Below are 119,468 nucleotides of genomic sequence, written 5' to 3' on the forward strand. Positions count from 1 at the left end.
TTCACATTGTTCACATGCTTTCCAACACTGTTTAAGCAACTATGGTGGATGTGTAAGTAGGCCAGCCCAACACATAGTACCTCGGCCTGACTCAGTTTGAACCTTGACGCCAAATAATCAGGTTGTACACATACTTGACACCATGGTTGTAACACAACCAATATTTTTGTGATACATAAATCATTGTGAGGTGTCTCCAAAACAGCTGTGTAATTGTTTAAGGACAAAACTGTGGTATCACAACTGTTGTCAGATGTGCTGTGCAAGCAGAGCGTGTACTGGGCCACAGTGTGAAACACGTACCAGTGATCGGTCAGTTTGGGCTAGACAAAAAAAAACACCACCAGGCCAGTTTGATTCACACCTTTCCTTAATATATCTTTATTGCTTTCATTTATTCAATACAGAACAGCTTACATTTCTGATTCTGAAGCGCCGTAATACCAGAAGGGAGGGAGCAGTGTAGCTAACATTGAAGGTTCTGATCCAGGTCCTTTTATCTGGTCAGTTCTGGTGTGGCCGTAGCAGCGACGCCAAGTTCCCTTTCACAACGGGTCAGAACGTCAGACAGTGACACAGACAGCCACTTTCATTTTGTTTTTTTACAGAGTCACGACTTGATTTCCTCTTCAAAACGACAGAGGATAATATGGTCAAGGGTGACAGAAATTTGAAGTGAGGGATAAAAATTAAGAATCAAAAGGAGAAAAAAAAGAAGGAAAAACACCTTGTTTATGTGTATACCGTTCAAAAAGAATGCTGATGAAAATAGTCTTGACTACGCTTTCAACCACGAGGATTTGAGCACATTTTTTGCGCACATCATTTTCTCTGTTCTCCTGATTTGAGTTCACAATCAAGTGCTAAATGTAGTGATTGACAGTTAAGCATTACAAATAAAATCATGACTTGGAAGAACTTCTTGCAACTCAGGAAAATGAAGTATTGAATATGCATTTTATAAAGACCCTGAGAGCGAGAGAAAAAAAGAAAATCCTTAATTGAACAAAAGGTTTACATGCAAAACTAACCTAAAACTCACCCATTATACACAATTAATTTCACAGTTTTATACATATTTATATATCTGAAAAAAAAAAATCTTTGCCAAACTAAAAAAGAAAAGAAAATAGATCCACATAGTCTATAAAACACGTACAATGGTGTACATAAAGCTTTAGAATCAATAGTGATAATCGAAGTTCCAGGCCGATGCTGGGCGACCATTTTGTGGATTTGAATCCATTATTCTCTGCAGCATCAATGTCGTAATCATAAATGGCTTCTCCTCAAGTCACATCTCTTCACCCCTCACTGGGTTTCCAAATAAATACAATAAAAACAGTCCATGTGCATTCTTATGGGACTCATAATCACACACCCACACAGGGACAAATGAGAGAAGCAGAGTCCCTTGACAGTGTTTTTTGAGGACAGGATTGCATTTTGCATTCTAGTCTGCCAATACTTTCCCAGTGCCTGAGAGCAGGGTTGGGATGGGGGAGATACCGGGGTACAGCCACTAAAGGACAGTCTTCTGCATGGAGTAGCAGCTTCACCACCTGTCAACACCCCCCCACTTAATACTCTGTGTTACGTTGAAGTTCCAAACACAGCTCAGAAATTCACTTCGGTTCATTCTCTCTCTGATTGCTTAGTCGTTTATTGTCGTAGTAGTAGTAGGTTTGTTTGTATGTTGTTAGTGCCAGATGGGTAGTTGTCCGGCGGCGCCTGACTAGTCCAGTGCTCTCTGCTCTGTGGCTGTCCGTCAGCCTCCAGCCGATGCTGCCTGCGTCTTACAGTTCATATGTGCGCCATGAGGTTTCATATGTTTGCTTCTGAGGTTTCTTTATAGAAAATTAGAAGGAAAATAAGGAAATACATTTCTACAAAATTCAGCCCTGCAAGGTGACATGATTGACATTTGAGTCCCACCTCGGAAATATACTCTTGGGCTAAGGGGGCGGTGGAAGGGGGGGGTGAGGTGGGTGATGGAAGGGGGGGTATTGCCCAAACGGGAGGCAGCAGGGCGACTAAAGTTAAAGTAGACAAAACTGAGTAGTGTTCCACCTAGAGCACGAGGTGAGTTCTGCATATAAAATAACCCAGCAGAACCACAGGTAAGGCTTTAAGAACACAGTGACAGTCCTTTTGGAAGACGCCTAAATTAGCGGCAAGAAAATGAGTTGCCACTAGGGAAGAGGGGAAAGTGGACACAAGCTCGACACACTGGTGGTAGTACAGACAACATGGGACCTCCGAGAGAGGTTTCTAGGAACACTAGAGGGTGACGGTGAGAGATGGGGGAGATACACATATCAAGCCCTTTTGTTCAGGAAAAGCTCAATTTACGCAAAAACCTTATATCCCCCCACCGACACCTGAGCGAATAACACACAGAATACTCCAAATGCAACATGGTCAACGCACATGGAATTAAATGAGAATGATTCTGAAAAAACACACTGTTCAGGCAAATATTGCCCATATTACTTCTGAAAAGATAGAGAGCCTATGGGAAGAGGGCATGTTAAAAACCAAAGACAAAAGCAGAGTTCTCGGTTGCGCCAGGTTATCCATTGTCAAGTCTGTTTTCTTTGAGTCACCTGTCCCCTCACACCAAATCACGTCACAGTTCATTCATGTATTCTGCAAACAAAAAGAGAGACTGTAGACGTTGGTAATCAGGGATGAGGGAGTAAATCAAGACGAAGGAGAGAGAACAACGCCAGTCTTTTTTCAGGACAACTTTATGACAGCCTGATAGTTGTCTGCTTTAGCGGTGTTTCCAGTTACATGAGTGACTATCTCCACTGCTGTGAACTGACTCAGTCTCTGCATTGTTTTTAAGGTACGACTGTGGTTTAAATACACAATAACGGTTATTTTACGTCTGTCACACACTTGATCATGTCATAAATCGGTCATGGTAAATGAGATTTCATTTATTGCTTATTCAAAGGTCATCTCTATATAGACTCCAAAAACAATTATGTAATCATCATAAAAAGCTATAAAATTAGATCCTCCGTAGATAAATGTAGATAAAGATATAGCAAAAAAAATAAAAAATAGAAGTAGTAAGGCACTTAGAAACAAGGTGTTTCTTCTTGATTTCATCGTCTTGCATTATTGGGGGGGGGGGTACTTCTATCTTATGGCACTGTGGCACATACAGTGGTCCACTGCGTAAAGAGAACCAGAGACTGGGGCTTCCTCACTCCACGCCCACCAAGGGAGCCTCGCCGGCAGGTAGGGTGAACTCCCGGGGAGGCTTGGTGTGGATCTCCAGTAGGCCTTGGATGAAGCCTTCCGATGGGCCCTCTGGGTCTTTCTCTGGGGTTACATCAGAGGGCTGTGGGGTGGGGGACTCTGTGGAGGATTCTTTGGGGGTTTCTGTTGCTGGTTCAGTGGCTGTATTACTAGCTGTTATAGAGGCTGATTCTACAGCAGCTAGTTCTACAGCTATTTCAGAGACGTTGTCCGAGGCCTGTTCTACAGATGGGCCCAGAACAGGTTCCGAGCCTGGTTCCGAGGCTGGCTTAATGAGCAGCTCAGCCACTGCCTCCGTAGCTGACTCAGACTGGGCTGGTTCAGTGGTGGACAGGGACTGGTCCGGGGATGTGGAGCCTGGTAGAGGGGCCTCTTTCTCAGCTCCCTCCCTGGCCACTCCAGTGCCCTCGCTCTCGTTCTCTGAAGGAGGACATGTGCTGGTTGGGGTGCACTCTCCCTCCTCGCTAGCCGAGTCTCCGGCCGGGGCCTCTGCCCCGTTGGCATCAGCGCCATCGCTGCCCCGCGGCTTCAGGTGGATCCGCTGGTGCCTCACCAGGCTGTGCTTCAGGGTGAAGGTGCGCTCACACGTCTGGCACTTGTAGGGTCTCTCGCCTTAATAAAAATATAAACAGGTAGATCAATAGTCACACATACACAAGAGCAGGGCCAGGTATGAATATCTTTAAAGAAAGTAAAGCTACAACAATAGAATTAACTAGTACCTGTGTGCGAGCGCATGTGTCTCGTCAGATCCTGCAGTGACCAGAAGCGTTTGCTGCACACGTTACAGATCTTCTTCCTCTTGTCTGCTTTGCTTCCCGACCCTCTTCCCACCTCTCCTTCTCCGTTCTTTGGTTCTGCCAAGCCCCCCTCCTCATCGCTCCTCTCCTCCTTCTCTTTCTCCTCCTCCTCCGAGCCGCTGTCCATCACACTTCCCGCTCCCTCGCTTTCCGGAGCCTCCTTCTCTCCCTCCTCCTCCTGATCCTCCTCCTCGGTGGTGGCTGTAGTAGCATTGGGGAGCTCTGTGCCTGGCACGGTCCCCTCCGTTCCACAAGCCTCTTCGGGGGGTGCACTCTCACAAAGGTGAGCCTTCTCATGGCGAGCCAGGGTGGCGGCGTAGCGGAAGTTCTTCTTGCAGTTCTTGCAGGTGTACTTGGAGGACTCTTGGTCCTGCTGCTGGACGTCAATCACCCTCTCCGGCTCGGCCACCACCACCCTTTCTCCACCCAGGGAGGTCTGAGGCTGCTCGCCATCCGACGAGAACTTGAAGTCGATGAGCTTGCTGGCGAAGTTGAGGTCCAAGCTCTTGTTGCTCTGTGAATCATTGTCATCATAGTCTTCATTTTCATAATTGTTGTTGGTTTTGTTGTTGCTAGGTTGCGGTTCTATCTCCCCTAGCAGCTGCTCAGCTATGTCTGGTGTTTGGTCTGCGTTTGGCGACTCGTATGCGTCGCCTTTCTGATCAGGGTCCATGCTGCTCAGATCCAAAACCTCTCCTGCAGTCTGCTCATTCTCGGAACTCTCTAGAAAAAAAAAAAAATCACACAAAATTAACCGTCAAATTACAAATGGATTATTACAGAATAGCAGTATAGTACAGTATTGTCAGTATAGCTCTTCTCCTCAATACTGTATAGTACAATACCGTATACTAAAATACCGTACAGTACAATACATTATAATACTGTATATTATACTAGAATACTGCATACTACAACACAGTACAATACCGAATATTACAATACCATATATTACAATACCGTATATTACAATACCGCATACTACAATACAGTACAATACCGAATATAACAATACCGTACAGTACAATACCGTACAGTACAATACCGCATACTATAATACAGTACAATACCGAATATTACAATACCGCATACTACAATACCGAATATTACAATACCGTACACGACAATACCGTATACTACAATACAGTACAATACCGTATATTCCAATACCGCATACTATGATACAGTACAATACCGAATATTACAATACCGTACACTACAATACCGCATACTACAATACAGTACAATACCGTATATTCCAATACCGCATACTATGATACAGTACAATACCGAATATTACAATACCGTACACTACAATACCTTATACTACAATACCGTATACTATAATACAATACAATACAGTTTCGTACCTGCGCTGTCGTGTGAACCCTCATCGCCGTTCTTGGATACTTGGCCGTTGCGGCGCAGAGAGCGATTGGTCACGCCGTGCTTGCGCAGCAGGTGGCGCTCACAGTTGGACTTGGTGGAGAAGAAGGCGTCACATTTGGGACAGGGGAAGGGCTTCTGACCTGTAGCCGACAGCACATTAGAGAAGACTGAACGTCACATAAGAAGTATTAGGGACATGTTGTGGACCCACAGGAAGTTTTAAATATGCAAAATGCACGCAGTTAGACCCTTTAGAAAACCTGTCAAATTAATAGTACAATTCCAAGAAATGAATGAGTTATCTTGTATAACGTTTTTCTACATTACTGAACAGTATCTTCCAGGTATCATTGCATCGTTGTGTGACTTGTCTATTTACGCAGTATTTCAACATGACTTATTATGACAGCTGTGTGTTGGGTATTTGGGGAGTTATCCAATCTGTCTCAGCCAGCTGTGTGTGTATGTGTGTGTTTCCCGATGGCTCACCAGTGTGTGTGAGCATGTGTCTCTGCAGGGAGCTGGCCCAGGGGAAGACCCGGGGGCAGAAGGGACAGGTCATCTTCTGCACTGAGTTGGAGTAGGCATTCTTCTTCCCTCCTTTGGACTGGGGCGGCACAGACTGAGGTGGTGACTCTTTCTCTTCCTTCTCCTCTCCCGGGCTCTGTCTCCCCTCGTTTCGCCTTCCCAGCTCCGCCGCCCCCGTCTGCAGGTAGGTGCTAAACTTGTTAGCGTCGGTGGTGGCAAGCATCTTCTCCACGCTGGCGAACTCACCACTGGATTCCAGGTCCAAGCCACTGCCTGTGTTCTGCTCGAGCGTGGACACACATGCAGGTGCCATAGTCTTGGCCTGGCTCACTGGCTTCTTTCTAGTGCGCTTTCTGGACAAGCCCTCTAGGGGGAGCTCTTCCATCGATGTTTCTGAGCTGTTGTCACCCCCAGCTGGACGGTCCGGTTCTGTCTGGAGGCCGTTGAGGGCGGCAGGAGCCTTGTTATCTGGCTCCCTCTTGAGTAGGTCTGGAGCCCCCGAGACAGAGGAGATGATCTGGGCGATGGAAGCCAAAGGGGGAAGCTCTTTCAGAGAGCAGGATGAGGAGGTAGAGGCTGGTTTGGGCAATAGGGGCTTGAGACGGAGCGCCCGGCCTGTGGTGGTGCCAATGGAGAACGGGGTCACTGGGGGGAGCTGGTAAGAGCCAGACTGGGGGGTCGTCAGCTTCTCCTCAGTGCTCTTCTCCAGCTGAAGGGCTGAGGGGAGGTGGTCCAGTACGCTGGGGAAGGGCAGCTCCTTTTTGATCTCTCTGCGCTCCACGCTCACCGGGGCAACAGCGGTGGTGTCTGTCTTCAACCTCTTGCTGGGGTTCTTGGGGATGGACAGGTCAATAGGTTCCATGGAGCAGTCGTAAGCTGCTGGGCTGACCGTCTCCAGTTTGATCCCAGGAGACCCGGTCAGGCTCCCCGCAGTGCTGCTTGTCCCGCGGCTCTTGTTGGAGAAGTCCAAGGGCTGATCCAGGTCACCAGAGGAGGAGTAGATGCTGAGATCCTCCACCTTGACCGGCTGCAGGGTGGCAGTGGGGTTGGGCGTGAGGCCGTTGAGAGCCAGAGGGTTGCTGGGACTGGCCCTGGAGGTGGAGGCTGTGATGGCGGGGAGAAGGGTGGCGATGTGCTCCTCGATCTCCCGCTCCTGCACCTCTGGGTGCTGCTTGAGCATGTGGTGGATGCAGTTCCTCTTGGCCAGGAAAGCCGCCCCGCACCGCCGGCACTCAAAGGGCTTGCGCTGGCAGCCGTTGTGGGTGCGCAGGTGGATCTGGAGAGCCCGGTAGCTCTTTAGATCCTCACCGCAGAAGCGGCAGGCGGTGTCGCCGGCAGCAACCAGCTCCAAAGGATCCTGGGTGGTGGTTGACGAGACGTACTTGATGTTCTTCTCAATCTCTTTCCGTGTGTTCTTCATGTGCTTCTTGCGCAGGTGGCGCTCGCAGTTGGCCTTGACGGTGAAAGGGTAGTGGCAGACGCGGCACACATAGGGGCGCTCGCCGCTGTGCGTGCGCAGGTGGCGGATGAGCGTGGCCTTGTCGGGTGCGACGTAGTCACAGATGTTGCACTGGTGCGGTAGTATGCCCAGGTGGAAGCGCATGTGCGCCTGCAGCACCCCGGAGAAGGCAAACACCTGGTCACAGAAACGGCAGGGGTAGGATGCCTTGGCACCCCCGCGGTTGGCCCCTCCTGACCCCTTCTTTCCCCCGGCCGCCTGGCCCTCCTCTTGTTTGATCTGCAGCTCCGTCAAGTCGTTGGGCATGTGGGCATCGCCCATGCAGTCCGCCTCCATCTGCATCTTCTCCAGGGAGGCCTGGCTGCCCGAGGAAGAGGAGGATGATGATGATGATGATGATGAAGAGTCTTGGGGCATATTGAGCAGCTGGCTGGGTGGCGGGGGCAGGCTGGGGCTGATACAGCCCAGGGAAGCCTGCTGGGTGCTCTGGAGCGGCGGTGGCGTGGAGGCAGCCGGACTGGAGCGCGGTGCCACCATAGGCTTTGGCTTCAGCGGGGGCATGGGCTTGCAGCTGGCCGCCTGGGCCTGGCCGGACACTCCCTGGTGTGGTGCCTTGGCCAGTGTCGGTAGGAGGCCCATCTGACCGGGGACGGCCAAGGCCACCTTCAGGATCTGCTGGATGTCAGCCAGCTCAATCAGGCCAGCCTCGCCACAGACAGGCTTGACAGCAGTGCTACTGTCCGGCTGGAAGAGGAAGCCCGTGGGGAAGGGCTGCAGGGAGAACAGACTGAGGGCCTCCCTCTGGGACAGGCCCTGCAGAGACGAAGCAGCCACCAAGCCCAGGCCGCCCAGAAATCCAGAAGCTGTGGAAGCCGCCTCTTGGGGCAGGGTGGAGTCCGGAGGCCCCACCTGGATGACCCGGATACTGTCCAGCTGGGCTTGACGGACCTCATCCTCAGAAGGCTGAGGCTTGACCTGGGAAATGTGCTGCAGACCCAGGGATTCCAGGAAGCTGGCCTGCTGAGGGGGCGGGGTTGTCGGCTTCTCCTGGACCGCAGGGATCTCTTGGCCGCCCCCTATGGGCGACGGCTGCTGCTGCTGATGAATGGTGGTCTTGTGCAGGTCTAGGGCCGAGTGTAGGGGGAAGGCCTTGTCGCAGGCCTCGCACACAAAACGGTGGAACTTGCTGGTGGACCGGCGGAGATTGGTTTCACACCAGACCTGTTGGAGAGACAGACAGACAGATGAGGTTAGCGTGTGGAAGAACAGACTGAGGCCCTGTGTGCAGTGGAGGAAAAAGTACCTAATTGTCATACTTGAGTAAAAGTAAAGATACCTTAAAAGAAAATGACTCAAATAAAAGTGAAAGTGAAAGTCTCCCAGTACAATATTACTTGAGTAAAAGTCTAAAAGTATTTGGTTTTAAATATACTTAAGTACATTGGTAGAAAAATTACTTAATTGTCATACTTGAGTAAAAGTAAAGATACCTTAATGGAAAATGACTCAAATAAAAGTGAAAGTCACTCAGTAAAATATTACTTGAGTAAAAGTCTAAAAGTATTTGGTTTTAAATGTACTTAAGTATAAAAAGTTAAAGTATAAATAATTTCAAATTCCTTTTGTTAAGCAAACCAGACAATTTTCTTTTTTTACGGATAGCTAGGGGCACAACATTCAGACAATTAACAAACAAAGCATGTGTTTAGTGAGTCTGACAGATCAGAGACAGTAGGGACGACCAGGGATGTTCTCTTGATAAATGTGTGAATTAGAATATTTTCCTGTCCTGCTAAGCATTCAAAATGTAATGAGTACTATTGAGTGTCAGGAAAAATGCATGGAGTAAAAAGTACATTATTATGCATGGAGTAAAAGTTGTCAAATATGAATAGTAAACTAATACTTAAAAGTATTTTTACTTAAGTACTTTACATAACTGCTTGTGTGAGAGATGACCAACATACTAGTAGTATCAGTTTCATAATCATATTAATTAGTAGTATCAGTAGCATTGGGAGCATCAGCAACATTATTCTGTCCATAACTTCTCCTCTGACCTGGGCAATATGAGAAAACTTGCGGCAGGAGAAGTCGATAAAGGCCAGGTCGTTGAAGCCAGAGGGGATGGAGGGGTTGTTCTGGATAAAGGGCCGTCCGCCGGGGTCCGTGGGCATCTTCTTGTGGATGCCGGCGTTGTGCCGCAGCAGGCCGCGGTGGGTCCGAAAGGAGAGGCAGCACAGGTCACACCTAGAGACAAGACACAGAAATATGATGCTATATAATACAGCAATTTTTTTTTACTATGTTGTAGTGCTGTGTTGTAGTTGGGTGTAAGAACACACTTAAATGAAATCATGTGTGTGGATAACTCTCAGCACGTCCTGTGGCAGTGATGGAGCGGACCTCGTTAGGCGCTGAGAGGGACAGCTGCTCAGTGTCTCCTAGGGCCAGCCCTCTTATCGGCCACCCTGTGACGAGGTGCCCGAGGGGGATTACACACAGCTTTATCAAGGCGTGCGCATGGAGACATACACACACATCCCAGCTAATTATTAGAATGAAAACCTACGGGATGGTAGCTCTCCAGGAACAGGGTTGGGATTTAGGGGTGTCCTGACATGGCCATAATAATATTCGTACTCGTATCCGTAAATTCACAGTTGATACGTGTGATCCGGAAAAACTGAAATTATTTATGCCTAAGTAGATGTTGACAAAATGCCTCCTTGCACATTCTCATTGCAAAAAAGCTGCAGATTAGGAGCAGCGCACGGAGGGGTGTGCATGTATGTATGTATGTATGTATGTATGTATGTATGTATGTATGTATGCATGTATGTATGTATGCATGTATGTATGTATGCATGTACAGTGGGGCAAAAAAGTATTTAGTCAGCCACCAATTGTGCAAGTTCTCCGACTTAAAAAGATGAGAGAGGCAATCAGAGAGGGTCAGGCTTTGCGGTGGCCACTCTGGTTTGGGTGTCCTTCGCAGAACGGTGTCGCCATAACCAAGTGTTCACATATCGCTCGGGGTTCCACTGCGCAAGAGGGGGTTGGTGAATTTAGATTTTATTTTCAACATTCTGATTGGCCAAAGTTGTCAAGCCTCCAGCGGGCCGTCGTAGTGCACACATGTAGCCTACAGTTCTTCATGATTCCTGCCACCACCAGAGAGAAGACCTACATCTAGGCTGCTGTAGCCTATAGTTCTTCATGATTCCTGCCACCACCAGACAGAAGACCTACATCTAGGCTGCTGTAGCCTATAGTTCTTCATCATTCCTGCCACCACCAGAGAGAAGACCTACATCTAGGCTGCTGTAGCCTATAGTTCTTCATGATTCCTGCCACCACCAGAGAGAAGACCTACATCTAGGCTGCTGTAGCCTATAGTTCTTCATGATTCCTGCCACCACCAGACAGAAGACCTACATCTAGGCTGCTGTAGCCTACAGTTCTTCATGATTCCTGCCACCACCAGAGAGAAGACCTACAATCTAGGCTGCTGTAGCCTATAGTTCTTCATGATTCCTGCCACCACCAGAGAGAAGACCTACATCTAGGCTGCTGTAGCCTATAGTTCTTCATGATTCCTGCCACCACCAGAGAGAAGACCTACAATCTAGGCTGCTGTAGCCTATAGTTCTTCATGATTCCTGCCACCACCAGAGAGAAGACCTACATCTAGGCTGCTGTAGCCTACAGTTCTTCATCATTCCTGCCACCACCAGACAGAAGACCTACATCTAGGCTGCTGTAGCCTACAGTTCTTCATGATTCCTACCACCACCAGACAGAAGACCTACATCTAGGCTGCTGTAGCCTATAGTTCTTCATGATTCCTACCACCACCAGACAGAAGACCTACATCTAGGCTGCTGTAGCCTACAGTTCTTCATCATTCCTGCCACCACCAGAGAGAAGACCTACATCTAGGCTGCTGTAGCCTATAGTTCTTCATGATTCCTGCCACCACCAGAGAGAAGACCTACATCTAGGCTGCTGTAGCCTATAGTTCTTCATCATTCCTGCCACCACCAGACAGAAGACCTACATCTAGGCTGCTGTAGCCTACAGTTCTTCATCATTCCTACCACCACCAGACAGAAGACCTACATCTAGGCTGCTGTAGCCTACAGTTCTTCATCATTCCTGCCACCACCAGACAGAATACCTACATCTAGGCTGCTGTAGCCTACAGTTCTTCATCATTCCTACCACCACCAGACAGAAGACCTACATCTAGGCTGCTGTAGCCTACAGTTCTTCATCATTCCTGCCACCACCAGACAGAATACCTACATCTAGGCTGCTGTAGCCTACGTATTTATTTGGTTTGTCATTCTATCGTTTCTCATGGAATTTTTGTGGTAATTAAATATAATTGATTTAGAATGGATCAGAATTTATTTTCCGTGTATTCTCAAATTGAAAATGGTCCCCCAGCACTACACACCTGCCCAGCCACCCCTCATCCCACACACCCAGCCCCCTCCTCCATTCCCTGTGGTTTCACACCTCTGTGGGTATGTGGTGGGTACTCTGTGTACACATTCATTGTGTATGCCTGTGCGTGCTTGTGTATACCTGTGAGAAAGACTGTGTGTTTTCGGTCTCTCACACAGGTCTGCGAGAGCCGTCTAATCTCACAGAGGTTGGCTCAAGCCCAGAGAATTCTGAAGCAACTAAAGGGTGTGCGTTTGTGAGTCTGTGTACGTTTGTGTTTCAAGTTTTATTAGTCATATGTACAGGATACACATGGTATATACACCGTCCAATGAAATGCTTACTTGCAGGTTCCCCCTCGACAACGCAACAAGAAGAAATAAAATATAATAATACAAAGATAAAAGTAAATGGCTCAATAGAATAGAATGAAAGTGTGTGTGTGTCTCTCCGGTGTGTTACTGCATGCCAAATGCGTTGTTTCTCAGCTTCTTAGAAATCGTGTACACCGGGGTACCCAAGCCAGCCAGTGCAGCCATATCCTATTAACTGGCCCTCTCAACTCTTGTGATTAACTGGGATTAGGGCTAAATTTGCAGCACTTCCTACAATAATCAGATTGCTGCCCAACTCAACTACAGAAAGCTGCATCTGTCTCCTTTTCACTTCAGACAAATACATTCCTATGTGTGAGTTATGCGCGGCTATCCATTCAACCCAAGTTGGGGTTTGAGTTTGGAATTGAGTCGCTATGGTGATCTGGAGATCGTGATTTGTCCATGGAAAACCGCTCCCCTCCCCCCTTCCGTTGTCCAGCCAACCGCATCACGACGCCTCCCCTCTGACTCATTAAACCCCCAACTCCATCCCTCCCGCCCTTTCCGGGGATAGCCTTCCTGCCGACTTTTCCCACTTTTTAGGCCTCAGGGCCTGAAGAGGGGTCAAAATTGGCCTTGCAGCACAGTGCTTTGAAGTTAAACTCTGTCAAGTGAAACATTTAGTCTGAAGGTGATTTGATGGGTTAAGCCATGATAACAAAGTGCTTAAAACAATTTTAAATGCAAATGTCTTCCCAATGAGTAACATGCCACAGAGGTGGCCTTTAGCAGTGTGATGGAGAACCATGTCTTTAGGACCTGGGTGGAGAGAGGGCAGAGGTCATTCGGCCTGTGACCCTAGCATTGAACCCTGACATTGGGGGGGCTTTATAACCACTACTGTTACAGGATTTATCACCATACATTCTGTCATTAATTCTAACTGTTGATTTGCTTGATATTTTGGTGACAATTTATTAACTCTTACATCAACTACACGCAGAGTGTTGTATTGCGTTTATGCCATCAATTTAATTCCACTGTGTGTGTGTGTGTTTTAGGCTCTAGTACCTGAGAGTGGTGTCAGGGTGTGTGTCCATGTGGACTTCCAGGTCGTATTTGCAGCCAAAGGTCTTGAAGCAGATCGGGCACGGCAACACCTCATCATCCCCCTGGCCTGATCCCAGTTCCTCCAACACACTCTCCTCTGGCACCTGGACACACACACAGGTAACAATAACAATGACTTAACTGGGAATGTAATGCGGTGGAGTGGACTGTGTGTGTGTATGTGTGCATTACCTTTTTGTTGGGCAGTTCGTCGCCTCGCTCTGTGTCCTCGTCCATGGCTGACCTCCTCTTGGCGGAGGGGCGGCGTCGCTTGGTGGGCGAGGGGGGGCTAATAGGAATGACGCCGGCTGGGTCTTTGTCGTGGATCTTCATGTGTCTGCAGGGCAGAGAGAAGGAGAAAAGACATCAGAACAGAACAAGTAGCCAGGTCCCAGATCAGTTTGTGCTTTAAAGCCAACTCCTATGGCCAGGTTCCATTGGCAAGCTATTTGGCATGACAATTCCATTAAGAGTTGGCAGGAGAGCAGAAAAAGACTGGCACTCAGGCTACAACTATGGTCGTTGACTATGGTCGTTATATATAGGTCGTTATATATATTTTTATATGACCCCTTTACAAACAGACACATTTTTACCACATTCTTGCCTGAACATGCCTTCTGTATATGGCCCGTGCGCGTGTCGGCATGCTGGGGAATAATAAATCCATTGAGAATATACCATAAAAAATAAATCCATGGGCTCCCGACTGGCGCAGCGGTCTCAGTCACTGCATCGCAGTGCTAGAGGCGTCACAACAGATCTGGGTTCGATCCCAGGCTGTGTTGCAGCCGCGCTGCGACCGGGTGACCCGTGAGACGGCGCACAATTGGCCCAGCATCGTCCGGGTTAGGGGAGGGTCTGGCCAGCTGGGATGTCCTAGTCCCATCGTGCTCTAGCGACTCCTTGTGGCGTCCGGGGTACATGTACGCTGACTTCAGGTCACCAGTTGTTGTTTCCTCCGGGTTAACCGGGTAGTGTGTCAAGAAGCACTGCGGCTTGGCGGGTCGTGTTACGGAGGATGCGTGGCTCTCGACCTTCGCCTCTCCCGAGTCCGTATGGAAGTTGAAGCGATGGGACAAGACTAACTACCAATTGGATATCACGCAGGTCCTAAGAAACCTAAGACTAATCAAATACTAATCAAATATTTTGAGCTTAATTTGTTACTGGTCTGTGCAGCCCATTTGGCTGCGGCATGCACATGCAATCAATAGTTATTATGTTCATTAAACAGACGAGACACACTCAGCCTGATCACAGTCAACACACATTTTATAATAGGCTAAGAATCTTATGAAACATAAGACAACAAATATGTTTCCCACACAACTTCATGGCAACGTGTGGAACTGAGGTCATAAAAAAAATATACATTTTGAAACAGAGCCCAAGGCAAGCCCATGAAGCTTTTCATCATGTTTCATCTCTTTCCTACCCTCACTCTGCCTTGTTAGGGAGCAGGCGTAGGTTCTTACATTGAGCGTATCTTCATCATGACACCTATTGAAAATAACAGCAGTCTATATTTTCCAAATGATTTGGGTCTTACTTGAGTTCATACTTCACAACCTCCGCAGGCTTTTGGTGTTGCCTATACGCCATCGAGCAAAATAATAGGCCTACTCTTCATTTAGGCCACATTATTGCATTTCTAAATGTTTCTGATCAGTGATAGATGAGCTATACCACCTCCACTTCTTTGCCCAGCCAGAGAATTAACCAAATATACAGACGGAGATTCAGTGAAACAAAATCCCATTGGTTAAGACAAGTCACAGGCTTTTGATCGGCAGTAGGCCCAGGTTACTAAGCAACTGAACAACAAAATAATCCACTTGTTAAGCCACATAACATGCAGGCAAAATGTTCTGCCCAGTGCTAATAGATGAGCCAACAGGAGTCTATGAAAGGCATAACATCACAGTCCAACACAAAACATATCCCTTGAGAAGTTACAACAAATTCTGCCACCAGAATGTTTTGAAAGGTGTATTACAGTAAAGATCCTAAAAACAAATGCTGGATTGATGTACACCACTTATTTAATTCCCAGGACTTCAGATCTACTGAAGAGAGCTTGGAGGGTTGCCAAATTGGGGAGCTGGGCTCAATAATCTCCGCACGCACACGCCAGAGTATGTGAGCGGGGTTGAGCGGTCGGAAATCCCGCTTCTCGCTCACAGAAGAAAAAAAATGCTGTTCCGAATTCCATCCATTCATTAGAATCCCCATTTAAGCAACACTATTTTTGTGACTACCTGAACCTACCATTTGATTTTGAAGTATTGAAACCAAACCATATAATTTTTATGAAAAGTATTTCTTAAAACAGGAAAGGTGACTGTAAGAAGCGCTCATCATTTCAAATAGGCCACATGTCATATTAAAACAGCATATCAACACTGTACAGGAGCCAGACATGTAGCCTGAGAAGGAACAAAAATGAATTATTTAGGCCATATTACTAGCCTATTATTTCAAGGCTATAGAGTCTACAAAGAAATACGTTGTGAAGCACTTGCGTGTGCGACACACTAGGCTGGCAGGGACATTAAACGCTCAGCATTTAAACAACATTTTGTTGTGTTAAATCATTATAGTTTATTAATAGTGCATATAGTAAAACTAAGTTAGAATTAAATAAAAAATGCCTTTGAATTCACTTTTAGAAACACAAGTTTGGTCAGAGTCTGTGGCTTCAGGTTCATGTGATAGTGTCTGGAGAGCTGGCCAGCAGGGGAGAATACCCTCTCCCCTCTTGCACAGGCACTGCGGATGCTGAACACCCTTTGGGTCACTCTTGCCAGGCTGTGTAGGGATGCAGAGTTATTATTTTTTTAAATCTATAGGTAGGCCTAAAGGTTCAGGTAAAATAACCTTATCAAAACAGAAAGCTCCTTGAAAGAGGTCAGGCCTATTGGGTCAAAATCAATGATAGCCTATTGTATAGAAAATATAACCAAAATGAAGGAAACTTAAGAGATCTGATTTTGAGTTTATTAATACTTTGCTACAATGACACACTTAGTTAGCTACCCACCTCGTTCCTTTCTGTTAGCATGTGAACATATTACACCATTATGCTTTCAGGATACGCGTCTTTTCAGATTCTACAATGATTCTATAGTTGTGGACACTGCAATCCCGCTCTTGCTCCTCCTCATCTTTGTAAGTAACCTTGATTTTGCACATGTGTGTTCTATCAGTTTCTTTATGAAGATATTAATGAACTTCATGACAGGAGCTATAGCAGCACACAAGTAGACTACAAATGCATGCTGGGCAGGCATGCCCTGAGCTTGTGAAGTTAAGCACTAGTCAAATTGTGCATGCTTCGCTCCTCGCTGATCCAGCTCCGCTCACATACTCTGGCCCGCGAGCACACCAAACACACACACTTGGGAGGAGGGCAGGGAAGGCGGTAATAGTCTAAGTTGCTCCAATTATCCAGCAGGCTCAGCCGGTCCATGTAAGGACCTAACTCCGGGCCAGGGAAAAGGGCCGAGGGTACCATGAAGGGCAGTCATCTCCATCCCTGTAATATTATGTCTATCAAATTTGCCTTCTCTAGTAACGTTTACAGGGGTAGTTCAGCTATTTATTTCTCTATTCATGGCATTCAGATATAGTATTAGAGTTGGACATAGAATATGTTTATTAGTACTGTGGTGGATGATTGGAACACAAAAATAATCCTGTTGAGACAGAGTCCTCTGGAAGCATTTGTTGTTCCTGCTGCTAATCTCTCTCTCCCCCCTTCTCCTCCTCCCGTCTCTCCTCCTCACAACACAACATTCAGCTGTCGGGCTGGAGTCAAATGGCGGAGAGAATGGGAGGGAGAGAGGGAGATGGAGGCAGAGATCAAGAGGGGGAGGGAGGGAGAGAGAGAGGGACAGGGAGGAGTGTACAGAGAGAAAGGGGGAGGGAGAAAGACAGACGAATGGATAGAGATGTGAGATGGAAAGATACTAGAAAAAGAGAAGAGAGAGGAGATAATGTCACACAGGCATTATGAGACGCCTGACTATCCCTGACACTCAAGACAGGAAGTTGATTTATCTATGGGGGAGGGGGGAAGGATGTAGGAGGAAAAGGAGGGGAAAAAGTACGTGACTTGAGTGTGTCCTTAAGCTGATTACATTAGTTTAAACTTTGAGAGGTGGTCACTGATAACTGCAGAGTTAGGAGAAGAGTAATGAATGGGGGGGATAAACCATACAGAACTCCTCCCCCCTCTACTCTTTCTGGTGAAAGGTCAAATGCCATCAGTTGATTTAAGGACACGTGTGTGTGTGTGTGTGTGTGTGTGTGTGTGTGTGTGTGTGTGTGTGTGTGTGTGTGTGTGTGTGTGTGAGAAGGGAGGGAGGACAAGAGGACTAGGACCCTGGAAAACACATCAGCACATCCCTGGGGCTAGCCCACAGAGCCCAACATCAGTACATCCCTGGGGCTAGCCCATAGAGTCCTACATCAGTACATCCCTGACAGGCCTGGCCTAGCCCACAGAGCCCTACATCAGTACATCCCTGACAGACCTGGCCTAGCCCACAGAGCCCTACATCACTAGTCAGTCATAGGGCCTCTGAGTGTACTAACATTTCTGTGTGTGCGCGACTGTGCACTCATACTTCACAAGTTGTCCCTGCGCATCTGCTTTAATAAAAGGTGGGTACATTGTGCAATTGTGTGGGTGAACTTGTTTGCAAGTAACTTTGATAGTGTGTGTATGCATGGATTTGTACTCTAGCTATATCTGTGTATACGTGTGTTTGTGTGAGTGTGACTGCGAGCATGTGAGTGCGCGTCAATAAGTGTGTTTGTCTGTGTAAAACTGTATGTCCGTGGCGTGAGTGTGCACGCCTTGTGTGTGTGTGTGTGTGTGTGTGTGTGTGTGTGTGTGTGTGTGTGCGTGTGCGTGTGCGTGCGCGCGCATTCGCCAGCATGAGAGAGGAAAGGTCAGCCAGTGTTGGGTCGGCAGGTCTCAGCTTTCACTCTGCCGTCAGTGCCTGGTTTAGAAATAGCAGGCAGGCAGCGAGCTGGCCACCCATCTGGGGACCTGACAGGCTGCAGCCGCATCCCCTGGACTCTGACCACTGCGTCAGCCAATCCCGAGAGAGCTAAGCTGTCATGTCAGCACAGCGTGATTGGATGAAACCAACTTGTCTTTGTGTCACCTCAGCCATCCTCCTAAATTCACCTGCCTAAAAAAAACATTTCCCATCAGTCTATCTAGTTGGTTGATGGTTTGACGCACACCTGCAATAACGCAGTCGTCTGTAAATTGCAAAAACACTACTTTCAGGACTGAAGAGGTAATTTTACTGAGAGGCACTCAGACATCAAACAACTCAAACAGTGTCAATGTTACAACAAAACTCATTATCAAGAGCGAGAGAGACTGGACTACTACTATTGCTTTAATGTATTGTTATTCTCATGAATATTTCCACTACTACTATTAATGCCTTATTGCTGTTGGTCCCACCATTTTTTGTTATATGTATACTTTGACAATGTATGTAATTTAACTTGCCATGTCAACAAAGTCTACGAGAGAGAGAGAGAGACTCAAACTGACAGTGGGGGTTGATGATTCAACAGCTCCCTTCTCATCCAAACTGAAAAAAATCCACTGCATCACCACAGTGGGTGGACAGGGGGCGCTGTAGCATCAAAATGATGCCGCCTGCTCTTGTGCAATGTCACACCAAGGGCACTTCTCCTTACCATCGCACCTTCTCTATCCCGCTCTTCCCCACTACCCTTTAGTGTCCTCACTGTCCTGTAAAGTGTTAAGCAGAGTGCCCATCCACTACCCCCTGGATCAGTCTATTCACCAGGCCCTTCGTAGGTTTAGGATGCCTCTCCTTAGCAACAGGCTCACAACAGCAGGCCCCATTTCATGTGATGCTCTGGCAACAAAATGGCTGCTCCCCTGCCAGCCACATGGACAGCTCCATCACATCAGACTAGGGCTGGATCAATTCAGTACCGTGGAACATTCACAAGGAAGGTTGCAGATAGGATGAAGAGAGACTCAATTTCTGAATGTTACAACTCGCTGAGGTATACACCCCTGTGCTTTGATTTTTTTTTGGAGTGTTGAGAAAATGCTAAACAGAATGGTGAAAAAGAACACGAATAGGCAAAGAAAACAACTTTTTTTTTTATGCAACAATCTTAGTATCGCCTAGTATCTTCTACACAGAATTCAGTGGCATTCTTTAACACTAGAGACCAACACATAAACACACTCTCGTATTCTCTCAGATTGACTCGGCCTACACTCATTCCTTCCTGCCCACACCGCTTCATTCCATACACATGAGGGTGAAAAGATGAGCGCTCCAACGACGGAGCAGGCAGACTACTGTCCTGGTGCATCCCTGTCATGCAGATAGATTCAACAGCCAACCGTTTAGATTTTACAACACCACTTTATCAGGATAACTTCAGAAGCTTATGTTGTAGGGCTGGCCAACTCAAAAGGGATGGAGCTTCTCACATCACACATCAATTAAACCTCAAGCCCCCAATTCTAACACACACACCCACAATAAAACCCCTAAGAGAGCAGAGAGAGAGGAAGTCGGTATTTAACCCTGCCATCAGTCAAGTATGCTGGGAGCAGATGCCCTAACAGTTGTTGTTGTGTGTGTGTTGAAGTGGGGCAAAGTCATTTTCCTACTTCCTGTACTCTGCTTTGCCTAAACAGCGTCAACACACACACACACACACACACACACACACACACCTTACCCAGAGCATCCCAACCCCCGACAACGCCTATATATTTATCTATGTGCCACAGTCCCCCATCCCCCTCCAGGCAAACGGTCTGCCCTGACCAACGTTAGCGTGTCAATTCTAAAAGATATAACAAGAGCAAGACATTTTAGTTCATTTACAAACAGTATAACATTTTGTAAAAGCAGAATATTTCAGTAATAATTTTTGTAAATGCTTTATCTCCGGGGAAAACTGAGCACTAAAAAGATTTGTTTGTTTACAGATGATTTTGTTTTATAACAACTGCTGGGCTATTCTAAAGGGCGTGTCTGCAGTTAGCGACAGGTGCTAACGCTTGGATTTTGCTGGCTTTATGTGGGAGCAGTACTCCACATGTGTTTGGGTGGTGCTGCTATCACACCTGGGTAGGGAACCATTTACAGAAAGGCTTAAAGACCAAAGCTTTAGTGTTGGTAATACTCTGGGCCTTTCAACAGCATACAATCTTAACCTCCCAAAAGCCAGGGAAAATGCAGAGCGCCAAATTCAAATAAATTACTATAAATATCAAACTTTCATTAAATCACACATGCAAGATAACAAATTAAAGCTACACTTGTTGTGAATCCAGCCAACATGTCAGATTTCAAAAAGGCTTTTCGGAAAAAGCAAAATATGCTATTATCTGAAGATAGCACCTCTGTAAACAGAGAGAAACCATATTTCAACCCTGCAGGCGCGACACAAAACGCAGAAATGAAAATATAATTCATGCCTTATCTTTGACGAGCTTCTTTTGTTAGCACTCCAATATGTTCCATAAACATCACAAATGGTCCTTTTGTTCGATTAATTCCGTCGATATATATCCAAAATGTCCATTTATTTGGCGTGTTTGATCCAGAAAAAACCCTGGTTCCAACTTGCGCAACGTGACTACAAAATATCTCAAAAGTTACCTGTAAACTTTGCCAAAACATTTCAAACTACTTATGTAATACAACTTTAGGTATTTGTTAACGTAAATAATCGATAAAATTGAAGACGGGATGATCTGTGTTCAATACAGGAAGAAAACAAACTGTAGCTAGCTTTCTGGTCATGTGCCTCTATCTAACAGTACACTACAAGTGACTCTCGTTCAAGATGGCCGTACTTCTTCATTACACAAAGGAATAACCTCAACCAATTTCTAAAGACTGCTGACAACCAGTGGACGCGAGATGAACTTCAAGAAGGTCCCTTAGAAATCTGGATTCCCAATGAAAACTAATTGAAAAGAGAGTTACCTCAAACAAAACAATCCGAATGTCCTCGGGGTTTGGCCTGCTACATACCTTCTGTTATACTCACAGACATGAATCAAACCGTTTTAGAAACGTCAGAGTGTTTTCTATCCAAATCCACTAATAATATGCATATCTTATCTTCTGGGGATGAGTAGCAGGCAGTTGAATTTGGGCATGCATTTCATCCGGACGTGAAAATACTGCCCCGTCACCAAGAAGTTAACACTGTCCACTAAATTTCTTAATGTCCATTTTGTGAGGTGCTGTACAGGCGCACATTAGCAATGAGACGTTTTCTTCTAGCCTCTGTGTGATGCGCAAAAATAAAAACTACGCCAAATGCAGAAATCACATCCGCCCCCACCACAATGCCTAAACATTAGTAGGTAGCCCTTTAATACTGAGCAAGGTGGAGAATGAGTCAGAGTGTGTGTGCGTGTCTGACCTGTGCATGTTGCCGTTGGTGGTGAAGGTCTGGCCGCAGAAGGAGCACTTGTAGGGCCTCTCTCCGCTGTGCACTAGCATGTGGCGGTCCAGCGAGCTGGCTGAGCTCAGGGCCTTGCCACAGATGCTGCATGAGTGGTCCGTCGCCCCGTTGTCCGAGTTGTGCTGGGAGGGGAGAGACAGCGAAAGAGATATTATTATGACACATTATACATTATTACTTCCATTACTGAATGTCAGAGAGCGAGAGGAAGTAGTAGTAGTAGCAGTAGTAGTAGTAGTATCAGTAGAAGTAGTAGCAGTAGTAGTGGTAGCGGTAGTAACAGCAGTAGCGGAAGTAGCAGTAGTAGTGGCAGCAGTAGTAGCGGCAGCAGCAGCAGTAGTAGTAGTGGTAGTAGCAGTAGTGGCGGTAGTTGTAGTAGCGGTAGCAGCAGTAGTAGTAGTAGTAGTAGTAGTAGTAGTAGTAGTAACGGTATCAGTAGTAGTATCAGTAGTAGCAGTAGTAGCAGCAGCAGCAGTAGTAGTAGTAGCAGCAGCAGTAGTAGTAGTAGCAGCAGCAGTAGTAGTAGTAGAAGCAGTAGTAGCAGCAGCGGTAGTAGCGGTAGTAGTAGCAGTAGTAGCAACGGTAGTAGCAACGGTAGTAGCAGTTGTAGTAGTGGTAGTAGCAGTTGTAGTAGTGGTAGTAGCGGTAGTGGCAGTAGTAGTAGTAGCAGTGGTAGTAGCGGTAGTGGTAGCGGCGGTAGTAGCAGTGGTAGTGGCAGAAGTAATAGCGGTAGTAGCAGTAGTAATAGCGGTAGTAGCAGTAGTAGCAGTGGTAGTAGTGGTAGTAGTAGCAGTGGTAGTGGAAGTAGTGGTAGTGGCAGTAGTAGTAGTAGCAGTGGTAGTAGCAGCAGTAGTAGTAGTAGTAGCAGTAATAGTAGTAGCAGTAGTAGTAGCGGTAGTAGCGGTAGAAGCAGCAGTAGTAGCAGTATTAGCCGTAGTAGTAGCGGTAGTAATGGTAGCACCGGTAGTGGTAGTAGCAGTAGTATTAGTGGTAGCAGCAGTAGTAGCAGTAGCAGTAGTTGTAGTGCTAGTAGCGGTAGTGGTAGTAGCGATAGTAGCAGTGGTAGTAGTAGTGGTAGTAGCAGCGGTAGTAGTAGCGCTAGTGGAAGCAGAAGTAGTGGAAGCAGAAGTAGTAGTGGTGGTAGGAGGAGTAGAAGTAGCAACAGTAGTAGTAGTAGTAGAAGCAGAAGTAGTAGTGGTGGTGGTAGTAGGAGTAGGAGTAGTAGTAGTAGGAGTAGGAGTAGCAGCAGAAGTAGTAGTAGAAGTAGAAGCAGAAGTAGTAGTGGTGGTGGTAGTAGTAGTAGGAGTAGTAGTAGTAGTAGTAGGAGTAGAAGTAGCAGCAGAAGTAGTAGTAGGAGTAAAAGTAGCAGAAGTTAGTGGTGGTGGTAGTAGGAGTAGAAGTAGCAGTCGTAGAAGCAGTAGTAGTGGTGGTGGTAGTAGGAATAGCAGCAGAAATAGTAGTAGAAGCAGAGGTAGTAGTGGTGGTGGTGGTGGTAGTAGGAGTAGCAGCAGAAGTAGTAGAAGCAGAGGTAGTAGTGGTGGTGGTGGTGGTAGTAGGAGTAGCAGCAGAAGTAGTAGAAGTAGTAGAAGTAGCAGCAGAAGTAGTAATGGTAATAGTAGTGTTACCTGTCGGATGTGCATAGTGAGCTGGTGCTGGGTCATACAGTCTTTGTCACACAGCGGACAGATGAAATCTGTATTGACGTCTTTGGCTTCCTGTAAAGCAGACACACAAGACTACAAGTTACAACTAATAAGAGAGGCAGGATGGGAGCATACTGTGTCAATGGAGGATCTGGGTTATGCGCGTTGGGATTCATCCCATTGACAGGTGAGACAAGAACTTTCCACTGCGGCTAAATTTGAAATTGGAAAGTATAAAATATGCATGAAAATAAATAAAAACTTTGTGGATCGCTGTTAGAAATTATGAAGCTTTCATCGTTGGGAGAAGTTTGAGAGGGTTGGCAATAGATGGGATGGCTGACAAAGTCAAAAAAACGATGTGCAAGCTTCAAATGGGGCAAATGTCTGTGTTGTTGTAATTCTGCATGGCCAGATAGCTAGCAGTGATGACAAGGAACTGTCATGTGGGGAATCGTAAGCGGCTCATTTCAGCTTGTTTCATCTTTTTCTTGATACCATGTCTTGTTTTGAGGTGTTTTAACTGATTTCATGTCAATGCTAATATGGCTCAAATTCGCTAGTTAGCTAACCAACAACTTTAATGTATTTGAGAAACAATTGCTCATTGTGCAAATGTATTGATGTTTTCAGTAAACATTGGAGACGAAATAGTTAACAATCTAAGCCGAACCCCATCTGTTTCGCCCCACAGTTGCGCCTTCATCGGTTTTGTTGCTAAACAACCAACCAGTCTATACCATAAAAACACTTGGTCTTTCATAACTATTGTATAGTTGGGCTGTGGTTGGTGGGGCCTGAAGCACTGAGGGCGACTTCATTCACCATAGGGTCTGCCATCCTATCCTTCTGCATGAGTGGAGGGATATACAGCAATGTCATTACTTATATTCTTTTGATAATAAAGACCAGAATGGTCAGGGCGAAATAATATAGGTGAAAAATGTACTTTGCTTTTTTTGTCTGGCAGACCCCCCCATTGATGATCTGTATTCTGCGGTCGAAATTAGACAGAGAATTGCACCTGCTAGTCCCAGCGAGTTTTGGATTTGACCCTGACACTCATTCGCCTGTAGCCTGGGTGTGTGTGTGCGAGTGAGTGCGGTATGATGCGTTTGTCTTCTTGCATGTATGCGTGTTATGTTGTTTGTGGAGAATGGTGAGGGGGATGTTTCACCTTGAGCTCAGTGTAACCCTACACCCCAGGTCCCACCTTCCTCTCTCCTGTTGACACTACAGCTGATAATTAACTCGGACTGACTGAACATAGCACTGGACTGCCATGGATCGCCCCATGCACGCACACACTGTATAAGTGTAAAGGTGGCAGAAACAAAATTAGATGCATGCACACAGAAAACCGACTTGCACACAAATATGCATACTTTCTTTCACACACAGACAGAGAGAATCTTCAAAAACAATCTCTAGGAAGCACTTCCTTTTCCTCTCTTGGAGAGGCCTAGTAAAGGAATTGTTCAGTTCCTTTGCACCGCTGGCTTGGGCTCAAGTCTGTTTCACAGCCCTTCGTCTCGCTGGCATCCAGTGCATTGTAGACATTTTCTCTCCACACACTGACTCAAGTGATCTGGTGCTCAACTCCACTGTATAGTGTGTCAACAGAGGTCAAGAAACATCCTTAATCATTCCTTCTCCTGTGTGTGTGTGTGTGTCTAGACTGCAGGATGGACAGCGAGTGCACGAGAACTGAATTGAGTTTTAGGTTTTCAGCAAAATATGTGAGCCCATTTCCTTTTTTCTGCTGCTCTTTTCAAACCACAGCACAGTGTGGACCCTGCAAGCTGGCCACTAGTGACAACCTCTTCACCTGGTAGCATGCGTTGATGCTATAGCTGTGTGTGGCCTATGTTAGAGCTGACAATCTGGTAAATTACGTAATAGGCTTTAAGCCGGTTTCCTCAAGAGGTGAGCACCTGAGAACCTGTTCACTCATGTAAAGGGATGTGAAGTACACTCTGCATGGCAGGGGTAGGTCGGCCTACAACTCTGGTCCTGGATGGCTCTTCCAGGCTGTGTATGTGTGTGTGTGCGTGTGTGTGTGTGCTCGCGTCATAGGTGACAACTGTTTGTCCTACACCCGAGCATTATGGCCCCCAATCCCATGCTTTAATAGGAGCCACGTAACCCATGGCCGGGGGGACAAAAGGGGAATTGAGAGGCAAGGACCATTTGTCACTATTCGTTTGAAGCTGGGACGCGAGAGTTGTGGAGTGAGACGGGGGGATGCTTCTTCACCTGCCCCTACAACCCCCCATCCCTCGGTGTCTGACACACACACACACACACACACACACACACACACACACACACACACACACACACACACACACACACACACACACACACACAGAGGATATCACGCATTAATGACATATTACAGATAGTGATACAGGGGAGGGTTGTGATTCGTATTCTTACTGCAGAAGTGGGTGTTTACCATCAATGAAAAACTAGCTTTTACTGTACTGTTCTCTTCTACTTCAACCAGTTGACACATTTCAAATGTGATGCCACACTGACTCAGTCTCCTCCCTGTTCCTCGGTTCGTTTTTTTTTACGTGTTTGTACCGTGTTTCTCCTGGCATTGCGATTGACACTAGTGGGTCTGGGTGGGGTGGTCTTGCTAATGGAGATGGAAGGTGTTGAGGCAGGGGCTGAGGAGGGCTCCATGGCGCCGTTGAGCTGGCCTGCGTTCATCACCGTTGACAGCATGGCATTGATGGATGACAAGTCCACGCCCTCTGTCATATTCTCTCCATTTTCATCTTCCTCCTCTCCTTCCTCCATAGCTCCATTACTCCCTGGGAAGAGTGAGGAAACCGCAGTTAGTATAAGCAAACTAACACACACCAGCTTTGCAACACACACAAGAACACTCAGACACGGACACAGGCACATACACCACCCTCACCTGTGTGCTCGTCCTGTGTGTGTGTGGAGTCGGGGGTTTCCTGCCCCTCAGAATGCTCAGTCTCTACAGTGCTCAACTCAGCGCTCACCCCTCCCCCCGGACGCTTGTCTTCTGTGGCGCTCTCCATCACTGCAGGAACACAACATACACAAAAACTAAGAAGGCGTCGGTACTTTGCATGGTTGGGGTCAATTCCATTTAAATTCAGGAAGTTACATTAAAGTTTACTAGCAACATGTTGCCAGTTGAAAAAAATGTAAGGATAACGTAGCTAGCTACTAAGATGAGCACAATGTTCCGTAGCTAGCTACTAGCGTTAGCACAATGCTCCGTAGCTAACTACTAGCGTGAGCACAATGTTCCGTAGCTAGCTACTCGCGGGAGCAATGTTCCGTAGCTAGCTACTAGCGTTAGCACAATGTTCGGTAGCTAGCTACTAGCGTTAGCACAATGTTCCGTAGCTAGCTACTAACGTTAGCACAATGTTCTGTAGCTAGCTACAAGCGTAGCACAATGTTCTGTAGCTAGCTACTAGCATTAGCACAATGTTCTGTACCTAGCTACTAGCATTAGCACAATGTTCTGTACCTAGCTACTAGCATTAGCACAATGTTCTGTAGCTAGCTACTAGCATTAGCATTTTTCACTACAACAAATTTAAAAAGTACAAGGCATGCGCAAAGAGATATTGATGCCACATACGTACATACTTGTTAACATGAGGAGTCAGATGGTAAATGAAGTGAGTATGCACTTCACAGTGTGCACTAGCGCATAGGTTGGCTATGGAGTGGAAGGAGGGCCTAGAGGGGTTGAGGGGGCTGAAGGTTAATGCAGAGGGGAGGAGGAAGAGGAGGGTGACCTTGTGATAGGGAGAGCGAAAGAATACTGGCCGAGTTGATGTCGCTAGCTAGACACGATAGCCTGTGTTTTATGACATTAAACCTGTCTCGTATGAGACAAGAGAGGGCGGGTGGGAGGGAGAAAGAGGATGAAATATCCTCCCCTTTCTTTCTATCCTCAGCAAAACAACAATTGAGTAAGAAACCAATCACAGCAGGCCACTAATAGTGTCTATGGTCCATGGTCAAGTAAAGCCATAGGCCCCCAGCCACTACCCAATCAAACACACACAGATTCAAGCCCTTGGTTTCCCTATCCACTCTCCGCACCCGGGGCAGTCTCCGATGGGAGGGTTTGGGGGGGGCTAATCTCTAACTCCATGCTAGACTGGCGCTTTCTGTACCATCCCCCCAGGCCCATCCTGTATCCAGCACACATCCCTAACTATGCCTACTATTGTTATCTGGCCCAGCTAACATGCTATGACACAGTATCACAGGAGATCCAGCTAATACAGACGGTGACTGAAAAACAGACTAATGACAGACAGAGAGAGAGGACAAAAGAGAAGGATGCAGGAGAGGGGTAGATGGAAAAAGGAAAGAAAGAAGGGGGAAGGAGAGATACAGACACAGAATGAGCAAGAAAGAGGAGAGAAGAGGGGTGAGAGAGAGCCCAAATAAGAGCCCCCCCACCCCGTTAATTGCAGATTCCCGTTCACAGCCCCACAGGAAGCTCCTCTCCGGTCCAGGCCACTTCCTCCTCCTCATGGAGGGAGGGTTGGAGTGTGTCTGTGGGTGTGTGTGTGTTTTAGTGTCTACATTCCTCTACATTGGCTTTCCAAACGACTTACCCTAACCAAAGTGAATAAAAAAGGTAGAGAAATAAAGGGATGGAGGACAGGAGTTGAGGGTGAAAGAGAGAAAGGGAAGGGGGGGAAGCCTTGGAAATGGAGAAGTAGAGAGATGAGATGGAGGAGAGGAAAAGGAGGAGATGAAAGGGGGAGTGTGGGTGAAAGAGGTGAGCTTGAACAGACTGGTGACGGCTGGTTGTGTTTATTCTAGTGAGTCCCGGGAGGGAGTAGAGAAGTGACATTACAGACTAAGGGTGTAATGGTTCGCCTAACCCACGGATGGGTACGTATTGCGGTTGTGGGGTCAAGGTTCAATTTTGGTACACAGGGAATTGAAATGCCAACATCTAACTTTTTTATTTACTGTAGTTAATTTTTTCTACTCATTCAAGGGTTTTTATTTAGTTTTACTATTTTCTACATTGTAAAATAGTTAAGACCTCAAAACTATGAAATAACACATGGAATCATGTAGTAACCAAAAAAGTGTTGGTTGAGATTCTTCAAAGTAGCCACTCTTTGCCTTGATGACAGCTTTGCACACTCTTGGCATGCTCTCAACCAGCTTCACCTGGAAAGCTATTCAAAAAGTCTTGAAGGAGTTCCCACATATGCTGAGCACTTGTTGGCTGCTTTCACTTCACTTTGCAGTCCAACTCATCCCAAACCATCTCAATTGGGTTGAGGTCAGGGGATTGTGGAGGTCAGGTCATCAGATGCAGCACCATCACTCTCTTTCTTGGTCAAATAGCCCTTACACAGCCTGTGTAGGGTGTTTTGGGTCATTGTGCTGCTGAAAAACAAAATGATAGCCCCACTAAGCGCAAACCAGATGGGTTGGTGTATCACTGCAGAATGCTGTGGTAGCCATGATGATTAATTGTGCCTTGAATTCTAAATAAATAACAGACAGTGTCACCAGCAAAGCACCCCCACAACTCCTCCTCCATGCTTCACAGTGGGAACCACACATGCGGAGATCATCTGTTCATCTGGGCCACCATTTTGAATCCATTTTCACGTTCACTCTGTCAGTAGTGCTTACAAATCGTATCATAACTTTAAAACTAGCAAAGATCCCACACTGGAACTTTGATATGCCAGTAGAGTATATTATGTTCAACATCATATACAGTGGCTTCGGAAAGTATTCAGACCCCTTAACTTTTTCTACATTTTGTTACGTTACAGCCTTATTCCAAAATGGATTAAATAAATACAAATCCTCAGCAATCTACACACAATACCCCATAGTGACAAAGAGAAAACAGGTTTTTAGAATTTTTATAAATGTATTAAAATAAAAAAAATAGAAATAACAGACGTAAGAATTCAGACCATTTGCTATGAGACTCGAAATTGAGCTCAGGTGCATCCTGTTTCCATTGATCATCCTTGAGATGTTTCTACAACTTGATTGGACATAATTTTGAAAGGTGCACGCGTCTATATATAAAGGTCCCACAGTTGACAGTGCATGTCAGCGCAGTCCGTAGAGCTCCGAGACTTTTGTCAGAGGGATTTTGGTGGGATTTTGTCGAGGCACAGTTCTGGGGAAGGGTACCAAAACAATTCTGCAGCACTGAAGGTCCACCAGAACACAGTAGCCTCTGTTGTTCTTAAATGGACGAAGTTTGGAACCAAGACTCTTCTTTTAATTTTTTTTTATATAACCTTTAACTAGGCAAGTCAGTTATGAACAAATTCTTATTTACTTCCTAGAGCTGGCCGCCCGACCAAACTGAGCAATCAGGGGGATCACTCTGACAGAGCTCCAGAGTTCCTCTGTGGAGCTGGGAGAACCTTCCAGAAGGACAACCATCTCTGCAGCACTCCACCAATAAGGCCTTTATGGTAGAGTGGCCAGACGGAAGCCACTCCTAAGTAATAGGCACATGACAGTCCGCTTGGAGCTTGCCAAAAGGTACCTAAAGACTCTCAGACCATGAGAAACAAGATTGTCTGGTCTGATGAAACCAAGATTGAACTCTTTGGCCTGAATACGAAGCGTCACGTCTGGAGGAACCCTGGCACCATCCCTACGGTGAAACATGGTGGTGGCAGCATCATGCATCATGCTGTTATTCAGCAGCAGGGACTGGGAGACTTGTCAGGATCGAGGGAAAGATGAACGGATCAAAGTACAGAGTGATCGTTGATGAAAACCAACTCCAGAGCGCTCAGGACCTCAGACTGATCCGAAGGTTCACCTTCCAGCAGGACAACGACCCTAAGCACACAGCCAAGACAATGCAGGAGTAGCTCGGGACAAGTCTCTGAATGTCCGAGCGGCCCAGCCAGAGCCCGGACTTGAACCCGATCGAAAATCCCTGAGAGACCTGAAAATTGCTGTGCAACAACGCTCCCCATCCCACCTGACAGAGCTTGAGTGGATCGGCAGAGAGGAATGGGAGAAACTCCGCAAATACAGGTGTGCCAAACTTGTAGCATCCTACCCAAGAAGACTTGAGGCTGTTGAAGCCAAAAGGTGCTTCAACAAAGTACTGAGTAAAGGGTCTGAATACTTATGTAAATGTGATAGTTAAAAAAAAATACATTAGCAAACATTTCTAAAAACCTGTTTTTGCTTTGTCATTATGGGGTATTGTCTGTAGATTGATGGGGGGTACTATGTAAATCATTTTCGAATAAGGCTGTAACGAAACAGAATGTGGAAAAAGTCAATGGCCTGAATACTTTCCTTACATACTGTATCATTTTTGGGGGACAAATCAAATGTTAAAAAAAAGTTGTTTTGAAATCAAAACACTACTAGTACTCATATTACAGAGCAAGCTGTAAAGCTTCATATGACAATGCCTTATAGCACCTACAGATGAAACACTGGAGTCTTGAAGGAGGCCTGGGTAAGGCCAAAATGTTATAAATATGCCAACTTGGATCACTTATTTCTTAATAATGCTTTTAGATACAAATGTCAAATATATGTCAACAATCCTTCCTCCAAAGTACTATTCTATGGATTACATTGTTTTTGTCTGGGTTTCGTGAGGAATCACTCGCACACAGGATATAAAAACCATAAACTCCCTGGTGTTGCAAGTAGCACCATGCCCAGACCACCAGAGTCATTAAAACTCACTACCTTTTTAAATAATGCAGAAAAATAATGAAAGCCACTGGTTTACAACTACCAAAGTATTGTGGAGTAGTATGTAGCTAATGGAGTAGCAGCTCCAACTAGCAATACAAAGCACAGACTAAGTAATATGGTCATGTTGAATAGTGGGGGGTTGGCCAAGGGGTGTGTGTGTGTTAACCGCAGATCTCAAGATTAGCCGTGGATTTGTTTTCTTTCATTAGCTGAGTATTACCCCCTCCCTCCAACCCGCACTCTGATTGGTGGATCAAACGCTTGGGCAGCACTTTTTATGGCCTGCTAAAATGAACTGCAACAGATGGTGGGAACTGAGAAGAGGGAGAGGGGAGAGGAGAGGAAGGATGAAAGAGGGATAGATGGAGGAAAGAAAGAGGGGGAGGAGAGACAGGAGGAGAGGGAGGAGAGAAGAGATACCGATGCAGAGGGGAGTTGGAGAAACGAAAGAAGGCCAAGCGGAAAAAAAGGTGTGGGGAGAGGAGAGAGATTGCACAAGGGCCGTGCTAGGTTTCCAGATTTCTGTTGTGATGTTTCAAAGCAGGCAACTGGAGGAGAGTGTTGCACTTGTTTGGAGATTCCAACACACTCTCATGGAGAGAAAGTGCTGTGTGTTACAGGAGAGGAGTGTGTGCATGCGTGTAGATGGTGCGGGGGAGGAGGGGCAGCAGTGGCTGCTGTTACTACATCTGTTCCCAGCCATCACTCTCACTACAGCTTTGACCCCCCCATCCTACACACAGACACTACACTGCGTGTGTGTGTGTGTGGATGGAAAAGTCTCCACACTGTGCCAAAGAGCAGCAAACAAGAATGCCTCTCCACGCCTCTCCTCTCTTCTCCTGTCCTGTCCTATCCTGTCCTGTCCCCTCCCCTCATCTATCGTTGGGCCCCTTGCAGCTCGCACTCCCTTCCTCTCAGACTCCTCCCACCTCCATTTGCTCTGCCTCTTCTTCCCTCTCTCTCCATCTTGTTTTGTCTGACTGCCTGGCTGGGTCCTTCCCTCCATCCTCTCTCACACTCGCTCTCTCGGCTTCTCTCCTTTTCTTCATTGTAACTCCTGTCAACTTCTGTAACTCTTTTTAACCTCAATCTGAACAACACATCTGTATTGGTTGTTACACTTTATTTGCAAAACTTTATAATCGTGTTCAATTAATTACAAGGTGCTCATATATATTACTTATATAGCCAGCTAAGTTCATGAAGTTGGATTGATTAATGGAAGTATTAGGCTATGCAATCAACTATTTCAATAGATTATTGGAAACTGTAGCCATTTTTTTTAGGTTTCAAGTCCTATGTGAAAATACTCTCAATCAATCAACTTGCAGAAGCCAAAGACATTGATTTAAATATAGCAACCGCCACCACCATCCCCTTCCACACACAATCATTCTGCCACCAATCTGGCAACCGCATGAGTCAGCTGACAAGGTCATACGGGTGGTCGCACCACAGCCCTCCTGCTGGGCTAGAGGGGACACCAGTGTGAGGACAAAACACTGGTGACAAATCACTTGTGACACGTTTCCATAGATTTAAAGCCACCATTCAGTCTCCCTTACTTTATTAAAAATTAGTGCCTTCGGAAAGTATTCAGACCCCTTGACTTTTTCCTTATTTTGTTCGGTTACAGCCTTATTGCAAAAACTTATTAAATACATAAAAAATCCTCAGCAAATCTACACACAAATACCCCATAATGACAAAACGAACAGGGTTTTAGAAATGTTTGCTAATTTATAAGTAAATAAAAATGTAAATATCACATTTACATAAGTATTCAGACCCTTTACTCAGGACTTTGTTGAAACACCTTTGGCAACGATTACGGCCTCAAATATTATTGGGTATGACGCTACAAGCCTGGCACACCTGTATTTGGGGAGTTTCTTCCATTCTTCTCTGCAGATCCTCTCAAGCTCTATCAGGTTGGATGGGGAGAGTTGCTGCACAGATATTTTCAGCTCTGGAGCATCAAAGATCTCTCAATACTTTGCTCCGTTCATATTTGCCTCGATCCTGACTAGTCTCCCAGTACCTGCCGCTGAAAACACCCACACAACTTGATGCTGCCACCACCATGCTTCACCATAGGGATGGTGCCAGGTTTCCTTCAGATGTGACGCTTGGCATTCAAGCCAAAGAGTTCAATCTTGGTTTCATCAGACCAGAGAATCTTGTTTCTCATGCCCTGGGAGTCTTTAGGTGCCTTTTGGCAAACTTGAAGCGGACTGTCATGTGCCTTTTACTGATGAGTGGCTTCCGTCTGGCCACTCTACCATAAAGGCCTGATTGCCGAAGTGCTGCAGAGATGGTTGTCCTTCTGGAAGGTTCTCCCATCTCCACAGAGGAACTCTGGATCTCTGTCAGAGTGACTATCGGGTTCTTGGTCACCTCCCTGACCAAGGCCCTTCTCCCCCGATTGCTCAGTTTGGCCGGGCAGCCAGCTCTAGGAAGAGTCTTTGTGGTTCCAAACTTCTTCCATTTAAGAATGATGGAGGCCACTGTGTTCTTGGGGACCTTCAATACTGCATAATTATTTTGGTACCCTTCCCCAGATCTGTGCCTCGACACAATCCGTTCTCGGAGCTCTAGGACAATTCCTTCGACCTCATGGTTTGGTTTTTGCTCTGACATGTACTGCCAACTGTGGGACCTTACATAAACAGGTGTGTGCCTTTAAAAACCATGTCCAATCAATTGAATTTACCACAGGTGTACAACAATAAAGTTGTAGAAACATCTCAAGGATGGTCAATGGAAACAGGATGCACCTGAGCTCAATTTAGCGTCTCATAGCAAAGGGTCAGAATACTTATGTAAAAAAAGCTTTGTCCTTATGGGATATTGTGTGTAGATTTCTGAGGATGTTCTTTAAAAAAAAATCTATTTTAGAAAAATGCTGTAACGTAACAAAATGTAGAAAAAGTAAAGGGGTATGAATACTTTCCGAAGGCATTGTGTTTAAACCAGGGCTAACTTTGCGTCACCTTGAGCAACTTTGCTACTTGTATTAGACTCAAAACTACAACCATTGTTTAAGATGCAATATGCAGAAATCTTTCTGCCATTTCCTAATAGTTCGCATAATTTCAGTTTGTGACAACACAAGCAATTTTAGTGTAGAGAATCATTGTACCATCTAAACAACTGAATATATTTTCAATAACCCAAAATATTGTATTTTTAGCTGTTTGAAGCTGGTGTACAAAACCGAAAGTATAAGATGCAAAAACGAAACTTAAGAACGGGAAGAATAGAAATAGCACACAGAACAGATCTAGAGATTACCGCTTCTTAGACTTGCTTTCAATGAGAATGACAGATCTACAACTCACATTTCTATGTTAATTCGGTCGGGTCGTCAAAGTTACATATTGCAGCTTTATGTTCAATGAGTAATACATTAAATAAGGAAGTTGAGTCCTCTACCAGCAAGGCAGATAGAGAGACAATGGGCCCTGAGCCAAACTGCCAAAACTGACACATGCTCTTCAAAGCAAACATTGGGAGTGGGGGGGAGGGGGTTGCTCTCACCCAGCACCAACAGAGCAGTGTTGTTTATAACCCGTTCACCTTTGGGTCCCTCACGACGTTAGCACGCTAACTAGCTAGCGTTGTGTTAAATATGAGAGAGAGTGAGAGATGGAGAGAGAGGGAGGATGCAAGGATGCCTTTTCAAAGCATTCCACTGGTGGCTACAGCCGGGTGTTGTGGGGAGTTGTCTTACGTAGAAGAGTGTTTTTGTATGCGTGTATGAGAGAGAGGAGCCATCTTTATCAAGGCTGGCTTGTCAGTTCACAGACTGGGTTAGGTAGGGACTTGGGGGAAAGGAGAGAAGGGGAGAGGGAGGGAGAGATCCGATGACCACATGTTGGCTATTTATTACCCCCTCCTGTCTCTCTCCTGACACCTAGAGAAGTCAACTTTCCCTCCTAACTGTCTCTCTCCTGACACCAAGAGAAGTCAACTGTCCCTCCTAACTGTCTCTCTCCTGACACCAAGAGAAGTCAACTTTCCCTCCTAACTGTCTCTCTCCTGACACCAAGAGAAGTCAACTTTCCCTCCTAACTGTCTCTCTCCTGACACCAAGAGAAGTCAACTGTCCCTCCTAACTGTCTCTCTCCTGACACCAAGAGAAGTCAACTTTGCATTCTTTAAAAAATATATATATATATTTTACCTTTATTTAACTAGGCAAGTCAGTTAAGAACAAATTCTTATTTTCAATGACGGCCTAGGAACAGTGGGTTAACTGCCTTGTTCAGGGGCAGAAAGAAAGACAGATTTTTACCTTGTCAGCTCAGGGATTCGATCTTGCAACCTTCCGGTTACTAGTCCAACGCTCTAACCACTAGGCTACCTGGAGTCCTAACGGTCTCTCTCCTGACACCAAGAGAAGTCAACCTCCCCTCCTAACAATCTTTTTACTTATTTATTTATTTCATCAGGTAGGCCAGTTGAGAACAAGTTCTCATTTACAACTGCGACCTGGCCCAGATAAAGCAAAGCAGTGTGACAAAAACAACAGTGTTACACACAGGATAAACAAACATACAGTCAATAACACAATAGAAAAATCTGTATACAGTGTATGCAAAAGTAGTAGGAGGCAAGGAGTAGGTAAGGCAATAAATAGGCCAATAGTGGTGAAGTAATTACAATTTAGCAATTTACACTGGAGTGATATATGTGCAGATGAGGATGCGTAAGTAGAAATACTGGTGTGCAAAAGAGCAGAAAAAATAACAAATATGGGGATGAGGTAGGGAGTTGGTTGGATGGGCTATTTACAGATGGCCTGTGTACAGCTGCAGCGATCGGTAAGCTGCTCTGACAGCTGACACTTAAAGTTAGAGAGAGAGATATAAGTCTCCAACTTCAGTGATTTTTGCAATTTGTTCCAGTCATTGGCAGAAGAGAACTGGAAGGCAGCAAAAGTAGGTGTTGGCTTTGGGGATGACCAGTGAAATATACCTGCTGGAGTGCGTGCTACAAGTGGGTGACCAATGAGCTGAGATAAGGCAGAGCTTTACCTAGCAAAGACTTATAGATGACCTGGAGCCAGTGGGTTTGGAGATGAATATGTAGCGAGGACCAGCCAATGGGAGCCTACAGGTCGCAATGGTGAGTAGCATATGGGGCTTTGGTGACAAAACGGATGGCACTGTGATAGCAAATTGGATGCAGTCTGAGTAGAGTGTTGGAGGCTATTTTGTAAATTATGTCGCTGAAGTCAAGGATTAGTAGGAAAGTCAGTTTTATGAGGGTATGTTTGGCAGCATGAGTGAAGGAGGCTTTGCTGCAAAATAGGAAGGCGATTCTAGATTTCACTTGGGATTGGAGATGCTTAATGTGAGTCTGGAAGGAGAGTTTACAGTCTAGCCAGACACCAAGGTATTAACACAGTCTCCAAAGAAGGGCCAGATGTATACAGAATGATCCTTCCACAGGTTCACCTACGGAAACCTTGTTACGACTTTTACTTCCTCTAAATAGTCAAGTTTGATCGTCTGCGTAGAGGTAGATCAAAGAATCACCCTCAGCAAGAGCGACATCATTGATATAGTCAGAGAAAAGAGTCGGCCCGAGAAATGAACCCTGTAGCACCCTCATAGAGACTGCCAGAGGTCCGGACAACAAGCCCTCCGATTTGACACACTGAACTCCTAGAAGTAGTTGGTGAACATGGCGAGGCATTCAGAGAAAGCAATGCTGTTGAATCTGCCGATAAGAATACAGTGATTGACAGAGTTGAAAGCCTTTGCCAGGTCGATGAAGACGGCCGCACAATACTGTATTTTATCGATGGTGGTTATATCGTTTAAGACCTTGAGCGTGGCTGAGGTGCACCCGTGACCAGCTCAGAAACCAGATTGCGTAGCGGAGAAGGTACGGTGGGATTCGAAATAGTCGGTGATCTGTTTGTTCACTTGGCTTTCGAAGACTTTAGAAAGGCAGGGCAGGATGGATAAAGGTCTAACAGTTAGAGTGTCTCGCCCTTTAAAGAGGGGTATGACCGTGACCGCTTTCCAATCTTTAGGAATCTCAGACGATATGAAAGAGGTTGAACAGACTAGTAATAGGGGTTGCAACAATGGCGGTGGATAATTTGAGGAAGAGAGGGTCCAGATTGTCTAGCCCAGCTGATTTGTAGGGGTCCAGATTTTGCAGCTCTTTCAGAACATAAGCTGTCTGGATTTGGGTGAAGGATAAGCAGGGGGGGAGGGGGCTTGGACCAGTTGCTGCGGGTGGTGCAGAGCTGTTGGCCGGGGTTGGGGTAGCTAGATGGAAAGCATGGCCAGCCATAGAGAAATGCTTATTGAAATTCGATTATTGTGGATTTATCAGTGGTGACAGTGTTTCCTAGTCTCAGTGCAGTGGGCAGCTGGGTATTCTCCATGGACTTTACAGTGTCCCAAAACTTTTGGGAATTAGTGCTGCAGGATGCAAATTTCTGTTTGAAAAAGCTAGCCTTTGCTTTCATAACTGAATGTGTTTATTGGTTCCTGACTTCCCTGAAAAGTTGCATATCGGGGGAACTATTTGAAGCTAGTGCAGTACGCCAAGGCCTATATCTGTTCTTAGTTCAAATTTTTTGAAAGGGGCATTATTTAAGATGGTGAGGAACGCACTTTTAAAGAACAACCAGGAATCCTCTACTGACGGGATGAGGTTAATATCCTTCCAGGATACCCGGACCAGGATGATTAGAAAGGCCTGCTCGCAGAAGTGTTTTAGGAAGTGTTTGACAGTGATGAGGGATGGTTGTTTGACCGCGGACGCATAACAAGACGCAGGCCATGAGGCAGTAATCACTGAGATCCTGGTTGAAAACAGCAGAGGTGTATTTAGAGGGAAAGTTGGTCAGGATGAGATCTATGAGGGTGCCCATGTTTACGGATTTGGGGTTGTGCCTGGTAGGTTCCTTGATCATTTGTGTGAGATTAAATCAAATCAAATCAAATCAAATCAAATTTTATTTGTCACATACACATGGTTAGCAGATGTTAATGCGAGTGTAGCGAAATGCTTGTGCTTCTAGTTCCGACAATGCAGTAATAACGAGCAAGTAATCTAACTAACAATTCCAAAAAAAAAACTACTGTCTTATACACAGTGTAAGGGGATAAAGAATATGTACATAAGGATATATGAATGAGTGATGGTACAGAGCAGCATAGGCAAGATACAGTAGATGATATCGAGTACAGTATATACATATGAGATAAGTATGTAAACCAAGTGGCATAGTTAAAGTGGCTAGTGATACATGTATTACATAAGGATGCAGTCGATGATATAGAGTACAGTATCAACGTATGCATATGAGATGAACAATGTAGGGTAAGTAACATTATATAAGGTAGCATTGTTTAAAGTGGCTAGTGATATATTTACATAATTTCCCATCAATTCCCATGATTAAAGTGGCTGGAGTAGAGTCAGTGTCATTGACAGTGTGTTGGCAGTAGCCACTCAATGTTAGTGGTGGCTGTTTAACAGTCTGATGGCCTTGAGATAGAAGCTGTTTTTCAGTCTCTCGGTCCCAGCTTTGATGCACCTGTACTGACCTCGCCTTCTGGATGACAGCGGGGTGAACAGGCAGTGGCTCGGGTGGTTGATGTCCTTGATGATCTTTATGGCCTTCCTGTAGCATCGGGTGGTGTAGGTGTCCTGGAGGGCAGGTAGTTTGCCCCCGGTGATGCGTTGTGCAGACCTCACTACCCTCTGGAGAGCCTTACGGTTGAGGGCGTCTATCTTAGATTGTAGAACAGCCGGGGTGTTAAGCATATCCCAATTTACGTCACCTAGCAGTACGAACTCTGACGATAGATGGGGGGCAATCAATTCACATATGATGTCCAGGGCACAGCTGGGAGCTGAGGGGGGGTCTATAACAAGCGGCAACAGTGAGGCACTTATTTCTGGAGAGATGGATCTTTAAAAGTAGAAGCTCAAACTGTTTGGGCATAGACCTGGATAGTATGACAGAACTCTGCAGGCTCTCTACAGTAGATTGCAATTCCTCTCCCTTTAGCAGTTCTGTCTTGACGGAAAATGTTGTAATTGGAGATGGAAATTTCAGAATTTTTGGTAGCCTTCCTAAGCCAGGATTCAGACACAGCTAGGACATCAGGGTTGGTGGAGTGTGCTAAAATCAGTGAATAAAGCAAAGGCTTCTGATGTTAACATGCATGAACCAAAGGCTTTTACGGTGGTAAAAGTCAACAAATGAGAGCGCCTGGGGACACACAGGGCCTGGGTTAACCTCTACATCACCAGAGGAACAGAGGAGGAGAGGAGTAGGATGAGGGTACGGCTAAAGGCTATACAAACTGGTCGTCTAGTGCTTTGGGAACAGAGAATAAAAGTAGCAGATTTCTGGGCGTGGTAGGATAGAGTCAGGGCATAGTGTACAGACAAGGGTATGGTAGGGTGCGAGTACAGTGGGGGGTAAACCTAGGCATTGAGTGACAGAGAAGTTGCATCTCTGGAGGTGCCAGTAAAGCTAGGTGTGGTCTCCGCATGTGTGGGTGGTGGTACAAGGGGGCTCTGCAGTAAAATAAAACAATGAGAACTGCTCTAAACAACAGTATACAAGGCATATTGACATTAGAGAAAGGTATAAAGCAATCACAGGTCTTGATTGGGCGAGCTAAGACTACAACGGGTGAGACAACAACGGGTAAAGAGCTAGGACAACAACAACGGGTAAAGAGCTAGGACAACAACGGGTAAATGGCGTTGAATGGGCAGAGAGGGTCAGTTAGCTACACACAGGGCCTGAGTTCGAAGCTGGGGCCAACAGATAAACAAAATGAAGTACCGTGTTAATGTACAGTCCAGCAGGCATCATCTGTGTAGCTGAGTGATCATATGGTCCAATGAGCAGCAGTAGATGAAACAGGGAGCCATTTGGTAGTCGATGACTATGCTAGGCGAGCTGGAGACATGGCGTTCAGGAAGCTAGCGGGCCGGGCTATCAGATGAATCATCACCAACATCCATGACGCAAAGGCCGGTTAAGAGCACATTAGCCGAATTACGTCAGCAGACCAGTTGAGATGGATCGGCGGGGCTCCGTGTCGACAAAGGGTCCAGGCCAATTGGCAAGAGAGGTATTGTAGTTGGTGTAATTAATTTGCTAGCCATGAGATGGGCCTAGCTTGAGGCCACTCATCCTGACACCAAGAGAAGTCAACTTCCCCCTCCTAACGGTCTCGCTCTTTTACATGCCAAGAGAGACAGCAGACCAAAGTTGGTTCTTGTGGATTGTCTTTGTGTAGCCCTTTACACTCGTACCTGTATACGGGTTGAAAATGGCAGATTTGGACACTGATAAGTACCTACAGTCGAAGTCGGAAGTTTACATACACTTAGGTTGGAGTCATTAAAACTTGTTTTTCCAACCACTCCACACATTTCTTGTTAACAAACTATAGTTTTGGCAAGTTGGTTAGGACATCTACTTTGTGCATGACAAGTAATGTTTCCAACAATTGTTTGCAGGCAGATTATTTCACTTACAATTCACTGTATCACAATTCCAGTGGGTCAGAAGTTTACACACACTAAATTGACTGTGCCTTTAAGGCAGCAGGAAAATTCCAGAAAATTATGTAATGGATTTAGAAGCTTCTGATAGGCTAATTGACATCATTTGAGTCAATCGGAGATGGACCTGTGGATGTATTTCAAGGCCTACCTTCAAACTCAGTGCCTCTTTGCTTGACATCATGGGAAAATCAAAAGATATCATTCAAGACCTCAGAACAACAATTGTAGACCTCCACAAGTCTGGTTCATCCTTGGGAGCAATTTCCAAACGCCTGAAGGTACCACGTTCATATGTACAAACAATAGTATGCAAGTATAAACACCATGGGACCACGTAGCCGTCATACCACTCAGGAAGGAGACGTGTTCTGTGTCCTAGAGATGTCCGCACTTTGGTGCGAAAAGTGCAAATCGATCCCAGAACAACAGCAAAATACCTTGTGAAGATGCTCGAGGAAACAGGTACAAAAGTGTCTATATCTACAGTAAAATGAGTCCTATGCCGACATAACCTGAAAGGCCACTCAGCAAGGAAGAAACCACTGCTCCAAAACAGTCATTAAAAAGCCAGACTACGGTTTGCAACTGCACATGGGGACAAAGATCGTACTTTTTGGAGAAATCTCTTCATCTGATGAAACAAAAATAGAACTGTTTGGCCATAATGACCATCGTTATGTTTGGAGGAAAAAGGGGGAGTCTTGCAAGTCGAAGAACACCATCCCAACCGTGAAGCATGGGGGTAGCAGCATCATGTTGTGGGGGTGCTTTGCTGCAGGAGGGACAACATGAGGAAGGAAAATGAGTCGCAAATGTGTCTTCCAAATGGACAATGACCCCAAGCATACTTCCAAAGTTGTGGCAAAATGGCCTAAGGACAACAAAGTCAAGGTATTGGAGTGGCCATCACAAAGCCCGGACCTCAATCCCATAGAACATTTGTGGGCAGAACTGAAAAAGCATGTGCGAGCAAGGAGGCCTACAAACCTGACTCAGTTACACTAGCTCTGTCAGGAGGAATGGGACAAAATTCACCCAACTTATTGTGGGAAGCTTGTGGAAGGCGACCCGAAACGTTTGACCCAAGTTAAACAATTTAAAGGCAATGTTACCAAATAGTAATTGAGTGTATGTAAACGAGTTTAAATGTATTTGGCTAAGGTGTATGTAAACTTCAACTGTACATTGGAACGCAGTGGCTGTACAGTAACATGCTATACATGACATCAGAGCTCAGGCTCTGCGCATCACAGCTCTTTATGGGTTTTGACAGACAGCCATTCTGAACTTGAGCACCACTCGTGACAAGAAGTGCCCCCCTGCTATATGGGGTCAGTTATGCAATATTTTTGTTGTCTGAGTGAGGGATTTGCTGTTAATTACAAAGAATCAATGTATTTGGAAAGATGAGACGTTGAGTATTATAATAAATACCGCTTTGATGGCATACAAGCATGCCAAATCGGTCCATTTAAATAAATAATATATATATAGATATGCATCTGTTGATCACAGATACGACCCCCAAAAAATGGGCCTCAGGATCTCGTCACTGTATTTTTGTGCATTCAAATTGCCATCGATAAAATGCAATTGTGCTCATTGTCCGTAGCTTATGCCTGCTCATACCATAACCCCAACGCCACCATGGGGTACTCTGTTCACAATGTTGACATCAGTAAACCGCTCGCCCACACACCATACACGTGGTTTGCGGTTGTGAGGCCGGTGTGACTTACTGACATTGGACGCAGCTTATGGTAAAGAAATGAATGGTAAAGAAATTCATATTAAATTATCTGGCATGAATATTAAATTACCTGTGTAATGATCATGCTGTTTAATCAGCGTCTTGATATGCCACACCTGTCAGGTGGATGGATTGTCTTGGCAAAGGAAAAATGCTCACTAACTGGAATATAAACAAATTTGTGCAGAAAATTTGTGCGAAATTAGCTTTTTGTGCAAATGAGATCTTTTATTTCAGCTCGTAAATCATGGGACCAACACTTTACATGTTGCGTTTATATTTTTGTTCAATGTAGTTAAATAGTTAACCAATAGCTACCAGGACTATGTGCATTGACTCTTCGCACAAACTCTTTTGACTCATCACATGCTACTAATCCTGTTGCCTAGTCAGTTTATCCCTGCCTATATGTACATATCTACCTCAATTACCTCGTACCTCTGCACATCGACTCGGTGTTGGTACCCCGTGATACTCAAGTCATTGTTACTCATTGTGTATTTATTCGTCGTGTTAGTTTTCTATTCTTTCTCTTTTTTTGCTTTCTGCATTGTTGGGAAGGACGCATAATTAAGCATTTCCCTGTTCGTCTACACTTGTTTACGAAGCATGTGACAAATACAATTTGATAGGATTTTTTCTTTCTCAGTGTAATAATGCATATGCTTTTCAAAATTCTTCTGTAAGAAACATTTCAATTTAGCCCTATCCATATAGTGCCTTCAGAAAGTCTTCATACCCCTTGACTCATTCCACATTTTGTTGTTACAGCCTGAACTCAACATTGATAAATCTATTTTTTTTGCTCACATATCTACACAAAATACACATTAATGACAAAATAAAACATGTTTTTAGAAATGTTTGCAAATTTGTGGCAGCATCATGCTATGGGGCAGGGACAGGGAGACTGAAAAGGATCTGCTTTAGAGTGCAAACGTCCTTTTGGGGGCAAAGATTTACGTTCCAACAGGACAATGACCCCAAGCATACAGCCAAAGCAACGCTTGAATGGCTTCATAACAAGAATGTGAAAGTCTGCTAGAGTGGCCCAGCCAAACCACAGACTTGAATCCCATTGAAAATCTGTGGAAGACTTGAAGATTGCTGCTCCCCATCTAACTTAACAGAGCTTGAGAAAATCTGCAAGAATGGGAGAAAATCCCTAAATCCAGATGTACAATGTTGATATACATACTCAAGATGACTCAAAGCTGTAATCTCAGCCAAAGGTGTTTCTACAAAGTATTGACTCGGGTGTAAATTAAATTAAATAAAAAAAAATAAAAAAATTCAGATTTTATTTTCTATGAAATTTACAATAACTGTCATTATTGGGGTATCGTGTGTAGAATTTAGATTTAAAAAAAAAATGAATTTAGAATTCAGGCTGTAACAACAAAATTTGGAATAAGTCAAGAGGTATGAATACTTTCTGAAGGCACTATAGGCCAATTCCCACAACTGTAAGGTTTAAGAAATGCAATAGCCTAATCCAAGTTAATGTAGGGTCGTTGATGGAAAATGCAGAATAGAATAGCCTTTCGGCCAATACGTAGCAGCATAGTTTTGTGTGTTTGTGAGTGACAGAACAGTAAAGTACAGTTGGTCCTGTCTGGCCTGCCTGTGATGATGTGACTGACTGGCGTTTAGACAAAGTGGCAGAGCATGACACTCTCCTCGATCACAACAGGAAGCACAGACTCGCCAGTCACAGTGTTCCACTTCCCTCTTTCTCTCTGCACGTGTGTGTGGTGGCTGTGTCTGACTGATGGGGAGCATTCTCTCTCTCCCCCTTCTCACTGGCCAGCTTCTTGTGAGTTTTTAGAGGACCACCCCTCCCCCTCCCCTGTTTCTCTCCTCCTTCAGCTCACACTCAGCTGCAATTACCCATCCTCCCTCCCTCTCCTTCCCCTCCCTCAGACTACCCTGCCCTGACATGTCGCATGCGCACACACACACACCCTACACACACAACCCACACACACACACCCTACACACTGAAATGCAACAGGTAGGGCCAACTCAAATGCAACACAGATGCAACAGGTAGAGAAAATTCACACACACTTTTAACCACACAAACCACATCCATCTACAATGCCTCTAGCTCTGTCGCTCTTCCACCCCCTCTCACAGAGCAAAGGTCAGGGTGTCGGTGCAGTACAATGTTTACAGAGGCAAGGAGGGGGAGGCATACAGGAACGGACAGAGCCTCTTCTCTGTTTCCTCTTCCTCTCAATCATCCTGTTTTTCCCCTTCCCCTCCATCGTCTCCCTTTCTCACTCTCGCCGTCTCTCTCCATCCCTCTTTCAGTCGCTTCCTCCTCCTTTTATAATAGGCTAAGGCTATACCTATGGTAAATGCTTAACACGCTTTAGGCTATATGGCTGTGTTCAGGGATTTGAATATATTTTTGTAGTTTTCCCCAAATGGTTTGACAGTGCGCAAGTATCTATCTCCCATGTGTTCAGGTCAACACACACACACAGTTCATTCAATAAAACGGGATATTTGTTTCTCTGCTAAAGTGAAAGTTCTTGGCTCAGTATCGGCAGCAGCAGCATGTCACAACAGAGTCAGTTGCTAGGCAGAGAGAAGTGAGTTACCACATCCCACGGTGACAAATGAGAGTTAGGATAATCTCTCCTAAACAAACTGCTAACATAACCGGATTCAATCCTCTCCTTGGACTAATAAAGGAGACGTGTACACACACACACACCTACATAGGGCTACCAATAGTCACGCACATACCCACAAATAGTTTAAACTTGATCTGATAAGCCATGCAGATAGCATCAGTAATGTGGAAGCTCCACTCGCTTGCATTCCTCTCACAGATCTGGGCTCTGGTGTGAAGAAGACGGGAGGAGGGAGGAGAGGAAGAGATGGGAGGGAGGAAGAGATGGGAGGGAGGAAGAGATGGGAGGGGTGTGTTTCAACCAACCACGGAACAATGTGGCCACGGAAAATGTCTGTCGAGACCCACAGCCCAGCCAAATATATATTTTCCTGCCCTCTCAGTATCTCCTCTCCTCTCCCCTCTTATTTCCTCTTCTCTCTCTCCCTTCCTCCCTCTGTCCGTATCTCCTCTTCCCTCCCCTCCCAACCCCCCGTCCACCCCCTCCTCCCTCCGTCTGTCCGTCCCGTCCTCTCCAGCTCTGTCCCCTCCTCTCTCTCTCTCTCTCTCTCTCTCTCTCTCTCTCTCTCTCTCTCTCTCTCTCTCTCTCTCTCTCTCTCTCTCTCTCTCTCTCTCTCTCTCTCTCTCTCTCTCTCTCTCTCTCTCTCTCTCTCTCTCTCTCTCTCTCTCTCTCTCCCTCCCGTCCTCGCTCCCTCCCTCGCTCCCCACCGTCCGTCCGTCCTCTCTCTCCCTCCCCCCGTCCGTCCTCTCTCTCTCTCTCCCCGTCCGTCCGTCCGTCTCTCTCTCTCTCCCCCCGTCCGTCCGTCCGTCCTCTCTCTCTCTCTCCCCCGTCCGTCCGTCCTCTCTCCCCCCCGTCCGTCCGTCCGTCCTCTCTCTCCCCCCGTCCGTCCGTCCGTCCGTCCTCTCTCTCTCTCCCCCGTCCGTCCGTCCTCTCTCTCTCCCGTCCGTCCGTCCGTCCGTCCGTCCTCTCTCTCCCCCCCGTCCGTCCGTCCTCTCTCTCCCTCCCGTCCGTCCGTCCGTCCTCTCTCTCCCTCCCTCCCGTCCGTCCGTCCTCTCTCTCCCTCCCTCCCGTCCGTCCGTCCCTCTCTCTCCCCCCCGTCCGTCCGTCCTCTCCCTCCCGTCCGTCCGTCCTCTCTCTCCCTCCCGTCCGTCCGTCCTCTCTCTCCCTCCCGTCCGTCCTCTCTCTCCCCCGTCCGTCCGTCCGTCCTCTCTCTCCCCCCGTCCGTCCGTCCGTCCTCTCTCTCTCCCCGTCCGTCCGTCCTCCTCTCTCCCCCCGTCCGTCCGTCCGTCCTCTCTCTCTCCCTCCCGTCCGTCCGTCCTCTCTCTCTCTCTCTCTCCCTCCCGTCCGTCCGTCCTCTCTCTCCCTCCCCGTCCGTCCGTCCTCCTCTCTCCCCCCCCCGTCCGTCCGTCCGTCTCTCTCTCTCCCCCCGTCCGTCCGTCCTCTCTCTCTCCCCCCGTCCGTCCGTCCGTCCTCTCTCTCTCCCCCCGTCCGTCCCGTCCGTCCGTCCGTCCGTCCTCTCTCTCTCTCCCCCCGTCCGTCCGTCCGTCCGTCCGTCTCTCTCTCTCTCCCCCGTCCGTCCGTCCGTCCGTCCGTCCTCTCTCTCTCCCCCCCGTCCGTCCGTCCGTCCTCTCTCCCCCCCGTCCGTCCGTCCTCTCTCTCTCCCCCCGTCCGTCCGTCCTCTCTCTCCCCCGTCCGTCCGTCCGTCCGTCCTCTCTCTCTCCCCCGTCCGTCCGTCCGTCCGTCCTCTCCCCCCCGTCCGTCCGTCCGTCCTCTCTCTCCCCCCGTCCGTCCGTCCTCTCTCTCCCCCCGTCCGTCCGTCCTCTCTCTCCCCCCCCGTCCGTCCGTCCGTCCGTCCTCTCTCCCCCCGTCCGTCCGTCCTCTCTCTCCCCCCCCCGTCCGTCCGTCTCTCTCTCCCCCCGTCCGTCCGTCCGTCCTCTCTCTCCCCCCCGTCCGTCCGTCCGTCCTCTCTCTCTCCCCCCCCGTCCGTCCGTCCTCTCTCTCTCCCCCCGTCCGTCCGTCCGTCCGTCTCTCTCTCTCCCCCCGTCCGTCCGTCCGTCCTCTCTCTCCCCCGTCCGTCCGTCTCTCTCTCCCCCCGTCCGTCCGTCCTCTCTCTCTCCCCCCGTCCGTCCGTCCGTCCTCTCTCTCTCCCCCCGTCCGTCCGTCCGTCCTCTCTCTCCCCCCGTCCGTCCGTCCGTCTCTCTCTCCCCCCGTCCGTCCGTCCGTCCGTCCTCTCTCTCCCTCCCTCCCGTCCGTCCGTCCGTCCTCTCTCTCCCTCCCTCCCTCCCGTCCGTCCGTCCGTCCTCTCTCTCCCTCCCTCCCTCCCGTCCGTCCGTCCGTCCTCTCTCTCCCTCCCTCCCTCCCGTCCGTCCGTCCGTCCCTCTCTCTCCCTCCCTCCCTCCCTCCCCCGTCCGTCCGTCCGTCTCTCTCCCTCCCGTCCGTCCGTCCGTCCGTCCTCTCTCTCCCTCCCGTCCGTCCGTCCGTCCGTCCTCTCTCTCCCTCCCGTCCGTCCGTCCGTCCGTCCGTCCTCTCTCTCTCTCCCCGTCCGTCCGTCCGTCCTCTCTCTCTCTCCCTCCCGTCCGTCCGTCCTCTCTCTCCCTCCCGTCCGTCCGTCCTCTCTCTCCCTCCCGTCCGTCCGTCCTCTCCCTCCCGTCCGTCCTCTCTCTCCCTCCCGTCCGTCCGTCTCTCTCTCCCTCCCGTCCGTCCGTCCGTCCTCTCTCTCCCCCCGTCCGTCCGTCCTCTCTCTCCCCCCCGTCCGTCCTCTCTCTCCCCCCGTCCGTCCTCTCTCTCTCCCCCCGTCCGTCCGTCCTCTCTCTCTCCCCCCGTCCGTCCTCTCTCTCTCTCCCCCCGTCCGTCCGTCCGTCCTCTCTCTCTCTCTCTCCCTCCCTCCCTCCCGTCCGTCCGTCCTCTCTCTCTCCCTCCCGTCCGTCCGTCCTCTCTCTCTCTCCCTCCCGTCCGTCCGTCCTCTCTCTCTCTCCCTCCCCCCCGTCCGTCCGTCCTCTCTCTCCCCCCGTCCGTCCGTCCGTCCTCTCTCTCTCCCCCCCCGTCCGTCCGTCCGTCCTCTCTCTCTCTCCCCCCGTCCGTCCGTCCGTCCGTCCTCTCTCTCCCCCCGTCCGTCCGTCCGTCCGTCCTCTCTCTCTCCCCCCCCCGTCCGTCCGTCCGTCCTCTCTCTCTCTCCCCCCCCATCCGTCCGTCCGTCCGTCCTCTCTCTCCCCCCGTCCGTCCGTCCGTCCGTCCTCTCTCTCCCCGTCCGTCCGTCCGTCCGTCCTCTCTCTCCCCCGTCCGTCCGTCCGTCCGTCCTCTCTCCCCCCGTCCGTCCGTCCGTCCTCTCTCCCCCCCCCGTCCGTCCGTCCGTCCGTCCGTCTCTCTCTCCCCCCGTCCGTCTCTCTCTCTCCCCCCGTCCGTCCGTCCGTCCTCTCTCTCCCCCCGTCCGTCCGTCCGTCCTCCTCTCCCCCCGTCCGTCCGTCCTCTCTCTCCCCCCGTCCGTCCGTCCGTCCCTCTCCCCCCCGTCCGTCCGTCCTCTCTCTCCCCCCGTCCGTCCTCTCTCTCCCCCCGTCCGTCCGTCCGTCCTCTCTCTCCCCCGTCCGTCCGTCCTCTCTCTCTCCCCCCGTCCGTCCGTCCGTCGTCCCTCTCCCCCCGTCCGTCCGTCCCTCTCTCCCCCCGTCCGTCCGTCCGTCCTCTCTCTCCCCGTCCGTCCGTCCGTCCGTCCTCTCTCTCCCCCGTCCGTCCGTCCGTCCTCTCTCTCCCCCCGTCCGTCCGTCCGTCCGTCCGTCCTCTCTCCCCCCCGTCCGTCCGTCCGTCCGTCCGTCCTCGCTCTCCCCGTCCGTCCGTCCGTCCGTCCTCTCTCTCCCCCCCGTCCGTCCGTCCGTCCGTCCCTCGCTCCCCCCCCGTCCGTCCGTCCGTCCTCTCTCTCTCCCCCCGTCCGTCCTCTCTCCCCGTCCGTCCGTCCTCTCTCTCTCCCCCCGTCCCTCCCCGTCCGTCCGTCCTCTCTCTCTCCCCGTCCGTCCGTCCGTCCTCTCTCTCTCCCCCCCGTCCGTCCGTCCGTCCATCCTCTCTCTCTCCCCCGTCCGTCCGTCCTCTCTCTCTCCCCCGCCCGTCCTCCCTCTCTCCCCCGTCCGTCCCCCCGTCCGTCCTCTCTCTCTCTCCCCCGTCCGTCCTCCTCTCACCCGTCTGCCTGTCCTCTTCTCCCCTCCCTCCCCCTTCTGTCTGTCTCTCCACACACACACACACACACACACACACACACACACTTTATTTTTATCAGCCATAGTTCATGCACCAAGACACAGAATAACAGTATACACATACTTTCACCCACACATTACTCAAGGAGGTAGTCACCGAGTTCAATGAGGTGCTCATCTTGATACAATCACTTTATACTAATATTCTCAATTGTTATAAATACATTTAAAAAAACACTTGATTGTAATACTGTGTAGATTTCTAGGACTTTGTTCATTTCTCTCTTTCGCCCCTCCTCTCCTCAGTATGAATGCGATTGGTAGTTACGGGGTAGTTGTTTCAGACAGACCGTGTGCATGCTGGGACCCAAACATGTTCTTACTGGATTCATGGCTTCCTCTAGAACACACTTTACAAAAGCTCTCAGCCTAACTAGGGACAGGCAGACTGTACAAAACAGAAGTACAATAAGTATAGGAACACCATTAATTAATCCGTGTAAAGATAGGCTGGACAAGCCCAGGATTTTGACATCAATAATTAATTTATAGGACACATTTACAATTAAATGATTTAGAAATGCTGCAGCTACATATAATATGCAAATAAAATCATGGCAGTAGCCTATATTCAGGTCTAAATATGACACCTAACAGAACTGAGAGAATGGTAGAAAATTTAAAAAATCAGTGCATACTCAAATGGTTCAGTCCTGACTCCCATCAATCCAAGGGCCGACCCAACAATCAGAGGGGTGAGGGAGGTGGGAATACCATACTGCTGACAAGGCAAAGAGCGGTGACTCAAAGTGTGGAATCTGTGTGACTTACCTACACACGTTGGAGGTGGGGTGTGTGAGACAAAGAATTGAGGAAAAGGACTCCTCTTAACAAAAGCACAGCCAGATAAAGAGAGGGTAGAGATGACAGCATGCCATGCACATAGCGCAGAGCCTGGACAATGACTTGAGTGCTAGCCACAGTGAGTATCAGTGTGCTCTACGCACACACCAAAACTACTGGAAGAAAACAATGACACCATTTCATCCAAAATGGGTAATGAAGCAAAATGAGTCTTTAGAATGCCTTTAACTTGTACTGTTCTCCACCTACGTCTATAGAAAGCAACTGATGAATGTCAAAACACTCAAAACAAAGCGCAAGAATGGAAGAACATATGAAAATGTGAAAAAGGATACGGATGACGAACGAATAAAGAAAGAAAAAAAGTAGACATGCTGAGTGAAGCTTAAAGCACAGCCTTCAGTATATGGGGAGTTTACAGTATTGAGTGGTGGGATGGATGGAAGAGAGAGCCTTATATTTACCCGTCGAGAGACCAGGGCAAAAACGCGTCTGGGCTCGGAGCTCAGGGCCTGGGTGGGAGACCACGGCCTGCCTGCCTGCCCACCTCGAGTGTCAGCACCCCACTGCTCACACTGCAGGGAGAGCACAGAGACCGCCGTCAATACACACAGTCATGTCGTCCGCATGCACACACACACACACACACACACACCAGCCTTCTCATCTTAGACCAGAGCAGCATGCAATGACAGATTGTGTGTGTCACACACTCAGAGGTAGTAGACTGATTTCTTGCCTTGTTGAGCTGTAAATTAATCAAACAACGTGTACTCTTATCACATAAACTTGTCTCTGAGCACCAACACACACTGCCGACAGCGAAACCAGGAAACTGTGGCCCTTTGCAGGATGGCGAGTTGAAACGGAGGCCCAACACGAGACAGTCATTCTCATTATGGCATTTATTTCCAACATGTCAGACTAGCACTAAAATCTGTTGACAGTTGATTATTATGGTAATAGGTGAGACAAACAAGGATAGATGGACACAACAAGGCATTACAGTGCAGAGCTACCGACAGCTTATCTACTTTGTGAAAGAGGTTTGGGGGGGATAAAACTAAGATGAGGGGGGAAGGGAGGGAGAACGCATTCTAAATGGTGGCTATAGCAGGGTGTTGTGGGGAGTTGTCTCACGAGAGGAGTGTGTCCGTGCGTACGAATCTGTGTATGAGAGAGAGCAAAGGATGGATAAGAAAAAGAGGGAGGAAGAAGATGGCTAGCTAAAACAGGACAGATAGGATGGATGAGAGAGACTGGAGAGGACAGGGATGAGCGAGAGGGAGGAGGAGTCGAGAGAGAGAGAGGAAAGGAGGGACAGAACAGAGATTATCAGATTAGTGGCTGGTAAGAGGGCCTAATTAAGAGGCAGAAAGAGAGGCAGTTATAATGGGGCTGGGCGGAGAAGACATTTTCGGATCAAAATGCCTGTTTAGCCACGACCAGTGGACTGTGTCCCCAAGCATCTCAAGTCCTGTTCACATGAAATGCTACATGCGCGTCCTGGTCTGTGTACACGTCAGAGGAGACTAACTGTGGCCCAGTGTAAGTCCAGCAGGGTCACCGTGCGTGCTGCGTACACGACTTAGCTGTCAGACAGGTGAAAGGCCATGCTACCCTGGAGCAGAGAATAACCTACATATTAAACCCACCACAGAAGCTTGGTTTGAACTAAACTATACAAGTGGTGCAAAAAGGGATTGATACAGATGATTAGACACTGATCACAGATGATTAGACACTGATCACTGCACATAAAAATAAAATAAAAGTCTCAAATCTACTTTATAAGGCCTACACACTTGCAGGTGTAAAAAAAAAAAAAAGTGCTATGGCTACCTGTTTCAAACTGTAAAAAAATATATATATATTACACACAGTATCAGTCATAAGTTGACACACCTGTTCAAGGGTTTTGCTTTATTTGTACTGTTTTCTACATTGTAGAATAATAGTGAAGGCATCAAAACTATGACATAACATATGGAATCATGTAGAAACCAAAAAAAGTGTTAAACAAAATCAAAATATAAGTAGCCACCCTTTGCCTTGATGACAACTTTGCACACTCTTGGCATTCTCTCAACCAGCTTCACCTGGAATGCTTTTCCAACCGTCTTGAAGGAGTTCCCACATATGCTGAGCACTTGTCGACTGCTTTTCCTTCACTCTGCAGTCCAACGCAACCCAAACGGGGGTTGAGGTCAGGTGATTGTGGAAGCCAGGTCATCAGATGCAGCACTCCGTCACTCTCCTTCTTGGTCAAATAGTCCTTACACAGCCTGGAAGTGAGTTGGGTCATTGTCCTGTTGAAAAACAAATGATAGTGGGACTAAGTGCAAACCAGATGGGATGGCATATCACTGCAGAATGCTGTGGTATCCATGCTGGTTAATTGCCGTGAATTCTAAATAAAATCTCAGACAGTATCACCAGCAAAGCACCCCCACACCGCCTCCTCCATGCTTCACAGTGGGAACCACACATGGGGTGATCATCCGTTCACCAACTCTGTGTCTCACAAAGACACAGCGGTTGGAAACAAAAATCTCAAATTTGGACAGATTTCCACCAGTCTAATGTCCTTTGCTAGTGTTTTTTGGCCTAAGCACGTCTCTTCTCATTATTGGTGTCCTTTAGTAGTGGTTTCTTTGCAACAATTCGACCATGAAGGCCTGATTCATGCAGTCTCCTCTGAACAGTTGATGTTGAGATGTGTCTGTTACTTGAACTCTGTGAAGCATTTATTTTGGCTGCAATTTCTGAGGCTGGTAAATCTAATGAACTTATCCTCTGCAGCAGAGGTAACTCTGGGTCTTTCTTTCCTGTGGCGGTCCTCATGAGAGCAAGTTTCATCATAGCGCTTGATGGTTTTTGCGCCTGCACTTGAAGAAACTTTCAAAGTTCTTGAAATTTTCCACATTGACTGACCTTCATGTCTTAAAGTAATGGACTGTCGTTTCGCTTTGCTTATTTGAGCTGTTCTTGCCATAATATGGACTTCGTCTTTTACCAAATAGGGCTATCTTCTGTATACCACCCCTACCATGTCACAACACAACTGATTGGCTCAAACGCATTAAGAATGAAAGAAATACCACAGATTAACTTTAAACAAGACACACCTTTTAATTGAAATGCATTCCAGGTGACTACCTCATGAATCTGGTTGAGAAAATGCAAAGTGTGCAAAGCTGTCATAACAACAGGGTGGCTATTTTGAAGAATCTTAAATATATTTTCATTTGTTTAACACTTTTTTGGTTACTACATTATTCCATATGGGTTATTTCATAGTTTTGATGTCTTCACTATTATTCTACAATGTGGAAAATAGTAAAAATAAAGAAAAACCCTTGAATGAGTAGGTGTGTCCAAACTTTTGACTGGTACTGTATATATCATTTTAAAAAGAACAGTCTCACCAGTGCTAATTGAGATACAAGCATGTAAACTGAGCTGTCCAGTTATCAGCTTGTTACTGGTTGGAGGTTTATCACTTTGTTTCATCAGCAGGCAGAACAAAGCCCTCACTAAACTGGTAGCCTCTGTTGCTTATGGCAAGCCTAATTACCACACTAAGACACTTTAAACCCATGGAGGGACCTATGGGCACCTAGAGCTTCTGCTAGTAAGTAAGTAGCCTAAAATAGCTTTAGTGTATGAAAGATAGGCAATTCTTCTCAATGGCATACTGGTATATTTTTATTATGTAGAGAGCAGTCTTGTGAGAAAAAAAGTTAACAGGATGAGGATGGGGAGTAGAACTAGAGCCAGTGACAATGGGGTGTGTGTGTGTGTAAGAATGCTGCTGTGCTGCTCTCATAGCCGGTTGACAGGCACAGACAAGTGCTAAAGCCTGGAGGTTTGAGAGCAGAGCAGTTGGCACAGGGAGATATCACTTTTTGCCTGCTCTACACGACAGCATCCCCGCTATATCAGTTACAGCAGGGAAAGGTTAAGATAAAAGCAGAGAGAGAGAGAGAGAGAGAGAGAGAGAGAGAGAGAGAGAGAGAGAGAGAGAGAGAGAGAGAGAGAGAGAGAGAGAGAGAGAAAGGAGGAAGAGAGAGAGAAGAGAAGAGAGGGGGAAGAGAGAGAGAGAGAAAGAGGGGGAAGAGGAAGAGAGAGAAAGGAGAAAGAGAAAGGGGGAGAGAGAGAAAGGAGAAAGAAAGAGGGGAGAGAAAGAGAGAAAGGAGGAAGAGAGAGAAAGAGAGAAAGAGGGGAGAAGAGAGAGAAAGAAAGAGGAGAAGAGAGAGAGAGAGAGGAAGAGAGAGAGAGAGAGAGAGAAAGGAGAGAGAGAGAGAGAGAGAGAGAGAGAGAGAGAGAGAGAGAGAGAGAGAGAGAGAGAGAGAGAGAGAGAGAGAGAGAGAGAGAGAGAGAGGAGAGAGAGAGAGAGAGAGGGGGAAGAGAGAGAGAGAGAAAGGAGAGAGAGAGAGAGAGAGGAGGAGAGAGAGAAAGGAGGAAGAGAGAGAGAGAGAGAGAGAGAGAGAGAGAGGAGGAAGAGAGAGAGAGAGAGAGGAGGAAGAGATAGAGAGAGAGAGGAGGAAGAGATAGAGAGAGAGAAAGGAGGAAGAGATAGAGAGAGAGAAAGGAGGAAGAGAGAGAGAGGTGTGAGGGGAACAGACAGATGCAAAAAGGAAGATGGAGGCCGAGAAAAGGGAAGTGAGAGAAAGGGAGGTGAAAGAGATGAATAGCTTTGCAGTGCACAGCCCACTAAGAGAAGAGGTGGAGGCAGGGAGGGAGGATCATCTGGACAAACTAGACGAGCCAGTTTCCTCCATTATGGTTTAGAGAGGAAGAGAGCCCCATGTCTGTTTCCATCAGCTCTCTGCTGCCGCCAGAGCGGAGAAGCTAACTAACTGCTCATTGGCTCTCCAGTCAAATCTAACCCATGCTACAGGATAAGCCATGCCTCGCTCTGGTCTAAGCATCCTTATAGAGACAAACAGTGCACAACAACCAGCATGTTGACTACTTTGGAGAGATTGCTTTCTCCAATGAGCAAGACAATTCTAATGAATGTTTTATTTTTTTCAGAAGAAAAACTTTTGACATCGAAATATCAAAAACTTTGGTGTAAATTGCTTATTTGTGACTTGCCCTCAGCTAAATAAGCTACGTAAATCAAACTTGTCGATCAGCATCATGAGGAATTGAGTAGGGAATGTTTTTCCATGGTTTTTTTAAAAGTCATTTGAATACTTTTTCAGAGCAAAAATGACAGCAATGCAAAAAATTGAAGTCATCTGACCAACCAGCACACGTGTCAAATGTGTGGCAATTCCTAATGTGGTCTTGAGTTCCTTGTGTGTGTTTTTATATCAGAGAAAAACTTGACGGCAGCTGAGCTCTTTAAACTTCCTTCTATACAACACCAGCGAGAAACAACTTGATCGCTGTGATTTCAGGTTCCCCTTCTCAAAGCTGAGAACACACAGAGATGCAACATTACAAACAAAGTCTCATGAACTGTGAGAAGACTAATCAATGTGACTCCTGAAAAAAAGAGTTGTGAAACCCACTGAGAAACTGGTGGGTAGAGATTGCAGTTCTTGTGAGGTAAAAAGAGTCACTCTCAGGATGTCTCACATTTGAACCTAAAGCCCATTATGAATGACAGACTGCATGTTCATCTGCTACCATTCTGCCTCCAGCCCAGATTGTAAGATTGTTTTATAACTTCCCATATAAAAAGATTCACTTAGCCAGTGGTGGAATGCTAAAATTATGGATAAAAGTATGTTTGATAAAAGCATGGGAAAATGTACCATACAGTATATTCTAGGCTTTGTATCAAAAGCTATGAGAGTTGGGCCTCCCGAGTGGCAAAGAGGTCAAAAAGCAGTGCTAGAGGCATTACTAGACCCACAACCTGTGGCCAGCCGGTTGCCCAAATAGGGGCCCTTCTTTGCAAGGTATTGGAAAACCGAGGCATTGGTTAAACACTATTATTGCAACGTATTATGTGACTTAAGAACATTTTTACTTCTGAACATATTTAGGTTTGCCATAAGAAAGGGGTTGAATGCTTATTGACTCAAGACACTATCATTTATTAATTTGTAAAAAAATATAAAAACATAATTCTACTTTGACATTATGGGTTACAGTGTGTAGCCCAGTGGCACAATCTCTATTTAATACGTTTTAAATAGAGGCTGTAACACAACAAAATGTGGAAAGCCCAAGGGGTGTGAATACTTTCTGAAGGCACTGTAGACCATTTCACTAACACAAAAACAAGACGATAAGCCACTGGATGCTTCAGAGGAAAGCTGTCAAGATGCCCAGCGGCACAAACACACTTCACAGATCAAGGGTGGCATAGTAGGGTTTGGAAACAAGGGTCCTTGGCAACACAGGGGCTCAGCTGTCAGCCAGCCACAGGTGCCTGCGACAGCCAGGGACTTTTGGGGGCCTTTCTCTCCTAGAGGAGAAAAGACAGGGCTTTATTCAAGCCCTAAATGGGACATATGCTGCCTTGGCTGGGACTGTGGCTGGGACTGGAGGTCTGCTGCAAGGCCACTCTGGGGAGTGAGTGTTGACTCTCCAGAGTGAAGTCTTGTTTGACAGGCTCACATGAGCCTGCTTTTTATTTTTATTTAACTAGGCAAGTCAGTTAAGAACAAATTCTTATTTACAATGACGGCCAAACCCGGACGACGTTGGGCCTATTGTGCTCCGCCCTATGGGACTCCCAATCACGGCCAGATGTGATCCAGCCTGGATTCGAACCAGGGACTGTAGTGACACAGTGCCTTAGACCGCTGCGCCACTTGGGAGCACAGGCTGGGGTGGGGGTGGTTGTGTTGGGGGGCATGATAAGCTCCTATTTCAGCCAAATCTTCAGTAGTTGAAAATATGTAGGGGGAGATAACGACAACCAGATTATCCTACATTATTCTACTATTCTATTGACAAAGCAGTAGGCTATCACTGATAGTTTAACACTCAAACACAAAAATACTTTTATGTAAGTTAGGCTACGGGGGTAACCCCCCCCACGACACAAACACAGAGACCTTGTGGTGGGTGCCAGTTACATAGAGTGAGAGTGCAGATGTAGATTGTGTCCTGACAGATCCCATGCAGCCCCACTGACAGCTGCGTGGACCCAACCAACCGCACCGACCAGATAGCTAACTGGCTGCAATGTACTGCATGTGCCCTTAGTGCATGTGCCCTTAGTGCCACAAACACATAACAGCTAGCCAGCTACACTACAGTTACAAGCTAATGCTCATTTAAAAACATTCCTACAAATAAAAGTGATGAAAAAAAAAGGGACTGATTACTTTCCAAAGAGATAACTTTTGAGTTCCTTTTGCTGTGTATGTGTGTGTACTTGTGTTGCCTTAGCCTATACCTTTATCAAAACATGAAGCAAGGTCTTCTCTGAAGGCCAGATAGATGTAGGGGAGAGTTGGCTTGACATCCCCAACAGGCTGAGAATAAATAGCCCCTGCTAGCAAGCTACTTATTTGGCACGTCTCTCCGCCATGAGTAAATCACAGCGGTGAGCAGAAAGGGTACGCTTTTAACCCCCCCCCACCCCCTTTGTTATGTTCACCCCCCAGTCCTTTATTTAGCAGATACTTTTATGTATGGAGACGGAGACCCATCCATCTTTCTCTGTTTGTCTGCTACCTATCCTGTTCTGCTCATTTTTCCTCTCTGGCAACCATTCCCCCAAACACACACGCACCTTTACAGTACACTTTGGGGCCGGTGAGGAACATTGAGCATAACTGTAGGTCTGTGGTAAAGATGAGTCTAGCTCTTACTTGTACTTCATGTTCCACAACTTTATTTGTTTCATCAATACAAAAAAATAAATAGTATACCTCCCCATTATCAGTCACATGGGTCTCCCTCTCCACACAGAGGACACAGTGGGCCTGGACTGCTCTCCACTGACAGTTGTCTATCTGTGCAACAAATGGCACATTCATTCAGGGGCGGCAGTGACAGCCCCACTCCATAAATTCTGGGGCGCGCGCACACACACACACACACACATCAGCTAGCAGCAGCACATCCAACAACAGAGCCTGCTGTATTAATGCTGCTCTGCTCCACACACTTTATGTGCAGCTCTTAAAAAGGCCTGTTAAGTTCAAGTCAGTTAATAGTCTAGTTTACCAACAGGCATTGACTACCGTATCAGTATTCCAAGCCAATGAACAGCAGAACAGCCTGTAAAAGCACTTTGTTTCATTAAGGCTGTATGGGATTGTCTGCTCCTATTTGCATATGGGGCATCCTCCAGTTGGCATTTCCATTCACCCGAATTAGGCCATGAGGCCCAACTCGACGCCAACCCACAACATTTGTTGCTGAGGTTTACACATACGGTCCAGGACACCTTGTATCCCCATGAAGCCAAGCACCAATAACTAGAACCCTACTAGTTAGATTCTTTATAAAATGGTGACACACCAACAGTTGAGGCACATAACATCTTGGGGGAGTTTGAAGTGAAAAGAGATGGGCTCAGTTCAACAACATCCCCAGTGTTACAACAATGCACTTGGGTGTGTCGCTGTCTTTCGCAAACGCAAACCCTCACAGTCTTTCAGCACTTGTGTGTGTGTATGTGTGCATATGTGAGAGTGTAGGTTGTGGGGGGGCTGCCTTCAGGCCTACAAGCTCATACATGCCATACCTGCCTAAGCCTGGACTTACCCAACACACCAAGTCCCTCAGACAAGACTCACACCCTCGTCACACGGATTAGCCCATCCTACATGAAAACTTATGTGCAAAGGCATACCACAAAAAAAGAAAGCCCACCCAAAGCATCTCCCAACCCATGTAGTCATCTGAACTGCTTGTGTGTCAGATCTTAAAAAGCAGACAATTATTTCAGCCATTCATTACAGACAGTAGCGTTCATCTTAATATAGAGCACTGTGTACACAGTGAATATACACAGCTGGGATGAGTTTGGTCTACTTGTTTGTCAGATGTAAAAAGTATGCCACTTCAGACATTTGCAGTAAGTCATTTCACACAATAACTGCTTGAAATGCAGTGAGTGAAATGTGAGTGAAATGTTTTGACACTACTTGGTCTTTGTGTTTAAAATGCTGCATCCCTATGAGTCTGGGATGCTCTTTAACTGGAGCATGAAGCATCATCTATCTGTCTGTCTGTCTGCCTGCCTGCCTGCCTGCCACCATGTCTGATGAGGAGACAGAGCAGGACAAACCACTGGAGGGGGGTGGGGGTTCTCCCAGCAGAGGAACCACAGCCCAGGTCGGGAGGATAGGCCTCTTCACCACTCTCACCATAATGGAGCTCTTTGTACAGCCAAGAAGAATACACCCTTCATCTGGGCTGGGGACTAAGGCGCGCGCACACACACACACACACGATTTGTGGCTGTCAAGACCATTTCTTCCCTCCTCCTTGTAGAGGATTGCCTCTGTGTGTGTGTCTGCCAACATTTAGCAAAGTGTAAAACTAGATGGATCAGTTCAGCAGAGGCACCACCAGGTATTGTCTGTATCGGTCCTTCTACACCTAACCACCATCCTCCAGCCCTCTAACCCCCCACCCCATAACCCCCATCCTCCAACCCCCCACCCCCATCCTCCAACCCATCCTCCAACACCAACCATCCACCCCCACCCTCCAACCCACCCCCACCCATCCTCTAACCCCTTCTTTGGCTTCTTGATGTTAGAGGACCTAAAACTCTAAAGTGAGGATCCAGGCCAAAGTACAAGGCCAGACAACATCGGCCAACTATTTGCCGTCACCAGCTCGCACTCACCCACTGAGCCGCTCAGTGCCTAAGCCCCTCCTACCCACATGGGCACCGGCCCCCTTGCTCTCTGCCCAATCAGGTACTCCGCGGCCAGCTGTTTGCCTGAACCGCACATGTGAATGACAGCAAGCGGGGGTAGGAGGGGGCTCTCAACTTCTAGCGGGGGGGTTCATGGCGCCCCCGGGGGTATATGACCGGCCGTGCAGCACAGCTACACTGAAACGACTCCCACAGCAGCAGCATCACATCATGTCTTGTCTGCCTTTCTCTCTCTCTCCCCCCCCTCCTCCACTACTCCCCTCTGAAATAAGAGTCACATTGTTTAATTCCCCCTCTTCCTGCAGTGCTGGGATCTCACTACATGGATTCTCTGCCTGCCTTACTGCCTGGGGACATGAGCTCCTACAAGGGAGTGATTCATCTGGAGGGTGGGGTGGGAGGTGGAGATGCTGGAACTTCACATAGAGCAGTTTTTTTGGGGAGGGGGCACAGAAATAAACTGCCATCTTTTGGTAAAGTACACCCATCCAACAAGTGTCATAAAAACATTTTTTGGGAAAAGTACTTGTGATCATCTACGGTCTAGAATTGTGATTCTTAAGATGGAGCCTTAACAAGAAAGAAAGCAAGAAAAACAGACAAGTGATTAATAATTTTCTGAAAGCATGACCAATACACCCACCAGCACACAATGCGTAGAACTATTAGAGTCTGTGGCCCAAACAGAGGGACCCCTACAGCCCAGAGGGGTCGGAGCATCAGAGGCTGGTCACAATGAGACCTGGTCTTCTGCCCAGTGTTGTGTAGGGAAATAAAAGACATGTAACATTTCAGCTGACTGAGTGTAAAGATCTCATTTACATCCTCATTGTCCAGCTCGATGTTTGCCCAAGTTAGGCAGCGATGGAGCCTGTTGCATGTCAGACATTATTGAGTGGTAGAGCAGGATGGGTTAGATGGGCTACTTTCAGGGCTTTCAGGGCCCAACACACTATGGGAGGGGGAGAATGGAGCAGTAAAGAACAGTTACAAAGACAGCCAGCTTGTTTCTGCTTCCCATGTTTAATAGTGATGCTAGACATGTTAGCATCTAGGAGGCTCCTGCTCTGATACCTGCTTCAAGGCTCTGAGCAAAGTGCCTCCTCGTCGAGCACAAGGCCTGATAAAGAAAAAGTGAATGTTTACTGGGATAGAAGTGCTGGCTTAGGGAGTGCCCGAAGGATAAGCTTTGACTAGATTTGGATTATTCTCTTTGTTAACTACTTCTTTCTGAACCAGTTTATTTCCCCTCGCCTTCTGACAACAATTCCCCTAATGATGCACACAAGTGCTAATCATAATTATGAAAAGCTGAAAAACATCCACTAGCCACCAGTTCCTGTTCAGGGGAAGTCCAAAAGATGTGACAGTCTTGTGGGATGGCCCATTTCCTCAGCAAAGAATGACATGAGGAAGAAGTCTTCTTTTCCCTCTCAGAGTTCTATTTATCCCTGACATTGTCCCTCCATCTCAAAATGTCTCTGGTGGCATACTATTCTGACTAGTCAGGCCTAGGCTAACAGCATCACAACCAGCACACACTTACAAACTCACAAAAAAAATGAAACGTCCTCTCACTGTCAACTGCGTTTATTTTCAGCAAACTTAACATGTGTAAATATTTCAACAACTGAGAAACTGAACAAGTTCCACAGACATGCGACTAACAGAAATGGAATAATGTGTCCCTGAACAAAGGGGGGAGGGGTCAAAATCAAAAGTAACAGTCAATGCACTGACTGTTACAGATACTAAGTACTGCATTGCATCTCCTCATGGACTGTACCAGATTTGCCAGTTATTGCTGTGAGATGTTACCCCACTCTTCCACCAAGGCTGTTCCCGGACATTTCTGGGGGGAATGGCCCTAGCCCTCACCCTCCGATCCAACAGGTCCCAGACGTGCTCAATGGGATTGAGATCCGGGCTCTTCGCAGGCCATGGCAAAACACTGACATTCCTGTCTTGCAGGAAATCACGCACAGAACGAGCAGTATGGCTGGTGGCATTGTCATGCTGGAGGGTCATGTCAGGATGAGCCTGCAGGAAGGGTACCACATGAGGGAGGAGGATGTCTTCCCTGTAACGCACAGCATTGAGAATGCCTGCATTGACAACAAGCTCAGTCCGATGATGCTGTGACACACCGCCCCAGACCCAGCCCTCCACCTCGATCCCTCTCCAGAGTACAGGCCTCGGTGTAACGCTCAATCCTTCGACGATAAACGCAAATCGACCATCACCCCTGGTAAGACAAAGCCGCGTCCACGAAGAGCACTTTTTGCCAGTCCTGTCTGGTCCAGCGATGGTGGGTTTGTGTCCATAGGCGACGTTGTTGCCTGGTGTAGACCTGCCTTACAACAGGCCTACAAACCATCAGTCCAGCCTCTCTTGGCCTATTGTGGACAGTCTGAGCACAAATGGAGGGATTGTGCGTTCCTGGTGTAACTTGTGCAGGTGCTGTTGCCATCCTGTATCTGTCCCGCAGGTGTGATGTTCGGATGTACCAATCCTATGCAGGTGTTGTTACACGTCGTCTGCCACTGCGATCAGCTGTCCGTCCTGCCTCCCTGTAGCGCTGTCTTAGGCGTCTCACAATATGGACATTGCAATTTATTGCCCTGGCCACATCTGCAGTCCTCATGCCTCCTTGCCGCATGCCTAAGGCAAGTTCATGCAGATGAGCAGGGACCCTGGGCATTTTTCTTTTGGTGTTTTTCTGAGTCAGTAGAAAGGCCTCTTTAGTGTCCTAAGTTTTCATAACTGACCTTAATTGCCTACCGTCTGTAAGTTGTTAGTGTCTTAACGACCGTTCCACAGGTGCATGTTCATTAATTGTTTATGGTTCATTGAACAAGCATGGGAAACAGTGTTTAAACCCTTTACAATGAAAATCTGAAGTTTTGGATTTCTACTAATTATCTTTGAACGACAGGGTCCTGAAAAGGGGACGTTTCTTTTTTTGCTGAGTTTAGAATATGATGTCAAGAATATTCACAAAAACATTGCACTGACAGAATTAAGTAGTCTTAATCTTGACAAATGACACACTAATGCTAAGTCCCAGCAACAAAATACATCAATGACTGAACAAACCAAATGGCGGTACAGACGTAAACCAACACAATTCCTTATAGAGCCTTTGTCAACATGCAAGTCTATCTCCATTAGGATCATTAGAGGGATCAATGAGCATAACACTCCCGTCTCCGGGGCCATAACACTGCCGGGGCCATAACACTCCCGGGGCCATAACACTGCCGGGGCCATAACACTGCCGTCTCCGGGGCCATTACACTCCAGTCTCCGGGGCCATTACACTCCCGTCTCGGGGCCATTACACTCCCGTCTCCGGGGCCATTACACTCCCGTCTCCGGGGTAACACTCCGTCTCCGGGGCCATAACACTCCCGTCTCCGGGGCCATAACACTCCGTCCGGGGCCATAACACTCCCGTCTCCGGGGCCGGGGCCGTCTCCGGGGCCATAACACTCCCGTCTCCGGGGCCATAACACTCCCGTCTCCGGGGCCATAACACTCCCGTCTCCGGGGCCATAACACTCCCGTCTCCGGGGCCATAACACTCCCGTCTCCGGGGCCTTGCTACACTGTTACAGTCTTCAACACAGAGGGGGCTGATTGAGTCATTGCATCACAAGCTTGGTGACCTTGCTCTGAAAAGATAAGAAAGTGGAGACATATCTGGACATAACGGACCTGAAATGGCATCATCTTCCAGAGATGGTGTTGATTGAGACCGCCTTGATGACTCAGAGGACTGAGGATGTTTGATGGTATTTGGCGACAAATAACAAGCAAAGCGTTTGTCAGTAGACAGGGAAGGATGAATGATTGACAAAGACAAAACTGGCCAACTACTGTTCAATACCTAGTGAAGGAGCAAGAGCTAGGAGGGAGTGCACTCATCTCAGTGGAAAGTAGTTAGCAACATTAAAGGGGTCAAAGTCTCCTCTTTTGTCCTGATGCAGCTGCTCTTTCGAAGGAAAGCCTTAACCTGGTTTTCAACTGGGCACCAATGCCTGCGGGAGAGCTGTGAAAGATGTCTAATGTTCTCCTTGGACAGGGTTTATGATTCCACTTTGGTGAACTTTGGTACCTGGGGGTGGGGGGGGGGAGCAGAGAGGAGGAGAGCTGGCTGGCAGGCTGGTCTGACTGGCTGGTTAATTATAATTCCTCTTTGAAGGAGGTGCCGCGACCTCACACCAAGCCGAGGATGCTGGGAAGAGCACAGCTCAGGAGAGTGATGGGGGAGGATGATATAGGGTCTTTGCTGGTGATACGTGACCTGGAAGGGGGGGCTAAAAAAGTTGCACTAGGCCTACCTCATTATACAGTTATCCAAGAGCTGTTCAGTTCGGAGAGAAAACATTTCCCTGGATGGTTGAAACGGCAAAAGTGTTCCTGTGTGTGTGTACACCTTCCGTGAGATGGGTGGCGGTGCGGCCTATATATAACCAGCGTTGTCTGGGCAGGGTTTAAGCTTTTAAAGGTAGGTCCCTCCATTGTGTGGGAGCGAGCTGCTCCTGTTGTGGGGGGTGGAGGGAGAAGAGGCCAGGTTTCAACCCAGAGAAAGGACAGTGTTTCTGCCTTTGTGTGCCCTGCCTCCAGGGCATGTCAGAAGAGAGCCTATCCCATCAACTCTACTCCCAGTGTGTGTTGGGGGGGTGAAAGTGTTAACTTCAGATCAACGGAGTGAACACACCTATCCCACCCCACACACCTCTCTTATCCATCCCCCCACTAAGCACCCCTCTCCCCCTCTTTGCATTCCTCCTCTCCAGCTCCATCTCTGCTTAGGACGGAGGAGGTATTTTGGAAACAGTGCGCATCTTTATCCATTGTCCAATCATAATCAAAAGCTGTCTCGAAACAAATAGTTTAATCTCATTAGCAAATGTTTGTTTTTGCGACACCATTTTCCTTCTGTGATGTGAGACAGAAGCAGGCAGGGAGGGGTTGAATTATAACCAGTGGAACGACATGATACAGAGTTACGTGTGTAGCCGACGTCACAGAGATTACTCCATCTTGTAAAGTCTGTGTGGTTTGTCTGTCTCACGGCTGATGATGAGAGCATGTCTAATAACCAGAGAGGACTTTTAAGAGAAAACTGAAACTCAAAACAGAGTTCCTCCTGTCAGTAAGAATGAAAAGTTCTTGTGTTTTCCTCTAAATTCGTTTCTCTCCTGAAAATGTTTGAAAGAAATGGTGCATTTATGTTGGACTAGGCTAGTTCAAAACTACTTGCTGTAAGCGCTGAATCATTTCAAAACAGGAAGAAAAAAAACAGTAACACCAAGCAGTCATACTCTGCCGCCCCCAGTCTCCTCCTACACTAAAGCCTCTCCCATCCCATAATCCCTGTCCCCTCCCCCACCCAGCTGTGCAAAGGGATGCTCTCAGGTGTGTGATGTGAGTAAAGGGTGTGTGTGTGTGTGTGTGTGGGGGATGTGAGTGAAGGTGTGTGTGTGTGTGTGTGGGGGATGTGAGTGAAAGTGTGTGTGTGTGTGTGGGGGGGATGTGAGTGAAGGTGTGTGTGTGTGTGGGGGGATGTGAGTGAAGGTGTGTGTGTGTGTGTGTGTGTGGGGGGATGTGAGTGAAGGTGTGTGTGTGGGGGGGGATGTGAGTGAAGGTGTGTGTGTGTGTGTGTGGGGATGTGAGTGAAGGTGTGTGTGTGTGTGTGTGTGTGGGGGGATGTGAGTGAAGGTGTGTGTGTGTGTGTGGGTGGGAATGAGTGAAGGTGTGTGTGTGTGTGGGGGGATGTGAGTGAAGGTGTGTGTGTGTGGGGGGGATGTGAGTGAAGGTGTGTGTGTGTGTGTGGGGGGGATGTGAGTGAAGGTGTGTGTGTGTGTGGGGGGATGTGAGTGAAGGTGTGTGTGTGGGGGGGGTGTGAGTGAAGGTGTGTGTGTGTGTGTGGGGGGATGTGAGTGAAGGTGTGTGTGTGTGTGTGTGGGGGGGATGAGTGAAGGTGTGTGTGTGTGGGGGGATGTGAGTGAAGGTGTGTGTGGGGGGGGATGTGAGTGAAGGTGTGTGTGTGTGTGTGTGTGGGGGATGAGTGAAGTGTGTGTGTGTGTGTGGGGGGTGTGAGTGAAGGTGTGTGTGTGTGTGTGGGGGGATGTGAGTGAAGGTGTGTGTGTGTGTGTGTGGGGGGATGTGAGTGAAGGTGTGTGTGTGTGTGTGGGGGGGATGTGAGTGAAGGTGGTGTGTGTGGGGGGGATGTGAGTGAAGGTGTGTGTGTGGGGGATGGGGGGGGGTGTGTGGGTGAGTGAAGGTGTGTGTGTGTGGGGGGTGAGTGAAGGTGTGTGTGTGTGTGTGTGTGTGGGGGTGAGTGAAGGTGTGTGTGTGTGTGTGTGGGGGGGTGAAGGTGTGTGTGTGTGTGTGGGGGGATGGTGTGAAGGTGTGTGTGTGTGGGATGGGGGGATGTGAGTGAAGTGTGTGTGTGTGTGTGTGTGTGGGGGATGTGAGTGGGGTGTGTGTGTGTGTGTGTGTGGGGGATGTGAGTGAAGGTGTGTGTGTGTGTGTGGGGGGATGTGAGTGAAGGTGTGTGGGGGGGGTGTGAGTGAAGGTGTGTGGGGGGGGTGTGAGTGAAGGTATTTGTGTGTGTGGGGTGGGGGTGTGAGTGAAGGTGTGTGTGTGTGTGTGGGGGATGTGAGTGAAGGTGTGTGTGTGTGTGGGGGGATGTGAGTGGGGGATGTGTGTGTGTGTGTGTGTGGGGGGATGTGAGTGAAGGTGTGTGTGTGTGTGTGGGGGGATGTGAGTGAAGGTGTGTGTGTGTGTGGGGGGATGTGAGTGAAGGTGTGTGTGTGTGTGGGGGATGTGAGTGAAGGTGTGTGTGTGTGTGGGGGGATGTGAGTGAAGGAAGGTGTGTGTGTGTGTGGGGGGATGTGAGTGAAGGTGTGTGTGTGTGTGGGGGGATGGAGTGAAGGTGTGTGTGTGTGTGGGGGTGAAGGTGTGTGTGTGTGTGGGGGGGATGTGAGTGAAGGTGTGTGTGTGTGTGGGGGGGATGTGAGTGAAGGTGTGTGTGTGTGTGTGTGGGGGGGGATGAAGTGAAGGTGTGTGTGGGGGGATGTGAGTGAAGGTGTGTGTGTGTGGGGGGATGTGAGTGAAGTGTGTGTGTGTGTGGGGGGATGTGAGTGAAGGTGTGTGTGTGTGTGGGGGGGTGTGAAGGAAGGTGTGTGTGTGGGGGGATGTGAGTGAAGGTGTGTGTGTGTGTGGGGGGGGTGAGTGAAGGTGTGTGTGTGTGGGGGGGGATGTGAGTGAAGGGTGTGTGTGTGTGGGGGGGGGTGTGAGTGAAGGTGTGTGTGTGTGTGTGGGGGGATGTGAGTGAAGGTGTGTGTGTGTGTGTGGGGGGTGAGTGAAGGTGTGTGTGTGTGTGGGGGGGATGTGAGTGAAGGTGTGTGTGTGTGTGTGTGTGGGGGGGGTGAAGGTGTGTGTGTGTGTGTGAAGGGGGGATGTGAGTGAAAGTGTGTGTGTGTGTGGGGGGGGGTGAGTGAAGGTGTGTGTGTGTGAAGGTGGGGGGTGAGGTGGAAGGTGTGTGTGTGTGTGTGGGGGGTGAGTGAAGGTGTGTGTGTGTGTGTGGGGGTGAGTGAAGTGTGTGTGTGTGTGTGGGGGGGGTGAGTGAAGGTGTGTGTGTGGGGGGGGAGTGAAGGTGTGTGTGAAGGGTGTGTGTGTGTGTGTGTGTGGGTGAAGGTGTGTGTGTGGGGGGGAGTGAGTGAAGGTGTGTGTGTGTGTGTGTGTGTGGGGGGGAAGTGAGTGAAGGTGTGTGTGTGTGTGTGTGTGGGGGGGTGGTGAGTGGTGTGTGTGTGTGTGTGTGGGGGGGGAGTGAGTGAAGGTGTGTGTGTGTGTGTGTGTGGGGGGGGGGGGGTGAGTGAGTGTGTGTGTGTGTGTGTGTGTGGGGGGGAGTGAGTGAAGGTGTGTGTGTGGGGGGGGGGAGTGAGTGAAGGTGTGTGTGTGGGGGGAGTGAGTGAAGGTGTGTGTGTGTGTGGGGGCGTGAGTGAAGGTGTGTGTGTGGGGGGGGGAAGGTGTGTGTGTGGGGGGAGTGAGGTGTGTGTGGGGGGAGTGAGTGAAGGTGTGTGTGTGGGGGGAGTGAGTGAACGTGTGTGTGTGGGGGATGTGAGTGAAGTGTGTGTGTGAGTGTGTGGGGGGTGGTGAGTGAAGGTGTGTGTGTGTGTGTGTGTGGGAGGGGGTGAGTGAAGGTGTGTGTGGGGGGTGAAGGTGTGTGTGTGTGTGTGTGTGTGTGTGGGAGTGAAGGTGTGTGTGTGTAGGGAGTGAAGGTGTGTGTGTGTGGGGGGGGAGTGAAGGTGTGTGTGGGGGGAGTGGGGAGTTAGTGAAGGTGTGTGTGTGGGGGAGAGTGAGTGAAGGTGTGTGTGTGTGTGTGTGTGGGGGGAGTGAGTGAAGGTGTGTTTGTGGGGGGAGTGAGTGAAGGTGTGTGTGTGGGGGGATGTGAGTGAAGGTGTGTGTGTGTGAGTGTGTGGGGGGGTGAGTGAAGGTGTGTGTGGGGGGGGTGAGTGAAGGTGTGTGTGTGGGGGGAGGGGGGAGTGAAGGTGTGTGTGTGTGTGTGTGTGTGGGGGAGTGAAGGTGTGTGTGTGGGGGGTGAGTGAAGGTGTGTGTGTGTGTGGGGGGATATGAGTGAAGGTGTGTGTGTGTGTGTGGGGGGGTGAGTGAAGGTGTGTGTGTGGGGGGGGGTGAGTGAAGGTGTGTGGGGGGGGTGTGAGTGAAGGTGTATGGAGCTAACTTCCTTTCATGGCCAAGGAGGAGCGACAAGCAACAAGTCTGGGGGCATGTGCTCCGGTCTCGATGGAGACAAGGTGTGCCGTCTGTTTGTAGAACAAACAAATGGTACCTTTTCAACTGATGAAGGGACAGACGGCTAGTGTGTGTGTGTGTGTGTGTGTGTGTGTGTGTGTGTGTGTGTGAGAGAATGGGACAAGGAAGTGGCAGCTCAGTGTTTCTTCCAAGGATGCCCTTTTGAAGAGGCATTACACAGGGCTAGCCTAGCAGGATTAATAGGGATTACGTAGGTGGAGTTGGGTTTAACAATTAAAATGCAAAGGAAGTGTGAATATTGCCCTGGATTTCAATTTTTTAATTTATTCTTTATTCTTTTGTACCAGAAACCAAGGTATACAGAAAAACATAACGAAGTTAGCCTAAACCTCCAAACCTTGAGTTAAAAGTAACACGAATCAGGTGCATGTCGAAATGCTCCACCATAGTTATGCACAAGGAAGGAAAATATAAAACTGCAGGAAATAGATTGGGTGTACATTCAGTCAGAAGCCTCAAAGCTATATTAGCACGTCTGCAAAATATTAGCAGTCACCTCTGACCTCACTGGCATCTTTTCCCAGCATGCAGCGCTCAGGTGGGCTGTCATTAGGGCAGCTCTTCCTTCAATATTTATCGTCTCTGTGCAGCTGACTGACTGTCTGAGACACACAGACTAACAGAGCCTTCTCTCGATTACAACTAGCAGATACAGCCTATAATCATCCATTCATTTGACTACATTTCTCAAGACATTTACATTCTAAAGACACCACACAATGTTAGGTAGTATAAAAAAACTGTTTGCCTGAAACATTATGTCCACAAGTTCAAAAACTTTAATTGCAGTAATCTGGCTGTGTTGATGATAAACTATGTTATATTTGCATGTTCTCTCATCTCTCTCACACACACAAAACTGGTTGGACGATGAAGTTGCCGTACTCACTTTTTTCCCCCACTCTCCCTCGGTCTCTCACTCTGTTCCTCCCAATGACGTATATAAACCCTGGATTGCTGATGCTATCTATTGGCCATTGAAGCGTTGAAGCCACTGGTCGGCCATATTGGCACTCCCCAGTAGGAGCAATCCTCCATAGGAATGAAAGGAATTATACAGTATTTAAGTATTTTGTTGATGTAGTGGGGACAGTAACATTAGTACTCTCTAAAAAATATACTTTAAGGAATATATTATTATTATTTATGTTTAGCTCACATATCATTTATAAGTATGCATTAAAGTTGTCTGTAATAGAATAAACTTGTCAAAAACGAATTTAGACATTTATAAATACATTTATATAGCTTCCAAAATCTTTCTTTTACAATGGAGTAGGAGTACCAAGATGGCTGCGCAGTGGCTTCAATACAGCGCCCCCTGTCAGTCATCCAGGGTTTACACACATCATTGGTTCCTCCTTCCCTCCCCTGCCTAGCTCCAGTGAGCAACAAGTGCTGCCTGTGAGTACCACCCCTCCCCCTCACCCTAACCTCCAGAAGCTATCGCAAATCCTCAGCCTGCGAGCAACTGCCAGCTGACAAAACTGTTTAGTCAGCAAGAAAGATGGAGGGAGGGAGCGATGTGGGTCTGGAAGAGAGAGAGAGGGAGAGAGAGAGCGAGAGAAAGGTAAAGACAGAGCGAGGAGGCAGGAAGGGAGAGAGAGGGAGGGACAGCGAAAGAGCTGGAGACATTCTTACTGCGCACTCTCCATTTAGCCTCCCTTTTTCCTCTCCATCACTCTCTCTACAGTGTTAACCCTTTCCTCTCCGAGACAGCCGACACAGAGAGATGGCTACTTGTGGAGGGGGAAAGACAGTCCACTTTGTGGTAAGAGTATTTTTAGGGTTATTTTGCAGGTAAATAGGAGTCAATGGACTAGAACTCAAATAAAGAATTTTAAACAAAACAAAAAAATACTTTAAACTTTATTTCTCACCTGTGAGACAGAGCTAGCTGCTTGGAAACAGGCTGACTTGGGAGAAGGGGACAACACTGGAGAGCAGACCCATTGTTGTTCCACTTCCTCCATCTCTTCCCCCACCACTTCGAAAAGGAGGCAGTTTAACTTCCTGTCTCCCCCATGCTTCACCCCAGGTCCTGCTGCAGCCTCCATTTTCATTTTTTCTACCCCCTTCCTCCTCCTCCACCCTCCTCCTTGTGGCATTCTTTCACATCAGTGACACAGCCATCGAGCTAGACTTTGAACCCACAGTAAATACCTGCTTTATTTGCAGCCTGTGCTGGAGGTTGAAGACTAGGTGGTGGCCGGTGGTTGGGAAGGGTGTGTGTATGTTTGTGGTGTATACGCGTGTGTGTGTGGGGTGGGGTGGGGGGGGTAGTGACAGCTCGGAGCTGGGTAGAGGGATAAAGAACACGTAGGGCTCTGCACTGAGACAGGGTAGACATCACCCCGATGCAGGGCTCCCTCCCTCCCTCCCTCCCTGCAGCTTATCAGTTAGACCCTGGACACACCCTGTGAGATGGATGACTTAGCCAATATTAACAACACACTTTTGTGGATCGACGAGAGAGAGGAGAACTATTGGACAACCAAGGTGCGACCTGGTTGTAATGGCAAGGGTTGCAAGTATAATAGGTCACCTAGTACCCATAACAACAAATAAAGGCATCCATCCATTCATCATCAACAAAAAATGTAATGTTCACCAATGTAGGATGGATGGTATGGATTTTCTAGTAGTGGCTTGTAGTAGTCATGGCAGCAATCAATTCATCCGAATGTTTACTGAATCCAGCATTGTGATGCAATAGTACCTCGAGAGACACGGGCCACATAAACATTAGGACCTACTTTGCACATTATCTGTACAGCCAAGTATAGCCTATAAAAAGACAGTGATATTAATCTAGATTTGGGACTTATACCACAAATGTGTAACTGTGCCTACAAATATCACCGAGCCTCACCACTAGGCCTATATTTACACTGGGGCCTAGACCACAGGCAGAGTATAGCAGGGCTAACTAAGGACTCACCCCAGGGACATGTTGTAATGTCTACTGTTAAGGTCCCTCAGTGAGTGTTTGTTAGTTGCAGCTTACATTCACACACCTGTAAAAGAAGTCCATTCCCGCCCCGGTCCCAATGAAAACATCCCTTTAAAGCAGCCTATGTGCACACAATGGAAGCACCGACACCGTCCTACTTAGCCGCTTTGTCCACTTCTCAAATTTCTGTCATCTCACTTGGCTTTGTTACCGCATCCCCATCAAAACACCCACATGTACCTGGAGCCTCCCCAACATTCCCTAATTCCATCAATAATGTTGGGTATGTAACATATGAGGTGCAATACAGTGCATTGTCATATTTAAACAAGTAGTCAATGATTAGTAACAACTGCATCAAGGCGTAAAATGTATGAACTTAGCCATTTCCCAAAATCGCAAAGTAAATACGTTGCGAATTACTTCAATTTTCAATGTAGCAGCTACAAGTACCCTACATTTGAGAAATTCCGGAGCAAAGAAGGTTTAAGAGGGGCGTTGTGGGGAGGGGCGTTGTGGCACAGTGAGGCCCAACCCCAGATTCCATTTTGGAAACCATCTTCCTCAGGTTCCCTCTTTCCTTCCTCCTCCTGCACCTACAAGTAAGTCCCTGTGTCCCCTCCATGCCCCACTGGCCGGCCAGGAGATGGAACTTAATCTTATCTAAAAAAGGCGGGTTAAAAATAGCTCTGGGAGCCAAAGGGCCAACCCATTTGTACCCTTGGGGAAACCACGACCCATCTCCACCAGGAAGAGAGAGAAAGTGTCTTAATACCACAACTTTTTTTATTTTGACTGTGTCTCCCGGGGGGGGTTTAGACCCATACATCTCTCTCCTATTCCAATGATTTAGCCTCAGAGAACAACAGGTTAACAGCTAAATGAGAGAAGAGAAAGAATGGGGGGGCCTAATACCAATGCCCTGCATTGTTGAAGGGACTTGACTGTCGGCTTGCCATCAGGGGACATTGTGTTTAAGTAGGTGTCTTTGGGGGTATGGGTGGGTTATTATTAGGTTAAATGGTGGGCTAATGAGAGCATAAGGGACCCGATTGGAGGGGAGGGGGGGGTGAAGGCTCTTAATTACCTCTCTTAGAGGGAGCTCACAGCATCCTCGTCTGGCCCAAACCTTATTGGGAGGAATGTTGATCAGCGGACTTGTTTTTTTGTCAAAGAATATATAAATGATTATCCTTTTAGCTTACCCAAACTTCTAATTACTTGTGTTATCGTTTCAGTGATGCTAGAAAATCCATGGTTCACATCTGGATTTTATCAAGTGTTTAGTTGGACTAATCATTCCCTTGAGTGGCCTTTTTATTTAAATTATTTTAACCAGCCCTAATTTTGACTTGCACCCCCCACCTTTACCCTTAGAATAGCCTCAATTCATCAGGGTGTGGACTTCGCAAGGTGTCAAAAACATTCTACAGGGATGCTGGCCCTTGTTGACTCCAACGCTTCCCACAGTTGTGTCAAATTGGCTGGATGTCCTTTGGGTGGTGGACCATTCTTAATACACACAGGAAACTGTTGAGTGTAAAAAACTCAGCAGCGTTGCAGTTCTTGACACAAACCTGTGGGCCTGGCACCAACTACCATAGAGCCTCACAGTGGAGGTGCCATAATACCCATAAAATCTAGCGGTCAAAACAGGGAAATGGTTCCAATCATTCTTTCACCATTCATTTTTTCAATAGGGAATTTTAGAAACTCTTGAAATAAGGGCGGTGTTTTATGTAAGCTTACCCTGCCTGGCGTGACGTTTTGATAACCATGTAAATCTCTCTCAGACAAAGTGACGTTTATCAATATAGTCTGCTCCATTTACTCTCAGATCCGAAAATACTAATAAGCATCAAAGGAGACATCAAGAAAAACTACAAATCCCTGCATGTCATTTCTAGCTGACACCCTTTCTAAAAGGTATTGTGTCAATTTAAAACATGCACAAGGCAGTTCACAGTATTGTCAATTTAAAAGAAATGTAGCCAATTTGCTCATTACTAAATTTAGCTAACATTAGATAGTTAATCAAGAGATTCTTACCTTTCGCTTCGATGCGGCAGTCTCGTCCAGATCATTATAGAATTTGTAGTTCTTTATGATCACCACATTAGCAGCTAATTAGCATTTCATTTTGGGGGGATAAATAGGTGAATATATTGATAAAGGGCCCCTTGTCCTAGATAGATTTACACAGTTATCAAAACGTCACGCCAGGGTAAACCTACACGAAACACAGCCCTTATTTTAGGTGTTTCTAAAATCCCCTATGGGAAAAATGAATGATGGAAAAACTATTGGAACCATTTCCTTGTTTGACAGCTAGGTTTTATGGGCATTATGACTCGTGGATCCCAGGAAGAGTAGCTAATGGGGATCCTAATAAATACCATACCACACTGTGGTACTCTATACCCTGTTCAAAGGCACTTAAATCTGTTGTCTTGCCCAAACACACTCTGAATGGCACACATACACAATCCATGTCTCAATTTAATCTGTCTCCTTCCCTTCAGCAACACCGTTTGGATTTAACAAGTGACATCAATAAGGGATCATAGACTGACCAGGTGATTTCACATGGAAACTATCTCATGGAAAGAGCAGGTGTCCTTTATGTTTTGTACTCTGTGTATAATGACATTGTTATTATTAGGACCATCTAGGCCGAAGACAAAACAAACATATCTACATTAAAGCCTATCACATCAAATTGCAGAGATGGAACACCACAAGATGGCATGCAGTCAAACTGCCATTTCTAACCAAAAGAGTAAGTAAGACGTTCTTGCTGGAGTAAGATCCAAGTCCAACAAACTTAAACCATAAAGATGCCTTTAGCCTTCTGGCGTGTGTAACTACCTACAACTGGTCAACATCACATGAAATCAAACATTATTGCACTCTATGCATCCCACATCAAGATTTTTTTTTTTTTACTGTTCAAACTGACTTGCCTCCAGACTCCTAGGCCTAACTGAGACCCATAGCTAGTCTATTTTGTCAACAGGCAAGGGTCATGAGTACCAATAATGCAGTGGATTTGGAGACCTTGTGGAGGGTGGAGAGCTGAGGACATACAAAGGGACCTCCTCTTTTAAAGTGTGATTCCACATTGATCATTTATCAACTACATTTGAAGTCAGAAGTTTACATACACCTTAGCCAAATACATTTAATCTCAGTTGAACAATTCCTGACATTTAATCCCAGTAAAAAATGCCATGTCTTAAGTCAGTTAGGATCACCACTTTATTTTAAGAATGTGAAATGTCAGAATAATAGTAGAGAGAATTATCTACTTCAGCTTTTATTTCTTTGACGACATTCTCAGTGGGTCAGAAGTTTACATACAATAAATTAGTGTTTGGTAGTATTTCCTTTAAACCGTTTAACTTGGGTCAAACGTTTTGGGTAGCCTTCCACAATAAGTTGGGTGAATTTTGGCCCATTCCTCCTGACAGAGCTGGTGTAACTGAGTCAGGTTTGTAGGCCTCCTTGCTCGCACACGCTTTTTCAGTTCTGCCCACAAATCTTCTATAGGTTTGAGGTCATGGCTTTGTGATGGCCATTCAAATAGCTTGACTTTGTTGTCCTTAGGCCATTTTGCCACAACTTTGGAGGTATGCTTTGGGTCATTGTCCATTTGAAAGACCCATTTGCAACCAAGCTTTAAATTCCTGACTGATGTCTTGAGATGTTGCTTCAATATATCCACATAATTTTCCTTCCCTCATGATTCCATCTATTTTGTGTCTGGCTTTTTTATGGCGGTTTTGGAGCAGTGGCTTCTTCCTTGCTGAGCGGCCTTTCAGGTTATGTCAATATTGGACTCGTTTTATTGTGGATATCGATACTTTTGTACCCGTTTCCTCCAGCATCTTCACAAGGTCCTTTGCTGTTGTTCTGGGATTGATTTGCACTTTTTGCACAAAGTACGTTCATCTCTAGGAGACAGAACACGTCTCCTTCCTGAGCGGTATGACGGCTGCCTGGTCCCATGGTGTTTATACTTGCATACTATTGTTTGTACAGATGAACGTGGTACCTTCAGGCATTTGGAAATTGCTCCCAAGGATGAACCAGACTTGTGGAGGTCTACAATTTTTGTTCCGAGGTCTAGGCTGATTTCTTTTGATTTTCCCATGATGTCAATCAAAGAGGCACTGAGTTTGAAGGTAGACCTTGAAATGTATCCACAGGTACAACTCCAATTGACTCAAATGTTGTCAATTAGCCAAATTGTTGATCATTTATTCAATCACACCATCTATATAACTTCCTCCAAAAAGAACATGATAGTTTATGAGGGATGATTACATTATTTATTTTTAAACAAACTGTCTTCTTGACAGTGCAAAAGCATTCTCCTCTGATCTAGTCTGCCATTTTATTTACATGGCCTTGCATGAGTATGACTGCAGGCCCTAAACCAGGACAGACTCATCTTTCTCTACCACAGAAAAAGTACTTTTTTAAAACCAAAGTTGTCTAGCCTATATCAGGCTTTCCTCAATTCACTTCAAGCAATTAAGTCAACTGACGCATCCTGCTTACTACCCCCACACACATCATTATCATCATCGTCCCCTCGTGTTGCCTTGAGGTGTTAGTTTCATCACACATTCAACTAAACTATTCACACTTCAGTATTTCTTCATCTGAAATAAACCCACCATCTTTGATAGTGTCTAGATTTGGATGGCGAGTTTCCCTACAGCAAAATGAGTGCGTTTGATCCCGCTGTCGTCGTAGGACTACTCGACTACAGTGTAGAATTTCGTAATGGAATGCGAACTGCTCATCCAGATCAGCACTCTCCTCCTTGTCTTCTTCCAAGTGGTCAGAGAGCTCGAGAGAAGAGGAACATCGACCACCGAACGCTCTAAAACCGTGTTGCTTCTATTTTCAACCCCCAACAAAAAAAAGTTTGCAATGCAAATATCAACAGGTAATTTCTCTATCACCAGATAACTTATTGCAAACAGAGAAACACAGTAGAGACAAAGTTACACTTTTACCCAATGCGGTTATATGCGCACAGTAGTCGACGAGAGCAAGGGACAAATGAAAAAAAATGCCTAGCAACCATTATCTAACCAGCCCTCGCTACGTTGCAGTTCCACAAGAGACAAAAACGCATCAGTTCTTCACTTTACTTGAGTAACTTTTGAGCGTCTAAAAGAGTAACAAAAAATAAAAAGAACCATAAATGATCACCAAGAAACACTTTACACATCAACCTCGTAGATGATGCAAAATGAATTAGCATATATCACTGAATGATAATTGTATAATGTGAAAAGACAAATAATGACGTTCTTAATTCTAGTGATGTAATAATTAGGACAAATATAGACCAGGATAACAAGCGGCGTGATGAGTACGGATAACTATTATGTTTACTTCCTGAACAATGAAAAAATAAATGATATCGAATCATTGAATAAATCGAATTAACACACAGGCTACTCTTGAAAAACAAATAAGTTTCGAAAACGTCTTGACAAGGTCAAAATGTAACTAGCTATACCGACACATGGCCACTAAGCTGTAGCTAGGCTCGATCAAAGTGCACTGAAGATATGGATGCTCGAGCGGAGCAACAGGCGGTTAGTTAGCAAGCTAGCAGACTTTGAACCTCCACCTCGAGCCCCCATAATTAAAACAAACGTTACCGATGATGGAAGTTAGAACTCCAACAATTTCTGTTAATTTTAAGTGGCGATAAGTAACTTAACCTCGTCGGTTACGAATAATCATAAGGAAGAAAAATTCCATCGCTCATGCGTTTTAATCATGGATGAGCATCAGGTCCTCAGCGAAACTAGGAAGCGAATGGGAGTCGAGAAAACTATCCTTTCCACGTCGCTTTTCGAAGTTTTACAACTTTGTCACAACAACTGTAAACTTCGCCAAACACGCAATTAACATCACATATCGACTAAACCAGACAAATAAGCCAGAATTGAGAGAATAAGCCGATAAGCTAGCTAGGTACTTACGTTTGACTTTGTTGGGGTTGGGCTGCTTACGCCGAGACATACTGATGATGGTGATGATGGGCTAAGAAAAAAAAAAAGAAGCTGCAAAGTTGTTCCGGAGAGGAATCAAAATGGCGTTTCTGAGGATGTGCAAAGTTCGACAACTTTGTTCCCCCCTCTTTCTTCCAAATTCCTAAAAAGGAAGATAGAAGAAAGAGTCCAGAGACGAGAGGAAAACACTTATTTCGCTATCCTCTCTGACCGTCCCCAAAGCGCAGCTCTCTCCTCTCCCCTAACCTGATAAGTAAGACGCATCACGTGTTGCTCCTGCTAGTCTCCAAGGGGACGTGTTACTGAGGCTGCTTCCACAAGACTTAAGCCAGTAAGCATCTCTACAGGAGGGGTCTCAAAAGAGCAAAAAGTTTTATCGAGCGGCGTGGTACCCTCAACATGAAAACTTGTCGAGAGAGGAAGTGCACGCCGAGGAAACTCGAGCCCTTTAAAGTTCTAGAACTTTGTTGTTGATCAACATTTCTTTATGGGGCAACTTTGAACGATGAACATATGCGTTTTATAAAATAAAAGCCGAACAAGAATACACACCTATCATCTTTTAAGTAAGTGTAATGATTAAATCATGTTTAAGTAGGTACAGGATCCAGTGATGGATGCATAAGCAAACTATATTTAACTAGTTTAAATTGTTAAATTTAGTTTCAACTGGTGCTGGCATACTCCCACATTCCTCCAAGCCCTCCTCTCTGGATACAGACCCCTCCCTGTGCCTTTACTCATCAACCACTGGCCGACAAACATTCCCTCCCCTCTATGCAGCTGAGCTGGTAGGAGCCTGCACAGCCCTCACACTGTCTGGGCCCCATTGAGATGTAGTCAGATACATTAGGCTACTAATTATTATAAATCTAAGCGAACAACTTTCATGTAGGCCTAATGAGCTGAATAGTGAATGTGAGAGGATAGGCCTAGCCTACAGAGAGTTTGGTCATTGTGGCTTCTGTTGATTATACCTAACCTAAACCTCCATAGCCATTGCCAAGCAAATAGGCCTAGTGATTCTTCAGGAATGATATATAATAAGGATGCTAATTTGGGATGTTTTTAGTGCTAGATTTCAAAAAACAAAATATGATGAATTGGATGTAATTTTGTTTGCATCACCTCATTCTTATGGCACTTATGAAGACACTTATTGCAAATTGATCTGACCATTGATCACTAAACATTCTAAGAAAGTTCAACTCTAGGCTCTATCCAGCTGTATGCTCAATCAACCCCAACTGAATGGAAAAGATATGCACCAAATAAAATAAAGAAATTAGATGGTGCTTAGCTTTCCTATTAATATGGGGTTGAGACATGGACTCATCTTGATAGACCACTTCAGGAGGTTTTAAAACATCTGGCAAACATATGATCTTGGGAGTGAGATCTTAGATCTTATTTTTTTATAGCTAATTTAAAATCAAAGAAGATACCTAACATACAGTGCCTTCAGAAAGTATTAATAGCCCTTGATTGATTCCACATTTTGCTGTTACAGCCTGAATTCAAATTTGTTTTAGTTTTTTAAATCTCACCCATATACACACAATACTGGTAGTATAATGACAAAGTGAAAACATTTTTTTTTGCAAATTTATTGAAAATGATTAACAGAAATATCTCTTACATAAGTATTCACACCCCTAAGAGCTTAAAAGTCTTCAAGCTCTGTGAACTATTTTCAGATCTTGTCATAGATTTTCAAGCAGATTTAAGTCAAACTTTAACTCGGACACTCAGGAATATTCCTTTTTTTCTTGGTCAGCAACTCCAGTGTAGACTTGGCCTTGTGTTTTCGGTTATTGTCCTGCTGAAAGGTTAATAAGTAATCTCCCAGTGTCTGGTGGAAAGCAGACAGAATCAGGTTTTCCTCTAGGCTTTTTCCTGTGATTAGCTCCATTCTGTTTCTTTTTTATCCTGAAAAACTCCCAATCCTTAAAAATTACAAGCATACCCATAACATGTTGCAGTTACCACTATGCTTCAAAATATGGAGAGTGGTACTCAGTAATGTGTTGTATTGGATTTTCTGCAAACATAACACATTGTATTCAGGACAAAAAGTGAAGTGCTTTACCACATTTTCTGCAGTATTCATTTAGTGCCTTGTTGTAAACAGGATGCATGCTTTGGAATATTCTTATTCGGTACAGGCTTCATTCTTTTCACTCTGTCAATTAAGTTAGTATTCTGAAGTAACTACAATGTTGTTGATCCATCCTCAGTTTTCTCCTATCACAGCCATTAAACTCTATAAGTGTTTTAAAGTCACCATGTGCCTCATGGTGAAATCCCAGAGCGGTTTCCTTCCTCTCTAGCAACTGAGTTAGGAAGGACCTCTGTATCTTTGTAGTGACTGGGTGTATTGATACACCATCCAAAGTGTCATTAATAAGTTCACCATGCTCAAAGGGATATTCAATGTCTGCTTTTTTTTAACCCATCTAGCAATAGGTGCCCTTCTTTGTGAGCCATTGAAAAACCTCCCTGGTCTTGGTAGTTGAATCTGTGTTTGGAATCCACTGCTTAACTGAGGAACCTTATAGATAATTGTATGTGTGGGATACAGATACGAGGCAGTCATTCAAAAATCATGTTAAACACTATTATTGCACACAAGAGTCCATGCAACTTATTATGAGTTGTTATTAAGCACATTTTTACTCCTGAACATATTAGGTCTCCGTAACAAAGGGGTTGAATACTTATTGACTCAAGACATTTGAGCTTCTCATCTTTAATTCATTTGTAAATACTTTGAAAAACATAATTTCATTCTGACATTATGGGGTATCGTGTGTAGGCTAGTGACAAAAAATCTCAATTTAATCTAATTTAATTTCAGGCTGTAACACAACAAAATGTGCAAAAGGTCAAGGGGTGTGAATATTTTCTGAAGGCACTGTATTTCCCAATGCAGAGTTAAAGAAAGATGGTCATTGGTGAGCTATTCAATTAAAGGCAAATATGGACCTTCTTACACATTCATAATGTGCATCAATTTAGTTTTAAAAACGGTGCTTGACTTGGGCAGGAGCTCACCGGAGCTGAGTACCAACATCTCAAATGTTCTACTGCATGAGCTCCTGTTACTCTTATAGAATATTACCTCAAAACTATTGTGGAGCTCCTGCACCTAAATATAAACAGTACCGGCACCCAAAATGAGTACCGGAGCCTATTTCAGTCCAAGTCAAGTAGTTTATAAATATACTTTTTTCTAACTTGAATGTTTAACATAAACACACACACATTCTGCAGTGCCTAGCCTATATAAAGGAAATACTCACAGTATCAGCCTCATGAGCCTGCGATGAAAAGTAATTACATTATATCACTAATCTAATAGTGTTTACTTTCAAATTCCAATGAACAATATTGACAAACAATTAGCCATAGCAATATAATGATTTATATTTTTGTGCAATTAGCACATTTAGTTTCAAGCTGCTGTGCATGCTTCCCTTGAACTGATTCACCAACTTGTTGCCTTTCCCCTAATGGTATCAGTCTTTGTCTTCAAGGGCTTGTATGCTAAATAACCATTTTAATTTTAGGTTGCTCAAACTTGATGATCTTCCATCAAAACTCTCAAATAGGCATTTAAAAAGCTGTATGTGATTTTATGATAATAAAAGACAATTTCATCAATTTGACTTGAGTTTCAAGTAAGACCTGTAGCATGCCTATACTTGATGGTGGTCAATAGTTGAGATTGCGTGTGCGCGCACGTGCGTATTTTAGTTGCCAGAAATGGCAGTGTGCCTTTCTTCAGTCACAAAACCCACAAAAATGAGAGTGATGTTATTTATTGAACGTAATCATGGCTTCAACCCCGTTGCTGGGAACAACTATCCCAATTCGACAGCAACAAAAGGGTGGATTCATCCATCGTGGGCGAGGCGACCACAGCATCTCACATTCTGTAAAACAAGTTCCAGACTGGTCTGAACCGCGCTCGAGCGCATTTTTCCAAGAGTCGAAAAACTGATAGCACTCGAGGTATATGGGTCACTATGTTTTAACTTTAAAAAATATTTGACGCTGTCTTCCTGTACACCCAGTAATTACACTGTATTTGACTCTACCCTCGCACCATCGACAGTCACATGAGATAAACACCTGTTGGTTGTGTGGGGGATGACAAGCACATGCTGCACTTACTCAACTGACTGTGGACTGACTGTCTAGTTTCCTTTCCTATGGAGTCTATTTAACTGCTTAAAACTTCTATTGCATTTTTTACACATATATGTGTTGCAGAAATTGACTTTGTGCTTAAAGTAAGTAGTTATGTGACACACATTAAACAGGTTGTTAAAGATGTTGCCCTGGCTGGCTTCAGCATGTGCTTGTAAGTAAATGCAAAGAGGACAGGGGGAGTGGTGAAAAACCGGTTTCCATTGGTGACGGATGATTTGTAGGTAACAGTTGTTTGCCTTGAAGTCTGCACTGCACTATAGCTGCACAGAGACTCTTCGTGCATGAGGGCAACTTGTAAATTCTCTCTTTATAACTTGCTGATTCATTCTTTATTACGGGGCGCAATATGCACAAACAAATGGTGTGCACCCACTTCCTAGTCGCAGTTTGCCCTTAATTAAGTCCATTTTAAAGTGTATGGTATCTTTGGCTAAAAAAAATAACTTAGAAAATGAGGATGAGTGAAGTTGTGATCTCTCAAATGTTTTGCAAACATCCTCATCCATCTGTTATCCATTTATGTTTTAATTTGTATTACATTAATTACAAATAAATCATAATTAGGTTATTATGTCTATAACACCCTTGACCCCAAGAGAAGGGTTACTGATTGAAGTGCATTTAATCTACCTTTGTGTCAATTCATAAAATAGTTTGGATAGAAAATATGGAAATGAAGAGGTGAAGAGAATAGCAACAATTACATTGGGAAACTACAGTTAATATTAGCCACAAGCGCAAGAATGTCTCTCTTTGGTAACGTCTCTTTCTTTTGGGCACAAACTGGTTAAATCAACGTTGTTTCAACTTAATTTGTCAATAATGTATTGTGACGTGGAGTCTACGTGGAAAATACATTGGATTTGCAAAAAGTCATCACCCTCAACTAAAATTTCAACCACAGGATTATGTCATCATGGTAACCAATATTCAACCTTTGAAACATCATCAGATCTTCAACGTAATATCTACAATAAGAAAAAAAAACAATAAGCTGGACAGCACCTCCTAGTGATGAGTTAATCTATCTACAGGTATCCTTTTGGTTTTAACCAAGCCCTGCCAATGCACTACCAATGTGCTATCGTGAGGGGGATTGTTGAGAAATCTCCACTAAATAGATTCACTGTTGCTATCGAAGTCATTCCAAAGGGTATGTTTAACAGAGCAAATGAAATGTAACCATCAGTCATATCATCAGTGATGCTATTTAGACCTACACTATATAGCATTTGCGAAGTCATCAACAGCTATTGTTTCATTTCAACCAAGGTTCAATTAAAATAGATAACACATATAGACTTAGGGTTTCAAGCTTTGGTGGATTTCAAATTGCATCTTACAAGTTAATAATTAATATGTTGGATTCACGTCTCCATCGCAACCTAAAATCTAAGTTAAAGAATAGGACTAAATGATATCAAACTGTTCTTTAAATTATTAATTTGTAGACAAACTGGAATTAATGCCAGACTTAGTGGCACAGATAAAACTATCCAAGCAGAAAATACATCTCCTTCAAATGTTGATATTTGGTTGAGATGACAACCAAACACAATTCAATATCACTTTGTAATAGAGTAAATAGCCTAAAGTTAACGCTATCTTACAAACTACTGTAACCATATTTATTCAACTTTAAAATGAGTAACACAACCATGTCTGCATTTTGAGGTTACTGTAACAACAAATACCTTCTAATGTAATCATAGAAAGCGTGCATGTTCAAGATAGCATGCAAAGGTCACATGTCTGTGAAGAGATTTACAATTGCTATAATAATCTGTGCAGAATCTCAAATGGCATTGATCACTTGCACCATGTACTTTAATGTAATCTCAACTGCAATACTGGTCATTTGGTTGTGCGATTAGATAAAGCACAGTGATAACACATTCAATTGTATAAATTAACAAAATATCTGACATTGTATTCCTATTTTAACTTTGTTGTGCTTTTAAATGGTTGAAAGCAAGTGATAACACATTTAGGTGACAACTAAACCAAAAATCAGAAATGTATTTGCAATTGGAATTTAGTTGTGCTTTTGCATGGTTGAAAGCATTGTGATAACACATTAGGAATTCAACAAACTTTTATCTGTCTTTTTGTGGTGGGTGAAAATAAGTTTTAATTTCACTGATCAACATTGAAATGACGTGGTGTGCCCAGTGGGTTATTAGGATTTTGGAGAGATGACAGGTCAGTGCAATAGAGCCTGACTCATTCCTCAATTGAAGTCTCTTAGGCAACAGGCTTTTTTTCCACAACATTTCTTAAAGACAGTCTAGCAACATTTCAAGAACTCTAATTTAATTCCATGCCTGAATAGGAATATTCAAATAATGTTAGAAGGTTATTATCTAACAAACCAGGAACTAGGTGTAAATGTTCTTTATGTTCTAGGAAGGTTTCTTGTCAGCTTGGTTCCTACTGGTTAGAGAAGTTTCCCCAACCCCAAATCACCACTATACCCTTTTGAAGAACCTATCACATGGGCTGTGTTCATTGGGCACCGAACGGAAGAATACAGACTGAAACAGGGAGGGACCACCTGGACTTGTCCAATAAGAAACACTTATTTTAAATGTTTTTCTCTGGATAAATGTGAAACCTTTATTGCCTATGCTGACACTATCCTGATATTAGGGGGAAGAAAAGGTGACAAACGAGATGTTTGCAAGTTTGAACGGTAGTAGGATAGAAGAGTGAGAGGGAAGGGGAGAGCGAGGGAGGGAGAGAGGGGAGGACGAAAGAGCGAGAGAGAGTGTGTGTGGGAGGGGAGGACGAGAGAGAGAGAGAGTAGGCAGTAACATGAAGCCTCCTTCAACCCTGTCAAGGGATCCAAATAGTTTGGAGTGCTCAAGTGCTTTGAGATCTGACCTGCTCTACAGCGTGGCTGTCTGTCCTACTAAAGGCTATGCCCAAAGGCCATCACACAATCTGTGATGAAACAACCTTGGGATTTGTCACAGCAGTAGCAGTACATGAACATCATGTAAACAACTTTTTAGTTTTAGGAATACAGCCCTTCTCTTACCATGCTTCATGTGGAAATTGATAGTGGTGTGTGTGAGGTGCACGTGTTCCTGGCTTGAGGAGTTAATCATCGACCTGTTTGCTAGTCTCAGTGTGTGTGTGTGTGTGTGTGTGTGTGTGTGTGTGTGTGTGTGTGTGTGTGTGTGTGTGTGTGTGTGTGTGTGTGTGTGTGTGTGTGTGTGTGTGTGTGTGTGTGTGTGTGTTTCGGTCATGACATGAGTCACCAAAATGGCGGTAACTTCGGCTGGGGTGAGACAGTTCAACCTTGTGCAGAACTGTAGGGACGATTGCTATGGCTCCACACCTGTTATTGAGGATGCTTTCCAGTTGCCACCTTTCAGACAAACATGAGAGCAAAGGCCAACACAAAGTGCATCAGATACAGGCAATCCAAACATAAGACCAAATTCAGTTTTCAAAGCCAGCCTCAATGCATTTATTTTTTTATAATTTTGAAACTGATCTACTGGTCTACTGAAGACCTTATATTTTGGCGTGAACCTCTTTAATCTATGGCAACAGGAAATACTTTTAGCAGTATCAATATCAGTGACTCGTGCTGAAAACAGACTCAATCCTTCTGCAAAAGTGACCCTTAAGCCAAAAATAAGCATATTCTGCTTGGAATATCCACACATTTGTTCTTAACTGACTTGCCTGGTAAAATAAATGATTGTTTCCATATATTTCACTTTTTGAGAAACAAAAATTGTCTGTAAAGACAATAAAAAGTGAAATATATGGAAACAATCATTTATTTTACCAGGCAAGTCAGTTAAGAACAAATTCTTATTTTCAATGACGGCCTAGAAACAGTGGGTTAACTGCCTTGTTCAGGGGCAGAATGACAGATTTTTACCTTGTCAGCTCGGGGATTTGATTTTGCAACCTTATGGTTACTAGTCCAACGCTCTAACCACTAGGCTACCTGCCACCCCGAATAATATATAGCCTATAACAATGTATCCAAATTCACATTTGCAATCAACAAAAGCGACAACATATCAACATCCAGCTAAAATAGTATCCGTGTTTAATTCGACCACAGGGCAGCTTTACTAATGACTAACAAAACAGTGACATGGATTTAAACAGGATACAGTAACGGGTTCACACATTGTTGAGAAACACTCTTTTCACACCACTTTGTACAGCTATGACGGGAAGTTTCTTTAGCATTGCAGGTTAGGAGGATTAACGTAGCAAGTTAGGATAATTAATTTAGCAGGTTAGGAGAATTAGGTTTTATTTTATTTTTCTTTAACCTTTATTTAACTAGGCAAGTCAGTTAAGAACAACTTCTTATTTACAATGACGGCCTACCCCGGTTAAGGTTAGAAAAAGGGTTAGGAAAAATCACTTCCGGTCATAGATGTATCGAAGTGGCGTGAAAAGAGAGTCACAACATTATTATGTCAACAATAAAACCAAGGAACTTCTCACATTTGGCATTGAACGTTGTGCATTTCTCTTACTCTCACTTTGAAAAGAGTAGGACCTCTAGTGGGCGAAATGGGAAACTGCTGATGTATGCTTACTACCCTTCTGTAGGGGATTGCATAATCAGAGAGTATATTTCGAGCAGAGGACATTTTTGCCTTTTAAGCTTTTATTTTAAGAGAGAGTTGTCATTTTGAAATCACCAGTAGTCAGAACTTTTAGAAATGTAACTTGTTCTACTGTATGTTGAAATCTGTATCAATTAACAGAATCAGAGAACCTGACATTCAGAACAAATGGCAAAGAACTAATTTAATACAGGATTTATACATTAACAAATTGTAATTGGACAGACATTATGCACCTTCACAAATCATGGATCTCTAATGCATGCTATTTGAATGACGGTGCAGGTCTATTTGAATCAAGAGTTTCATCTTGTGTTCACTATGGGCCAGTTTGCCGGACACAGATTAAACCTAGTCCTAGACTAAGAAGAAGCATTTTTATGGGAGATTCTTCATTCAAAGGGGTTGTATGTAAATCCAGGACTAGGCTTAAAACTGCAATATGTAATTTTTGAGGTGACTGACCAAATTCACATAGAAATGTTAGTTATAGATCTGTCATTCTCATTGAAAGCAAGTCTATATGCATTATTTCTATGCTTTCTGTTCTTAAGTTTCCTTTGCATTTTTTACTTTCGGTTTTGTACACCAGCTTCAAACAGCTGAAAATACAATATCTTTGGAAATTGAAATGATATTTCAGTGGTTTAGATGGTACAATGATTCTCTACATTGCTTGTTTTGTCACAAACTGAAATTATAAAATATATACAATTATGAAATTACTCATCTTTAGTATTGATAATATCTAAGTACATCGTGAGTTACAGTATGTCAGTAACATTTACACACACTATCCAAAAACTGTACATAATGGTGTTGTCACAGTGTATTTATTCCTCTCCTCCCTATGTAATCTAATTCACATTAAACCTTCTCCTTGGCCTATTTTTGTTATTAAAGTGAGATTGAAGCAGGCAATGAGGTAGGCATTTTGGTTCACCACAACAGCATGCACATCAAGTCATCTCTGGAGAGGGGAGCAGAGGAAGAATGAGGTTATAATATGCACTTCACAGGAATGTGTCCAAATAGGTACTTCACAAATATAAGAGCAACATTTTCACAGATGCACACAAGCTCACCCATGGTAGGTAGTCCAGATTCAACTTAAATGTTTTTTCATAAACAATCAGTTCTGCAAATAAATACTATTTTTAAAGTTTAAGAAATACATCCAAGTGAACCAAACCTTTATATTAATCATGAATCTATAAAATGTATAATTCCCTTCTGCACACCATTGTGCTACAGTGCACAATTGGGTGGTGGACCATTGTTGATACACACGGGAAACTGTTGAGTGTGAAAAACGCAGCAGTGTTGCAACGTCTAGTTTCGATTTACATTTGCTTGAGCTGTCAACTAACTTGAATTCCATGACATTGGATTTAGGTTAAAAGTTGGGTGTAAAAAAATGGAAATTCCCTTACGCACATCTCAGGACCAGGCTGGCTGACTGGTCTCCGTACAGCAAGAGGAAGTGACCAGAGCGGACCAGACTTCCCCCATTTCAGTGTGTGTGTGAGTGCAGGGATATGATGTAGACTTTTCCAGGCATCTTCAATGGATATGTGCATTCTATTTCCACTGGCGGCACACATGAAGGTAAACAATGGGGGTCGCTGTTTCACCAGGCCTAAATGAAGGAACACTGGATTAGAAGTTGTCTGAGTTGTTGGACTACAACTGTGGGGCCAAAAAAAAGCAACATTTTTGATGGCATGACATTAGTGCTGCAGTCCTCAGACATTTCTATCTGCTAAGGTCTTGTTGAAAGTAGGTCAACCATATACGCAATTGTCTCCACTACAATTTGCAGGTCCAAGTTTAAAAAATATGTATACAATTTAGTATAGGAGTACATCACATATACTGTATATTTGTGAACCTGATTTTGAGAAATTGAGGAAATTAAACGTTTTTGGACCTGCAGAAAAGCCATGTTGTGCAGTACATGGGTACAACGTGTGGGGGCGCAAATGATGAGCACTAGCAGCACGAGAGAGCCAGCCAAACAAACAGTGACACAGAGTGCGCACTTCCTGGTAGCTAGCTGGTCGTTCATCGGTTCTGTTGTTGTGAGCTTGGTAAATGGAGGGACTACGATGAAACGGCACATTTTATGGGAATACTAATAACAATCGTTGCTGACAATATTGGCGTGGTGTTAAACACACCGGGAACGGTGTCTTGACGTCTCCAAACACTGCATGAGGCTGTTGGTGGAATGTCGCTGAGCTCAGGCGGGTGGACTACTCACACTCCACCGCCGGACCCGTCCTCATCAATCCCTGGCTATGGGGCCTCACAAACTGGCTGCCATACTGTCTTGATGTCGGTACGGGTATCCGTTTGCCATTCTGGTATTCGGCCGCTGTGTCTTCCTGGGGCAGGTGATGAGTCACTCCGTCTACAGCTCAGTATGGACCCCGGGAAGTCCGGGGAATTCCGTCTCACGCTACGGGACACCAGCGGAACAACGGGTCGGAGTGTGGTAAGAGAGAGAAAGGTTAAAGGCGGATTTCAATTAATGTCATTTGTCAGCCATGTTGACAAATAATGTGTATTTCCTTTGACTAATTACAAAATGGTGTTCATTAAAAATAGTTTTTGAAATTGTCAGCTAAAACTCGATGGAGTAAAGTTACATGTCACGTGATGTTTTATTATTACCAGCGTTACCAAGGCAGGCAGGCAGACGTGTGTACAGAGGGTTTTAAAACAACACTGATATTATCGCTGGTCTCATGCTTACATTTGGCTGCCATGCATTGAACTGTCACATAGTTATTTGAAACAATTTATAGTTCAACAAAAGGGAGGGAACAAAAATATAAACGCAAGAGATTTGACTGAGTTACAGTTCATATAAGGAAATGAATTAAGTCCTAATCTACCGATTTCACATGACTGAGAATACAGATATGCATCTGTTGGTCACATTTTTTAATTTTTTTTTAAGCTAGGGGCTTGGATCAGAAAACCAGACAGTATCTTGTGACCACCATTTGCCTTATGCAGCGTGACACATCTCCTTAGCATAGAGTTGATCAGGCTGTTGATTCTGGCCTGTGGAATGTTGTCCCACTCCTCTTCAATGGCTGTGCAAAGTTGCTGGATATGGGTGGGAAATGGAACACGCTGATCCACGTTGATCCAGAGCATCCCAAACATGCTCAATGGGTGACATGTCTGGTGAGTATGCAGGCCATTTTCAGCTTCCAGGAATTGTGTACAGATCCTTGCAACAGGATTGTGCATTATCATGCTGAAAGTGATCGTGGAGAATGAAGGGCACAATAATGGGCCTCAGGATCTCATCACGGTATTGTTTACGTTGTTCTTAACTTATGCCTGCCCATATCATAACCCCACTATGGGGCACTCTGTTCAATGTTGACATCAGCAAACCGCTCGCCCACACAAAACCATACACGCTGTCTGCCATCTGCCCGGTACAGTTGAAACCTGGATTCATCTGTGAAGAGCACACATCTCCAGCGTGTCAGTACCCATCAAAGGTGAGCAATTGCCCACTGAAGTTGGTTACGACACCGAACTGCAGTCCGGTCAAGACTGGTGAGGATGACGAGCATGCAGATGAACTTCCCTGAGACGGTCTCAAACAGTTTGTGCAGAAATTCTTCGGTTGTGCAAAGCCAAAGTTTCATCAGCTGCCCGGGTGGCTCAGACGATCCTGCTGGTGAAGAAGCCGGATGTGGAGGTCCTGGGCTGCCGTGGTTACACGTGGTCTGCGGTTATAATGCCGGTTGGACGTACTGCCAAATTCTCTAAAATGATGTTGGAGGCGGCTTATGGTAGGGAAATTGACATTAAATGATCTGGCAACAGCTCTAGTGGACATGCCTACAGTCAGCATGTTGAATGCACATGCCCTTAAATCTTGAGAAATCTGTGGCATTGTATTGTGTGACAAAACTGCACATTTTAGAGTGGCCTTTTATTGTCCCCCAGCACAAGGTGCATCTGTGTAACAATCATGCTGTTTAATCAGCTTCTTGATATGCCACAGCTGTCAGGTGGATGGATTAGGACAAAATGCTCACTAACAGGGATGTAAACAAATTTGTGCACAATATTTGAGAGAAATAAGCTTTTGTGCATATAGAACATTTCTGGGATCTTTTATTTCAGCTCATGAAACCAACACTTAGTATTTTTGTCCAGTATAAAGTACCGGTCATAAGTTCTAGAACACCTACTCATTCAAGTTTTTTTTTAATTTTTACTATTGTCTACATTGTAGAATAATAGTAAAGACATCAACACTATAAAATAACACATGTAATCATGTAGTAACTAAAAAAGTGTTAAACAAATCACAATATATTTAATATTTGAGATTCTTCAAATAGCCACCCTTTGCCTTGATGACAGCTTTGCACACTCTTGGCATTATCTCAACCAGCTTCATGAGGTAGTCACCTGGAATGCATTTCAATTAACAGGTGTGCCTTGTTTAAAGTTAATTTCTGGAATTTCTTTCCTTAATGCATTTGAGCCAATCAGTTGTGTTGTGACAAGGTAGGGGTGGTATACAGAAGATGGCCCTATTTGGTAAAAGACCACGTCCATATTATGGCAAGAACAGCTCAAATAAGCAAAGAGAAAAGACAGTCCATCATTACTTTAAGACATGAAGGTCAGTCAATACAGAACATTTCAAGAACTTTGAACGTTTCTTCAAGTGCAGTCACAAAAACCATCAAGCGCTATGATGAAACTGGCTCTCATGAGGACCGCCACAGGAAGGGAAGAACCAGAGGTGCTGCAGAGGATGAACTCATTAGCGTTACCAGCCTCAGAAATTGCAGCCCAAATAAATGCTTCACAGAGATCAAGTAACAGACATAACTCAACATCAACTGTTCAGAGGAGGTTGTGTGAATCAGGCCTTCATGGTCAAATTGCTGCAGAGAAACCACTACTAAAGGACACCAATAATAATAAGATACTTGTTTGGGCCAAGAAACACTAGCAAAGGACATTAGACGGGTGGAAATTTGTCCAAATTTGAGGTTTTTGGTTCCATCTGCTGTCATTGTGAGACATGGTGTGGATGCTCTCCGCATGTGTTTTAAAAAAAAAAATTATATTCAAGGCGCACTTAACCAGCATGGCTACCACAGCATTCTGCAGTGATACGCCATCCCATCTAGTTTGAGCTTATTGGGACAATAATTTGTTTTTCCAACAGGACAATGACCCAAAACACACGCCCAGGTTGTATAAGGGCTATTTTACAAAGGAGGAGAGTGATGGAGTGCTGCATTAGATGACCTGGCCAACACCAATCCCCTGACCTCAACCAAATTGAGATGGTTTGGGATGAGTCAGACCGCAGAGTGAAGGAAAAGTGCTCAGCATGTGGGAACTCCTTCAAGACGGTTGGAAAAGCATTCCAGGTGAAGCTGGTTGAGAGAATGCCAAGAGTGTGCAAAGCTGTCAAGGGCAAAGGGTGGCTATTTTGAAGAATCTCAAATAAAATATTTTTATTTCTTTCACGCTTAATTTTTTTGGTCACTCCATATGTGTTATTTCATAGTTTTGATGTTTTCACTATTATTCTACAATGTAGAAAATAGTAAAAAAATTAAGACCCTTGAATGAGTAGGTTTTTCTAAAACTTGACCGGTAGTGTAGTTATACAGTGCATTCGGAAAGTATTCAGATCCTTTGTCTTTTTGTTAGGTTACAGCCTTATTCTAAAATTGATTAAATAGTTTTTTTCCTCATCAATCTATACACCACCACATAATGACACAGCACAAATGGGTTTTTAGAAAATGTAGCTAATTTATATATATTTTTACATTTAAAAAATGATCACATGATCACAAATGATCACATAAGTATTTCCGACCCTTTACTCAGTACGTTGTTGAAACACTTTTGGCAGTGATTACAGCCTTGAGTATTCTTGTATGATGCTACAACCTTGGCACACCTGTATTTGGGGAGTTTCTCTCATTCTTCTCTGCAAATCCTCTCAAGCTCTGTCAGGTTGGATGGGGAGTGTTGCTGCACAGCTATTTTCAGGGATGTTCGATCGGGTTCAAGTCCGGACTCTGGCTGGGCCACTCAAGGACATTCAGAGACTTGTCTCGAAGCCACTCCTGCGTTGTCTTGGCTGTGTCCTTGACCTGTTGGAAGGTGAACCGTCGCCCCAGTCTGAGGTCCTGAGCACTCTGGAGCAGGTTTTCATCAAGGATCTCTCTGTACCTTGCACTGTTCATCTTTTCCTCATCCCTGACTAGTGTCCCAGTCCCTGCCGCTGAAAAACATCCCCACAGCATGATGCTGCCACCACCATGCTTTACCGTAGGGATTGTGCCAGGTTTCCTCCAGACGTGACTCTTGGCATTCAGGCCAAAGAGTTCAATCTTGGTTTCATCAGACCTTTTAGCAAACTCCAAGCGGGCTGTCATGTGCCTTTTACTGAGGAGTGGCTTCCGTTTGGCCACTCTACCATGAAGGCCTGATTGGTGGAGTGCTGCAGAGATGGTTATCCTTTTGGAAGGGTCTCTCATCTCCATAGAGCAACTCTAGAGCTCTGTCAGAGTGACCATTGGGTTCTTGGTCACCTCCCTGACCAAGGCCCTTCTCCCCCGATTGTTCAGTTTGGCCGGGCAGCCAGCTCTAGGAAGAGTCTTGGTGGTTCCAAACTTGTTCCATTTAAGAATGATGGAGGCCACTGTGTTCTTGGGGAACTTCAATGCTGCAGAAATGTTTTGGTACACTTCCCCAGATCTGTGCCTTGACACAATCCTGTCTCGGAGCACAACGGACAATTCCTTTGACCTCATGGCTTGGTTATTGCTCTGACATGCACTGTCAACTGTGGGACCTTATATAGACAGGTGTGTGCCTTTGCCAAATCATGTCCAATCAATTGAATTTGCCACAGGGGGACTCTAATTAAGTTGTAGAAACATATAAAGGATGATCAATGGAAAAAGCATGATCAATGGAAACAGGATGCACCTGAGCTCAATTTCGTGTCTTATAGCAAAGGGTCTGAATAATTTTGTAAATAAGGTATTTCTGTTTCTTTAAACCTGTTTACTCATTGTCATTATTGGATATTGTGTGTAGATTGAAGATTTGTATTTATTTAATCCATTTTAGAAATTTGGAAAATTGAAGGGGTCTGAATACTTTCCAAAGGCATTCCCACTGACTAGGTCTATAGGCTGCAGTGCTGTCCAATCATTCTCTCCCAAAAACAGAGCTCAAAGGTAATTCCAACATGACATCAGTGCAATACCTAAAGTCAATATACTACCATGGAACAAACAGTGGTAGGCAGCTAATTTCAGTGTGATAAAATGAGAATCACTTCACTCTCTCCCCTCCGTGTCTTCCAGTCCATTGCAGAGTTTGACCTGAGGTCGGTGCACTATGAGGTGAAATCGCCAAAATGCCACGAGCTGAGTTTGTTCATGCCCCCTCACGACCGCATCAGCTTCAACTTCCGCTGCGAGCAGGAGGCTCAGGAGTGGGCCACCGTGGTGATATCGTCACTCAGAGAGGCACACAGGGGTTAGTCTACTTTCTTCCTGCCTCTGTTCTCTTTGATCAGATGTTTCACTGTCTTCTCCTCCCATCTTTTCTGTGCTCTAATAACCTGAGTCCCCTGTCTTCTCTTCTCCTGACCCCTCAGTGTCCGACAGCCCTCCCACTGATGACCGACAACTTCCTCTGGAGGTCTTGGAGACACCCAGCTCTACTTCCTTACCACGCACAGGTAGCCCTCAGTGGGTGTGTGTGTGTACAGTAGTGTATTGGCCAAGTTTCTACTCTTTTTCAATTGCTCACTGTCACTGTTTCAACCTTGTGTCCATTCATCTGTAGAGGAGATGTGTGCTGAGCTGACCAGGGCCATCGAGGCTGGTGACATCCAGGCGGCCTCCATCTACGCTGCCACCCTGGCTCGTCAGCAGGCAGAGCTGAAGATCCAGCCCTCTGAGAGGAGCTACGGAGACACAGATCTTAGGTGAGAGAGTTAAGAGCAAACGAGCTACTGGGTAATAGAACAGGAAGTTATTGAAGAAGTCAGAATATTGTGTGAACTGGTGCGATGACAGGAAATGCATATTTTAGTAGTTCATGACGATTGTATCTTTCTGTGAAAGCTTGGCTGTAGTGGTCGAAGATTCTTCGTCTTCCTGTTGTGTCACAGTGAAAGTCCCCCCCCACGCGACCATCGCAATACTCAAGCAGCAGGTTAGTCTGAACAGCTTAAATAAGACTTACATTTTTTTAAAGTTTGAATTCAGAACTCTTAACAGTATCTAGCTCTACAATAGTTTCAACATAATGTAAACCTACTTTCTACCTGTGTTTTTAGTTTTTGTACCTTTTCTGTCTGTCCCTCTGTCCTCTAGGTATTCCTGGAGTATGGCTTCCATCCGCGGGTGCAGCGCTGGGTGATTGGCCAATGTCTGTGTGCAGACCAGCGCTCTCTCGCATCCTACGGGGTGCGTAGGGATGGAGACACGGCCTTCCTGTACCTCCTCTCTGCCCGCCATGCCCGTCTCACACGGCAGCTGCTCCAGCAGGACCAGGAAAGAGCCCTCCTCACCCCCGCTACCCCTCCTCTTGAGACCCCAAACAACGGCCCCACATCCCAGGACTGGAGGGGTTACAGCACCCTGCCCCCCAGACTGAGCCACAGCAGCATGGGTGACACTGTTAAACACTCACACAAATGCACGCACATACACACCATTGACAGAAGGACCCATTGTGTTGGCTTCCTCCTGACCGAGCTTTGTTCCGATAGGTTCAAATGGAGCGGGGCCAAATGGAGCCGGGGCAGAGAGGCTGAAAATCAGTGAAATCAAAGACCTCATCAACCTGGAGATGCCGCAACTCACCAAAGCACTTAACCCTACGAAATCAGGGTCTCAGGTACACACAAGCTCTGTACAGTACCCCTTGGTATTAATTGACTAACTATTTCACTCTGCTACATGGATTTCATCTAGGTATGCATGCATACAGTAGGTTTCCAGCAACACACCTGTAAAGACAGTCTCGCTGTGTGTCTCAGGGTTGGGCCTGCCCTTCTTGCACGTACATAAACAAGCCCACGCGGCCTGGCTGTGAGATCTGCAGTACAGACCGTCCAGAGAGCTATACTGTTCCTGGGAGCTACAAACCAGACCCTCTGGAGCTTCACCGCATACAGCAGGAGAAAGAAGCTGTCCGACAGTACCAGCAGGTAGGATGTTTTATGCTCATGAACACATACACAAACTCAGACACTCGTGCACCTAAACACATTCAAATGGTGCATACAGCAGGAAATGCAAGCTGTCAGACAGTGTCAACAGGACATGTAGAAACCTAGACACACACACAGTCTTACACATGCACACAGTTTACAGTTAATTACAGTGCGTAGTTTATTAGGGAAAAGGTTTTTTAGGGAAAGGTTTATTAGGGAAAGGTAGGCTCCGTAGGAGTAGCAGGAGTTGAGACGACCAGAGATGGTAGGATGGGCTCTAAGGCTGACTCTCTTCTCTTCTGTCTCTTTGTTTTTTGAAGGAGAAAGGGAGAAGAGAGGCGCTGAGGGGCGCGGGTGCTCAAAATGACTCACTACTGGAAAACTTGGCCCAGGACTACAGGCACACACACACTCCGTAACATTGCAGAAAGACACTGACTGACAGACGCGCACACACACACTTTCTATATTTTGCCACTGTAACCATTCTCTTCAACACATACAATCACGCTACTGAGCAATACTCATTCATGTTGTGACAGAATCTCAGTGATTGTACATTACATAGCATTGTGGCTACCTACCTTCTGACATTGTTTGATACAAATACACTATATATAAAAAAGTATATGGACACCCATTCAAATTAATGGATTCGGCTATTTCGACCACACCCGTTGCTGACAGGTGTATAAAATCAAGCACACAGCCATGCAATCTCCATTGACAAATATTGGCATTAGAATGGCCTTACTGAAGAGCTCAGTGACTTTCAACGCGGCACCGTCATAGGATGCCACCTTTCCAACAAGTCAGGTTGTAACATTTCTGCCCTGCCTGAGCTGCCCTGGTCAACTGTAAGTGCTGTTATTGTGAAGTGGAAATGTCTAGGAGCGACAACGGCTCAACCATGAGGTGGTAGGCCACACAGCTCACAGAACGGGGCCATCTAGTGGGGAAGTGCTTAACGCATAAAAATCGTCTATCCTTGGTTGTAACACTCACTAGCACTACCAAGTTCCAAACTGCCTCTGTAACGTCAGCACAAAAAAATGTTTCATTGGGGGCCTCATGAAATGGGTTTCCGTGGACGAGCACAAGCCTAAGATTACCATGCGCAAGGCCAAGCGTCGGCTGGAGGGATGTAAAGCTGGCATAGTGCCAATTAAAGTTTGTTGTAGGAGGATTAATGGTCTCGGGCTGTTTTTCATGGTTTGGTTGAGGCCCCTTAGAACCAGTGAAGGGAAATCTTAACGCTACAGCATACAATTACATTATAGACGATTCTGTGCTTCCAACTTTGTGGCAACAGTTTGGGGAAGGCCCTTTCCTGTTTCAGCATGACAATGCCCCTGTGCACTATGCAAGGTCCATACAGAGATGGTTTGTAGAGATCGGTGTGGAAGAACTTGACTGGCCTGCACAAATCCCTGACCTTAACCCCATTGAACACCATTGGGATGAATTGAAACGCCGACTGCCAGCCAGGCCTAATCGCTTAACATCAGTGCCCGACCTCACTAATGCTCTTGTGGCTGAATGAAAGCAAGTCCCCGCAGCAATGTTCCAACATCTAGTGGAAACCCTTCCCAGAAGAGAGGAGGCTGCTATAGCAGCAAAGGGGGGTACCAACTTCATATTAATGCCCATGATTTTGTAATGAGATGTTTGACGAGCAGGTGTCCACATACTTTTGTTCATGTGGTGTATGTTTATCTGCACAGAAGTGTGTTTGTATGACTTTTAAGCAAATTAAAGAATCATAGCTCTTGTATGTCGAAGGCTTTGTATATAGGACAGCAGGTAGCCTAGCGTTTAAGAGCATAACCGAAAGGTCGCTGGTTCAAATCCCGAGCCGACTAGGTGAAAAAATCTGCCGATGTGCCCCTGAGCAAGGCACTTCATTATAATTGATACTGTAAATTGCTCTGGATAAGAGCGTCTGCTAAATTACTCTAATTTAAATGTAACTTTGCATGTTTGTAATGAATTATGTAATTATACTGCAAATCCATGTAGGCCTAGTTTGCTTAGTGTGTGCCAACCAGTTGAAACTTACTATTTCAGAGAAGACAAAGAACTGCTGTGTTGCACAGTCTGTGCCTGTTTGTTACAGTCAGGGTCATCAAGTGGACAACTTCAATGGCTGTTTGTTTTTAATGTGTTAACTTTCAAAATGCACAATTTAATAAATAATGAAGGCCTTTTGACTGAATGTAGAACAAAAAAACATCCATGTTGTTGCAATTTAAAATGTGTATTTAACTGTAATAAAGCAAGAAAACTAAATTAACTTCTGTCTGTGTGTTTGAACGATGTGTGTGTACAACCTGCGTGTTCAACGTGTGTGTTGTTGTATATTGTGGATCCCCACCACCCCAGGCGAGGGAAGCAGAGCGGAGGGAGAACTTTGCCCGGCTGGTGATGTTGGATGGAAAGGACCTGGTGCCCAACCCAGATGCTGTGGACTGTAGGATCTGTTACCTGGACCTGCAGCCTGGGGAGGGAGTCCTGCTCAGAGAGTGTCTCCACTGTTTCTGCAGGTACCACTCTGACAATGGGAGACCGTATCCCAGTCCGCAATTCTCTTGGCCCTCCACCTAGTGACCCTCCCCCTAGACACTAGGTGATCTGAAAGCATTGGAGCGGTGTTAGCAATGTGGTGGAAACTCCACTTAGCCTCCCAGAGAGCTGCTAAGTGCAGCTATAACATCATATTGCTTATACCCCTCGGATTCTTTCTTTCTACAAGAATTGGGGGGGGGGGGGTGATTTCGCACTGTGCAAGAATGGCGTGGGTGAGATGAGATGCTTATGCAGAGATGGAGCCAGTGTGTTGTGTTCACAGAGATTGCCTGCGCTCAGTAGTCCTGATGTGTGAGGACCCGGAGGTGGCCTGTCCGTACCGTGATGACACGTACGCCTGTGACTGCACCCTGCAGGGGAGAGAGATCAGAGCCGTGAGTGGTGACATCACTGGCTTCTTTCTAATGTATTTAATAGTAGCTGCACGATGGCCCCTTGGATATTAGAGACATACTGTATAACACACTGCCCAATGTCTGGCTAATGCAAACCAGAAAACCCACGATACATCAGTCATCTAATCATCTCTCTCCCCTCTGCTCTTTCATTCCTTCCTGCTTACCAGTTGGTGTCGGAAGAGGAGTACGAGCGCTGGCTGCAGAGAGGCTTGTCTGTGGCAGAGTCTCGTTGTGAGGGCAGTTACCACTGTGCCAGCCCAGACTGTGCCGGGTGGTGTGTGTACGAGGACACCGTCAACGTGTTCCACTGCCCCGTCTGCAACAAGCACAACTGCCTGCTCTGCAAGGTACACACACACGTCACCTTTACATTCACCAATGATTGCATACACCATGGATTTGAACAGACCTCTTTCTCTACTCTGTCTGTCTCTCAGGCGATTCATGAAGGGATGGACTGTAAGCAGTACCAGGATGACCTTACGACCCGTGCTGAGAACGACTCGGCAGCCCGCAGAACCAGAGATCTGCTCAAGGTGACGCACAGACACTTTTACACACACAATTTATACCTGTAGATCGATTTCAGCAAAGCATTGAGGACAATGAGATTTTAGGGGAAGGATTGTTAGTTTTCAGGTTAGTAAGACTTTGCTGATATCATATTAACAGATAACTGTTATATTAACATGTAATACCCGTGTCTCTCTCAGACCCTGGTCCTCTCCGGGGAGGCCATGCACTGCCCACAGTGCGGCATCATCGTGCAGAAAAAGGAGGGCTGTGATTGGCTGCGTTGCACTGTCTGTCACAGTGAGATCTGCTGGGTCACCAGGGGGCCTCGCTGGGGGCCTGGGGTAAGAGCCCGCCCCTCCTGTCTCTCTGTCAAATTCAGTTTAGCGTGGTTGTGCTCCTCCGGTCACCTGTAATGCAGACATTTCACATCTCTCTGCTACCTGTCCAACGTAGCATGTAGCCTAGCAGTTAGAGGGTTGGGCCAGTAACTGAAAAGTCGCTGGTTCGAATACCCACACCGACAAGGTGAAAAATCTGTCGATGTGGCCTTGGGCAAGGCACTTAACTCAAATTTGCTCCATGGGTGGCGTTCTACTATGGCTGACCCTGTAAAACAACACATTTCACTGCACCTATCTGGTGTGACAATAAAATATCTAATGTGCTTCTGTTTCCTCCCAGGGTCCGGGAGACACCAGCGGAGGCTGCCGCTGTAACATCAACAACCAAAAATGTCACCCAAAGTGTCAGAACTGCCACTGAGAAAGACAATGAGGGATGTGTGCGTTAAGAGTGAGATAGGACAAATTAAGTGTGTGTCACTCAAAGGATTGATGATTGCACTGCACATTTAGCTATGCACGTTTTCTGTTGGTTTCTGTTCTCCCTTTAGGCTGTGTTTAGATATTCAGTCCAATTCTGATATTTTTTCACTCATTTGTCTATTGACCAATCAGATCAGCTCTGAAAAAGACCTGATGTGATTGGCCAAAATACCAATTAGTGGAAAAAATACCAGAATTGGACTGCTTGTCTAAATGCACCCCGAGTCATGCAATACTGTTCAGGGACACATTAAACTAAGTGTACTTAACTTTTTCAGCCCTCTAAGCCAAAGTCTAATACTAATGACCGCATTCTGGGGTTGTAACAGAGAGCGTACTGTGTTCTAACTGGACATAAGAAACAGAACAAACAATCTCTGTTTCAAACTGCACTGCGTTGTGTGCCAATTAATAGCCATTTTGAAAGTACATGAGAGTTCATGTGAAATGAATACTTCTGCATGTTTTTCTATGTTTTAGCACCTCTGAATGAATGCCAGGCTCTGTCATGTAGATTTGTTTCCAAGACTAAGTGTTCTATTTATTACTCACAGGCTCTCGTTACAGACAGACAAATGTATGAACGCCAAGAAAACACTTTCTATCTGCCAGTTTTCATGGAATAATCAGATTTGCTCAGTAACTGCTGTGTGCATAGTGAGTTTTTAAAACAGTGTGTCAATAAAGCCACTCTAAACACAAGATTTAGTCTTTCTAATTAAATCTAATATGATAAAGCATTAGATGAGGGTGGTTTAACACAAACAACCGCCACGGTTGGAATGCCTCCTGTTTTGCTCATGAGGATGGCACACTCAGTCTGCATTTCTTTAGCCTATTCAAGTTGCTTAAGGTAATTACAATGTATTACCCAGTCTGGCAAATACACTATTTTCATGGTTTACATTATTAGCGATTTGAAATGGCTAGCTAGTTAGCAGTGGTGCGCGCTAGTAGCGTTTCAATCGGTGACGTCGCTCGCTCTGAGACCTGAAGTAGTTGTTCCCCTCTGCAAGGGCTGTGGCTTTTGTGGAGTGATGCTTCGTGGGTGTCAGTTGTTGATGTGTGCAGAGGGTCCCTGGTTCGAGCCCGGGTCGGGCGAGGGGACGGAAGCTATACTGTTACACCTCTACGGGATCGGTGTCACCCCCGCGAGATGGTTGGGCTAACGTAGGCTAATGTGATTAGCATAAGGTTGTAAGTAACAAAACAAATTTCCAGGACCTAAACATATCTGATATGGGCAGAAAGCTTAAATTATTGTTAATCTAACTGCACTGTCCAATTTACAGTAGCTATTACAGTGAAAGAATGCTATTGTTTGAGGAGAGTGCACAGTTATGAACTTAAAAATGTATTAATAAACCAATTAGGCACATTTGGGCAGTCTTTATACAAAATTTTGAACAGAAATGCAGTGATTCATTGGATCAATTTCACATTTGCACATCCACTGCTGCCATCTAGTGGCCAAAATCTTAATTGTGCCTGGGCTGGAATAATACATTATGGCCTTTCTCTTGCAATTCAAAGATGGTACAAAAAATAAAAATGTTTTCTTTGTATTATCTTTTACCAGATCGGCTCCTTTAATGTAACAAATATCAGTATGTGTTATTATTATGTAACCTACAGAGGAATAGAATGCCAGAATTCGTGCAGCTTTTCATTATAGGTAGCTTTTTGTCAGTCAGTGGCAATGTAGGCCTGAATGCAAAACTGATGCATTGCTAAATGTTTGGAATAAACTCATGATCACACTACTATGGCAAATCCTAAACCTTGTCATATGATGGTCATCTGTTGCAGTAGTCTGACAACTCACGCCAAATTCTTACTATGCTCTGTCTTTCGCTACATACTTCATTAACTTTTCCCCTTTACTCCCTTTTTTCATTGCGGAGAAGAAACTACGTCCGTGGGCGTGGCATGGCAGGAGCAAGGAGTCAGGGTAGCCAGGCAACTGTTGCAGCTAGCTGATACTAAAAAGCTGTAAAAGTGGTTTCAGAAAGGTGACAACACAGGAAGAGAGATGAGGCTTGCCTCAAGCACGTCAATGAAGATTCTGAGATACACAGCACAATAGGGGAGCTCGCTTCCATAGCCGCACGGAAGTAGGGATTCTGACGGTGCTGCAGCATCCCCTGATAAATCGAGATTAACCCCTAGCTAAAAAATGATGACCATCATATGACAAGGTTTAGGATTTGCTTAGTGAGTGATCATGAGTTTATTGCAAACATTTCGAAATGCAATGCATTAGTTTTACATTCAGGCCTACATTGCCAATTGAACTAGGCCTTTAGTACTCCTGTATGAGCAGAGAAGAATACCCCGTTTTGCCCTCAGAACAACCTCAATTCGTCAGGACATGGACTCTACATGGTGTTTCGATTGCGTTCCAAAGGGTTGCTGGCCCATGTCGACTCCAATGCTTCCCACAGTTGTGTCAAGTTGGCTGGATGTCCTTTGGGTGGTGGACCATTCTTGATACACATGGAAAACTGTTGAGCATGAAAAGCCCAGCAGTGTTGCAGTTCTTTACACAAACTGGTGCGTCTGGCACCTACTACCATACCTGTTCAAAGGTACTTACATTTTTTGTCTTGCCCATTCACCCTCTGAATGGCACACATACACAATCCATGTCTCAATTGTCTCAAGGCTTCAAAATCCTTTAACCTGTCTCCTCCCCTTCATCTACACTAATTGAAGTGGACTTAACAAGTGACATCAATAAGGAATCATAGCTTTCACCTGGATTCACCTGTCTATGTCATGGAAAGAGCAGGTGTTCTTAACGTTTTGTATCCTCAGTGTACATCAAGGATGTAGTAGCCTAACGACTTGATCACACCTACAGCGTCATTGCACAAAATGTTATGCAGCATCATCTGGATATGTTTGCAACAAAAGTTCACCTTCTTCTACCATTTCTGTCAAGCCATTTACACATGCAGAAAGCACTGCTACTGCAAGACGATGCTGTAAGGCAAACGCAGCGTTCCATTAGAAATGAATGGACTTCTGGTGTACCAAAACGTAATGGTGCTGTCGGTGTAATCAAGGCGTTAGCCCAATGTAATAGGCCTATTGTCAACCAATCATATCAAATCCTTTCGGAAGAGGACAGTTAGGCCTAATATGATTTTATGATTTGATTTTGGTGAAGACCTACAAAAGTAAGTAAATTGCTGTATTAGACAAAAATATATAAGGTTATTTCATCAAACTTGTGAGGCTCTCCTTGCTTATTCAATATATTTGCTGTTACTTCGCTCAATCACATTTTAAAAGTCTCCCTTAACAGTTTTACATTCCCTGAGACCAACCAGAAATGTTTCCTTGGTCAAATATTCCCAGATTTGTATAAAACAGGCACATATGTGGTCTCTCGTTTCTGCATCACCAAGGCAACAGAGGTGGCAAGGGGTGCTTCAATTGCATGTTCAGTTCAGCGGACAACACTATACAGTGAACTTCAAAATTACTGGCCCCCCTGACTGGCAATGCACAAATAATACTTTCAAAAATATAAACGATATAATTATAGAGAAAAACTCAAAATACTAACGTGAGAAATACCGTACATTATTAATGTTTCAATGGAGCCCACCAAAATAATTTGATTTAATTAAAAATCAATGTCCTCCAAATCAAGGTTTCACAGTTAATGGCACCCTTAAAGATTATTGTAAATAACATCTACCAAAATTAAACCAGGAATTAAATTCCACTTATTTAAGTCTTAAGGAACTGTATTGAGCCATTACATCACTTCCTGTTTCACAAGGGTATAAAAATGAGGTAACACGCATGCAATATCCCTTTGTCATCCAACACCATGAAGAAAACAAAAGAACTGGCAGTTCAAAAGAGACAGATGGTCGTAGACCTTCATAAATCTGGTAATGGCTACAAGAAGATCCACAAACGATTAAATATACCACTGAACACTGTCAGGGCAATTATTTTTTTAAATCAAAAGATATGGAACAGTTGAAAACCTCACGGGTAGAGGACACAAATACATTTTGCCCCCCAGGATAGGGAGGAGGATGGTGAGAGAAGCAACACAATCCCCAAGAATCACTGTGAGAGAATTGCAGGCCTTGGTGGCGTCTGGGGTCACCGTCTTGGGGTCACCAAGTTTCAAAAGGCACCATCAGATGACACCTCCACAACCACAGGCTCTTTGGAAGGGTTGCTAGAAGAAAGCCATTTCTGACCCCAAGACACAGACGCAAGTGCTTGGAGTTTGCCAAACAATGTAAATTATGACTGAAAGAAGGTGCTCTGGTCAGTTGAGACCAAAATGTAATGTTTTGGTCAGATACAGCATCGGCATGTTTGGCGTCGAAACAGAGATGTATACACCTCATACACACGGTGAAATATGGTGGTGGGTCAGTGATGTTTTGGGGCTGTTTTAATTCCAGAGGTCCAGGGGCACCGGTTAAGATTGATGGCATAATGAATTCCACCAAGTATCAGGCAATTTTGGCTGACAATCTGGTTGCCTCTGCCAGAAAGCTGGGACTTGGCCGTAGGTGGACTTTCCAACAAGACAATGACCCAAAACGTACCTCAAGATCCACACAGAAATGGTTCTGTGACCATCTGTTGCTGGACCTCAATCCAATCGAAAACCTGTGGGCTGAGTTGAAGAGGGCAGTTGATAAGCGCAAACCCAAGAATGTGAAGGATCTTGAAAGGATCTGCATAGAGGAATGGTCCATAATCCCTCCAAATGTGTTCCTTAACCTTGTCAAACATTACAGGATAAGACTCTGTGCTGTTATCCTTGCCAGAGGTGGTTGCACTAAGTACTAAATGAGGAGTGCCAATAATTATGAAACCTTGATTTTGGTCAAATGTATTTTGTATTAAATAATTGTATGATTTTGGTTGGTTCCATTGAAACATTAATAAAGTACAGTATTTCTCACGTTGGTATTTTGAGTTTCTCTCTATAATTATATTGTTTATATTTTTTTAAGTGTTTGTGCATTGCTAGTCAGTGGTGTCAGTAATTTTGGAGCCCACTGTATATACAAAAGTATGTGGACACCCCTTCAAATTAGTGTATTCAGCCACACCCATTGGTGACATTTGTATAAAATCAAGCACACAGCCATGCAATCTCAATAGACTAACCTTGGCAGTAGAATGGCATTACTAAAGAGATCAGTGACTTTCAACGTGGCACCATCATAGGATGCCACCTTTCGAACAAGTTAGTTTGTTAATTGTTAGTCCTGTTATTGTAAAGTGGAAACATCTAGGAGCAACAACGGCTCAGCCGCGTGGTGGTAGGCCACACAAGCTCACCGCCATTGGACTCTGGAGCTGTGGAAACACATTCTCTAGAGTGATGAATCACGCTTCATCATCTGGCAGCCCGACAGACAAATCTGGGTTTGGCGGATGTCAGGAGGAGGCTACCTGTCCCAATGCATAGTGCCAACTGTAAAGTTTGGTGGAGGAGGAATAATGGTCTGGGGCTATTTTTCATGGTTCATGCTAGGCCCCTTAGTTCCAGTGAATCTTAACGCTACAGCATACAATTACATTCCAGACGATTCTGTGTTTCCAAATTAGTGACAACAGTTTGGGGAAGGCCCTTTCCTGTTTCAGCATGACAATGCCCCTGTGCACAAAGCAAGGTCCATACAGAAATGGTTTGTGGAGATCTGTGTGAAAGAACTTGACTGGCTGGCACAAAGCCTTGACCTCAACCCCATCGAACACCATTGTGATGAATTGGAATGCTGACTGCGAGCCAGGCCTAATCGCCCAACATCAGTGCCCGACCTCTCTAATGCTCTTGTGGCTGAATGGAAGCAAGTCCCTGCAGCAATGTTTTATTTAGTAGAAAGAGTGGAGGCTGTAATAGCAGCAAAAGGGGGACCAACTCCATATTAATGCCCATAATTTTGGAATGAGATGTTCAACGAGCAGGTGCCCCCAAAATGTACAGAATAAGGACTACTCAAAACCTGACCACAAGGCCTGATACCATGAAACATTTTTGCAGCAGAGGGAAATTGCTACATTTAGCCAATAAACCCTTTTTTCCATAAAGGTTCGAGTAATCTCGATTTAACTTCTAACGACCTAAAAAGCAAAATACGGTTTTCCATCAAAATAATAATTATTGCTTGCTAATGTGATTAATAAAGTAATTTGAATATGTCGCAAGAGAAAATATATTAAACTTTAAAAAACGAATGTTACATTTTCTGGCAAATGTGTAATTATTATGCACCAGATGTTAAGACTACAAACCGTTATAAATTGCATATCTGTAAGATTGACTTTCAATGTCAATAAGAATAGGTTTTCAGAACACCCCGGACTCAACCCTGAAGACCTGGGGCTGACTGGGAGGAGGGTGATTTCATCCCTGGGCGACCGAAATGAAGCGCCCCGCACGCTAGCAGTGAACATTTTGCAGAAACATAACTCTATGTTGCATATCTCACTGCTTTTTTCCATGTTCCGTGCTATCCTGACGCCAAATAATCAACACTTCTTAATATTGATTCAATGGACTGTGGTCAGTAAACCCATTGAATATTGTGTTAGTTAATTGCGTAGCGACTGTTAATATTTATAAGAATCTATTAGCACGTACAAATAACAAGTGCATAACTATATCTTGATTGGCAACAACAACAAAAAGCCTCATGTTGATGTTGGTCACATTACTGCCATGTATGTATGGTGTGACGCAAATTGCGGAGCCTCTAGAGGCACGCAGAGGTCAATTTGAGCTCAGTACCGCATCGCTGTGAGACTCAAAGTTTGTAACAATGCGGAGGGCTCCGTAAAGCACCGCATTGACATGATTGGTTAACGGTAGGTGAGGGCGGGAGGTTTTCTATAAACACAAAACGCACTTCCTTGACAACTTCCTTCAAAATGCTGCTCGGCCAATGCAAGATGCCTGATTGACAATGTGGCGCCTATAACTAATGTGAGTTTGTGCTGCGCGCACTGTGCAGTTCCAACATAATCCAAAAGGTGGCAGCCTAGACCACAAATGAATGTTTTGCATGAAATAATGTTGTAGTTGCAGTATAGCAGGATTGGGATTTTAGACTGCCATCCTTTGGATTATGTTGGAACTGTGTAAAGCTATTTTCCTGTTGAGGGTAGCATTAAGCTATATCGCCTATTTGTCAACTGTGCAAACCTGTCTATGACTTCACTCTTTCTCAAGTGTGTTAGTATATCTTTGTCAATTGTCATGATGCATTTTATCTTAGGTCATTAGGCTCCTAAACCAGGTACTGTATATTTGTCAATGCATTGACAAATCTCTCACAGCTGCAGTTGCTAACTGGGATGGATGGTCAGCGCAACCTGTATGGCGGCCTTCAGTGATGAGAACCTATCAGGGTCAGTTTACACACACAGGACTTGTCAGAAGTGGCATTTGATTTTTTTTGAAAGGTAATGTTTAGCAACAACTACTTCCTCTGGCTTGAGAGGAATATGATACATGTTTGTCTTGTGTGGGCTTCCCCCCCTGTCTGCTCCTCTCTCTGTCCTGTTCGCTCCTCTCTCTGTCCTGTGCTCTCCTCTCTCTGTCCTGTCTGCTCCTCTCTCTGTCCTGTGCTCTCCTCTCTCTGTCCTGTGTTCTCCTCTCTCTGTCCTGTGCTCTCCTCTCTCTGTTCTGTCTGCTCCTCTCTCTGTCTTGTGCTCTCCTCTCTCTGTCCTGTCTGCTCCTCTCTCTGTCTTGTGCTCTCCTCACTTCCGGCATCAGTATTACCGGAAGTGCATACAAGGGCCACTTCTGGTAATGCACAAAACAATTTAGGCAACAGGGATCTTGATCCAGGAGGGGATTGAATGTCTCTGCTGTAACCAATAAGCTTGATCTTGACATCAAGCCACTTAGCTAGCAAGTTAGCAAACCAAATGCTGGAGCCCTGAGCTGGATATCATTTATTTGACACATCTTACATTTCTTATAGCTATACTTAACTTAGTTATAAGCAGAAACTGGGCCTCTTATCCTCCTCTTTCACTCCCCTTTCTCCTGTTTTCTAGATACTTGAGTTTCACTCCCTTTTCTCCTGACATCTAGATACTCAAGTTTCACTCCCCTTTCTTTTATCTACTTGGTTAACGTACAGGGTTCTTTCTACTCCTAATTTCAATCTGTAAAGGAAGTCAAGTCACTGGATGTAAGTATATTGAAAAGGCACCTTCAGGACTTAATGCCATTTCTGATAACCACAGAACACACATTTCAATAGAAGGGAGTGCACAGAAAGGCTTTTTTTAACACACTGTTCAACCAGTATGAGTTAATGAGTCAACTTTGCAACTTCAGGGGCACCTGAAATCAGTCAGTGTGGTTTTGTAAATACATGTGTGTTTTATTCTTCTAGCCTAATGTTATGTGATCAGAGGGAACCAGAGGGAAAACCAGATATGGTTTCCTTATACAACCATATCTGTTTGTGGTGGTAAATAAACAGCCAACGAAAAGTATAGCTGAGAACTCTCTACAGGGCCAAACAGGACGGATATAACCCCACCCACTTTACCAAAGCACAAATGGAATCATGTAGTAACCAAAAAAGTGTTAAACAAATCTAAATATATTTCAGATTCTTCAAAGTAGCCAACCCTTGCTATGATGATAGCTTTGCACACGCTTGGCCCTTGAATGAGGTGTGTCCAAACTTTTGACCGGTACTGTATATTTTAAAAAATATATATATTTAAAACAGTAATTTATTCCAGGGTTTCCCAAACTCAGTCCAGGGGCCTCCCCTGGGTGCACATCTTTGGTTTTTGCCCTAGCACTACACAGCTGCGACCCATTTGCGACCAAGCTTTAACTTCCTGATGTCTTGAGAAGTTGCTTCAATATAGCCACATAATTTTCCTCCCTCATGATGCCATCTATTTTGTGAAGTGCACCAGTCCCTCCTGCAGCAAAGCACCCCCACAACATGATGCCGACACCCCCGTGCTTCAAGGTTGGGATGGTGTTCTTCAGCTTGCAAGCCTCCCCCTTTCTCCTCCAAACATAACGATGGCCATTATGGCCAAACAGTTCTATTTTTGTTTCATCAGACCAGAGGACATTTACGATCTTTGTCCCCATGTGCAGTTGCAAACCGTAGTCTGGCTTTTTTATGGTGGTTTTGGAGCAGTGGCTTCTTCCTTGCTGAGCGGCCTTTCAGGTTATGTCAATATAGGACTCGTTTTACTGTGGATATCGACACTTTTGTACCTGTTTCCTCCAGCATCTTCACAAGGTCCTTTGCTGTTGTTCTGGGATTGATTTGCACTTTTCGCACCAAAGTAGGTTCATCTCTAGGAGACAGAACGCGTCTCCTTCCTGAGCTGTATGACGGCTGCCTGGTCCCATGGTGTTATACTTGCATACTCTTTTTTTGTACAGATGAACGTGGTCCCTTCAGGCATTTGGAAATTGCCCCCAAGGATGAACCAGACTTGTGGAGGTCTACAATTTTTTTCTGAGGTCTTTCCCATTTTCCTATGATGTCAAGCAAAGTTTGAGTTTGAAGGTAGGCCTTGAAATACATCCACAGGTACACCTCCAATTGACTCAAATGTTGTCAATTGGCCTATCAGAAGCTTATAAAGCCATGACATAATTTTCTGGAATTTTCCAAGCTGTTTAAAGACACAGTCAATTTAGTGTATGTAAATCTCTGACCCACTGGAAACAATTTTTGGAAAAATGATGACTCCAACCTAAGTGTATGTAAACTTCCAACTTCAACTGTAGCTGTGAGAGCACAGCCCTGACCACATAGACCCGGGGAAAGTAGTTCTCCTCATCCAAACACACACACACACTTCAAGCAAAATGTCTGACCCATCTATGTTTGCTGTTATTGCACTGCCACCCTGTGTTCAGAGCACCACATGAGGGTTTCTCAATCCTCTCCTCTGACCCCCCCAGAGGTGTGGTGGGGCTGAGAGGCAGGAGGGTTGCGGTGTGGTGGGGCTGAGCAGCAGGAGGGTTGAGGTGTGGTGGGGCTGAGAGGCAGGAGGGTTGAGGTGTGGTGGGGCTGAGAGGCAGGAGGGTTGGGATTGTGGTGGAGCTGAGAGGTTAGGAGGGTTGAGGTGTGGTGGGGCTGAGAGGCAGGAGGGTTGAGGTGTGGTGGGGCTGAGAGGCAGGAGGGTTGAGGTGTGGTGGGGCTGAGAGGCAGGAGGGTTTGGTTGTGGTGGAGCTGAGAGGCAGGAGGGTTGAGGTGTGGTGGAGCTGAGAGGCAGGAGGGTTGGGAGTGTGGTGGAGCTGAGAGGTTAGGAGGGTTGGGGCGTGGAGCTGAGCAGCAGGAGGGTTTGGTCATGGGGCTGAGAGGCAGGAGGGTTGGGAGTGTGGTGGGGCTGAGCGGCAGGAGGGTTAGGAGTGTGGTGGAGCTGAGGACAGGAGGGTTTGGTCGTGGGGCTGAGAGGTAGGAGGGTTGAGGTGTGGAGCTGAGAGGCAGGAGGGTTGAGGTGTGGTGGGGCTGAGAGGCAGGAGAGTTGAGGTGTGATGGGGCTGAGAGGCAGGAGGGTTGAGGTGTGGTGGGGCTGAGAGGCAGGAGGGTTGAGGTGTGGTGGGGCTGAGAGGCAGGAGGGTTGAGGTTTGGTGGGGCTGAGAGGCAGGAGGGTTGAGGTGTGTGGGGCTGAGAGGCAGGAGGGTTGAGGTGTGGTGGGGCTGAGAGGTTAGGAGGGTTGGGGCGTGGAGCTGAGCAGCAGGAGGGTTTGGTCATGGGGCTGAGAGGCAGGAGGGTTGGGAGTGTGGTGGAGCTGAGCAGCAGGAGGGTTTGGTTGTGGGGCTAAGAGGCAGGAGGGTTGGGAGTGTGGTGGGGCTGAGCGGCAGGAGGGTTAGGAGTGTGGTCGAGCTGAGCGACAGGAGGGTTTGGTCGTGGGGCTGAGAGGCAGGAGGGTTGAGGTGTGGTGGGGCTGAGAGGCAGGAGGTTTAAGGTGTGGTGGGGCTGAGAGGCAGGAGGGTTGAGGTGTGGTGGGGCTGAGAGGCAGGAGGGTTGAGGTGTGGTGGGGCTGAGAGGCAGGAGGGTTGAGGTGTGGTGGGGCTGAGAGGCAGGAGGGTTGAGGTGTGGTGGGGCTGAGAGGCAGGAGGGTTGAGGTGTGGTGGGGCTGAGAGGCAGAAGGGTTTAGGTGTGGGTCTGAGAGGCAGGAGGGTTGAGGTGTGGTGGGGCTGAGAGGCAGGAGGTTTGAGGTGTGGTGGGGCTGAGAGGCAGAAGGGTTTAGGTGTGGGTCTGAGAGGCAGGAGGATTGAGAGGGCCTCATCCCCACAGGGGGAGGAGAGTTTTCAGTGTCTATGATGATAGGGGAGAGGAGGGGGTGCAGGCCCAGGGCAGGCAGGCATGGAGAATAGATTGGGAGATAGTGAGCATTGATGTCCCAGCAGCAGGACGTTGGTAGGGTGATGTAAATCAGATGTTAAGGAGTGGCTTGGGACCTTACAGCACGGATCCAAGACAAGAAAAACTCTGCCCCCTCCCAGTGAGCGTCTGCCTACTCATCAGGAAAGACGACTTGGAGACTCTCTACAAGTATTTCTTCAGTAATAGCCAGTATTGTACACTAATACAGGGATAACATCGATGAACATTTAGGGGTGAAACTTCATGACACCAATCTTTAGCGGTACCGGAACACCAAGTCTAGGACCAAAAGGCTCCTTAACAGCTTCTACCCCCAAGACATAAGACTGCTGAACAACTAATCAAATGGCCACCTGGACTATTTACATCGACTCACCCTTTATTTTTACACTGCTGCTACTCGCTGTTTAATATCTATGCATAGTCACTTTACAAATTACCTCAACTATCTTGTACATTGACTCTGTACCGGTAACCTCTGTATAGCCTCGTTATTGTTATGTACATTTCTTGTGTTACTTTTTGATTGATTTGTTTACATTAGTTTATTTTGTAAATATTTTATTAATTCTATTTCATGAACTGCATTGTGGGTCAAGGGTTTGTAAGTAAGCATTTCACGGTAAGGTTCGGCTCATGTGACAAATAAAATTTGATTTAGACTAGAATAACAGCTACCATTAACAGTAACCCTTATGCAAATAAGCCGTTTAGAGCTGGCTGGGGGGATTCAAGCTTTTTGTCAGGCAGGCATACAGTAAGATCACATTGTCTTGTGTTGTAACACTGGGACATCTCTATAGGGCAAAGAATACAAGGCATTCGACACTGAACTTTAACTCTGAACCAATTATGCACAGCTTATCTCAAGTCAGGGACAAACACTCAATTTTGGTTCAACCATCTGAACAAACACACCTAACCTCACTGGAGTAAGAGGCAGTGATCCACTGGGCACCGATGAGACAAGATGACCATCACAGCACACACACAAAGAGCTCTCTCTTCACTTAGGCTTAGAAAACCTCACTTCTCTGCAATATTGAAAAGCGCCATGTCTTTTCCTATATGAATACTATCAAAGCCAACAGTTGAGTGAAAGAAAAACATTTTATTTCATACCCTGTGAAGAAAAAGATGACTTTTTAATACTGGCTCCATGTGCAGTTATACATCCTAAAATACTGTACAAACTTTTCAAAAGACAACCAGAAAAACAAAAGGGAAGAAAATACGTTTCCTCTGGAAAAACACATTCAATAGTCGAGGTAGGCAACATTCAAGAGAGATTTCTTAAAAGGAAAAATGAATCACATTAACAATACAATCGTGCAAACGCGGGCAGTGCAACATCCCTGTATTAACTGATTTCATAAGAATGAGGTAGATATTAGTGGTTGTATATTTGAGGGAGATATTAGTGGTTGTATATTTGAGGGAGATATTAGTGGTTGTACATTTGAGGTAGATATTAGTGGTTGTATATTTGAGGTAGATATTAGTGGTTGTATATTTGAGGGAGATATTAGTGGTTGTATATTTGAGGGAGATATTAGTGGTTGTACATTTGAATTTACAATTTGGTCTTCTGTAAACATTTAATAAATGTGGACACGAAGTTAAGTTTGTACGGATAGGTCATTCTTATCCCTGCATTGCACTTACAATATGTTCGGTGCTGGCTTGATTTGAGTCATAGTCAATAATGGGGATAACGTCTGAGAGGGGGTTCACTCTGCAGGGCATACTGACCAGCAGGCTGGTGAGACGACTGATTGGGTGGACCCAGCACATCAAACACACTCTTATTGGGCGGTACTGACTGGAGCATAGTGTCCAGGTCCATAATGAGGGGAGGGCGCCCGCTGGGTAAGAGGGGCCAGTAGGCATGACCTACAAAATGGCTGGATGTAACAGGAGACCCTCCGTAACCATACAGAGGCATGCCCAGAGGCATCAGAGGGCCTCCGTTAAAACGCAAGCTGGGCGGGGCCACAGCATTGGGCGGTGTGTACTTGGCATATGAGGTGGGAAGCTCCCAGGGAGGGGGGCAGCCTCGGCGGGCAGTCTTGTGTGGAGGGGGTCTGCAGTCCTCGTACCCGTCTGATCCCGCCTCGCCCTCGGGCACCTGCTTCCCGCCTTGCGACACACCCCTCCAGTCCTCATCGGAAGACGAGGCGGGGCTGACGGAGCTCGCTGAGGCGCTGCGGGCGGTGGAGGAGTAGCGAGCGCATGGAGGAGGGGAAGGGCGAGAGTGGGGCTCCACCCCCCAGCAGTCCCTGCCCCTGTCGGGTTCTCCTGCTTCGCTGGCCGGCCTCAGGCTGTGGAGGAGGGAGTCAATGGCAAAAGACGAGTCCAGCTTGGGCCGGTACAGGTCCTCCTGAGAGGGGGAGAGCTGTCTGGTGGCCATGGGGGATAGAGCGGTGAAAGAGGGGCCGGGAGGGGGGGTTGTGATGGGTCCTCGGGGTAGAACAATGATTGGTGGTGGGGGGCCCGGGGGCTCCGCATCTGGCTTATGTTGGTGCCCATGCAGGATGTAAGGAGCAAGATCCTGGGCGAAGATGGTCTCATCCTGGCGTGACACAGCAGTGTTCTGCCTCTTGAGGAGCTCCAGCGGCACCCGGCTCACTTCCACGGCCCAGAAGTTCCCCTTCCCCTGGGGCTTCCCAGGATCCTTCAGTACCTACAGGGACCAGGAGTGATAGACAGCGGTGAGATCAAAAGTATAGTACAACCTGAAAACCAGTCAGACAGGATCTCCCCAGTTTCACATCTCATAATTTGCTAGAATGATTTGCTTCATCTAATGTTTCATAAAGCACTGCAGTGGCTTTCGATAGGCTACAGAGGTAGTCTAGTGGTTAAGTGCATTGGGCCAGTAACCAAAAGGTCGCTGGTTCGAATGCCCGAGCCAACTAGGTGAAAAATCTGCCAATATGCCATTGAGCAAGGCACTCAACCCTAATTGGTGTTGGACTAGTAACCGGAATGTTGCAAGTTCAAACCCCTGAGCTGACAAGGTACAAATCTGTTGTTCTGCCCCTGAACAGGCAGTTAACCCACTGTTCCTAGGCCGTCATTGAAAATAAGAATTTGTTCTTAACTGACTTGCCTAGTTAAATAAAGGTAAAATAAAATAATAAAAATAATAATTGTTCCTGTAAGTCGCTCTGGATAAGAGTGTCTGCTAAATGACTAACATGTAAATGTAATATGCATACTTGCTTATAGGTTGTTTGGATTCTAGAATCAAACATATAATTGAGCCCACTGATTGACATAACAATAAAGAAGACACTAAATGAGACACACCTTAACAAAGCAGTCATAGGAAGAGAGGTTGTGTCGCACTGAGTCCCGCCAGCCTTTGTAGTTCCCTTTGAAAAAAGGGAAAAGTGTACTGATCTCCTTTAGAATCTGGGGAGAGACAATAAGAAAGGAGTCAACTTGCATCAATGGGTGTCTGCATTAAACAGTCAAATTAGCAGACTATATTAAAGAGATACTGTATATGATTGAAAACATGATTGCAGCCTTTTCATAGGCCTATAATACAAAAGTAAGATGAACTGTAGGACTGATAGCCTACACAGAGAGCTATCATCGACTATGTTTCTTATCAACTCAACCAACTCCAGCTGATACATCTCAGTGTCTGGTTTCACTGTATGCTGCTATCCTTAACAAAACAAACCCAGAAAAGCATGGCAGTCACTGAAGTGGGCCAAGAGGTTACTAGCTTACTCTGTTTAGCGTCAAATGATTGTACTGTTCTGTCTGTTTAATGCAATCGAACGTCGTATACCTACCCCTACAAAGACCGTTTTTAAAACTTGCGATAAGACAGAATCCCCGATTAGAACTTTTTAAATAATAAAGTATATCAACTTTCTTTGTTGAAACTTAAATAATACATGCAAATAACAATGATTAACAGCCAAAATGTACACAAATAACAATGATTAACAGCCAAAATGTACACAAATAACCATGCGTAATTTGGCCTAAATTGACACAAATAACCTTGCGTAATTTGACCAAAATGTACAATTTATTCTAAACTCGCATGTTCGCACACCAACTCACGTTACCTCAGACAACGTAAGCTTCTTCTCTGAAGAATTTTGGATGACCATGGCAATCATTGCGAGGTAGGAGTAGGGTGGTTTGGGGTAGCGCTGATAGTTTTTTTTCTTTCCATTTTTCGTCTGGTCCCAAGAGTACTCCTTGATCGGCCCATCTTTGTTGAGCTCGGGCGACCGCTGGTAAGATGACCCGGGCGGTCCGTGGTGGTTTGGCAGCATCGCTTTATCCATGGGCGCTGTGGCCCAGCTGAACTGGGCAGGGGCAAGCTTTTCCAGCCGTGGAGGCTGTTGGACTGGCACCTGGGTCGAGTAGGAAGGCCCGTGTTAGGCTGCAGAGCTCCGCGCTGTGGCAATCAGAGGATGGATATGGAAGTCAAGTTGATGGTCGTGGTGGCCTCCCAGGCTAGGAGAGCCCAGGTAGGAGAGCGGGTGGTGCCAGCAGGCTCTGACCCCCAGTGCTTTGTCATGCTGATCATCCAGGGGGAGGGAGTCGGTTCGTAACCTCTGGCAGACTGTTGGCTCCAGGCCGCCTCTATTTAAAGAGCAAACAATTAACAGCTTCATGTAAATCCCGCTGCGTAATGGAGGAGAGAATGAAGCGCTATCTGCGGGCAGAAGGGGGGGGGGGTGTCTGTGTGTGCGAGAGAGTAAGACAGTAAATCTGTAAATAACCCATCGGACAACAGGCAATTTACCACAGCATTCCTTTTGGCAAAGGTGCCCCAAAACTTTTACGCAGCAGGTGCGCATTGGAGTGATGAAGACAGCTTGGCTGTCGAAACGTTGGTATTACATTTTTGCATCTGAGCTCCTAGAGTGTGCGGATCTCTTTTATTTTCAAGTTTCTATTCCGCAAGCCAGCACCTCGTCTTAATAGGTGTGCGTTTCTTTTTCTTCTAGCGCATGGGAGTGAACCATACAGATTATCCAAATTGTGTTGTGTTGTATATCAGTCCACTTGAATGTTCCTTTTGAATCATTACCCCCCCCCCTTACACAAGGTACTGGGGGTCATAATGAGAAACCCCCATCTAACTTTCTTAAATGTTGAGACTTGCTTACAGTAAGCACAGATTGTGTAGTGATGTTCCAATGTCACTAGTATATCAGTCGCCAACGTGACCCATATAAAAGAGGTGGGAGACTCCAGAGATTTGAGAATGAAAGTAGAACGTTAGAGTGGGGGGAGGGAACGAGAGTGGCTCACAAGCAGAGAGGTGGAAAAAACGAGGAATTTTGGATGAGGCTTTCATTCAATCAACAATTTATGGCAAGCAATATACATAGCACAGCTAATATACAAACATTGAGGGATTAACACCCTCGGTCCACTAAACAGATACACTGAATGAAGATAGAGATCATGTCAATTCAAAATATTAGGCGCGTACTTCTCATTAATTGTGTTGCTGATTTGTTGTGCCATTGTGACAAATTGTCAACTAGTAGCCCAAAAAGTACTAGATCACATTAGGCTATAGTAACAGCACGGAAAAAATAGGCAGTCCTCTACACCATATTTATTACAAAACAATATATTATTGTAGCCTATTATAAAATATATATTTATTATCTAAATATATGGCTATGCGTGTAATTATTAAAATATGGCCGATTGCATATTTTGAAAATATATAAAACAGTAGGCAGACTAGCCTAATGGCCACTGGCAGTAGCCTGCATGTGTCAGTATAATTAAAATAGATGTTTTTATTCAAAAGCATATTAAAACTTCTGAGAGTACTCAAACGCAGGGACTGTGCAGGAGCGTACCAGTTGGGGTGTAGGCTATTTGCTCACAGTAGGAAGTCCCTTGAGAATATGCAGTGCGAGTCCAACGTGAAAGAATAGTTTCGGGAATGCATGTCTCTTTTGTGAAAGTTAATGTAGTGCTAATGCCCAAGCCCTTTACTTCTCAGCAAGACCGTGAAAACAAGTTGGATTAGCCAGATTTTCATTGGCAGACAGACTGACTGTCTCGTTTCAGGGATGGACTACTATTTAGCGTGCGAGGACATACAATCGACGATTCAACACCATCCATGATCGCCAAGTGGTGGGGATATCATCTCGTTCCGATTTATGCACAGGTTTAATTTAAATATAGGCAATGCAGAAGTTGTTAAAGGCCACATTATGATGAAGGCTATCTAACCAAGTGAAAGTTTCAATGAATTAACTGGGCCCATTGAGACAATTAAGCAGACCAATATGGGGAGAAAATTGCACTTTCTAATAAATACATTTCGAATAAATAAATACATGTATAATATATGAAACTGTGAAATGAGTTTTAGCCTATTGTGTGTCTTATGTAGCCTAGGCCTGAAGTGGTTTTTTTTATGTCAACCATCATGTCTTCTATCTTACCGTGTAGAAATCGAAAGTCAAATGTTTCAAATTAGAGTGAAGATGATATGGAAAGGTACAGGAGACCGTTGTGCATTCATGCTGTCCTCACCTGGCTGGCACATGTTCTAATTGCTCCAATGTGATCTCTTGTTTCCAATTGGTTGTAATCTATTATGAATGATGTTTTTGACACGTTTTCCAAGACAAACACAATTCTGAAAGTATCATGAAACTAAAATGTCCTTGGTTCATTTGGTATTTATAGAATAATGATGTGATATAGTTACTAAAGAAGAACTAACATTTTATTCTCCGCTGTTCAGAAACTCGTTAGGACATTTGAGTAGAGACAATGTTCAGGCCAAAATAGATACTTTGGTATTGTGCCCTGATTACTGTTAAAATGAGAAAATGAAGGATAATACGTGTGTCCAAAATGTTACTGCTCTCTAGTAGGCCTAAAAGTCAATAAATGTTCCGTGTTTTTGCAGTTACACTGTGGTGTAATGGCAAGTATGAGGATCTCTACAAAATGACAGAAATTATACAGATATATAGTTTGTCCAAAATACTCAAGTTCACTTCATTGTGTATTTTAAGAGTTCACATCTGCAGTTTTTGTGAGGTTTGCTAACAAACATAGAAACTTAAACTTTGACAAATATATTCAAGTTGCACACTATTCCTTATTCCAAAGACAGGTAGATTTGAATACATGCTGCAATCACTTCCAGGATGTTGAAGAGACAAAAGGGGTTTTGGTTGGATAGTGAAAACGGTGTGCCAATGAATAGAGTAGCCTACAGGATTGGAATGGGGTGTACAGATGTCAGGACTAAAGAGAGCAGGTTTCGTCCTGCTGGGAGAGAGGAGTCTCTGTCTTTGTCCCCCTGAAGCTTTGAAATAAGGGACAAATTCCATGTCTGAATCAACTGCAGACATTTTAAAGGGCTTCTCAGTCAGGATGCACAATCCTCTGATTCGGATAAGACAAAGACGAAGCTTTTGGTGTGAGAGGTAGAAATTGAGGGCATTGCACAGCATGGATGATCCACATGAACAAAAACCATGCAATCCCAATATCCTATTTAAGTGATCTTGAATCAGTATACTTCATGAAATAATTGTCTTCTTTCTTTTCCTGAGCTTCCTATTACTGATCATATCTAAACAATGGTGCCTCAACAAGTACAATAAAATATAATTTCCCCACCGATCACAGAACAATTTAGAAAACACAGGGATTGCATGATTATATAATTCCCAACACATCAGTCATTGAGTGAAATACTACAAGAGAAGCTTCACATCTCCTGTGTCTAGTCCTCTGCAGAATGTTACTCCAGTGTTGACCGTGG

At 45.6% G+C, this 119,468-nt stretch overlaps 3 protein-coding genes across 7 annotated transcripts; 1 reads left to right on the forward strand and 2 right to left on the reverse strand.

The window, feature by feature from the left end:
* Positions 1 to 352: 352 nt before the first annotated feature.
* On the reverse strand, positions 353 to 78,265 carry LOC112233594 (ras-responsive element-binding protein 1). Of its 4 annotated transcripts, none has more exons than XM_024401341.2 (13): positions 77,855 to 78,265; positions 50,694 to 50,804; positions 26,412 to 26,540; positions 26,069 to 26,301; positions 23,462 to 23,551; positions 21,795 to 21,958; positions 13,521 to 13,665; positions 13,290 to 13,432; positions 9,510 to 9,699; positions 5,952 to 8,670; positions 5,444 to 5,629; positions 3,996 to 4,796; positions 353 to 3,885 (listed from the first exon to the last, which is right to left on the reverse strand). In XM_024401341.2, the coding sequence occupies exons 3-13, from the start codon at positions 26,536 to 26,538 to the stop codon at positions 3,218 to 3,220; spliced, it is 5,466 nt and encodes a 1,821-aa protein (XP_024257109.1). In that variant the 5' UTR covers positions 26,539 to 26,540; positions 50,694 to 50,804; positions 77,855 to 78,265; the 3' UTR covers positions 353 to 3,217. The 4 variants fall into 4 exon arrangements, with proteins under 4 accessions (XP_024257109.1, XP_024257110.1, XP_024257107.1 ...); XM_024401342.2 differs by lacking the exon at positions 77,855 to 78,265 and adding an exon at positions 52,329 to 52,390; XM_024401339.2 differs by lacking the exon at positions 50,694 to 50,804.
* A 10,440-nt stretch (positions 78,266 to 88,705) lies between these two features.
* Positions 88,706 to 100,988, forward strand: shrprbck1r (sharpin and rbck1 related). Of its 2 annotated transcripts, XM_024392570.2 has the most exons (15): positions 89,071 to 89,203; positions 93,859 to 93,968; positions 94,098 to 94,272; positions 94,394 to 94,477; positions 94,585 to 94,726; positions 94,866 to 94,956; positions 95,118 to 95,415; positions 95,516 to 95,643; positions 95,786 to 95,956; positions 98,345 to 98,505; positions 98,811 to 98,922; positions 99,114 to 99,293; positions 99,384 to 99,482; positions 99,660 to 99,803; positions 100,144 to 100,988. In XM_024392570.2, exons 3-15 carry the CDS (start codon positions 94,173 to 94,175, stop codon positions 100,222 to 100,224), a joined length of 1,791 nt encoding a protein of 596 aa, XP_024248338.1. In that variant the 5' UTR covers positions 89,071 to 89,203; positions 93,859 to 93,968; positions 94,098 to 94,172; the 3' UTR covers positions 100,225 to 100,988. The 2 variants fall into 2 exon arrangements, with proteins under 2 accessions (XP_024257111.1, XP_024248338.1); XM_024401343.2 differs by lacking the exon at positions 93,859 to 93,968 and having other exon boundaries at positions 88,706 to 89,203.
* Positions 100,989 to 113,054: 12,066 nt separating this feature from the next.
* On the reverse strand, positions 113,055 to 116,192 carry LOC112227540 (forkhead box protein H1-like). Its single transcript, XM_024392343.2, has 3 exons — positions 115,765 to 116,192; positions 114,986 to 115,090; positions 113,055 to 114,356 (listed from the first exon to the last, which is right to left on the reverse strand). The coding sequence occupies exons 1-3, from the start codon at positions 115,987 to 115,989 to the stop codon at positions 113,373 to 113,375; spliced, it is 1,314 nt and encodes a 437-aa protein (XP_024248111.1). The 5' UTR covers positions 115,990 to 116,192; the 3' UTR covers positions 113,055 to 113,372.
* Between the last annotated feature and the right edge of the window lie 3,276 nt (positions 116,193 to 119,468).

This window comes from Oncorhynchus tshawytscha, linkage group LG29, assembly GCF_018296145.1.
Source record: "Oncorhynchus tshawytscha isolate Ot180627B linkage group LG29, Otsh_v2.0, whole genome shotgun sequence".
NCBI classification, from domain to species: Eukaryota; Metazoa; Chordata; class Actinopteri; order Salmoniformes; family Salmonidae; genus Oncorhynchus; species Oncorhynchus tshawytscha.

What these genes read in the sequence shown, in the direction of transcription:
- LOC112233594 (XM_024401339.2), bottom strand. Translation starts at nt 77,894, where the DNA reads ATGTCTCGGCGTAAGCAGCCCAACCCCAACAAAGTCAAAC. An exon ending in CACACAGGACGAGCACACAG is followed by an intron (nt 26,302 to 26,411) that starts GTGAGGGTGGTG and finishes CACTCTTCCCAG; the next exon opens with GGAGTAATGGAGCTATGGAG. An exon ending in ACACATGCGCTCGCACACAG is followed by an intron (nt 3,886 to 3,995) that starts GTACTAGTTAAT and finishes ATTTTTATTAAG; the next exon opens with GCGAGAGACCCTACAAGTGC.
- shrprbck1r (XM_024401343.2), top strand. Translation starts at nt 88,937, where the DNA reads ATGTCGCTGAGCTCAGGCGGGTGGACTACTCACACTCCACCGCCGGAC. An exon ending in GAACAACGGGTCGGAGTGTG is followed by an intron (nt 89,204 to 94,097) that starts GTAAGAGAGAGA and finishes CGTGTCTTCCAG; the next exon opens with TCCATTGCAGAGTTTGACCT. An exon ending in GAACCAGAGATCTGCTCAAG is followed by an intron (nt 99,483 to 99,659) that starts GTGACGCACAGA and finishes TGTCTCTCTCAG; the next exon opens with ACCCTGGTCCTCTCCGGGGA.
- LOC112227540 (XM_024392343.2), bottom strand. Translation starts at nt 115,989, where the DNA reads ATGGATAAAGCGATGCTGCCAAACCACCACGGACCGCCCGGGTCATCT. An exon ending in AGAAGCTTACGTTGTCTGAG is followed by an intron (nt 115,091 to 115,764) that starts GTAACGTGAGTT and finishes GTCTCTCCCCAG; the next exon opens with ATTCTAAAGGAGATCAGTAC. An exon ending in CCTATGACTGCTTTGTTAAG is followed by an intron (nt 114,357 to 114,985) that starts GTGTGTCTCATT and finishes TGGTCCCTGTAG; the next exon opens with GTACTGAAGGATCCTGGGAA.